We start from the raw sequence: 144,179 nt of genomic DNA on the forward strand, positions 1-144,179 counted from the left end.
CTGAATGAAGCTGAATGTGAGAATGATAGAGGGAAGAGGCCTGGGGGCACAAATGAAATCAGAAAGAAAGGTATACGATAAAGAATGAGATGGTATAAACCTAGGAATGCCTAGAGTGTATAATGATAGTGACTAAATGTACATATTTTTAAATGTTTTGCATGAGGAAGAGCAAAGAAATGTCAATAATGCAGGATGTTGAAAATAGATAGTAATTCATATTCTAAAACTTAAACTTATGTGTGAGACTAAAGCAAAAAATGTTTATTTGGTACAAAATTTATATTTTGACTAATGCATTTTCTAATATAACTTATGTGGACAGATTAATCGAACACCACAAGTGCATGGAACCTCAAGTAGGGCATGAGATTTTGTAGGTTTGTACAGTATGATACCTCAATAAATCCCAGAAGGGATTTTATTCACTGTTCAAACAGTGAATAAAAAAGTATTTGCAATATTCCCTTGGGGGAATGGTGAGAAAGGGGGAAAATTCAACTTCCCCAAGGGGAGAATTCTTGATATTCTCACAAGCAGTGGGGACAAACAAAGCAATAGGCTGAACCCCCAATCTTGGGGTTTGTTCATATGAAACTTAACCCTGCAAAGGATAGGCTAAGCCTACTTAAAATTAGGCCTAAGTCACTCCCAGAGAACCTCTTTTGTTGCTCAGATGTGGCCTCTCTTTCTCTCAGCCAACATGACAAGGAAACTCACTGCCCTCCCCCTTCTCTACATGGGACATGACACTCAGGGGTGTGGACCTTCTTGGCAACGTGGGATAGAAATCCTAGAATGAGCTGGTAGTCAGCACCAAGGGATTGAGAGAACCTTCTTGACCAAAAGGGGGAAGAGAGAAATGAGACAAAATGAAGTGTCAATGGCTGAGAGATTCCAAACAGAGTTGAGAGGTTATCCTGGATGTTATTCTTACATATTAAATAGATATCACCTTTTTAGTTAAGGTGTAACAGAGGCTGGAGGGAACTGCCTGAAAATGTAGAATTTTGTTCCAGTAGCCATGTTTCTTGAAGATGATTGTATAATGTATAGTTTTCACAATGTGATTGTGTGATTGTGAAAACCTTGTGTCTGATGCTTCTTTTATCTACCTTATGGACAGATGAATAAAGCATATTGATTAAAAATAAACAAATAATAGGGGGAACAAATGTTAAAATACATTTAGTAGATTGAAATGCTAGTGATCAATGAAAGGGAGGCTTAAGGGGTATGGTATGTATTATTTTTTTCTGTTTTCTTTTTATTTCTTTTTCTGAGTTGATGCAAATGTTCTAGGAAATGATCATGATGATGAATATACAACTATGTGATGAAACAAAAAAGAATGTTTATATTGTATGTTAGTTGGTTTTATTAATAAAAATTTTTTTTGAAAAGGAGAATTTATTAAGTTGCACGTTTACAGCTCTAAGGTCATGAAAATGTCCAATTTAAGGCAAGGCTATAAAAATGCCCAAACTAAGGCATCCAAGACTCAAGAAGGCTGATGACATTTGGGTTTCTCTCTCAGCTGGGAAGGCACATGGTGACATCTGCTTGGTTTTCTCAAGACTTCTTCAACAGCTTTCCTGGGGGGACATTTTTTATGCATCTCTGAAGGTCTCTGGCTGGGTGGGCCTTCTCAGTTCTGGTGGCTCTTTCCAAAATGGTTCCCTCTTAAAGGGCTCCATTAAGTAACCCCACTTTGAATGGGTGGGGACACATCTCCATGGAAACCAACTAATTAAAAGTTGCCACCCACTATTGGGTGGGTCATGTCTCCATGGAAACCATAAAAAAGATCCCACCCAGCAATGCTGAATGACAATTAAGGAACTTGCTTTTCTAGGGTACACAACAGATTCAAACCAGTACATTGTCCAGTGACCATAGTAGAGTAGAAGGGAACAGCACAAAACCCCCAAATCCCAACGTCCAAAGGTCTAGCAAGCAATTATGTTAAAAAAACAAAAGAGAATAACAGTTATTTTATTCCTCATGTGGAAAAGTGTCAAGAGGTGATTCTTCTTCTTTTCTTCTTTTAATATTTTTTATAGTAAACAACAAATATACATTCTTGACATACAAACATTCTACACATGGTATATAATCAATGGCTCACAATATCATCACATATTTGTGTATTCGTCACCATGATAATTTTTTCAAACATTTGCATCTCTCCAGCAAAAGAAAGAAAAAAGAAAAAACTCGTACATGTCATACCCCTTACCCCTCCCTCTCACTGACCACTAGTATTTCAATCTACTCAATCTATTGTAACCTTTCTTCCCCTTATTATTTGCTTATGTTTTATCCATATTTAATACTCATCTGTCCACACCATAGATAAAAGGAGCATCAGACACAAGGTTTTCACAACCACACAGTCACATTGCAAAAGCTATATCATTATAAAATTATCTTCAAGAAACATGGCTACTGGAGCAAAGTTCTACAGTCCCAGTTACGTCAAGAGGCTTATTCTTAAGGAAACTTCTGGCCAAATGAAACACAGAGTTCTACAGCTCAGCTGGGGTCTCTAAGCCCAAACACGGCCTTCCTCCTATTTGCCCCTGGGGAAAGACAGCAAAGGCCCTCACTGCCCAGGGCAGACCCCAGAGGATAGTGACTGGGAGTCCAAGCTGGACTACTTAGGAGCCACCACTGTTTCAGAGAACAGGACCATGTGCAGCTTTGAGACTGACCAGTTTAAACATGGTGTCATTTGGGTGGCATAAAGGAGCACTCTCCTGAGGACATGGTTGTCATCCAGGGTAGAGGGGCCGGCTTCTGTGGCCAGTGGGAGCTGGTGCTGCACGTGGCATCTAGTCTGGGGTTCAAATGGGGTCTGAGGTCACAGCTCTTGGGCTTCATGATATGCATCTCCCTGGGGTGGCCCAAGAACAGCCTGGGGAAATGGGAAGTCAATTTGGGGTGGCTGCTTTTGCTCAGTGGCTCTCCAGGAGGGATACCAATGAAAAGAAGGGCATCAGCTGACTCAAGGTCTCTTCTTGGGGGTAGGTAGAAAACTTGGGGATCATTTGAATGACTGTTTATGACACTGCACAGGTAGTCCTGAAGCTGCTTCCTTCATTCTTCTTCAAACTTGGCATCCTTGTTTCCAGTAGCTTTTTGGGTGGGAAGTTGTAGGCCCTCACATGTGGGTACTTGTTCTGTAACTTATGGTGCAAACTTCTGAACTCCAAATACTGCAGATAGATTGTTCATCCATCTTTTATCTGGATGTAGACCTGGTACATGGAACACATGCACTGCCTTGCTGTGGAGAAACACTGAGAGGACCCAGACATTGATCAGCACCCCATTTGGTATTTCGGAATCTGACATACTCTGGTTTTAAGATGTTTGACTAAAATCTCCAGGCACTGGCCTAGAGGTCCATGTGCTCCTGTCTCATCTGGGACAAAAGGGCCTCCCTGGCCACTAGAGCCCTTTGTAAATGCTCTTTGAACTTAATCAGCTTATCATGCATTTCTGCCACCTCTGTGAGATTTCTTTCATAAAAGCTTGCTAATTCTTCAGCAACTTCTCCCAGCTCCTGTTCAGTGTCTATTAACTACTCCATCAATATTCCAGAGATAGGGCAGAAAGTTCTGAGGCTGAGAAAAATGTCCAAATCAAGGCAATATCAAGGTAATGCTTCTTTCTGAAGATTGGGTACTGGTGATCCTTGGGACCTCTGCCATATGATAAGACACATGGTATGTGCTGGTCCGTCCCTTCTCTTCTGGGTTTCTTTGCTTTCAGTTTCCTGCTTCCATGGATTTTTCTTTCTTTTTCTGAATTTCATTTTCTTATATAAAGGGCTCCAGTAAGAGGATCTAGCTTAACATTTTGGAACCTAAAATTTCCCAAACATTCCATCAGTTATAAGGTATATAAAATGAAAATGAATAGTCTATCCAATTAATATGGCATCACACCAACTCATAGTGACCCCATGTACTCACATTAATTAGGGTTACATACAAGAAAGAATTAAATATTCATTGTGGTGCATGAAGAAATACAGTCACATGACCAGGCAAAGTGTCATGGCATCACTAATAATGCTACAATATCTTTTAGTTATTGAGGATTTATCTAGGATACAATTTTCCCACACAATCTGTCTTTACTTTTTCTTCAGAAATTAATACACTCATTAAGAGATACTTTGAATTCATAATTAATAATTGATATTAATCTTCTAAATATAGCAAAACATAACCTGGAGAGGGCCTCCCACTTGGAAAAGTCCAGAATCTGGGGAGTTTGTTCTCCTTGCTATATAGATCAAGCTAATTTGCTCTTAAATTGCAAATAAGCTATGGATACTAAAAGAAGAAAGGTCACCGAGCAGTGAATAAGGAGAGACTCATGTACATAAAGGGTTTTTGTTCTGAATTGGCCACTTTAGGACCAGTTTTGGAGGCAGTTCTTTATGTCATTCAATATTTCATGTATTTAAATTTCAGAAAGTTCCAGGTAACATTAAACCTTGAAAAGGAAATTTTCAAAGGGCTTGAGGCCCTGCTTTCTAACTTGGCAGGTTTCGTCCTTATAAAAACTGCAGTGTCAGTTATTGGTACACACCAGGTGTAAAGAAACCTGGTTTCTATGGGTCATCTTAGGACACAGAGCCAGGTGATAAGGGGATTACAGGTGTACAGTATTAAAATACTATCCAACAGAAATGCAGTATATCTGCATGGAACAGATGAATGTTAGATAAATATCCCTATCATTTGTGGGTAGTAGTGTGCATTGAATGGTGAGTTGATGAAACAGCTGGTGTCTTAAGGGTGTATTCAGTTCTCCCTATATTCTACTGTGATACTAAGGGCAGATGTAGTTGACTGGTGGGAAAAGAATAAAAACACTTCTCCATCAGGGGATCATAGCTGCTATGATCCTATTCAATCTATTGAATAATTGCTATCCAATTATCCACATTCTACACAGATGTTCTGGGTTGTAGTGATGTGTAAAAACAACGTTAAGGGTGGATTCTACTTCCCATGATGAAAGCTGTAGTCAGAGGCCTGCACAATAACATGCACTGGAATCTTGAAACAAGGTACTTCATGAAAGTTCATAGTTATAGACACTGAGGAGGTCTAAGCTTTACCACTATTCTATAAGCAATTGCTTTTAAAAATTATTTAAGGTACTAATATATGGCAACCTCGGGAAGTTGTTTTCCTCTTTAAACTCTGCAGTGTTTCTACTTGGGACGCAGCATGACTGGATTTAACTTTCATATGATCGTGCCCCACCCCCGACATCCCTACTCATTAATCCTCCCTCTGACTGACTGCTGGTATTGCAGTCTACCCACTGTTAAGACATATTGACACATATATGTATATATCACTCACTGTTTCTTACACCCCTTCATCCCCCTACCTTGTTGTGTAATAGTTACAAATTATATCTTAATACATTTTATCTCACAAACCATAGTTTTATCATTACTTTTTATGCCTTGGAATATCAGCACCTGTAAGATGTAAAAACTGGGGCTACATAACAAATAATACAATAGTACAGGCATTTTATAATTACCCATCCAATTACATTTACCAGAGGTCTATGGTGGATTACTGTGTGTCTGGACATGGCTCATTTTTAGTTTTTCATTTTAAGGGTTCATTGTGCTTTTTGAATGTGCATATTCACATCTTTCTGTAAATTTGGGAAGGTTTCTGCCATTATTTCCCTGAATATTTCTTCTGGCCATTTCTCTCTTCTCCTTCTAAACTTCCATAATACATATGTTGATATGTCTGGCAGGGCTGATAGAATTCATAGGCTCTGTTCACCTTTTTTTCTGTTTACTTTTCTAAAAATATTTTTATTGTAAGCCTTAACAAACATACAAACATTTCTGTTCACTTTTTAAAATCTTTTTTCTTTGTGCTCCACATTCTGAATCATTTCAATTGGTTTGTCTTTGAGATCAATGATTCTTTATTCTGCCAACTCCAATCTGCTGTTAAAACCCTCCTGGGAACTGCTCATTTCAGTTATTGTTGCCTCCAGCTCCAGTAGTTCTGTTTATTTCCTTTAGAAAATTTCTATCGCTTTCTGAGATTCACATATTATCCATTCATTTTTTCCTGATATCTTTTTGTTCCTTCTCAGTATTTTCCTTCATCTCCTTAAGGATATTGAAAACCATTTTTAAATTCTTTTTCTGGTATATCCACAGTCTGGTCTTTTTTATTGAGTTTTTTTGATTTTCATACTCTTCCTTTGGATAGGCCATCATTTCCTGTTTCTTTGTCTTATAATCTTCTGTTGCACACTGTACATTTTAATATTTGATAGTGTTAACTCTGGGATGTTGTCTCAGCTCTCTGTTCATTAAAATCGCATCTAGCTGATGATATGACAGAGGGTTCCTTGAGTAGCAGGAGCTAACAAAATTAAACAAATAAAGCAAGAAACACCTTTTGCAGTCTTTTCAAATTGGCTCTGCTGTGGCATGTGGTTTTCCTTCAGAGCTTAGTCCTCCTATCAAGAGCATCAGCTGAAGGCAAATGTGATTTTTCTGTTATATCTGAGCCTGTGTGGACTCATGGAGCCTGCCTTTTTTTCCTGGGCCTATGCCATCCATTGCCCTAGGAATTTCCCAGTCCACAGGAGTTCAAATGCTCCCTCTTCTCCCTTTGAAATAGACTTTCACCCCCTCCTGGGTCCTCTATTATATGATTTAACACAGGTAGGTGTTTGCCTCCAGCCACTTTGACCTAATGGTTTCTTACGCTGCTTTAGCTGTCCACAAGCTGCTTCTCTGCTTTCCAGATAAATTCTGGGGGAGCTAAATTTCCAGGTTTAGTCTTTAGGCTTCCATTGGACAGATTGGCACTGGCATACAGACACTTCAGTAGGTACACAAAGTTACTCTGCTTCCTCTGGAACAGGACCAGGGATTAAGAAAATGTTAGTGTATGCTAGCTTCAGGGATGGGCTGCGGAAGGGTCTAACAACAGCCTGCCATTTTCAGACTTTTTAAATGGAAAAATTTGTGGTTTTACAGAAAAATCATGCATAAAATACAGGATCCCATATACCACTCTATTATTAACACCCTACATTGGTGTGGCACATTTTTTACAGTTGCTGAAAGCACATTTTTATAATTACACTATTAACTATAGCCCATGATTTAACTCAGATTTCACTGTGTAGTGCAGTTCCATGGACCGTTAAAAAATCTATTCTATTACTACATATATGACCTCATATTTCCCCTTCTAACCACATTCAGATAATATTTCAGTGCTGGTAATTACACTCACATTATACTACCATCACCACCATTCAATACCAAAATATCTTCATCATTCCATATAGGAGCTCTACAGTCGAAGCCACAGTTTCTCATTCCTTATCCCAACCCAACCCCCTTGCAACCAATATTGTAGATTCTGACTCTATGAGTTTGCTTATTCTAATTATTTCATTATCAGTGAAATCATACAATATTTGTTCAGGCTATTTATCCTTGACTTGGCACTTGGTCAGTTACTGCAACCTTTCAACTGTGTTCCAAACTTTAGAGGAAGATGGCTCTGCCAGATTTTGCTAATAATTCAAAGATTGTGTGGGAGGGCAGTACTCTGGAGCATCTTACACTGCCATCTTATTGGCCAGAAGTCCTATCCTTACCTTTTTGAAAAAGAAATAACAGGTGTCACTTTCTTGAAGCAGTGTGGCGTGTCGCATCCTAAATGTTACGCTCTCTTTGAAGAGGATTTTTAATAAACAATCATTTAAAAACTACTGTTTTGAAATATTCCCTTTTATACAAATTAGCAAAAAAATGTTTTTTTTAAAGTTCTCATGAATTGTAGGGCAAATCAATTTTAGAAGAAGACTAAAAATAAGATAAATAGATAAATTTGTGTATGTATTTTTCTAAATTTTCAGTCATTTTCTTCTGAGAATAGAACATACTGTATGTGTAAATGTATTAATCATATTTGATTTTAATAATAATCATGAGTTATCACTTATTAAAACCCAGCAATATGCAAGAAAATGATTTTAAAATTTATTTTTACTTTCTTGATAAATTTTTGGGCTCCACCAGTTTTTACTTGTTTAATCCATGTATGAATCACTTTGCCTCAAAATATCCCTTGTCAGTAAAGCAGATATTATGATAAATGACTGTGATTCATACAATGAATTGCCACATAGGTATTTCATTGTAGAATGAAATAGCTTTCACAATGTGACTGTGTGATTGTGAAAATCTTGTGTCTGATGCTCCTTTATCAACAATATAGACAGACAAGTGAAAAATATGGATAAGAAAAGGAAATATGATGTTGAGCATCTTTTTATGTTCTTATTGGTCACTTATGTATCTTCTTCGGAAAAATGTCTATTGAAGTGTTTTGCACATTTTAAGTGGATTGTTACTGTCTTTATTGTTGAGTTAGAGGAGTTCTTTATATATTCTGAATAGTAAACGTTTTTCTTATTCAGGATATCCAAAATTTTTTTCCCGTTCTATAGGTTCTCTTTTCATGATCTTGATAATATCTTTTTTGTTTTGTTTTGTTTTTGCATGGGCAGGCACTGGGAATCAAACCCGGGTCTCCGGCATAACAGGCGAGAACTCTGCCTGCTGAGCCACTGTGGCCTGCCCAATAATATCTTTAAAATGCAAAAAGGTGTTTAACTTGGATGAAATCCAATTTATTTGTTTTATTTCTTTTGTTGCTTGTGCTCTTGGTGTCATAGCTAAGAATCCATCACCAAATCGAAGGCCATGTAGATTTTCTCCTATATTATCTATTAAGAAATTTATGATTTTATATCTTCTATTTAGGTCTGTACTGAGTTAATTTTTTGTATATGATGTGGGGTTGAGGGCCATCTACAATATTTTCCCACAGGTATCCAGTTTTCCAGCACAATTTTGTTAAATATTCTACTCCCGTTTTATTGTCTTGGTACCTTGACAAAGCACAACTGATCATAGATGTGTGGGTTTATTCTGTATGCTGAACTACATTTCATTGGTCTATGTGTTCATCTTTATGCCACTACCATATAGTTCCAGTTAATACAGTCTGACATAATTTTGATATTGGAGAGTGTGAGACCTCTAGTTTTATACCTTTTCAAGATTGTTTTGGCTATTCAGGGCCCCTTGTGATCCATATGAATTGGAGGATTATCTTCCCTTGTTTGGAAAAAGGGCCATGGGAAATTTGATAGAGATTGTGTTGAATTTGTTAATTTCTTTGGGAATTATTGACATCTTATTTTAACACAAGAAAAACATGAGATATGTTTACTTGGGTTAACTTTACACCCAAGGCATAAGCAACAAAAGAAAAAAATAGATAAATAGGAACTCTTCAAAACTAAATGCTTTTATGCCTCAAGAGACTTTGTCAAAAAGGTGAACAGGCAGCCAACACAATGGGAGATAATATTTAGAAATCAAATATCAGATAAAGGTTTGATATCCTGTGTACGTAAAGAAATCATACAACTCAACAAGACCAAATAACCTAATTATAAAATGTACTAAAGATATGAATAGCCATTTTTCTGAAGAGCATATACAGATGGCTCAAAAGCACATGAAGAGATTCTCATTTTCATTAGCTAAAAGGAAAATGCAGATCAAGACTACAGTGAGATACTACCTCACACCTATAAGAATGGCTACTATTAAACCAATAGGAAACTAACAAATGTTGGAGAGGATGTGGAGAATATTAGGACACTTATATACTGTGTAGAAATGCACAATGGTACAGCCACTATGGAAGACAGTTTGCTTGTTCCTTAGGAAAATATATATCAAGTTGCCCTATGACCTGGTAATACCACTACTCGGTATATATGCAGAAAAGCTGAAAGCAGTGACACAGTTGCACACTAATGTTCATTGCTGTATTATTCACAATCACCAAAAGATGGAAACAATCAAAGTACACATCAACAGATAAAAAATGTGGTATCTACATATGATGGAGTATTATGCGGTAAGATGTAATGGTATCCTGAAGCACATGACAAAATGGATGAGTCTTGAGGACATAATGGTGAGTGAAATTAGCCAGACACAAAAGGATAGATACTGTACGATTCCACTTTTAAGACCATGGTAAAGGTAACATCAGAAGCTTATAATACAGAATATAGGAAGCTATGGATGAGTGAATGGTTAGCTAATGAAGTTGAACTTAAATGTAAGAGAATAGATAGAAGTGAAGGCAGTTCACTAGTGGGTCTATAAGTAACATTACCATATTGAAGGTGAACATGATTGAAAGGAATTTTATAGGCCCATGTGTCCCACTGATTTAACACTACAAATATAAAAAATTTCTTGCATGAACTACTACAAAGGTATATGAATCTTGTACAAAGATGGGTTATAGGGGGAAAACTTCTATTGCATGTTATAGGATATGTTTACCAGGAAAACATTAACAGTACCACAGCAATACCAGGGGTAAATAATGGGGGGAGGGAGGTTTAGATTTTCTATTTGCTGAGGCTGTGTTTATTGGTTATCTTTGTCTTGGGAACAATGACCTATCTAAAACTGAGAGTTTTGATGAGCTGCTGACTTTGGACAATACACATGATGTCTACTGGACTGACTGAGAAGTGGAGTGGCAAACAATGTTGCATAAATATGATCAAATATTGTGCTGCTACAAAAGAAAAAAGGTTGTAAGGCATGCAACATTGTGAATGAACCTGTGGGATGTTTGGGGAGGCAGAATAAGCCAGAAAAAAAGAGCAAATATTATATCACCTCATTTATAAAATACTTATATGAAAACAAGGGCCTAGATTTTAAGCTCTTATAGCAGTCACATTTAGTCTGGAGTGCTAATTATATAAGATTCTACAAAGGTTCCATGTACTAGGGTAACTTTCTAGAAACCTACAACCTTCAGATGGGTCCCTAGACCAGATAAGTTCTGAAATGCAGAGGGGCCAACCTCTCCAGAACATCACCTAGTTCCATCCCTCTATCCCATATATTGATAGCCCCTATCAACATGAAAAAGTTAGAATGGGCATAGCCCAAATAACCCTAAAAGTGGGAGAAAGAGCAAAGGCGATGGTAGAGTTATACAGAGGAGGTAGGGTTTAACAAATGGATATGATTGCTGAATCATTATATTGATATTTCTTTTAGTCTCCAGTATGTTAGAACACCTAGAAATAAAAACCAAAAACTGTGGAATTGTAAACCGTACCAAACCCTGAAATCAGTTCTACAACCAATTGTGATATGTTTTGAAATTTAAAGCTTTTTAAATATATGTTATTTCTCACAAAAAAAGGAAAAAAACATCGATTGTAATAATAAGTGCACAGGTATATAGAAAAAAAAAACTGAATATAAAAACCAGGACTATGAAACTCCAGAAGAAAATATACAGAAGCTCTCTAGGACACGTTGCTGGGCAACTGTTAATTAAACTTCACATATAATGTAGAAGCAAGAAAAGAAAAACTACAAATGAGATCTTTTCAAAATTAAAAATGTTTGCACATCAAAGGACTGTATCATGAAAATGAAGACACTATACTCAATGGGAGAAAATAGTATATTTATACAATGGAATTTAAATTGACCATACAAAACAAAGAAGTCAGACTGGAGTCTGTGGCAAGAAGATAAATGCTACTGGCATGCACTGATCACTCACATTTTCGATGCACAAACAACCCAAAGGCTTGTTCAGAAACCATATCTGATAGGGTTTAATACCCAGAATATATAGACACTACCTTCAACAATTAAAAGATAAACAACCAAATTTCAAAATGTTGGTAGGAAGATAAAGTGATGCAACTGGTGTGGAACTGTTCGTAAGTTCTTCAGAAACCTAGGTATATGACATATTACGATATGTCAAGGCAATCCCTCTAGTAGGTGTAAACCTAAAAGAATGGAAGCAGGGACTTGAACAACATATTTTCCCACCAATACCCATGGTAGCATTATTAACAATTGCCATAAGCTAGAAGAAACCCTAGTATCCATCAACCAATTCATGAATTTAAAAAAATAGTATATTTATACAATGGAATTTAAATTGACCATACAAAACAAAGAAGTCAGACTAGAGTCTGTGGCAAGAAGATAAATGTTACTGGCATGCACTGATCACTCATGTTTTAGATACACAAACAACCCAAAGGCTGATTAAAACAAATACCATGAAATGAATCAGCTTAAACAAAGGGAATTATTAACTTAGAGTTTAGAACTGAGAAAATACCTGAGTCAAGGCATCATTAAGGTGGTGCTTTCTTCCCAAAGACCATCAGCTGGCATTCCGTGGCTCCTCTGCAACATGGCAAGTCACAGCCAGTGACTGTTTGTCTCTCTCCTCAGGTTTTTTTTATTTCAGCCTTTTTCTTCTGCAGCTTCTTCTCTGTCTATAATTCATTCTCCTTTACAGCTCTCCAGCAATGTGATTAAAACCTATCCTGAAGGTGATGGGTCATACCTTAACTACAGTATTTTCATCAAAGGGCCCTCTTTCCAATGGATCCACACCCAAAGGAATGGATTACACTTAATATGTTTTCCTGAGGTGTGTATGGCTTCAAATTACACAGTTACACTTCCTTTGAATGGTTGTCAACCCCTTAGTAGGCCCTGGTGGAGATTCTTTAACTACTGATGTGTCCATGGAGACGAAGGCCAGAGACTACCCATCCTCAAGTTGCTCTTTACTAATACTATTAGTAAAGTAGGACAGGTCAACAAATTTCCATCATTAAATAGAAATAGTAAATCCAAGAGTGAACGTGACAGGGGTTTCTGTCAGGAAGTCATCCAGTTGTAAAAACTATTAGATACTTTGCCTGAGGAAGCTAAAAAGCCCATCACTTGGTCTAGGGGACCATGGCTCATAGATGACATTTTTTTAATGGAGGAAATGGAAGATTTGAAGCTGATGGTGTCCATTGGGTCACTGCACCCGTCCTTCCCTAGGATAGCCACATTTTGACTAAGGCTGGACAAGGATGTTCTGACCAATGAGCTGAACACCATACAGTGATGATGGCTGTACAGTCCACCCCAAAGTCAACTTCTTGCTATGCATTCCATCAGGCAGTATGTGTCCTGATACCTGGAATTTGGGCACATGAACTACAAATGGCTATCTATAATATATCCAGCATTATTGAAAGAGAATTTAGTTCTACATTTGATTCAATGGGTCTCCTCCAACAGGAGGCAGACAGTGCAATATGCTATGCCCTCTAAAACCCAGAGTGCCGGACATTCTGATGGTGCAAATGGAGGATGCATGGACTGTGCTGAAAAATGTTTTTCTATATATCAGGGCATGTTGGGATTTAACATTTTTAATGAGAATCTTTAAAAAATACAGTTCAAGTCCTTCCCAAAGTAGTGGAAATAAAGCACCTTCACCTACTTAGCTGGTTTGGGCTAGGCCATGAGTCAAGTATTTGGTTGTACTCCCTGCACCAATTAGGTCTGATCATCTTCTGACCCTATAGGCCAATTGTGTGTACGTGTGTGTATATAATTACTTCTACTTATTCTTTTTTCCCAAAGAATTTTGCAAACCTACTTTTGGAGTTAACAGCATTATGGGTTTCTTTCTGTGGAGAGGAGAATGATGTGTACTTGCTATTATCAATATTTACAGTAGCTGAATCATTTGTGTTCTATCAAAGCAGAAATTTGATAGAGAAGAGGAATTGCTGATACTCTGATTTGGCAGGTACATGTACTTTCATGTGATAATTAGTCTGCATCTCGACTGTTAACTGAAATGGACAAAGAAAAACGATGACTGATAAACTTCTATAGTACTTTGTGAGGAATAAATCCCAGTGATGAAAAATGCGCTGACAACCATTAAAATGCTTTATAAGTAATATAATAAAACTCAAGACAAGTAGATGAGGAGAGAAATCCTTAAAAATCAGTTTCAAGGAATCAGAGATAGAGCAGAGCAGAATGACATAGCCATGAGAAGCTGAAGTCCACCAGCCAGTGGCCCTGGAGATGAAGAAGGGAAATGCCTCCCGGGGAGCTTCATGAAACAGGAAGCCAGGAGAAGCTAGCAGATGACTCCATGGTTGCCATATGCCCTTCCAGATGAGAGAGGAACCCTGAGCCTGTTCGCCATGTGCCCTTCCAGCTGAGAGAGAAACGTTGAACGTCGCTGGCCTTCTTGAACCAAGTGACCAAAAAGAAGATGTGGATAATGGAGATCAGAAACAGGCAACAGCAGAAGTATCATGCAGGTAGACATGCCTAGGATGAAGATACTGAAGATGAATATTATTAAACTAAAACCAGACATGGAAGATGTGAAAATAAGTTATTGCATTTAATTATGTAGAAATATAATCAATATTAAAAATAATCTCCCGTCAAACAAAGATGAAAAAAAAAATCAGTTTCAATAGGTACAAAGATTAGAAAGTTTAAAGGTAATAATCTAATTAGTACCAGAAGTTCACCTAAATAAATGTTAGGGTTAATGGAATTTCACTTGGCTTCAAAGTATTGAGAAGGCTGAATGTGCTTCTTTATTCTCAATCATGAAAATCACACCATACCATTTTTTGACATATCAGGGAAAATTATAACAATAATAAAAACCAAGAATTTTTCCATCTGCACACACAGGGTTACCACCTGCAGTGGACAGATGCTGAAGTGTGCCTCTGTTCATTTTGTGTGTCATTAAAGTACATATTCCTTCATGTACATGCCTTTTGTTTCTTTAGTATTCAGTTACATAAAGTTATATAAAGTACATGACTGTGTAAGTGGGAGAACACCATACTCCCATACAGTCAGTTCTCAACAAAATGGATATACATTAGAATGCACTGAATTTGTAGATCTGATGGAAAACTGATGCCTTAAGAACACCGAGTTTGTCCCAGGGGGGTAAATCTCCCTGGCAATGTGGGGCATGACTCCATGGATTAGCTTGGCCCTGGCATCATGGGATTGAGAAAGACTTCTTCACCAAAAGGCGGAAGAGAAATGAAATAAAGTTTCAGTGGCTGAGAGATTTCAAATAGAATCAAGAGGTCATTCTGGAGGTTCTTATTCATTATATAGATATCCCTTTTCAGTTTTTGGTCATGAGTAACCGAAGGAAATACCTGAATCTGCTGAATTGTAATCCAGTAACCTTGATTCTTGAAGGTGATTTTATAACTATATAGCTTTTATAGTGTGACCATGTGATTGTGTAAACCTTGTGACTGACCCTTCCTTTATCCAGTGTATGGAAAAATAAGTAAGAAAATAAAGACAAAAAATAAATAATAGGGGGTGGGGGTATATGGGATGTTTTGGTTATTCTTTTCCACATTTATTTTTGGAATCAGTAAAATGTTCAAAAATTGATTGTGATGATGAATGCGCAGTTATATGATGATACTATGAACCACTGACTGTACACTTTGGATGAATTTATGGTATGTGAATATATATCTCAACAAAATTGCATTAAAAAAGAATACTGAGTCTTTGAATCCCTGGTTGGTACATCTCATATATATGGAGATCTCTAAGTTTTCTAAGTAATATTTTAATATTCAGTAGATTTAGACATGTTCATTTTAAATCATAAATATGTAATATTTTGACAGGTTGTAAATGCTTCCTGTAGTTTTAAACTTGTAATTGCTAGTATATAGAAATAAAATTGAATTTCATTTTTATTTTGTACACTGTGACTTTTCTAAATTTCTAAGTTCTAAAAATATTTCTATATTAGTGGTATATAACATGCTCTCAACAAATAAATGGATTTTCTTTTCCGTTAACAAGATGTATTGGTTCATTGAAGCTGCTGGAGTACAATATATCAGAAACAGAATGGCTTCTATAGAAATAACATCCAACTAAGGGAATATGCCTACAATTTACAGAAAAATTATCTCAAAGACAAGTAGATTAGTTTGAATGTAATCAACACTGTAATGCAGCCAGAACGCAGTTCAATTCCTGAGAGGAAGAAAGTGAGAACCTCTGCCATTTTCTAAGTAAAAGATGCAGGAGCAGCCCCGCTTTTGGGAAAGGACACCATCTCCAATCTGTAATTATTTTTAAGCAGTTTTATTGAGATATATTCACATATCATACAATTCCTCCAAAGTATTCAACCAATAGTTCACAGTATCATAACATGACTGTGCATTCACCACAATCAAATTTAGAATATTTTCATTACTCCACAAAACTGTATTGCATAATTGAGGAAACAATTACAATATATGAAAATATGAGGAAGAACAATAGCACAGGATTTAGCACAATATATTCTATGAGTAAACTCAAAGGATGAGTTGAGACATTACATACCTCCTACCACAAGATTTTTAAGATATTTCTTTACATTTTCCTCAAATAGTTTTATGACTTAACTCTAATGCTTAGGTACTTGATCCAAATTGAGTAAATTTTTGCATAAGGTATGAGATAGGGATCCTCTTTCATTATCTTTAATATGGATATCCAGTTTCAGTTTTCCAAGCACCCTTTGTAAACTTGGCCACCTCATCAATAATCAATTGGCCATACATGAGAGGGTGTATTTATGAACAGTGAACTTGATTCCACTGATCAATCATTACACCAGTATCATGCTGCAAATGCTGACCTTTCACCCAAAGAACAAGCAATGAAAGAAAAAAATAAATGGGAACTCCTCAAAGTCAATACTTCTGTACATCAAATGACTGTCAAAAGGATGAAAAGGCATCCATCTCAATGGGAAAAAAAGTATTTGGAAACCACATATCTTATAAGAGTTTGTATACAAAATAAAGAAATCCTATTACCGGACAATAAAAAGAGAAACAATCCAATTTAAAAATGGGCAAAAGACAGGAGTAGATATTTGTTCAAAGAGGAAATACAGAAGAAAAGATGCTCATCTAATCTTTTTTCTTCCACCACATTCACACACCACTCAGCACTATTAACTCTTCTCATAATAATGTGCTACCAACACTACTAGACAAGAGTCATGTATGTCACCAGAAGCAAAGTTGGAAGTTAAAATATGAGAATGTAGGACACTGAATCTTTTTGTGGTGGACAAATGTCTATGATTAATTGTACAATATAAAACGTTGTTTCATGAACTAAAGCAAGTTACTACACTATTTCAAGGAGTTAATAATAGCAGGTATATGGGAAAAATGAATCTGTTGCAAATTACAGACTATAGTTAGTGTATTTTAACATTCTTTCATCAACAGTAACAAACATACTAATCAATACTATGGGTTAATGGGGGACTAAAGGATATGGGGGGATTTGCTTTTTCATTGTTCTTTTTTTTTCTGGAGTAGTGAAAATGTTCTACAATTGATCATGAGGATGTAAGCACAACTATGCAATGTTATTGTGAACCAGTGATTGTATACTTCATATGGGTTGTATGGTGTGTGCATACATCTCAATAAAACTGGATTTTAAAAGAGCATATGAAAAGTTGTTCAACTTCACTAGCTATTAGAGTAATGCAAATCAAAACCACAATACCATATCATTTCACATTATGAAATGTAACTATTAAAAACAACAACAACAGAAAACTACAAATGTTGGGGAATATTTGGAGAAATAGGAATGCTTATTTACTGTTGGTGGGAATGTAGAATGATGCAGCCACTGAGAAAGGCCATTTATCAGTTCCTCAAGAAACTATAGAATTGCCTTATGATCTGGAAATTCTATCACTAGGTAAGCACTCAGACTGAAAGCAGAAACATTAGTAGACATTTGCACACCAATGTTTAAAGCAGCATTATTCATGAATGCCAATGGATGGAGACAGCCCAAATGTCCATCAACTAATGAGTGTTAAACAAATTGTGGTATACACAAACATGGGAATAATATGCAGGTGTAAAAAGGAATGTCCACGTTTACAAAAATATGTTAGTTTTTCCCATTCAGACAAAGACAGTCATAGCATTTCTCTTAAATGTGAATCCTCTCATGTTTCCTAAGGTGAGAATGAGTAAAAGATAGCTTTATTCATGTGATTTATGCTCACTGTGAATTCTCTCATGTTTTTTAAGGTCAGAACAATTAGTGAAGGCTTTCCTACATAGATGACATTCAAAAGGTTTTTCTCCAGTGTGAGTTCTCACATGAATTCTAAGATAATAACGTGTAGTATATGCTTTCCCACATAGATGGCACTCATAGGGTTTCTCTCCAGTGTGAGTCGTCTCATGTTGTTTACAGCCAGAAAAAAGGGTGAATGCTTTCCCACATAGATGACATTCATAGGGTTTCTCTCTAGTGTGAGTCTTCTCATGATGTCTACGACTAGAACAATGGGTGAAGGCTTTCCCACATAGATGGCATTCGTATCGTTTCTCTCCATTGTGAATTATCTCATGCTGTCTAAGGTAAGAACAACGAGTGAAGGCTTTCCCACACAGATGACATTCATAGGGTTTTTCTCCAGTGTGCATTCTCTCATGGTTTCTAAGATAAGAACATGTCCTGAAGGCTTTCCCACATACATGGCATTCATATGGTTTCTTTCCAGTATGAATTTTCTCATGAAACTTAAGATTAGAAAGCAAAGTGAAGGCTTTCCCACAAAGATGGCATTCATAGGGTTTCTCTCCAGTGTGTGTCCTCTCATGTTGTCTAAGGCCAGAACAATAGGTGAAGGCTTTCCCACATAGATGGCATTCATAGGGTTTCTCTCCAGTGTGTGTCCTCTCATGTTGTCTAAGGCCAGAACAATAGGTGAAGGCTTTCCCACATAGATTACATACATAGGGCTTCTCTCCAGAATGAATTCTCTCATGTTGCCTAAGGTAAGAACGATGAATGAAGACTTTCCCACACTGAAGACATTCATAGGGTTTCTCTCCATTGTGAGATATCTCATGTCGTCTAAGGGAAGAACAACGAGTGAAAACTTTCCCACATAGAAGGCATTCATAGGGTTTCCCTCCAATGTCAGATCCATTATATCGTCTAAGGCTAGAAGTTTTCATAAAGGCTTTACCACTCACATATTGATATGATTTACTTCTAGTGCGAACTTGCTTACATTGAGTAAAAGATGACTGGCCAATGTGGCCTTTTCCAAATAGTTTGCTGGAATAGGGTTTCTTTCTCTTCTGAATTAATGCATGTTGAGAAACTGCAGTTCTGTGTGTGAAGTCTTCTTGCAAGGGATTCTTTGGAATGTGATATCTCTGCATTTGGGAAGTAGATGAGAGATTTAAAAGGTTTGTCCATATAAATACCTTTTACCTGTGAATACTTGACAAATCATTCCGTAATACTCTCCAATTAAAATCTTCCCCTTGTTGACAGTCACAGGGAAAAAGAATGAAATGTGACCCCTACCATACAGTATACAAAAAAGAAAATCTTCCCTTTGTTACCTACACACCTATCATTCTCCTTCATACAGAGAATTTTTCTCTTGTAGCATCCCAACTGCAGAGCTTTCTACTTAATTTTGAAGGCTGTGTTACACTTCAATGATTAGGTATGTGAGCCATATTCATGCAAATGTCTTTTCTTATATCAGGTTATGGTTCTGGGTTCAAGTTAATTTTTCCCTTAATTAAAAATATCCAATTCAACAAATGGTATTGCAATAGCAGGACAGTCTCATGGAAAAAGAATGAAATGTCACCCTCACTATATAGCATTTAAAAATAAATAAATTAAATTGAATTTAAAATATCCAGACTTTTGTTCAATTAGCCTTTAATGCTACCTTCGATTAATTACTTAGGTGATTGTACTGAATTCATAATTTATTCCATTCCCAGTTATCAATTTCAAAGATTAAAACTTACATCCATGAAACTTACCAATATGATGGTAGATGCATCTTTTCTGCAGATATTTTCCATGGGTATCATTTCTTGTTTTTTACACCCACTTTCCTTGCCTGAGATAATAGAAAAAAACAAATCATTTGTGAAGAATTAGAAGAATTAAAATGCTGAAATGGCTCAAATGTCCTTGTGAGTATGTGTCAAATATTGACTCTTAGAGAGGAACAAATATCAAATTAAGGAATACTCTAAGAGGTAGAATACTTTGTAGGAAACTTAGGACAATAAGCAAGAATTTTCATTTTGAGATATGAGGAATATATAAATAATATAGGATGCTAGAGAGGTAAAGAGAAAAAACATTCAAAGATGAAGACCAGATAAAGGTCATTATGTGAAAGCTTAATTCCAATAGTATGTGAATATTCACTTTTCTAAACCCAAAAACATATAAATAGACACTGAGAAATGTAGGGAAAAATGACCACACGTGAGGAAAATTTCCCCAATATCCTCACCTACTTTCCTGAAAATCTAACACATTAAGGAATTTGCATTGATATTTCCAAAGACCCTCTTACTCACTGAGTAGATTTTTCCACAGGTTCCTGGAACTCACCTGAATTCTGGTTTTGAAGAAATTCTATTTGTTCTTTCCAGAGTTCTTCTCCTTCCACAAATTGGGAAAGAACATCTGATTTGCAGACCTGAAAGCCTGCTTGCAGGAAAAAGATAAATGGAGATGAGTTACGTGCAGATTAACAGAGGAAGATATCCAAGCTCAGGGATGGCTACCAAAGAAGAATATAGTAAACACTGAAAGTCAGCCAAAGGAACTGTACTTGGAACACAGAATCATGGAAATCATTCACAATCTAAGGGCTAACTCTTGAATTTGTGTCTAAAACAGAAAGGACCTGTGTTTGAATATTCTAATGCCCAAATTCAGAGACTGCAGAATCATCCATATTTGACAGCAGAGTGAAATTCTGTATATCCACAGTGGTAGGTTATTATTTTCAAAAAGAACCTATAATCTCCATGAGAATGATATAATTTCTATGTGAAGGAGAATATGCCTTTTCTTTTTTTTTTCTGACATGGGCAGACACCGAGAAACAAACCCAGATCTCCAGTATGGCAGGCGAGAACTCGGCCACTGAGCCACCACTGCCCACCCTGCCTCTTGTTTTTATTGAGGTATAAAGCCTTAGAGTGTAATATTTAATTCACTTATTATAGTTTCAAACATCATTCATTGAGTTCTCAGCACTGATCTGAGTGTTGGAGAAGGAGAAGCAAAAAAGACATGAAATTGTGGCCAAAGAGATCATAAACTAGATACAATAAATAAGTAAAGGAATAAAATGTCAGGTAACTGTTCATGTTATAAAATAATAACATTAAAAATAAAAAGCATAAAAATATAATAAAGAAGATGACAAGAATATAAAGCAATATGGAAAATCTGTTCTAAACATTTGCAGAACAGATGACATACATAAATAGATGATAAATGTATACAAAGATAAATTTTGAGAGACTCACCCACTGAAACCAGATGACTAATGATCTCTGCCATCACATCTCTGAACAGCTTTCTCTGGGATATGTCCAGGAGAGCCCATTCTTCTTTGGGGAAGTCTATAGCTACATCTTTAAAGGCCAATGACTCCTAAAACATCATGGACATTTGGGTTCAGACAGGTCTACCACCTCCAATGTGCAGGCAAGAATGTCCAACATCATAGCACTGAGTAAGCAGGGACTCTATATGTCTAGAAAGCTCAAACTGGGGGGTTTCAGTCAGATCATTCTCAGTGCTTGAAGTGCGATCTGTATTTCAGATATACACACACATGCATATACACACTGAGAACAAAAGTTCCATAAAGGAGTATCACATGACATGGTGTGGTATAAACTAGAAAATTTTCAATAGCTGTAATTTATGACTTCCAGATGGAGATTATACCATTTGCACTTTTAGCATTCATAATAAATACTCTTCTCCACTGACTGAATGTAAATTTACAGACTCTACATGAGGTAATCAATGACAATGACATGTCACTTTTAAATCATAAACCTAGTTAGATTATTTCCCTAAACGTCCTCCATTTAGTGTAGGAAGTTATCTGTAAACATGTTAGGGGTTTCGAAAGGTCTAATGAGCCCAGATGCAAAGCACTTCTATCTAACACAATGCATTGGTCTATTAGTCATCAAAATGACAGATAATCTTGCAGCAAAGAGCAATAGCCTGTATAACTAAACAGGTATAACGGACAACTTGAGATTGCTGCCTCACTCAGCTGTACATAAAAGTATAGACACAGCTCCAAGCACACGTCTTGGACCCCTGAGATTTCTCTACTAAAAGATGGCCCTAGGCCCTTCCAGTGGTATGAGACCTTACATCTTGAACCTTCCCTGGGCCCTCCAAACACCAGTTTTCACTGTCTCTCTTTATTATCAATCCTTTAATTTCAACAGTAAAGAAATTCTCCTCATTTGTTTCAGTCTCTCCAATTCAAAAATTTTCACAGGGACATGAATCTTTTTCTACTTACTATAATTCTCCTGGATGCATAACCAAACTAAAGGAAACAATACTTCCTATTCATTGCTTCCATTTATATAATGTGAATAAAGTTATATACAAAATTGGAAATTGGGCAATTGGGGACAAGTGGTTAGGTAGAATTAAAGTTAACATTTTCAAGTTTTTCAAAATGTACAAATACATTAAATCAAAACCTTAATAAAATTAAAATTAGGGAAAAGAAATAAATGATTCCTCTTTTCCTTTTATTACTTCAGGCTCTCTCAACAATATACCTGGACCATATCTGTACCATAGCACCTGTAAGACTGGACTGATTAAACTCAGGTGACCTAATATTAGCCTCCCTTCTGACTGTAATCTTCTGCTCTTATTCACCTCTATCATCTATTTTTAAAACAATCCCAAGTCAACTGGAAGCAATGACATTATCAATGAGGGCATTATTTCCCAAATGTGGCCATGGCTGGATGAAACCTCTCACATCCGTTGAATGAACAGCAGCCTTAGTAGAACCTGGAGCAATTTGGTGTAATGTTGGAAAGGAACTGACTTAATGGTGAACTCCTAATCTACTGTGACCATCCCAGAAACAGGGATAAACTTAACTGGTGCTCAGAGCCTTGACTAGCTCATGAATGCCTTTAGGATGCCCAAGCCAATATAGGAGGGACCAGACCATGGCTGGCAACACAGGTGTCATCTCAGTTAATAAATATTTCCATACTCACCACGGGTTGCATGGTCAATACTCTGCTGATAACTGTCTATCTCTGCACTTCCATTACAGCCAGAAAAGCAGGAGTCAAAAAACCTGAGAATGGAATAAGAAGCCATGAGTCTCCAGTTTTACTTGTGCATAATATCCAGACCCACCTTTCATGAATCCCAAGCCATCACTTTGGAGTAACCCCATCTAATCAATAGGAACATGAAGTGTGGTTAAACTGAAATATGCTGTCCTATACATGTGTTTGTGTGTATAAATTTTTTTTTAAGTAGCTTTTGCAGATTGAGTCATTTCCTCCACAAAAGGCATATTCAGGTCCCAATACCTGGCCCTGTTCTTGTGAACTCATTTTTTAATAGAATCTCTGATTAGTTAAGGTGTGTCCAAAGTAAATGAGGGTAGGCTGAAATATGGCTGAAGTACTTAATAAGCAAAAAGAAAAAGGATACAGAGAAGCAGGCTAAGAGGAGGAGTCAGAAGCTAAAAGACAATGGAACACAGAAGAGAAAGGACAACACACTGCTACACGCACTCCAATCTAATGGAAATGCACAGGATCTGCAAGACAGCTGAACAACCAGAAGATACCGACTTTGGAGGAAGCAAGCCTGGTAGCTTCTAAAACTGCGAGCCGGTAACTACTATTGTTAAGCAGTTAGGGAACTAAGTAGCCACTGTACTGGGTCTGAAAGGGTATCTCATTCTGGTTTTTATTTCCATTTTCCTGAAGGCTGGCAAAGTAGAGAAACTCTTCACATGATCTTTGGCTGTTATTACATCTTCTTTGGAGACATGTCAAGTCTTTTGGACACTTTTAAACTGTGTTGTTCATCTTCATGTTCTATGATTTCTTCACACGTTAAGAATATTAAATCATATCAGATGCGGTTTCTAAATATTGTCTCCCATTCTCTGGGATGTCTTTTCACATCCATGAAAAAGTCCATTGCTATATAAAAGTTGTTAATTTTCATGACATGCTATTTTTCTCTATTCTTTCGCTACTTGTGCTTCTGGTGTAGAGTATTAAAAACCATTGCCTAAACAGGCTCATGAAAATTCTTCCCTATTTTTTTCTAGGAGTTTTATATTTATATTATATCAAGTACAACAAAGAGTTTTGGGGTTTTTGGTGGCTGGGCGTGGAGGTGATTCCACACGGAGGAGCGCGCAGCGGCCAGCAGTGGCAGCGTTCCTGGGCTCCGGTCTGAACTGCCGAGGGAGTAGGCAGTGGAGAAAGAGGCGGCGGCGGTGGAGGAAGAGGCGGCGGCGGCAGTGGTCGCAGCGGCGGAGGAGGAGACATGGCCAACATCGCGGTGCAGCGACTCCAGCAGGAGTCCAAGGAGGTGCTGAAGAGCGAGGAGGGCGGCAGCAATAACTCTCGGCACAGTATTATCATCATTGCAAGCAGTGTTGAGAGCTGCAGGACGAGACGATCCACAAGATGCAGTAGCAGCAAATCAATCAAACAAAATCCTGAAATGTTTAAACACACAGCTCGATTTTGGGCACATATGTATGCTGGAGCACCAGTTTCTAGTCCAGAAATCGCCAAAAAAAATAGAAAACCTTTGTGCTGCGGGCTTTGATAGGAACTCAGTAATAGTGGCCTTGTCTTCAAAATCATGGGATGAAGAGACTGCAACAGAATTGCTTCTGAGTAACTGAGGCAGAGAGAGAGTTTGCCCTTTCTTGAGGAGTATCAACATCTGTTATTTTTAGGATTCTGTATAGATTTCTTTTAAACTGGCAGTCTTGCCTAATGATGTTATCTAGGCACCATTGGAGACTGAAAAAAAAACAAAAAACAAACCAAAAACCCTGCTCTGTAAATAAAGCTGATTAAACGTCTGTGTAAATTTAAAAAGGGGAAATACTTAAAGATTATTTCCTACTTAATAGTGTAAAAATTCTTTGAGCTAAGTTAAAACCATGGAAAAACAAGCTACTTTAGTGTTTAGCAGTGTAGCAAGACTAGCAACAGTTTGCTTCAGGATTTTGTTGAATAATTAAGATACTATTTTGAGTGTGTCAGGGCCATTCAAATTGTTGGTGTTGCATCACAGCTACCTTAACCGTTTTTAACATGGATCCTCTGTGCCTGTGTAATTTCTTGCATGCTTGTATTTGACTTCTCAGGGTGGGCAGCTGGAAAGACCACCATTTTAAGCATTTGAGAATTCTTAAATATGAAATTAATCCAGAACTGAAGATGGTGACCTATTCAGAACCTTTTCTGTCTTTGTCACCAGATTGGGACATGCTACTTTTCACCCCTCTATCACTCACAGCTAATAGGCTAATGATAAATTTCTCTGTATTTGGTTGAGAAATGTGCCAAGGGACAGCAGTATCCCTTGGTTCATTTTTTTTCTTTTTTTTTTTGCAAGGGCAGGCACCAGGAATCAAACCTGGGGCTCTGGCATGGTAGGTGAGAACTCTGCCTGCTGAACCACTGTGGCCTGCCCTCTTGGTTCATCTTTAAGTCACAGGTTTGGAATGTTTTGTCAGCTCTTCAAGCACTCTTAAAGCTTTCTTATGTAAGTAATAATATGTAAATGGAGCTGCCAATTTTATTTCTCCAGGAAAAACAGTAAGATAACAGGAAATACTTAACGTTGCAATATTTCCAGATTTAATGAAAACCCAATTTTTCAGTAAATTTGACATCTGTTTTTAAAACTATCTTAGATAAAATTTTTCTTTGAAACTCGCAAGAATGCAGTCACTTTCTACCTCTGTTCCCTGCATTACCTCCTTAGCACGATCACTAATACTCAAGAAATATTGTGGTTGATAGTTAGGGAAGTTCTAATTCAGTAAGTGACACTTCAATAAAGATTTGAGGGAGATGGAGTGAGCCAATGTGGTTATCTGAGGGAAGACCATTCCTGGCAAGAGTTCAAAGTCACTGAGGAAGGAGGGTCTGGTATGTTCATGGATCTAGGAGGCCAATGTCATCAGGCTGTACTGACTGAAGGAGAGAGTAGTAGGAGATGAGATCTGAGAGTTAAAGAAGATTACGTAGCACTTTATAGAACTTAGGCTCACTCTTTTTTTGTTGGTTTTTTTTGTTTGTTTTGGTTTTGCTTTTTTTAATTAATTAAAAAATTTTAATTTTTTAAATTAATTAAAAAATTAACAACAAAAACATTAACATATCATTCCATTCTACATATATAATCAGTAATTCTTAATATCACATAGTTGCATATTCATCATTTCTTAGAACATTTGCATCGATTTAGAAATGAAAAGACAAATATAATGCCTCACTAATATGGACTAACTATAATGTGCAAACTCTGAGAATTGAATTCAAGAGCATAGGTTATCAGGGAATTTTAAATGTTCCTAGATTGTAAGCTCTTATAGCAGTCACATCTATTCCCAAGTTGTAATGGTTATTTATAAATTCTGAGATGCTGAGCACTTTGTGTATAACCTGGTCATTCCCTGGAACTTTGGGTATCTATGTGACAAACAGATAAGAGCCAGAGTTCTGTAGCGATGAAAGTTAGCATTACCCCATACAACAACTGTTTTTAAAAAACCTGAATAAGAGATCATACTTAATTAGAGATATGAATGAAACTGGGCTGACTAGGACTAAGGTAAATCAGACTAAAAGGTAAAGGATAATATTGACAGTGTTTTGAAACTTCAACTTCTGTGTGAGACCAAAGGAAGAGATGTTTATTTGGTGCAAAATTAACATTAGTCTCAACTTGTACGGACAGTTTATTCAAGCACCATAATTGTATGGACGTTTGAACAGGGAGTGAGAGCTTGTTGGTTTGTACAGGTTAGTGCGATGCCCTCAATACATCCCAGAGTAATTTGGGCAGAGAATAAAAAATATTTTCAAAGTCTCTTTGAGGGACTGGGGAAAGGAAGAAATAGTAAGCTTCCCTACCTGGGGATTCCTGATACTTTCATAAGCATTGGACACAATCAATTTAATAGGCCCAATTTGGGCTCACCCCTGAAACTTATTCCTGCAAAGAAGAACTTAAGTCTAGTTATAATTTTGCCTAAGAGTTACCTCCAGAGAACCTCTTTTGTTGCTCATATGAGGCTTTATTTTATAAGCTAACTTGGCAAGTGAACTCATTCCCATCCCGCCTACATGGGACATGAGTCTCAGGGGGTATAAATCTTCATGGCAATGTGGGATATAACTCCCAGGGATAAGCCAAGACATGGTAACACAAGAAAGTCTTCTTGGCCAAAAGGGGAAAGAGAGGAATGAGACAAAATAAAGTTCAGTGGCTGAGAAATTTCAAATGAGTTTATTCTGGAGGTTATTCTTATGCATTACATAGCTAGTTTTATGCCCTTTTTAGTTTTTAGTGTATTAGAATAGCTAGAAGGAAATACTTGAAACTGTATTCCAGTAGTCTTGATTCTTGAAGATGAGTAAATAACTACAGAGATTTTAAGGTGTGTCTGTGCGACTGTGAAAATCTTGTGACTGACACTCCCTTTATCCACTGTAAGAAGAGATGAGTTAGAAAAAAAAGACAAAAAATAAATAAACAATGGTGATTGGGGGTGGTGGGATTTTTCGGGTGTTCTTTTTACTTTTATTTTTATCTTCTTTTTAAAAAAAATATAGTCCCTATTTGGAACGATGGAAATATTTTGGTAATGGAGGGTGCTGAAAGTAGCATGACATTATGAACATAATTAACAGTACTGAAATATATATTTGAAAAATTTTTAAAGAAAGGTAGGAAGAGTTAAAGTCAAAGATCTAATTGAAGAACTTGAAAAACTAGAGAAAGAATAAAATAATCCCAAAACAAGCAGAAGAAAAGAACAAACAAGAATCAGAGAAGAAATAAATTAAATGGAGAACAAAAACCAATACAGAAGCAATAAAACCAAAAGTTTGTTTTTTGAGATGATCAACAAAATATACAAAGCATTAGGTAGACAAAGACAAAAAAGAAGATGCAAATAAATAAAATCAGAAATGAGGGGGGCCATTACTACAGACACTGAAGACATAAAAAAGACTTAAGAAGATACTATGAATTATATGCCAATAAACAAGACAACTTAGATGAAATGGACAGATTCCTAGAAACACAAGAGCAAACTACACTGATTCCAGAAGAAACAGAGGGCCTCAATAGACCAATCACAAATACAGAAACTGAGTCAATTTTCAAAAACATCCCAGCAAAGAAAAGCCTAGGGCCAGATGGTTTCACAGGTCAATTTTACTAAGCAGTCCAAAAACAACTAATAACAATTCTACTCAAACTTTTCCAAAAATTTGAAGTAGAGGGAATGCTACCTTACTCATTCTATGAAGCCAATATCACACTAATACCAAAGCCTAGTAAAAGACTAAAAGAAAAAAACGTATAGATGCAAAAATCTACAACAAAATACATGGAAATTGAATCCAATAGCATGTTGAAATAATAAATCATAACTAAGTGGGTTTTATCTGAGGTATGCAAGGGTGGCTCAATATAAGAAAATAAATGAATGTAATATACCTGTTCTAGTTTGCCAGCTGCTGGAATAGAACCAGAAATGCAATGGCTTTTAAAAGGGGGTAATTTATTAAGTTGCAAGTTTACAGTTCTAAGGCCATGAAAATGTCCCAATTAAAGCAATTCTATAAAAATGTCCAAATTAAGGCACTACCAAGAGGTTACTTTCACTCAAGAAGGGCCAACGATGTTCAGGGTTTCTTTCTCAACTGGAAAGGCATATGGCAAACATGGCAGCATCTGCCAGCTTTCTCTCCAGGCTTTTTGTTTCATAGAGCTCCCCCAGGAACATATGCCCTCTTCATCCCCACAGGTCTCTGGCAGTGTAGGCTCTCCACTTCATAGCTCTAAAAAGGGACTCTCTCCAAAATGTTTCCACTTTTAAAGACTCACCTGGAATGGGTGGAGTCACATCTTCCTCTAATCAAATGTTAATTGGGGGTGGGGGTGGGGGTGGGAGAGAGGAAAAAAAAGTTAATTCCCACAACCAGATGAGTCAAGTAACATCTCCATGGGATCAAAAGGCTGCCAGCCAATAATGCTGAAAGAGGGTTAAAGGACATGGCTTTTCTGGGGTCTACCACAGATTCAAACCGGCACATTCCACCCTTTGAACCCTAAAAAGACATGTTCTTTATAAACACAAATTAAATTCATTCCATAACAATATCAGAAATCCTTGAACGATTTCAGTAACAATACAAATACAATTAAAGGTCAGAAACAGTACAAAATCTCATCAAAGTCAGTTACAGGCATGGTCTGTCTTAAGGCAAAATTCTCCTCTGGCTCTGGACCTGTAAAGCTCAGAACAAGTTATTTGCTGCCAACATACAAAGGAGGGGGCAGTCATAGGAAATATATTCCCATTTCCGTAGGGAGAAATTGGAAGGAACACAGGGTCACAAGATCCAAGCAGTTTTGAAAACCTGCAGGGCAAACTCCATTACATTTCAAAGTCTGAGAGTCATTTATCTTCAGGGCTTTAGAAAGTGGCATTTCCAAGGGCCTACACAGTGGCTCACCTCTCTCCAAATGCAGCATTGGGGGACACTGGGGAGACCAGCTTTTTCTCAACTCCACCCTCTCGAAGTATCGGGGTCACACCTGGGTTCTCTGCCATCTTGGGGGCACAGTTTCAATCCCTCTATGTGGTGGTAGCCAGGCTCTCCCCAATTGCCAAGGAATGTGCTCCACCCTCTCTAAGACCTGAGGCGGCAAGACTCTTCCACTGCAATGAGGTGGAAGGCCCATCCTCTGCCTTTGGGGCAAACTCACCCTCTCCAAGTGCTTCAGTGGATGCACTCTCCTGGCCCTAGGTTTCTTGACTTTAGACTTCAGCTTCCATAGTTCTGCATCTAAAGTTATTTTACTTCACTTTGTCCCTCTTCTGAGCTCCCCAGTCAAGGCTGGTAGTGGTTCCATTTACAGGTCCCATAGAACTTGTCAGCTTTTTAGGTAACAACAAGGATTGTGCCCATAGACAGCAGGAGTTTCCACAAAGCCTTCCTGGACAACTCCATTTCCAATCCTGGCTTTTTCTGAAATGATTAATGTTCCACATTTGGTTAAATCCTTACACGGGTTACTATTCTCCGGGGTTTCCATTCCTGGAGGCCCAGAATTTTCCAGAACATCAATTTCTGGTTTCTTTGTACCTGAGAGCTAAGTTCTCAGCTTATCTCTTTCCTGTCACATTTGACTTGAAGCTGCGAGGGGAAACCAGGCTGCACTTTCCTCATTTAATTTGGAGATCTCTTCTGCTAAATATCTAAGTTCATGGCTTTTAAAATCTGCCTTCCAGCCAAAGCCACTAATCAATTTTTCCAGATTATCTGCTATTTTAAAATAAGGATCACCTTTCTTCTAGTTTACAATAACACGTGCCTCATCTCTGTCTAGAGCCTTGTCAGAGGTATTGTTAGCACCCACATTCTCTTCAGAGCATTCTAGGCCTTCTCTATTAAGCTTTTCACAACTCCTCCAGAATCTTCCCTTTATCCATTTAAAAAGCCATTCCAACATATCTGGTATTTGCAAACCACAGTAATACCCCACTTCTCTAATACCAAGATCTTTTCTAGTTTGCTAGCTGCCAAATTACAATATACTAGAAATGTAATGGCTTTTAATAGGGGGAGAATTTATTAAGTTGCAAGTTTACAGTTCTAAGGCCATGAAAATGTCCCATTTAAAGCAAGTCTATAAAAATGTCCCAATTAAGGCACCAATAAGAGGTTACCTTCACTAAAGAAAGGCCAATGAAGTTCAGGGTTTCTCTCTCAAATAGAAAGGCATATGGCAAACATGGTGGCATCTGCCAGATTTCTCTCCAGGCTTCTTGTTCCATGTAATTCCCCTAGGGATGTATTCCTTCTTCATCTCCAAGGTGCCTGGCAGCATGGGCTCTCTGCTTCGTGACTCTTAAAAGAGACTCTCTCCAAAACGTTTCCTCTTTCAAAGGATTCCAGTAAACTAATCAATACCTACCTGTAATGGGTAGAGTCACAGAACCCTCTAATCAAAAGTTAACCACAATGGGTGAGTCACATCTCCATGGGAACAATCAAAAAACTCCCAGCCAGCAATATTGAATGAGGATAAAGAATGACCAGATTCAAACCAGCAGAATACCACATTAAAAAGTCAAAGTCAAAAACCACATGATCATCTCAACTGATACAGAAAAGTCATTTGATAAGATCCAGCATCATTTCTTGATAAAAACACTTTAAAGGTAGGAATCAAAGGAAAACGCCTCATCATGATAAAAGGCATATCTGAAAAACTGATAGCTAACATCATATTCAATGGTAAGAGACTGAAACCTTTCCCTCTAAGGTAGGGAACAAGACAAGGATGCCCATTTTCACATTGTGCTAGAAAAAAATTCCATTTAAAACAGCAACTAAAAGAATCAACTATCTAGAGATAAACTTAACTAAGGATGTAAAGGACCATTTCACAGAAAAGTACAAATATTGCTAAAATAAATCAAAGAAGACCTACATGATGGATACATTCTAGGTTCATGGATTGGAAGGCTAAATGTCATTGTGAAGTCAATTCTACCCAAACTGATCTAGAGACTCAATGCAATACCAATCAAAATTCTAACAGACTAATTTGCAGAAATGGAAAAGCTAATTATCAAATTTATTTGGAAGGGCAAGGGGTCCTGAATAGTAAAAAATTATTCAAAAAGAAGATCAATTGAGAGAACTGATGCACCCTGACTTTTAAGCATATCATAAAGCTACAGTGATCAGACCAAATAGCATGGTACTGGCTTAAAGACAGACATACTGATCAATGAAATCAAAATGACAGCTCAGAAAAGAGAAATACATCTATTATCAGTGGATTCTTGATAAGGCTCCAAAATCCATTCAACAGGGCAGACACTTCAATAAATGGTGCTGTGAGAACTGGATATCCACAACCAAATGAATGAAAAAGGACCCCTATCTCACTTCCTATACAAAAATTGACTCAAAATGGATCAAAGACCTAAATATTACAATCAGTATTATAAAAATCCTAGAAGAAAATGGACGGAAGCATCTTTAAGAAACAGTGATAGATGATAGTTTCTTAGTTCTTATAACTGAAGCAATGAAAGAAAAATACATATAAATGTGACCTCCTCAAAACTGAATACCTCTGTGTCTCAAAGGACTTTGTTAAAAGATGAAAATGCAGCTTAATCAATGGGCAAAAATATAAGGGTTTGATAACCAGCCTATATAAAGAAATCGCAAGACCCAAAAAATAAAAAGACATCTTTTCAATAAATGGGCATGGGAGAACTGGATATTAACAGCTAGAAGAATGAAAGAGGATGCTTACCTTACACCTGATACAAAAATGAACTCAGAGTGGATCAAACACCTAAAGAGATAACTAGTACAATAAAGTTCCTAGAAGAAAATGTATGTGAACATCTTTAAGATCTAGTAACAGGAGGTAGCTTCCTAAACTTTATACCCAAAGCACAAACAAAAGGAAAAAATAGATAAATGGGAATTCCTCAAAATCAAATGCTCTGGTACCTCAAAAGACTTTGCCAAAAAGATGAAGAGGCAGCCAACTCAATGGGAGTACATATTTGGAAATCACACATTGGATAAAGGTTTAACATGCTGTATACATGAAGAAATAATATAACTCAACAACAAAAGACAAACAACCCAATTACAAAATGGGCCAAAGATATGAATAGACATTTTTCTGAAGAGCAAATACAGATGGTTAAAAAGCACATGAAGAGATGCTCATTTTCACTAGCTAAAAGGAAAATGCAGATTAAGACTAAAATGAGATACCACCTCACATCTATAAGAACGGCTACTATTAAACAAACAGGAAACCACAAATGTCAGAGAGGATGTGGAGAAACTGGGCACTTATGCACTGCTGACGGGAATGTATAATAGTACAGCTGCTACAGAAGACAGCCTGGTGGTTCCTTAGAAAACTAACTATTGAGTTGCCCTATGACCTGGCAACACCACTACTCAGTATATAACAGAAGAGATTAAAGCAGTGACACAAACAGACATTTTGCACAAGGATGTTCACAGCATTATTTACAATCACCAAAAGATGTAAACAATCTAAGTGCCCAAGCATGAACTACTGTAAAGGTATGAATCTTATACAAAGAGGGCTTAATTTCATGGTATGGGGGGAAAATGCTATTGCAGGCTATGGGCTATGTTTAGCAGAAATACATCAACAATACAGCAGCAATACCAGGGGTAAATAATGGGGGAGGGGCAAGGGTTGGGGGAGGCTTGGATTTTCTAGTTGGTGAGGATATGTTTATTGGTTATCTTTCTCTTGTGAACAATGAAATTATCTAAAATTGAGAGTGTTGATGGACTGTTGACTTGGACATTGTACATGAGGCCAAGTAGACGGAGGTGGCTCAAAGATGCACTAAGAAGTAGACTGGCTACTACAAAAAAGAACGAAGTTGTGAGGCATGCAATGATGTGAATGAACCTGTGGGACATTTGGTGAGGCTAAATAATCCAGAAATAAAAGAGCAAATATTGTATGATCTCATTTAGACAACACTTATAAGAAAAACTGGGGCCTGGATTGTAAGCTCTTATGGCTGTCACATTTACTCCACAGTGGTAATTTTTTTCCTGGCTTTTGAGAGGCTGTTTTATACATGTATAACCTAGTATTCAGAGATAAGAATGAAGCCAACCAGGCTGGGATTAAGGTAATTCAGAATACAGGGGTAAGGAAGACGTTATATTTTAGAACTTCACCTATTCTTTGAGACCAGTGGAAGAAAGGTTTATTTTGCCCAGAATCTAAATCTTCTTTAGCACATAATCTCAACCTGTCTGGACAGATCATTGTTCTAGTTTGCTAGCTGCCAGAATGCAATATATCAGAAACAGAATGGCTTTCTAAAAAGGGAAACTTAATAAGTTGCTAGTCTACAGGCTGAGAAAATGCCCCAATTAAAACAAGTCTATAGAAATTTCCAATCTAAGGCACCCAGGGAAAGATACCGTGGTTCAAGAAGGCCGATGAAGTTCAGGGTTTCTCTCTTAAGTAAGAGGGCACATGGCAAACACAGGTCACAGTTTCTCTCTTGGCTGGAAGGGCACATAGCGAGCAAGACATTATCTGCTAGCTTTCTCTCCTGGCTTCCTGTTTCATGAAGCTCCCCAGGAGGCGTTTTCCTTCCTCATCTTCAAAGGTCGCTGGCTAGTGGGCTCTCTGCTTCTAGTGGCTATGTCATTCTTCTCTGGCTCTCTCTGAATCTCTTCATTCTCCAAAATGTTTCCTCTTTTATAGGACTCCAGAAACTTCTCAAGACCTACCCACATGGGTGGAGACATGTCGTCACCTAATCCAGCTTAACAACCACTCTTGACTAAATCACATCTCCAGGGAGATGATCTGATTACAGTTTCAAACATACAGTATTGAATAGGGATTATTCTACCTGTATGAAATGGAATTTTGATTAAAACATGGCTTTTCTAGGGGACATACATCCTTTCAAACCAGCATAATCATTTAAACAATCCAAACACAGGGAGCACAGAATAAGAACTAAGAGCCATTAATCCAGTATAGCTTAATGTAATGCCTGCATACATCCCAGAGTATATTAAGCAGATAATCAAAAAGTATTGGCAAATACTTTTTAATGGCAATACTTTTGGCCAATACTTACTGACGGTGATTAAAGGCACAAATTAAAAAATGTTTTTGCAGGAGGAAGAACAAAGGAATGTCAGTATTGCAGGGTGCTGAAGAAAGATGATATATGGGAAAAAATACAATCAATATAAGTTAGGGTCTACAGTCAACAATAACACTGTACTATGCTTCCATTGACTGTAACAAAGGCATTATGCCAAAACTAAATGTCAACAGGTAGGGGCACTGGACAAGTGGTACGGATTCTTTGTGCAAGAAAAGGAAATATCTTCAGATAGAGTATGGTGGTAAAAGCACGTCTATACACGTAGGCTGGACTGTATGATGTTTGAAGAAAACTACTTAAAAATGGTCAGAGAGAAACAAGTGCTAGAGAAAATTCGGAGAAAGAGATGTAGCTATTCACTGTCAGTAGGGAAATGAGAGGTGTAGCTCCTTGGAGAGTAGTGTGGTGGTTCCACCGGAGGCTAGGGTTGGGTCTGCCATGTGATCCTGAAACCCCGTGGCTCAATACATATCTGGAGGAATTGAGTATGGGGACAAGAAAAGACATTTGCACACTGGTGGCAGTGATTATGATCCACAATGAATGGAGGTGGCCTAAGGGTACAACAGACTACTGAGCGTCCAAAGAAGGAATGAAGTTGTGAGGTATGCAACTAGATGAATGAACCCCAAGAGCTATATGTTGAATGAAATATCATGAACAAAAAGGCAAATATTATCATGCCTCAATTATATGGACTAACTATAATATAAAAATTTGGTAAACTAAAGTTGAGAGCATGAGTTATCGGGTTGGGGCTTATTGTAAGGGTCCTAGATTGTAAACTCTTACAGCATTCATATATATTCAGGAGGTGTAATTGTTAATTCTAAATGCCAAGATACTGAGCTGTTTGTATATAACCTGGTCTTTCCCAGAAACTTCCAGTATTTACATGACACCTGAGACTCAGAGTCAGAGTTCTGAAGCTGTGAAAGACAGCAGCACCCCACACAGGAACTGTTTAAAAAAAAAAGTTGAAAAAGTGATCAGACATTGAATAGAGATATGACTGAAGCGGATCTGGATAGGACTAAGGCATATCAGAAGACTGAATAAAGGATGATATCATCCATATATTAAAACTTCAACTTCTGTGTGAGACTAAAGGGAGAGATATTTATTTGGTGCAAAATTTTTATTTTGGGTAGTACATTTCCTAATTTAACTTGTATGGTCAGTTTAATGAACACCATAAATACAGGGACTCTTGAACAAGCATGAGATTTTGCTGGTTTGTCCAAGTTAGTGTGATGCCCCAAAAAATCCCAGAGTGACTTCAACAGTGAGTAGAGAAGTACTTGCAGGGTCCCCTTTGAGGAATGGGGGGAAAGAGGGAAAGAGTCAACTTTCACATCTGGAGAATTTCTGATATTCTCTAAAGCAGTGGGGACAACCAAATCAATACGATGAACCCCCGATCTTGGAGTATGCCCCTATGAAACTCATTTCTGCAAAAGATAGACTAAACCTACTTAAATTAGGCCTAGGAGTCATCCCCAGACCATCTCTTTTGTTGCTCAGATGTGGCTTCTCTCTAAACCAACATGGCAAGTGAACCCACTGTCTTCCCCCCTCCACATGGACCATGACTCCCAGGGATGTAAATCTCCCTGGCAATGTGGGAAGAAATCCTGGGATGAGCTGGGACCTGGCAAAAAGGGATTGAGAAAACCTTCTTGACTGAAAGCGGGAAGAGAGAAATGAGGAAAAAAAGAGAGCTGCAGACACAGACCACTGGAAATGCGGAAGTCCCAGGAAACACAGTTGCTTGAGAGTTCAGCAGACATCACCGTGTGCCTTCCCATGAGAAGCTAAGCAAGCCAGAACCTAGAGTTGTGTCCCAGAGAAAATAAGTGAAAGCCGAAAGATGCTTAGAAAGGAAACCACTGGCATTAGACAATGAAAGCAACAGAACCAGGAAAAAGGATCAGCAGACACCAGCCATGTGTCTTCTCAAGTAACAGACACTGGCTTTTTTTGAGTCAAGGTATCTTTCTCTGGATGCCTTAGTTTGGACATTTTTATGACTATAGAACCATAAACTTGCACTTTAATAACTTCCCTTTTTAAAAGGTGTTCCATTTCTGGTATACTGCATTCTGGAAGCATTAACAAACCAAATACAGACAGCATACTTTGTATTAGGTACTGTAGTAAGACAGTGTGATGGTTTAAATTTGTCTGTACCCCAGAAACACAGCTTCCTAAATCTAATCCATTCCTATGGGTAGAATCTTTTGATGTGGTTGCTTCAGTTAAAAAGATAAAACATACAAATGCATTCTATGAAGCTGACATCAGCCTAATGCCAAAGCCAGATAAAGATACTACAAGAAAAGAAAATTACCATTCTATTTAACGGAAGGGAACTACTGGTTCCAGGAAGATGGTGGATTAGGATGCGTCGAGTTCACCCCTGCTTAAAGAAACAGCTAGAGAAGTTAAAGAAAATGTCAAGGACAGTGATTCCAGGGTGTAAGTGACCTGGGAGAGTCTTCTACACCACACAGGAGGCCCTGGTTGAAAAAGCAGAACTGAAGACTGTTCAGCTAGTGCAAACAGCCTAATGCACTCCTTTACAAATGGACACCCGAAGCCCTCAGGAGTTCATGGACAGGGAGACAGGAGATAGGGACAAGGAAGTAAGCCAAACCACATTCCTTGAGAGCAGTACCCTCACGCACTCTGCCCCCACTCCACGACCCATTAGGCCCCCCAGATGCATGTAGGTGCAAGCACCCTGTCATGCCACACACCCTCAGTTCTGGGCAAGTGTTGACCTGCACATCTGGGCCACACCTGCCCCCAACCCACGTAGGTACAATCCTGCCCCACTGTACCTGAGTTCTACATGTACACACAAAGGGCACTGACTGCCAGGCCCGTACACACCAGGGCCCTATCCACCAGACCCATGCACTGGCATAGTCACCGCTTCCTCACCTGGCACCCACATAACCATGAACTGACCTCCTGACCCCTGCAGCCTACAACTCCTGCCCCACACATACACCTGTATAAGGATGCACTCCTACTCTACCACACCCCTGCATCTGTGGACTTGCACCTGGGGCCCACTCATCCATCATCACCCACACCGACACATATCCTGCAACCTTCACAACCTGTGCCCTGCTCCTATACACTCACGCATCTGCATCCTGGCCCCCGTGGACCTCTCCCCCATGCAGGAACACACCCATGCCCTGCCCTCCCTGAGCTCTGACTTCTAGGCCCTGTACCCCACACCCTGACACCTATGACCCACACACTCCATGCGCCCACCCATATCCTCCTGCCCATATACCAGCCCTAGTATTTCTGTTCAGCAACCCCATCCACCTCCTGCCATGCCCTACCTCTGTGTACCCACTGCCACAAACTTCTCCTGCATTCCTGCTGTACCTTGCCCCCATGGGCCCTTAACTGTAACTCCAAAATCCCACTACCTGCACCCCACACTCACAGTCAGCAGCATAGCATCCCTGATCTGTGCATATACCTGCACCACAATCCGCCACGGCACCGTTGTGCCACTCCTCATGCCCCACATCCTACTCCACAACCTTCCTACAGATATAAAGCTTTAGGCTACTGAAAGAAATCAACTTCCAAAATAGCCCTAACAAGATATATAGGGCGGGACACGGTGGCTCAGCAGGAAGGAATGCTTGCCTGTGATGCCAGAGGACCTGGGTTCGATTCCTGATGCCTGCCCACATTAAAAAAAAAAAAAAAAGATATATACATGCCACAAAGTCAACAGAAGATCACTAATCATATGATGATGCAGACAGACGTAGCCCAGTTTAATGATAAAATTAAAACACCAGAGAAGGCACAGACTTTGGAACAACAAATCAATGATGTTCACATAACTCAATGAAATAAAATCAGTGGGATGGTTAATGACATAAAGAAGATCAAGAAGACATTAGAAGAGTGTTCTAGTTTGCTAGCTGCCAAAATGCAACACACCAGAGATGGATTGGCTTTTAATAAAAAGGGATTTATTTCATTAGTTCTTCAGAGGAAAGGCAGCTAACTTTCATCTGAGGTTCTTTCTTAACTGGGAAGGCACAGGGTGATCTCTGCTGGCCTTCCCTACAGGACTCTGGGTTCCAACAACCTTCCCCTGGGTGATTTCTTTCTGCATTTCCAAAGGCCTGGGCTGAGCTGCGAGTGCTGAGATGAGGTATGCTGAGCTGCTTGGGCTGTGCTATGCTGAGTCTCTCATTTAAGCACCAGCCAATTAAGTGAAACATCATTCACTGCAGCAGGCATTCCTCCCAGCCGACTGCAGGTATAATCAGCAACAGATGAGGTTCACATACCATTGGCTCATGTCTACAGTAACAGAACTAGGTACCTTCACCTGACCAAGCTGTAACAGAATCTAACTACCACAAAGAGCATAAAGAGGAATTTGAAAGAATAGGAAAATAGCAGATATCAGAGATTAAAGATGCTGTAGACCAAATCAAAAATACACTCGAGACACAAAAACAGATTTGAAGAGACAGAAGAAAAAACGTAAATGATAGGACAGGACAATTGATTTTGAACACACAAAATGACAGCAAATGACAAAAAAGATGGAAAAACTTGAATTGGATCTCACAGAAACGATGGACAAAACAAAGTGCACAAATATAAGACTTACTGGTGCCCCAGAAGAAGAAAAGGGTAAAAGCCTAGGGAGATCAGCAGAGGATATACTGGGAGAAAACTTTCCAATGTTTACAAAAGACATAAATATGCAGATCAAAGAAGGCCAACGAACTCCAAATAGAATAAATCCAAATAGGCCTTTCCCAAGACACATACTGATCAGTCTGACAAATGTTGAAGAGAAGCAAAAATCCTGAAAGTGGCAAATGAAAAGCAATCTACCATGTACAAAGGAAACCACATAAGACTACGTTCAGACTGCTCAACTGGCACTATGGAGGTAAGAAAGCAGTAGTATGAAAGAGAAAGACTTCCAGCCAAGAATTCTGTACACAGCCAAATTGTCCTTCAAAACAGAGGGAGAACAAATACTGCATGGTCTCACTCATATGAACTGACATTAATGAATGAACTTGGAGCATTTCAGTTAAGAACAGAGTCAAACAGGCGATAGAAACAGGGTAGATATTGGGTAATTAGAACTGAAGGGATACAGATTGCGCAATAGGCCTGACTGTAAAAAGTCAGAAATGAATAGCACAATACTACCTAACTGTAATACAATAATGTTAGAACACGGAATGAAGCTGAATGTAAGAATGATAGAGGGAGGAGGCCTGGTGGCACAAAGGAAATCAGAAGGAAAATACACGACAAAGACTGAGATGGTATAATCTAGGAATGCCTAGAGTATATGATAGTGACTAAATGTACACATTTAAATATATATTTGCATGAGGAAGAACAAAGGAATGTCAATACTGCAGGGTGTTGAAAATAGATGGTTAGTAATAGTTAAAAATTTTAACTTATGTGTGAGACTAAAGCAAAAAATGTTTATTTGGTACAAAATTTATATTTTTACTAGTGCAATTTCTAATATAACTTTTGTGGACACCTTAATTGAACACCATAAGTACATGGAACCTTGGGTAGGGCATGAGATTTTGTAGATTTGTCCAGAGTGATACCCTGATAAATCTCAGAGTGATTTGAACAGTGAATAAAAAAGTATTTGCAAAGCCCCCTGGAGGAATGGTGAGAAAGGGGGAAAATTCAACTTCCCCAAGTGGAGAATTCTTGATCTTCTCACAAGCAGTGGGGACAACCAAAGTGATAGGCTGAGCCCCTAAACTTGTTAAGCCTACTTAAAATTAGGCCTAAGAGTCAAAAGAGGTTCAAGAGAACCTCTTTTGTTGCTCAGATGTGGCCTCTCTCTCTCAGCCAACACAACAAGCAAACTCACCACCCTCCCCCTCACTACGTGGGACATGACTCCCAGGGGTGTTGACCTTCCTGGCAATGTGGGACAGAAATCCTAGAATGAGATGAGACTCAGCACCAAGGGATTGAGAAAACCTTCTCGACCAAAAGGGGGAAGAGAGAAATGAGACAAAATAAAGTGTCAATGGCTGAGAGATTTCAAACAGAGTCAAGTTATCCTGGAGGTTATTCTTATGCATTAATTAGATATCACCTTTTTAGTTAAGGTGTAATGGAGAGGCTGGAGGGAAATGCCTGGAAATGTAGAGCTGTGTTCCAGTAGCCATATTTCTTGAAGATGACTGTATAATGATATAGCTTTTGCAATGTGACTGTGTGCTTGTGAAAACCTTGTGTCTGATGCTCCTTTTACTACCTTTTCGACAGATGAGTAAAACATACAGTTTAAAAATAAATAATAGGGGGAACAGATGTTAAAATAAATTTTGATTGAAATGCTAGTGATCAATGAAAGGGATGGGGTAAGGGGTATGGTATGTATGAATTTTTTTCTGTTGTCTTTTTATTTCTTTTTCTGAATTGATACAAATGTTCTAAGAAATGATCATGATGATGAATCTACAACTACGTGATGATATTGTGAATTACTGATTATATATATATAGAATGGAATGATCATATGGTAAGAATATTTGTGTTTGTTGTTATTTTTTAAAACAATAAAAAAAATGGAGGGAGAGATTAAAATTCTCACAGACAAAGGTTAAAAGAATGTCAGCAAGAGACAGGCTCTACAAGAAACTAAATGGAGTTCTGCCAGTCAAAAACAAAGACAGGAGAGGGAGGTCTAGAGGAGAGAACAAAACTGAAGTGAAAGACAGAAAAGAATACATAAATCTGACAAAATCCAGAAGAAAAGATGGTGGTTTCATGAAATACCTTTACAGTAATAATTTTGAATGCTAATGGGCTAAACTTATTGATTAAAAGATAAAAGATTGGCAGAATGGATTAAGAAATATAAGCCATCAAACAGAGTTGAGAGGCTACTCTGGAGGTCACTCTCCCACAAATTTCAGTGAGATATTGCTCTGTATCATAACTCGCCAAACACCAACCAAAAATATTCCATCCAAACCTAAAGAACACCTTGGGCAATATTTAAGATTCTACAAAGGTTCCATGCACTACAGTAACTTTCTAGAAACCTACAACGTTCAGATGGGTCCCTGGACCAGATAAGTCCTGAAACCTACAGGTCCCTGCCTCTCCAGAACATCAGCTAGTTCCATTTCCCTACCCATATTATTGACAGCCCCTTCCAACATGAAAAAGTTAGAATGGGCATAGCCCAAATACCCCTTAAGAGTGGGAGAAAGATCAAAGGTGGTGATGGGGTTATACAGAGAAGAAAGGGTTTAACAAACGTATATCATTGCTGAATCATTATACTGATATTTCTTTTAGTCTCAAGTATCTCAGAGCAACTAGAAGTAAAAACTCAAAATTGTGGAATTGTAACCAATATCAACTCTGAAATCTGTTCTATAAGCAATTGTTGCTCCGTGCTTTAAAATTTATTGCTTTTTTGCATATATGTCACTTTTTACAAAACAGCAAAAAAAAGTGACGATAAAAAATATATATATTCTTTCTAGCTTCCAATTATCTGGAGCAGCTAGAAGGGAAAATATGAGATGATGGAATGGTAGCCCATGACAAGCTCTGGGATCTGTTCTGTAACTACTTGTTGAAGAGTGCTTTGAAAACTATTGCTTTCTTCTTTCTTTGCTTTGTATTTTTGTCATACTATATAATTTAAAAAGTTAAAAATAATATAATCCAGCTATATGCTGCATACAAGAGACTCATCTTAGAAGCAGTATTCAAATAGATTGAAAGTGAAAGGATGGAAAAAGATGTTCCACACAAGCTGTAACCAAAAGAAAACAGGAGTAGCTACACTAATATCACACAAAATAGATTTTAAAATAAAGACAACATAGAAGACAAATGACACTATATGTTAATAAAAGGGACAACTAACCAAGAAGAAATAACAATCATAAATGTCTATGCTCCCAATCAAGGAGTTCCAAAATACACGTGTTCTAGTTTGCTAGCTCCAGAATGCAACACACCAGAGATGGATTGGCTTTTAATAAAAGGGGATTTATTTCATTAGTTCTTCAGAGGAAAGGCACGTAACTTTCATCTGAGGTTCTTTCTTACGTGGGAAGGCTCAGGATGATCTCTGCTGGCCTTCTCTTCAGGCCTCTGGGTTCCAACAACTTTCCCCAGGGTGTTTTCTTTCTGCATCTCCAAAGGCCTGGACTGAGCCATGAGTGCTGAGATGAGGTATGCTGAGCTGCTTGGGCTGTGCTACCTTGAGTCTCTTATTTAAGCACCAGCCAATGAAATCAAACATCATTCATTACAGCAGGCATGCCTCCTAGCTGACTGTAGATGTAATGAGCAACAGATGAGGTTCATGTATCATTGGCTCATGTCCACAGCAAAATAATTAGGCACCTTCACCTGGCCAAGTTGACAACTGAATCTAACTACCACAACATGAGACAGACATTGGCAAACGAAAGGGAGCATGACATGTTTCAACAACAGTGATAGGAGACTTCAACATGCCATTCTCCTCTATAGATAAAACAACCAAACAGAATCAACAAAGAGATAGCTTAAATGATTTGTTCAATACCTAACAGTCATATACAGGTCATTATACCCCAAAACTCCATCTTTTCTAGTGCTCATGGACCATTATCCAGGATGGATATGCTGGAACACAAAACTGGTCTTTATAAATTTTAAAACACTGAAATTATTCAAAGAACTTGCTCTGTTCACAAAATCAATAATCACCAAAGAATGAGAACTTTCACAAATATATGGAAATTAAATAAATATACTCTTAAACAAAAGTGGGTCAAAGAAGAAATTGCTAGAGAAATCGGTAGGCAACAGGAGATTAATGAAAACAAGAATACAACATATCAGAACTTATGGGATGTGGCAAAGGCTGTGCTGAGAGGGAAATTTATTGCCCTAAATGTCTATATTAAAAAAGAAGAAAGAGGGTGGGCCACGGTGGCTCAGCAGGACCCGGGTTTGATTCCCAGTGCCTGCCCATGTAAAAAAAAAAAAAAAGAAGAAGAAGAAAGGGGCAGTGTGACAGTGGCTCAGTGGAAGAATTCTAGCCTGGCACACCTCAGATCTGGGTTCAATTCTTGGTGCCTGCCCATGTAAAAAATAATAATAATAATAAATAAATAATAGAATAAAAAAGAAGAAAGAGCAAAAACCAAAGACTTTACTGGTCCCCTGGAAGAACCTGAGAAAGAACAGCAAAGTAATAGAAGACTAACTTTCCCACAGCAAACAGAAGAAGAGAAATAACAGAGATTAAAAGAGAGTTAAATGAATGGGAGAATAAAAGAATAATAGAAAGAATTAATAAAACCAAAAGTTGGTTCTTTGAGAAAATCAGTCACATCAATGGGCCACTAGTAAGGCTGACAAAAAAATAAAATAAAAGAGAGAGAGAGGATATATATAAACAAAATCAGAAATGAGAGGGTGGTCATTACTACAGACCCTGAAGAAATAAAATAAAATTGTAAGAGGATACTATGAACAACTATACACCAACAAACTAGACAACTTAGATGAAATGGACAAATTCCTGGAAAAACAGGAAGAAGCTACATGGACTTAAGAAGAAATAGAAGATTTCAACAAGTCAGTCACAACTAAAGAGATTCAATTAGGCATCAAAAATCTTCCTACAAAGAAAAGCCCAGGGCCAGATGGCTTCACATGGGAATTTCATCAAACATTCCAAAAAAAACTAACACCAATCCTTCTCAAAATTTTCCAAAAAATTGAGAAAAAAGGAGCACAGACTCATCTTATGAACCTAACATCACTTTAATGCCAAAACTTGGCAAAGATGCTACAAGAAAGGAAAACTACAGTCCAATCTCCCTAATGAACATAGATGCAAAGATTCTCAAAAAATATTAGTAAATCGAATCCAACAGCATATTAAAAAACTATATATGATGACCAACTGGGGTTTATACCAGGAATGCAAGGAAGGTTCAACCCAAGAAAATCAGTTAAATGCAACATAGCACATTAACAAATTTAAAGTGAAAAATCATATGATCATCTTGATTGATGCTGAAAAGCATTTGACAAAATTCAACATCCTTTTCTGATAAAAACACTTGAAAAGTTAGGAACCAAAGTTAACTTCCTCAAAATGCTAAAGGGCATATAGGACAAACTCATGAATGCGAATGAGACAAGGATGCTGGGAATGAGACAAGGATGCTCTCTGTCACTACTATTATTCAACATTGTACTAGAAGTTCTAGCTAGAGCAATCAGGCAGGAATAAGAATTTAAAAAGCACCCAAATTGGAAAGGAAGAAGTAAAACTTTCATTATTTGCAGATGACATGATACTATACTTGGAAAATTCTGAGAAATCAACAACAAAGTTACTTGAGCTAATAAACAAATTCAGCAAGGTGGCAGGTTATAAAATTAATGTGCAAAGATCAGAAATGTTTCTAAATACAAGCAATGATCTGAACAGCCAACTAAGGAAAAACTTCCATTCAAAACAGCAACTAAAAGAATCAAGTACTTAGGAATGAACTTTAGGGATGTAAAGGACTTGTACACAAAAAATGTATAACATTGCTAAAAAAACACTGAAAATCTAAATAGGTAGAAAGATATTCTATGCTCATGGATAGGAAGATTAAATATAGTTAAGATGCCAATTCTACCCAAATTGATCTACAGATTCAATGCAGTACAATGAAAATTCTAACAATTTACTTTGAAGATTTGGAAAAGCTAGTTACCAAATTCATCCAGAAGGGAAAGAGACCCCAAATAGCTAAAAGCTCCTAAAGAAGAACCAAGTGGGAGGATTAACACCACATGGTTCAAAAACTTATAAAGTCACAGTGGTTAAAACAGCATGAAACTGGCACAAAGATACAAGTATTACCAATGGAATCAAACTGAGAGCACAGAAACAGACCACCAATGAATAGGAATCTATGGTCAACTAATCTTCAGTAAGGCCACCAAATCCACTGAACTGGGACAAAATAATCTTTTAATAAATGGCATGGGAAAACTGGACATCCATAGCCAGAAGAACGAAAGAGGACTCTTACTTTATACCCTATACAAATAATAACACAAGATGAAAGCAGTCTGAGTGATTTGAATAGAAAAGGTAATGAAAAAAAACTGCAAAGCTAAAAATGAATCACTTAGGGGTTATGATCCACAAGAACAATTTATTATTGAAGATCCTTATTATGAGAATGACTCCAACTTTGAGACTGTGCACCAGAAGTGCTAAGTGCTGAAAAGCATTTTTCTTTTTCTTTTTTTGGCATTGGTGGGTTCCAGGAATTGAACCCGGGTCTCCAGCATGGTATGTGAGAATTCTGCCACTAAGCCACCATTGCAGCGCCCTGCAAAGCATTTATGAAGTCACAGTAAAGCTGCATCCATTCATTTCTGAATGCTAACAAAGACTAACATCTGTTCTAGTATGCTAGCTGTCAGAATGCAATACACCAGAAATGGAATGGCTTTTAAAAAGGGGAATTTAGTAAGTTGCTAGTTTACAGTTCTAAGGCCAAGAAAATGCTCTAATTAAAGCAAGTCTATAGAAATGTCCAATTCAAGGAAAGATACCTTGGTTCAAGAAGGCTGGTGGCATTCAGTGTTTCTCCCTCAGCTGGAAGGACACATGACGAACATGGATCTCGTGGCTCTAAAAAGGGACTCTCTCCAAAATGTTTTCTCTTTTAAAGGATTAATGGGTGGAGTCACATCTCCATGGGAACAATCAAAATGTTCCCACCCCACTTCCGGGTCAAGATGGCGGCTTAGCAATGTGTGCATTTTAGTTCGTCCTCGAGAACAACTACTAAATAACCAGGAACAGTACAGAACAGCTCCTGGGGTCACGTTAGTGAAGAGACACACAGCGTTCCCCAGTCTGGACCAGCTGAACCGGCTGAGAGCTCCCACAGAACCATGAGTTCCCAAAGCTGTGGCGGCCGGCACCCTTCCCCCACAGGCTGCTTCCCAGAGGGGAAAGGAAAGGAACTTTACCAGCAGCAGGGACTGAGCACAATCAAACACCAATTGTGGAATTAACAAATTCTGACTACTAAAAATAGGCCCCCAGCTTTGACCTAGTCAAAGCAGAGGTTGCTCATTTTTGCCCCGGCACCAAAGGGGCAGAGCTAACGGAAAAAGGGGTGGGGGGGGAAGAGAAGGAAACAGAGGTTTTTGTGGCTGTGTTTCTACAAGGGCTTGACAGCCTCTGGATACAGCGGCAGGACTTCTCAGTCTCCAACTGCCCTAGGGATAGGCAGAAGTGAGCTCTTTTGGGGGCTTATCTGGAGCCTATGCCTTCCCCAGGGGAGGGGTGAAACCCAACCCAGGTGGATTCCCTCCCTCAAGGAATTCAGACACCAGGTCTTGGTAATTTGAAGCCATTAAAACCAGCCTACAACCTCTGTTCTGTCTCCACCACAGCCCCAGCAGGGAGAGTCTGCCAAAGTTAAAGGTACCACATCATCTTACGCTGGTGGGACCTGCAGTCAGACAAGCGCCACACATAGGGCAGGATAAGAAAAACAGAGTCCAGAGACTTCACAGGAAAGTCTTTCAAACTGCTGGGTTTCAACCTCAGGGAAAACCAACGCAGGTGACTCTTTCCTCCTGATAGCAGGCCAGTTTGGTCTGCGAAAATCCGGCTGGGGTCTATAATATCTAAGTAGACCCTCCTAAGGTGGGGGGGGGGGGAGGCACCATACAAGCAGGGCAAGAAACAGGAACTGAAAAATTCTCTTCTGTTAAACAAAACTTAAGCTGGAGGTCCAGATAAAGCTGAACTGAATGTCAAAGAACAGATAGACAACAAATTCATCCTAGCAAGAAAATCCTAGCAAATTCATCATACCTAGCTAGAAAACCCTAAGTAAAAGAAGTGAAAACAATCTCTAGAATAAACTAATTAAGGTAATTAAATGCCTAGACGCCAGCAAAAAATAATAAATCACACTAGGAAAATTGAAGATACGACCCAGTCAAAGGAACAAACCAACAATTCAAATGACACACAGGAGCTGAAACAATTAATTCAGAATATACGAACAGACATGGAAAACCTCATCAAAAACCAAATCAATGAATTGAGGGAAGATATAAAGAAGGCAAGGAATGAACAAAAAGAAGAAATTGAAAGTCTGAAAAAAAAATCACAGAACTTATGGGAATGAAAGGCACGGCAGAAGAGATGAAAAAAACAATGGAAACCTACAAAGGTAGATTTTGAGACAGAACATAGGATTAGTGAACTGGAGGATGGAACATCTGAAATCCGGCAAGAAAAAGAAAATACAGGGAAAAAAATGGAAAAATATGAGCAGTGACTCAGGGAATTGAATGATAATATGAAGCCCACGAATATACATGTTGTGCGTGTCCCAGAAGGAGAAGAGAAGGGAAAAGGAGGAGAAAAACTAATGGAGGAAATTATCACTGAAAATTTCCCAACTCTTATGAAAGACTTAAAATTACAGATCCAAGAAGTGCAGAGTACCACAAAGAGAACAGATCCAAACAGACATACTCCAAGACATTTACTAATCAGTATGTCAGAGGTCAAAGAGAAAGAGAGAATCTTGAAAGCAGCAAGAGAAAAGCAATCCATCACATACAAGGGAAGTCCAATAAGACTATGTGCAGATCTCTCAGCAGAAACCATGGAGGTGAGAAGACAGTGGGATGATATATTTAAATTATTAAAAGAGAAAAAAATGCCAACCAAGAATTCTATATCCAGCAAAATTGTCCTTAAAAAATGAGGGAGAAATTAAAACATTTTCAGACAAAAAAAATCACTGAGAGAATTTGTGACCAAGAGACCAGCTCTGCAAGAAATACTAAAGGGAGCACCAGAGACAGATATAAGAACATAAGAGAGAGGTGTGGAGAAGAGTGTAGAAAGGAAGACTATGAGTAAACGTAAAAACAAGGAAAATTAGATATGACATATAAAATCCAGAAGGCAAAATAGTAGAAGAAAGTACTACCCATGCAGTAATAACACTGAATGTTAATGGATTAAACTCTCCAATCAAAGGACATAGTCTGGAAGAATGGATTAAAAAACAGGACCCATCTATATGCTGTCTCTACTCAAAGGACATGAGGGCAAGGACACAAATGGACATTTACACAACAATATTTATAGCAGCATTATTTACAATTACCAAGAGATGGAAGCAGCCAAAATGTCCATTTTGTGTTCCAGTAGCCATGTTTCTTGATGATGATTGTATAAGGATATAGCTTTCACAATGTGACTGTGTGATTGTGAAAACCTTGTGTCTGATGCTCCTTTTATCTACCTTGTCAACAGATGAGTAGAACATATGGAATAAAAATAAATAATGGGGGAACAAATGTTAAAATAAATTTAGTCTGAAATGCTAGTGATCAATGAAAGGGAGAGGTAAGGGGTAGGGTATGTAAAATTTTTTTTTTGTTTTTGTTTTATTTTTCTGTTGTCTTTTTCTGAATTGATGCAAATGTTCTGGGAAATGATCATGATGATGAATATGCAACTATGTGATGATATTGTGAATTGCTGAGTGTATGTGTTGGGAATGTTTGTGTTTCTTTCTTGTAATTTTTTTTTAATCAATAAAAAATTAAAAACAAAAATGCTCCCACCCAGCAATACTGAATGAGGATTAAAGACATGGCTTTTCCGGTGTCCACCACAAACTCAAACCGGCACATCATTTCACCCTCTGGACCCCAAAAAAGACATATTCTTTCCAAATGCAAAATACATTAAATACATAACAATGTCAGAAAGTCTTAAACCATTTCAGTAACAATACAAATACAATACAAAGTTACAAACAGTATAAATTCTAATCAAAGTCAGTTACAGGCATGGTCTGTCCTAAAGCAAAATTCTCCTCTGGCTCTGGACCTGTAAAACTCAGAACAAGTTATTTATGGCAAACATACAAAACAGGAACATTCATAGTATTCATATATTGATTTCCATAGGAGGAAGGAACACAGGGGTCACTGGACCCATACGGTTTCGAAAACCCAAAGGGCAAACTCTGTTATATTTCAAAGTCTGAGAGTCATTTAACTTTGGGGCTTTAGGAAGCGGCAGTTCCACTCTTTTCAAGGGCCTATGCAGTGGCTCACCTCTCTCCAAATGCAACCTTGGAGGACACTGGGGAGACCATGTTTTCCTTGGCTCCAACCTCTCCAAGGACTGGGGCTGCACCCAGACTCTCTGCTATTTCCAGGGCACATGCTTAACCCCTCCATGTGGTGGCAGCCAGGCTCTCCCAATCCCCAGGAAATGTGCCCCACCCGCTCCAAGGCCTGAGGAGGCATGACTCTTCCACTGCAATGAGGTGGAAGGCCCATCTTCTGCCTTCAGGGCAAACTCACCCTCTCCAGTGCTTGGGTGGGTCCGCTCTCCTGGCCCAAGGCTTCTGACTTCAGACCCCAGCCTCCATGACTTTGCCTCTTAGTTTCCTCCAATGTGTCCCTTTTCTGTCCCTCTCAGTACCAACTGGCAGTGGTTCTCTTTATACCTATCCCACAACATTCTCGTTGGCTTTCTATGCAGTAGCCGTGGATGGTGCCCATCAGACATAAGGAATTCCCACAAATCCTTCCTAGAAAACTCTATGTCCGATCCTGGCTTTCCTTCACATGGCTAACCAGTTCCACATTTGGTTAAATCCTCACGCGGGGCACTATTCTCTGGGGTCTCCCTTTCTGGAAGCCCCAAAATTTTCAGAACTTTACTTTCTGGTTTCTTTGTACCCAGGAATTTAGTTCTCAACTTATCTCTTTCCTATCACATTTCACTATAAGCTATGAGGAAAAACCAGACAGCACTTGCCAAATTTAATTTGGAAATCTCTTCTGCTAAGTATCCAAGTTCATGGCCTTTAAAATTTGCATTCCAGCCAAAGCCACTAGTAAACTTTGCCAGATTATCTGCAATTTTAAAACAAGGATCACCTTCCTTCCAGTCTGCAATAACACACACCTCATTTCTGTCTAGAGCTTGGTCACAGGTATCTTAGAGTCCACATTTCCACCAATAGTCTCTTCAAAGCATTCTAGGCCTTCTCAATCAAGCTCCTCAAAACTCCCCAAAAATCTTCCTCATATCCACTTAAAAAGCCATTCCAACATGTTTTGTATTTGCAAACTGCAACAGTACCCCACTTTCAGTACCTAGCTGCCGGAATGCAATATACCAGAAACGGAATGGCTTTTAAAAAGGGGAATTTAATAATTTGCTAGTTTACAGTTCTAAAACCGAGAAAATGTCCCAATTAAAGCAAGTCAATAGAAATGTCCAATCCAGGGAGGATACCTTAGTCCAAGAAGGTCAATGGCATTTAGCATTTCTCTCAGCTGGAAGGACACATGGTGAACATGGAGGCAGCTGATGGCTTTCTCATGGCTCTAAAAAGGGATTTTCTCTAAAATGTTTACTCTTTTAAAGGATTAATGGGTGGAGTCACAACTCATGGAAACTATCTGATCAAAAGTTACCACCCATACATAAGGAGTTTCCACAAATCCTTCCATGATAACTAGGTGGGTCACATTTCCAGGGAAACAATCAAAATGCTCCAGCAATACTAAATGAGGATCAAAGGACATGGCTTTTCCGAGGTTCACCACAAATTAAAACCAGCACAACACCTTAACAGATGTTTCAGTTTTTCAGTCAATCAGTATGTTAAAGTGTAATGTTTTACAGTTCAATGCCAAATCTCTTTTTTTAATTGACTTACTGCTTCTTATCCTAGAAAAATAATTGTAGGTGTAAATCAATGCAGTGTCTGGCAGAAGAATTAATAGCATTTTTTTATTATAAGGTAAAAAAAAAAAATAATTCAAAGTGGATGAAACACCTAAATGGAAGAATGAGTACCATAAAGCTCCTAGAAGTAAATGTAGGGAAACATCTTCAAGACCTAGTAATAGGAGGTACCTTCCTAAATTTTACACCCAAAGCACAAGCAACAACAACAACAAAATAGGTAAATGGGAACTCCTCAAAATCAAATGCTTTGTGCTTCAAAGGACTTTGCCAAAAAGGTGAAGAGGCAGTCAACTCAATGGGAGAAAATATCTGGAAATCACACATCGGATAAAGGTTTGATATCCTGTATACATAAAGAAATCATACAACTCAACAACAAAAGAATTATAAAAAATAGACATTTTTCTGAAGTGCAAATACAGTTGGCTAATATTATACAGTGGTAAAGATGAGACGACACCCTGACCCACATGGCAAGATGGGTGAGCCTTGAGGACAAATGCTGAGTGAAATAAACCAGACACAAAAGGATAGATACTATATGATTTTGACTTTTATGACCACAGTAAAAGTAAAATCAGAGGCTTATAATATAGAATATAGGGGACCTGGAGATACACAGAAGCTTGAGATTGGTGAACAGCTAGCTAATGAGGTTGAACAGCTAGCTAACGAGGTAAACAGCTAGCTAATGAGGTTGAAGGGAATACACAGAAGTGAAGGCAGCTCACTAGTGGGTCTAGAATTATTATGACCATATTGAAGGTGAACATGATTGAAAGGGGTTGTATAGACTCATATGTTGCTCTGATTAAAATACATTACAAATATACTTTCTTTCATGAACTACTGCAAAGGTTCGAATCTTGTGCAAAATCTCTTCAGGGTAGAGACTGAAAAATGCCAATGCATGCTATGGGCTACGTTTAACAGGAAAACATCAACAAAACAGCAACAATACCAGGGGTACATAATGGGGGGAGGGACAAAAGTTAGGGGAGGTTTGGATTTCCTAGTTGGTGACGGTGTGTTTACTGGCTATATTTCTCTTGGGAACAATGAAATTATCTAAAATTGAGAGTGCCGATGGACTGTTGACTTTGGATGTTATATATGACGCCCAGTAGATGGAGGTGGCTGAAAGATACATTGGCTGAGAAACAGATTGGTGAATGATGGCGTACACATACGATCGAACATTGTGCTGCTATAAAAAGGAACAAAGTTGTGTGGCATGCAATGATGTGAATGAACCTGTGGGACATTTGGTGAGGCTAAATAAGCCAGAAATAAAAGAGCAAATATTGTATGATTTCATTTAGAAAATACATATAAGAAAAGTGGGGCCTGGATTGTAAGCTCTTATAGCAGTCACATTTAGTCTGGAGCAGTAATTGTTATTTTTGAGTGTTGAAGGGCTATTTTATATACGTATAACCTGGTACGTAGAGATAAGAATGAAGCTGACTAAGTTAGGATTAAGATAATTCAGAACACAGGGGTAAGGAAGGCATTGTCAGTATTTTAGAACTTCACCTACTCTTTGAGACCAATGGAAGACAGGTTTATTTTTTCCAGAACGCAGATTTTCTGTAGTACAAAACGTGTCTGGATAGAACATTTAAACAATCCAAACATAGGGAGCCCTGAAGATGAATGAGAACCTTTAATCCTGTATAGCTTTAATGTAATGCCTGGATATATCCCCAAGTACATTAAGCAGATAATAATAAAGAATTGGCAAAGTCCCTTGAGCGATGGTAGAAAAAATATGGAACTATTAAACTTTACCATCAGTGAAACCCCAAATACTATAGCAAACATTAGGGACACCAATGTCTGTAGGCCATGCCCTTGGTTTTGAGCTTGTTCTTGTGAAGCTTATGCATGTAGTGGAGAAGCTTAGCCAACCTATTGGTACGCCTAAGAGTTCCTTTTAGAGGACCTCTTGTTCTTTAGAAGTGGCCTCTCTCTCGCTCTAAACCCAACTCTGCGAGTGAACCATTGCCCTACCCCTATGTGGGACATGACATCCAGGGATGAAAGCCTCCCTGGGGGCATGAGTTATGACTCCCTGGGATGAACCTGGCCCTCGTACTGTGGGTTCAACAATGGCATCCTGACTAAAAGGGGGAAAAGAAGTGTAAGAAATAAGGTATCAGTGCCTGAGAGTTAAAATGGAGTTGAGAGGCTACTCTGGAGGTCACTCTTATGCAAGCTTTAGTTAGACATTGCTATGTATCATAACTTGTCAAACTCCAACCAAAACCATTCCAGTGAATCCTAAGGAATACCTAGGATATTATATAAAATTCTATAAAGGTTCTATGCACTAGGGTAAATTTCCAGAAACCTATCACCTCCAGATGGGTTCTGTAATACAGAGGGCCAGTCTTTCCAGGACATCAGTTATTTCTATCCCTCATTCCATATTATTGACAAACCCCAATGTGGATGAACCTTGAGGACATTATGCTGAGTGAAATTAGCCAGAAACTAAAAGACAAATGCAGTATACTCTCACTAATATGAACTAACATTAATGAGTGAACTTGGAGAATTGAAGTTAAGAACACAGAGAGAAGCAACTGCTAGAGAAAACATGGAGAAAGAGATGTACTTATTCATTGGCAGGGAAATGGAGAGGTGCAGCCCCTTTGAGGGCAGTGTGGTGGTTCCACAGGAAGCTAAGGGTGGGGTTACCATAAGATTCTGAAACCCCATTGCTCAGTATATACCTGGAAGAACTGAGTGTGGGGACAGAATGACATTTGCACACTGGTGTTTATGGTGGCAGCGTTCTCATCCACAATGGATGGAGGTAGCCTAAGGGTACTACAACTGAGGAATGGAAAGGGGAACTATGGTGAGTACATACAATGAACTACTGAGCTGCCATAAGAAAGAATGAACTTGTGAGGCATGCAACTAAAAGACAAATATTATCATGCCTCAATCATACTGACTAACTATAATATAAAAACTCAGCAAACTGAAGTCAAGAACATGGGTTACCTATTGAAAAGGGTCCTAGATTGTAAGCTCCTACAGTAGTCACATACATTTAGTGTAACTATTATTTCTAAATTCTGAGATACTGAACTGTTTGTTTATAACCTGGTCATTCCCAGAAACTTTGGATATTTACATGATAGCTGAGTCTCAGAGTTAGAGCTCTGAAGTTGTAAAAGTCAGCAGTACTACATACAGGAAGTGTTTAAAAAATTGAAAAAGTGATCAGACTTTGAGTAGAGATATTAATGAAGCTGATTTGGATAGAACTAAGATATATCAGAATACAGGGTAATGGATACTATCCACATTTTAACACTTCAACTTCTGTGTGAGACTAAGGGGAGAGATGTTTATTTGGTGCAAGATTTATATTTTAGATAGTTGAACACCATGGAATCTTGAATAGGGTGTGAGATTTTGTTGGTTTGTTCAGGTTAGTGTGATATATCCCAGAGTAATTTGGGCAGTAAATAAAGAATTGTTTGCAAAATCCCCTTGGAGAACTGGGGAGAAAGGAGGAAATATTCAACTTCCCCATTTGGAAAATTTCTGATATTCTCACAAACAGTGGAGGCAACCAAATCAACAGGCTGAGCCCTCAATCTTGGCATTCACCCCTATTAAACTTATTCCTGTAAAGGATAGGCTAAGCCTACTTAAAATTAGGCCTAAAAGTCACCCCCAGAAAACCTCTTTTGTTGCTCTGATGTGGCTTCTCTCTATAAACTAACTTAGAAGGTGAACTCACTGCCCTCCCTCCTATGTGGGACATGACTGCCAGGGGTGCAAATCTCCTCTGAAATAAGGGACAACAATCCCGGATAACCCAGGACCCAGCATCAAGGGATTGAGAAAGCCTTCTTGACCCAAAGGGGGAAGAGAGAAATAAGGGAAAGTTTCAGTGGCTGAGAGATTTCAAACAGAGTAGAGACGTTATCCTGGAGGCTATTCTTATGCATTACATAGATATCCCTTTTTAGTTTATGGTGTATCAGAATGGCTGAAGGGAAATATCTGAAATTGTTGAGCTGTGTTCCAGTAGCCTTAATTCTTGAAGATGATTACATAAATATATAGCTTTTACAACCCGAGTATGTGACTGTGAAAACCTTGTGGCTGATGCTTTTTTTATACAAGGTATGGACAGGAGAGTAAAAAATATGGATAAAAATAAATAATAGGGGGGGAAAGAGTTAAATAAATTGGGTAGATGAAAATACTAGTGGTTAATGAGAAGGAGGTATAAGGGGTATGGTATGTTTGAGGTTTTTCTTTTTTCTCTCTTTTTTTTTTTTTGGAGTGCGGCAAATGTTTGAAAAAATGCACATGGTAATGAATACACAACTATGTTATGATATTGCGAGCCACTGATTGTAAAATAATAATAATTTTCATTTTTTAAGAGTGAAAAAGATGTTTGAAATTAAAAGTTGGGAATTTTGATAGTCATATTTCTACACTTTCAACATTGTTCACACGTCAGCGTTGCAGGATATAGCAACTTGTAAAATATAAAAGCACAGACAAATGGGCACCATTTTCCCTTTCCCCACTGGCTGCAACATGGCTCAGCCAGGACAGACCTGTCCCCAACTTACCCAACTGGAAGTTTCCAATATTTCATATGCGTTGCAGTATTGGATATGTTTTATCCCTTTCTCTGGATCTATATTGTCTCCAGGACTCGCTAAAATACCCTACAGTATGCAGATTTTGTGTCGGCACGCCCACAATAAAGGGATACTTAAGTAAAGTAAGTCTTGCTAAAATATTACAATAGAAATAAAAGAATCATTCGCACCGCAACTGTGAAGAAAACGAAGGTTCGGGGCTCGCTATTTAAGACAAAACATCTCGCAGGAGCCACTGCGAAGCTCCCTCCCCGACACCAGCCTGCAGATAGGAAGCTTTTTGCTCACCGTGGACGCTGCCGGCTCGCCCCGGAGCACGGCCCTCCCGGGGTGGGTGCCGAGGAAGGCTCTGGGGTGGTCGGAGGCCGCGGGGCGGGCGCCCGAGGCCGCGGCCCAGCGCAGGAGGCTCCGCTTTCTCGGGGTAGCGCGCCCGGCCCGGCCCTCCGGCCCACCACCGAGACGGTGTCCGATTTCTCAGCGCCGGAGACCGAACCCAGGAAATTAGACTGCTCAGCAGATTCAACACGAAGGTCCGGAAAGATGAATCTGCTGGCGAAGGAGCACGGGGTTCCCCTCTCCACGCCCAGACTCGGTCCCCTTCAACCTGGGACCGGGGCGTTTCCTCTCGCCCCTCCCATCCGCGCAAGCGCTGGGTCAGGCTCCAGACACAGGACAGGGGGCGCTTGTGACGTCCCACGTGACTCCAGGGGGCTGCCCCGCGGCTCTGGGTCCTCCCCTCCTGAATCCCAGCAACCCTCTGCCCTGTCGGGTCAGGAAATGTCCACGGTTTGTTGATGATGTTATCGGCGGCTCAAGGAGGGTGCGCTCGCCAGCTCCACAACCCAGCTGAAAGCTGTTAAATCCCAAGCACGTGTTCCCAGCCCAGGCAACAGAGCTGCGAGAATCGCACAAGCCCTTCAGCGAGGTCTGCGTAAGCACAGCACATGGTTGAGGAGCATGAGGCCTCCGCCATAGGCTCCTGGGAACCTGCCCCAAGGACTCTACCAGTGGTCACTGTTGTGGGGGTGGGGTAGTGGTGGGGGGTGTTCTATGATAGAGGTAAAGAATCTCTTTTTTCATCCTAGTGAAATTCTCCCTTAGGCTCCTACTATGATAAGTGAATATTGACCTACATCCCAGAAAGTGAAAAAGTAACAAATTAAATTGGAGTTGCAAAGCTGGTTTTAGACCAAGAAAATGAACTATGTTGCAGAAAGACTTTTCCATCCGGAGATCTGATCCATCCTCCAGCACACTGGCACACCATACAAGGTGTAACCAGATGTCTTAGGAGCTGGACTGCCTGAATATTGATCTCCACCTGGCAGTATTGATCTCCACCTGGCCCAAAGTGTGGAGAGTCTTTAGCGCGCTCTGCCTCTTTGTCACCTCCTATATATTAACAGGAAGAACATGGAAACTGTTTTAGAGGGCTACTGACTGTGAGGTCTATGTGTGACAAGTAAATAGTTGAGAATGAAACTTGTGCTCCCTGTTACTTATTTTATGCTCTATTCTGATTTAAACAAAACAAAACTGTGAGCAAGTTTTAAATTAATTTGCCAAATAAGAGCTCCCCCTCAATTCATTTTACTGCAGTTCTTAATTCAGAGGTGCCATTTGTGAAGTTCATCCATGTTTTTACATCTTCCTCTTTGTTGTAGTGACAAACAAATGAAATCAACTGAACAGGTTACTGTTATGAGGGAATGAAATTGAGTATTTCCTGGGAGGAAGCTGCTGGGAGAATGAGAATGAAACATTTAAGTTGAAGATTTATGATAAAAACCTGCACATATAGCAATGTATTGTAACCAAGAAATCAGGATTTAAGGGATGATTTTGATTACTGAATCATTATATAAATATTCCTTTTTGTTTTCTGGCAAATCAGAGTAGACAGGGAAATACCTGAAATCCCTGAAGTGTAATCCAGCTGTCTTAATCCCTGATAATAGTTGTATAGCCCTTATCTTCTGCCCCGTGATTATAAAAACCTTGTGACTAACTTTCCTATGTATCTAGTTATCCAGTTTTTCAACTTCAGAGTCTTGTAACCACTAAAGACAGCCCCTAATGTTTGTTAATGAAGGGTTTTGGGTCTGCCTGGAACAAGCCCGCTCTATGTCTCAAATTATCTTGATGACCGAGACTGGATCTAACCAAAGTGGGCCCTCCTGACATGCACAGTAGCTTAGAGTTTAATCTACAAGTCACCGGGACCTCATTCTGCCATTTCCTTTCATACGTTCTGTGACTAAACATGTAATCAATCTGCGAATGCTCAGTAATTAGAACACTTCTAATAAATACAACAATGTAGATGAAATGGACAACTTCCTAAAAAGGCATGAACAACCAACTTTGACTCAAGAAGAAATAGACGACCTCAACAAAGCAATCACAAATAAAGAAATCGAATCAGTCATTAAAAAGCTTCCCAAAAAGAAAAGTCCAGGAACAGATGGCTTCACATGTGAATTCTACCTAACATTCCAGAAAGAATTAGTACCAATCCTGCTCAAACTCTTCAAAAAAACTGAAGAGGTGGGAGAGCTACCTAATTTATTCTATGAAGCCAACATCACCCTCATACCAAAACCAGGCAAAGATATTACAAAAAAAGAAAACTATAGAACAATCTCTCTAATGAATATAGATGCAAAAATCCTCAACAAAATTCTAGCAAATCGAATCCAATGACACATTAAAAGAATTATACATCATGACCAAGTAGGATTCATCCCAGGTATGCAAGGATGGTTCAACATAAGAAAATCAATTAATGTAATACACCATATCAACAAATCAAAGCAGAAAAATCACATGATCATCCCATTGATGCAGAGAAGGCATTTGACAAAATTCAACATCCTTTCCTGAAGAAACAGAATCTTAAATGGGTTTTTATGAATGGTTTTCTACTCTGACTAGACTCAAAGGCACTAAGGACTCTGATTCACATAATCAGAATGACACTGCCAACCCATGGAGTGAGTTGGCAAAAGAGATAGTCAAAATATCACCATTTGATTCTTCTAATGCTTCACTTAAATGAAGCCAGGCTCTGGGGGATAATGTTTTTGACATCTTTACAGTGTTTTGTGGAAATAGGAGGCATAGAGATATTGGCTGGCTATTGTTAGATATATTGGATACATTAATGAGTATTTCTTCCAGACCCATAACTACACTAGAGTCCAAACAGGCCCCTAAAGGTGAGATACAAAGTATCACCCATGATGAGGTATGCTATACTCCAAAGGAACTATGTGAGTTTTCCAATTTATATAGACAGAAATCAGGGGAATATGTGTGGCAATGGATTTTAAGGGTGTGGGATAATGGTGGGAGGAATATAAGGCTGGATCAGGCTGAATTTATTGATATGAGCCCACTAAGCAGAGATTTTTCATTCAATGTTATAGCTCGAGGGGTTAGAAAAGCCACTAGCAGTTTGGATAGTTGGTTGAAACACGGATCAAAAGTTGACCAACATTACCTGAGGTTGAAATGCCAGAACTGCCCTGGTATAATATAGATGAGGGGATCCAGAGGAGTAGAGAGATTGGAATGTTAGAGTGGATTTATCATGCAAAGCCTGCTCTTACACCCCAGGAATGTTTGGAGGATGCACCTTTTACCAGAACAGTGAGAAATAAATTTGTGAGACTAGCACAATCATCCCTGAAGAGCTCTGTAGTTGCAGTTCTCTGTAGGTCAGATATTACTGTGGGAACTGTTGCCACTGAGCTGAAATCCTTAAACACAGTGGGGATGACCAGCTCTCAAGTTGGCAGAAGCCAGGCAGCAGCACTTAATCACCAAAGACAGGGTCGATGTGCCTATTATAATAGACAGCAAACTCAAAGCAGGAGTCAAAATAAAAGAGATTCGTGGTGTTGGCTAGTAAATCATGGGGTACCTAGAAATAGAATAGATGGGAAGTCTACTAAATTCTTGCTTGAGCTGTATAAACAAAAGTGTTCCAGGTCAAGTGAACAGAAGTCTAACTTGAATTTGAAAAGCACAGAGTCATGGCCCCTTAATCAATCTAGCCTTGAGTAAGACAGTTTACAGACCCAGAGCCCCTTGAATGAAGGGGAGACCAGGTCCCTTTGGGGGAGAACCCTGTTACATTGCCACAATCTGATACTGTTAATCTTCCTCCACGCCTTCCCCAAGGAGACCAAGAACCTTTTACAAGGTAACTATGCATTGGGGAAAAGGAAATGATCAGATATTTTGGTGATTACTAGACACTGGTTCAGAAGTGACATTAACTCCAGGGGAGGGGGCCCTAAACGTCACTCTGGTCCACCAGTCCAAGTGGGGGCTTATGGAGGCCAGGTGATCAATGGAGTTTTAGCTCAGGTCTGTCTCACAGTGGGTCCAGTGGGCACCCAGACCCATTCTGTAGCTATTTCCTCAGTTCCAGAATGTATAATTGGGATAGACATACTGAGCAATTGGCAGAATCCCCACGTTGGCTCTCTAACTCATGCAGTGAAGGCTAGTATGGTGGGAAAGGCCAAGTGGAAGCCACTAGACCTACCCTGACCTAGCAAAATAGTAAACCAGAAGCAATATCAGATTCCTGGAGGGATTGCAGAGATTACTGCCACTGTTAATGACTTGAAGGATGCAGTTGTGGTAATTCCCACCATATTCCCACTCAATTCTCCTATTTGGCCTGTGCAGAAAACAGATGGGTCTTGGAGGATGACAGTGGATTATCGTAAACTCAGCTAGGTGGTAACTCTAATTGCAGCTGGTGTTCCAGATGTGGTATCACTGCTTGACCAAATCAACACATCCTCTGGTACCTGATATGCAGCTATTGATCTGGCAAATGCTTTTTTCTCAATAGCTGTTAGTAAGGACCACAAGAAACAGTTTGCTTTCAGTTGGCAAGGTCAGCAATGTACTTTCACTGTCCTGCCTCAGAGGTATATTAACTCTCCATTCCTATGTCATAATCTTGTTTGCAGGGAACTTGATCGTTTCTCTTTCCCACAAGACATTACATTGATCCATTATATTGATGATATCATGTTGATTGGACTTAGTGAGCAAGAAGTAGCAACTACTCTAGACTTACTGATTAGGCATTTGTGTGCCAGAGGATGGGAGATAAACCCAAGAAAAATACAGGGGCCTTCCACTTCAGTGAAATTTCTAGGTGTCCAGTGGTGTGGGGCATGTCGAGATATCCTTTCTAAGGTGAAGGATAAGTTGCTGCATCTGGCCCCTCCCAGGACCAAAAAAGAAGCACAACACCTAGTTGGTCTCTTTGGACTTTGGTGACAATACATTCCTCATTTGGGTATGCTGCTCCAGCCCACTTATTGAGTGACCAGGAAAGCTGCTAATTTTGAGTGGGGACCTGAACAAGAGGAGGCTCTGCAACAGGTCCAGGCTGGTGTACAAGCTGCTCTGCCACTTGGACCATATGATCCAGCAGAACCAATGGTGCTGGAAGTGTCGGTGGCAAATATAGATGTTGTTTGGAGCCTTTGGCAGGCCCTATAGGAGAATTACAATGTAGACCCTTAGGATTTTGGGGTAAAGCCTTACCATCTGCTGCAGATAACTATTCTCCTTTTGAGAAACAGCTTTTGGCCTGTTACTGGCGCTTAGTAGAGACAGAATGCTTAACCTTGGGCCACTAAGTTATCATGAGACCTGAGTTGCCTACCATGAGCTGGGTGTTGTCTGACCCACCAAGCCATAAAGTTGGGTGTGCACAGCAGCACTCTATCATAAAATGGAAATGCTATATATGAAATAGGGCCAGAGCAGGTCCTGAAGGCACAAGTAAATTTCACAAGGAAGTGGCCCAAATGCCCATGGTCTCCACTCCTCCTACATTACCTTTTCTTTTGAAGACCAGAGTTATGACCTCTTGGGGAGTTCCTTACAGTGAATCACCTGAGGAAGAGAAAACTCAGGAATGGGTTACAGATGGTTCAACCCAATAGGCAAGTACCACCTGAAAGTGGGCAGCTGCAGCACTACAACCCCTTTCTGGGGTGTCCTTGAAGGACCGTAGTGAGCAGAGATCCTCCCAGTGGGCAGAACTTTGAACAGTGCACCTGGTTGTTCATTTTGCTTGGAAGGAGAACTGGCCAGAGGTCCCTTTGTATACTGACTCATGGGCTGTTGCTAATGGTTTGGCTGGATGGTCAGGGACTTGGAAAGACCATAATTGGAAAATTGGTGACAAATAGGTCTGGGGAAGAGGTATTGGATAAACCTTTCTGAGTGGGCTAAAAACACGAATATATTTGTGCCCCATGTGAGTGCACACCAGAGGGTGACTTCAGCAGAGGAAGCTTTTAATAATCAAGTGGATAAGATGACACGTTCTGTGGATACCAGTCAGCATCTTTCCCCAGCAACTTCTGTCATTGCCCAATGGGCTCATGAACAAAGTGGTCATGGTGGTAGGGATGGAGATTATGTATGGACTCAGCAACATTGACTTCCAGTCACCAAGGCTGACCTGGCTACAGCCACTGCTGAGTGTCCAATCTGCCAGGAGCAGAGACCCACACTCAACCCCAGATATGGCACCATTCCCTGAGGTGACCAATCAGCTACATGGTGGCAGGTTGATTACATTGGACCACTCCCTTCGTGGAAGGCACAGCGATTTGTTCTAACTGGAATAGACACTTACTCTGGATATGGGTTTGGCAATGCTTCTGCCAAAACTACTATCCATGGGCTTACAGAATGCCTTATCCATCATCAGGATGGATACAAAACAGCATTGCTTCTGAGCGGGGAACACAGTTCACAGCAAATGAAGTACAGGGGCGGGCACATGCTCATGTAATGATCTTGTCTTACCATGTTCCCCCTCATCCAGAAGCAGCTGGATTGATAGAACGGTGGAATGGCATTTTAAAAACTCAATTATAGTGTCAACTAGGTGGCAATACATTGAAGGTCTAGGGTAATGTTCTCCAGGAAGCCATCCACTGTATGGTGCTGTTTCTCCTATAGCCAGGATCCATGGGTCCAGGAACCAAGGGTTGGAAATGGGAGTGGCACCACTCACTATTACTCCTCATGATTCACTAGGAAAATTTTTTCTTCCTGTCCCTGAGACCCTGAGCTCTGCTGGTCTACAGGTTTTAATTCCAAAAGGGAGAGTGCTTCCACCAGGAGAAACAACAATGATTCCACTGAAGCTGGAATCTAGACTACCACCTGGTTACTTTGGGCTACTCATGTCCCTGGATCAACAAGCCAAGAAGGGGATTACATTATTGTCTGGGGTGATTGACCCTGACTATTGGGGGAAATAGGACTGAAACTACACAATGCAGGTAAAGAAGAGTTTTTCTGGAATACAGGAGATCCCCTAGGGTACCTTTTAGCACTACCATGCCCTGTGATTAAAATCAATGGAAAACTGCAACAACCCAATCGTGGCAGGACTACCAATGGCTCTGAAACTTCAGGAATGAAGGTTTGAGTCACCCCAACCAGAAAATAACCACGGCCAGCTGAAGTGCTTGCTGAGCATAAATGGAACATGGAATGGGTAGTAGAAGAAGGTAGTGATAAATATGAACTAAGACCACATGATCAGTTACAGAAATGAGGACTGTAAGGCTGTTTTGTTCATGTTATACTATTTAAATTGTAAGATATCAAGTTTAAGAATGAATATTACCCAAGGACTTGCACCCTATTCTGGAGAGATTTAATGTGTCTCTGGTTATATGCAGGACAGTTGAGTTTTGTTAGTTGAGAAAAAAAACGTGTCTTTTATTGTTTTCTATTTAGAAATTAGGTATGGTTTAAGGTGATGAGGATAACTGCTAAGTTGACAAGGGGTAGACTGTCATGGTCAGGTTCACGTGTCAATTTGGCCAGGTGGTGGCATCTGTTTGTCTGGTTGGGCAAGTGCTGGCCTGTTTGTTGCTATGAAGACATTTCATAAAATTAAATCATGATCACATTTATACATACACAGTTGATTCGATTTGTAATCAGTCAAGGGAGTGTTTTCTTTAATGAATGATGCTTAATCTAATCACTGGAAGCCTTTAAGGAGGATTCATATGAGACAGGCTCTCTTCCTGCTTTGGCCAGCGAGCCTTTCCTGAGGAGTGCATCCAGAACCTCCATTGGAATCATCAGCTTCACAGCCTGCCCTACAGATTTTGGACTCTACATGTCCATGGTTATGTGAGACACTTTTATAAATTTTATATTTATGCATACTTCCTGTTGATTCTGTTTCTCTAGAGAACCTTAACTAATAGGTATGCTATGAGCTATGTTCAAAAGGAAACCATCAGCACTACCACAGCAACCACAGGTGAGGGAGAAGAGTTAAGAGGAGGTTTTGATTTCCTGTTTGGTGAGGGTGTATTTATTGGTTTTCTGTCTCTGGGGAACAATGAAATTATCTAAAATTGGGAATGTTGATGGACTGGCTTTGGGCCTTCTACATGATGCCCAATGAAGGCAGGTGACTGAAGGATGCACTGACGGAGAAATAGAATGGTGGACAATGGTGTATACTTATGACAAAGTCTGTGTTGCTACAAAAACGAACAATGCCACGAGGCATGCAACGATGTGAATGAACATGTGGGGCATTTGGTGAGACAAATAAGCCAGAAACAAACAAACAAACACACAAAAAACAAAGGTATGGTCAGGTTTAGAAAATGCTTACAAGAAAACAGTGGCCTAGATCATAAGCTTTTAGAGCAGAAACATTAAGTCTGGAGTGGTGATTATTGTTTCTGGATCTTGAGAGGCTGTTTTAGCTGAACAGGTTGGGGTTAAACTAATTCAGAACATAGGGGAAAGGCAGACAGTGTCTCTATATTAGAACCACACATACTCTATGAGACCAATGGAAGAAAGGTTTATTTGATCTGGAACTGAAATTTTTTGTATGCATAATCTAATTCAACCTATCTGTATAGCTCATTTGAACAACTGAAACACAGAGAGCACAGAATGAGAAAGGGGTCCTTCAATTCTGTATAGATTATTGTAATATCTGGAAACATCCAAGAGTATATTAAGCAGATAATCAAAAAGAATTGGCAAAGTCCCCTAAGGGAGGAAGAGAAAGACTATGGAACTATTAAACCTTACCATTAGGGAATCCCCTGATACTGTGTTCCCTATCAGGGACACACCAAATCAATAGGCCATGCCCTTGATCATGAGGCTTACTTTTGTGAAGCTTATGTAGGTAGCATAGAAGCTTAGACTACCTATAGGCGTTCCTAAGAGTCACTTCTGGAGGACCTCTGTTGTTGCTCAGATGTAGCCTCAGTCTCTCTAAGCCCACCTCTGCAAGTGAAATCATTGCCCTCCCCTCTATAGGGGACATGACATCCAGGGGCAAATGTCTCCCTGGCATCACAGAGGACTCCCAAGGATGAATCCAGACCTGGCACCATGGGATCAATAATTACATCCTGACCAAATGGGAGAAAAGAGGTATAATTAATAAAGTATCAGTGGCAGAGATAGTTCAAATAGAGTCGAGAGACGCTCTGGAGGTTGCTCTCATGCAAGCTTCAGGTAGACCTTGCTACCAGTCATCACCTGCCAACTCCCAACCAGGATCATTCCAGCCAATCCTAAAGAACACCTAGGGCAATTTATAAGATTCCACAAGAGTTCCAGGCACTAGAGTAACTTGCCAGAAACCTACAACCTCCAGATGGGTCCTTGGTCCAGATAAGATCTGAAACCTAGCTCAGCCTTTCCAGAACATCAGATAGTTCCATCTCCCTACCCATGTAAGCGACAAATACTTCCAATATAAAAAATTTAGAATTGTCATAGCCCAAACAACTCTAATGAGAGGTATGGAAAGATCAAATGTGATGTTGGAATTCTACATAGAAGAGAGGACTTAACAAATGAATATGAATGTTGAATCATTAAAATGATATCTCTTTTAGTCTACCGTATTTTAGAGCAGCTAGAAGTAAAAACCTAAAATTGTGAAATTGTAACCCATGTCAAAGTCTGAAATATGTTCTACAACTAATTGTGATGTTGTGCTTGGAAATTTATAGCTTTTTTGCATATATGTTATTGTTCACAAAAAAAAGAAGAATAAAGTCAATTGTGATGATGAAAAATTATTTAAGTCCTCTAGCCTCCTATATTCTGGAGCAGCTATAAGGAAAAATATGAGAGGATTGTATGGTAGCCCATGACAAACTCTGGGATCTATCCTGTAACCACTTTTTGAAGAGTGCTTTGAAAACTATTGCTTTTTTATTTCTTTGCTTTGTATATATGTTATACCATACAATAAAAAAAGTTAAATAGCAAACAAACAAACAAACAAACAAACTGGAAAAACCCCCTCTAAAAAAAAGTTCTGTGTGAGACCAAAGAGACAGATGTTTTTGGTGCACAATTTATATTTTGGGTAGCATGTTTTCTAATTTAACTTGTATGATTAATTTATTTCAACACCATAATTACATGGAATCTTGAATAGGGTGTGAGATCTTGTTGGTTTGTAGCGGTTAGTGTGATGCCTTAATATATCCCAGAGTAATCTGGGCAAAGAATAAATATTTGTAAAGTCCCCTTGGGAGACTGAGAAGGAAATAGTAAACTTCTCAATCTGGGAAATCCCTGATACTCTCACAAGCAGTGGGATCAACCAAACCAATAGGGTCAGCCCTCAATCTTGGGGTTCACCCATATGAAACTTATTCCTGCAAAGGGGAAGCTAATCCAACTTATAATTATGCCTGAGTCACCCCCAGAGAACCTCTTTTGTTGCTCAGATATGGCTGCTTTCTCTAAGCCAACATGGCAGGTGAATTCACTGCCCTTTGCCTTACGTGAGACATGACTGCCAGGGCTGTAAATATCCCTGGCAATGTGGGACAGGATTCCCAGGATGAGCCAGGACCCAGCATCATGGGATTGAGAAAGTCTTCTTAACCAAAAGAGGGAAGAGAGAAATGAGACAAAATAAAGTTTCAATGTCTGAGATATTTCAAACAGAGCTGAGAGGTTACCCTGGAGGGTGGTATTATGCACTATATAGATGGCCTTTTGGATAGTGAAGTGGCTAGAAAGAAGTACCTGAAACTGTTGAACTGTGTTCCAGAAGCCTTGATTCTTGAAGATAATTGTGCAATTATACAGCTTTTACAATGTGACTATGTGATTGTGAAAACCTGTGTCTAATACTCCTTTTATTCAGGTAAGGACAGATGAGCAAAAAAATATATATGGATAAAAATAAATAAATAATAGGGGAGAAAGGGTAAAAAAAATTGGGTAGATTGAAATACTAGTGATCAATGAGAGGGAGTGGTAAGGGGTATGGGAAGTATGAGATTTTCTTTTCTCTTTTTATTTCTTTTTCTGGACTGATGTAAATGTTCTCAAAATGATCATGGTGATGAATATGTAATTATGTGATGATATAGATGGACTGTATCTTGTAAAGATTTCTTAATAAAAATATTTTTAGAAAACATGAATAAACCAGAAGAAAAGTTTTGGAACACACACAGAGAAAATAATGCAAACACATGATGGAATATTGTGTGGCTACAAAAAGCAATGACATTGTGAAGCACGCAATGAAGTGAATGAACCTCGGGGGCATTGTGTTGTCCAAATTAAGGCAAAAGCAAAAGAACAAATATGGTATGTTCCCTTTAAGAAAATACTTATTATAAGAAAATTGGAACCTAGATTGTAAGCTCATATAGTAGTCCCTCTTTGTCTAGAGTTGTAAGTGTATTGCTAGATGCTGAGATGCTGTGCTATAGGTGCATAAGCTGGTATTTCCCAGGAACTTTGGGTACCTCTGTGACATCTAAGACTCAGACTGGAATTCTGCATCTTGGCATTGCTACACTCAGTTAAAATAAATGAAAAAATCAATTAGAGATAAAAATGAAGCCGATTTGGTTGGGTCTAATGTAAATCAGAATATAGGGCAAATGATGATAGTGTATGCATTCTAGAGCTTCACCTACTGTATGAGACCAAAGGCAGAGAGGCTTATTGGGTCTAGAACCTAATCTTCTGTTACTCACAACTAAATCAACCTGACTGGATAGCTCATTTAAACAACCCAAACACATGGAGCCCAGAACCGGGATGAGGCCTTGTAATTTTGTGTAGCTTAATGTAGTACCTGAATAAATCCAAGACTATGGTGGGCCAACAACTAAAAAGTACTGGTAGAGTTTCTTAAGGGACTGGAAAGAAAAAATATGAAACTACTAAAATTTCCCTCCTGCGAAACCACTAGTACTCTCTCAAACATTAGATTCCCAAAAAAACAGGCTATGCCCATGATTTTTAGTCTTGCCCTTACAACACTTATTTTTATAGTGGAGAAGTTAAGACTACCTTAAATTATGCATAAGAGCTGTTTCCAGGAAACCTTTTTTCTGGCTCAAATGCAGCCTCTATATCCCTCTAAGCCCAGCTCTGCAAGGAAAATCATTACCCTACTCCCTCCATAGGACATGACATTCAGTGGTGAGAGTCTCCCTGACAACGTGGGACATGATTTCCAGTGGTGAGCCTGGCTCTGAACCTATGGGATAGACAATGCTTCCTGGAACAAAAAGGGGGAAAGAAATGTAACAAAATAAGGTATCAGTGGCTAAGAGAGTTCAAATAGAGTGAAGAAGCTACTCTGGAGGCTAGTCTTATGTAAGCTTAAGCTAGATAAGTCTAATTGCCATGGTTTGCCAACCCCCCAACCAACATCATTCTTTTTAACCCTAAAGAGCACCCAGCACTGTCTGAGATTCTAAAAAAGTTTCACACACAAAGTTTAGTTTCCAAAAACCTATAACCTCCAGAGAGTTCCAAGGTTAGAAAAGTCCGGACACCCAGAAGGGTCAACCTGTCTAAGAACATCAACCAGTTTCACCCCCTTATCCCATATTGTTGATACCCCTTTTCAATATGAGCAAGTTAGGATGGACATGGTCCAAATATCCTAAATATTGGGAGAAGGATCAAATGAGAAGGACTTGTCACAGAGAAAATAGGATTTAACAAATGAGTGTGACTGCTGGGTCATTATATTGATACTTCTTTTTAGTATCCAGTGTCTTGGAGCAGCTAGAAGGAAAAGCCTGAAATTGTACAGCCGTAACCCTTACCAAATTTTGAAATCTGTTCTATAACTACTTTTTAAAATGTATCTCACAATAAAAAATATTAAAAGAAAAAAAAAGAATTTGTACTCACCCGCAGTTGCATTGTCAATAGTTAATGACAACTGTATTCCTCTCGCACTTCCATTAAAATGAGAAAAGTAGAAGCTGAGCAAACACAGTGTTAAGCAAACTGAGAATGGAGAAAGAAGTCATTGGGTACAATATTGTACCCAATATCCAGATCCACCTGTCATGAATCCCAAGCCATCACTTGGGAGTAACCCCTTGCCATCAACAGGAATGTGAGGTGTACTCCAATTGAAATATGGAGAGGACCCTCATATTCCAAAGCCAAATGTAAACATTTCTTCACCACTCTGACCAATAAAGAAGATATGAATAATTTCATCATACAGGTGAGATTTTTTAAATTTATTTTTAATTCGAGAAGTTGTAGGTTTACAGAAAAATTATGCAAAAGTACAGAGCTAGCGTTTGCCATACCCTTCATACACAACAGTTGGCAAAATTATTTCTCTATTAGAAATATGCAGTATTAATGTGGTACTTAAAATAGATGAAACAATATTATTATAATTTAATTGTAATCCAATGTTTAAATTAGGGCTCACTGTTTGTGCTGTGTAGTTTTATGTTTTTAACAGGTAAAATACATAAAACCTGAAATTTCCCATTTTAACCACTGCCAAACATATGATTTCAGTGGTGCTGATTACATTCACAACGTTGTGCTACCATTGCAACCATCCATTACCAAAACTTTTCCACCATCCCAAACAGAACTCTAAGCATAAACACTCCATTCCTTGCTTCTACCCTGGTCCCTGGTAACCCATACTCTAGTTTCTGAATTTTGGATATTCTAGTGAATTTAAGTGAGACCATACACTTTCCTATATAGCTTATTTCATTCAACATTCTGTTCCAGCTTCATTCACCAATATGTTAAATCACAAAATAAATGAAGAAATACCCTGAGATGAATGAAAATGAAAACACATCATAACAAAGCCATGGGATGCAGGAAAAGAAGTGCTGAGATGGAAATTCATAGCTCTAATTCACTTTAGTGTGTTTACTAGTTGCGTTGATTTTATTGGTTATTGGTTTGACTTCCACAGCTTTCAGTTTCTCTCTCCTCATTTAAAAAGTTTTACTTAATTTCTTTTCATTTTGCTTATTTTCAGAAAAGTACCCCATGTATATGGGTAACTTCTTAGTAGAGTCTGTTTTCCTATTTTTAGATCTCAATGGGTATTTTTTCTGAGATGGCTTTATTTTGCTCTTTTCCTTACCTTAAATCATTTATTTCTATTCTCGCAACTGTATTTTTATTTTTTTTGCATGGGTAGGCACCGGGAATCGAACCCGGGTCTCCGGCATGGCAGGCGAGTACACTGCCTGCTGAGCCACTGTGGCCCACCCCCTTGCAACTGTATTTTGAAGCTCTGTTTAATAACTTTTTTGGGGGGGTTCATGGTGCAGGAATCTAACCTGGGTCTCCCGCATGGAAGGTGAGCATTCTACCACTGAACCACCTGTGCCCCCTATTTTTATTTTGAATTGCTTTCAGGTTGACCAAGATTTCAAAGTGAGTTTTTAATAAAATCTGGAGAAAAATGAGAGCAATGAGCTCCTGCTTGGGGTGGCCTGAATCGGAGCCCAGAGTTCACAAACCTCAGCCATTCCTTTATCAATGTCACAATTTTTACCTTTTCATGCAATATCTATCTTATCATGTTGTGCCCCCTATTTAATAACATTTTATGACTTTTTTTCATCAATTCATTCTTATTGCTTTATAAGTGAATGACAGACAGTATCGTGAAAATCCTAATGGTTCACAAAACAGCATTTTGTGGTCTTGTTGGGAATGGGATCATGGAGATTAAGGACTTATGGTAGTGGTGAGGTAATAATACAGCTCTCCAATGACAAAACAAATAAATTAAAAACCTGAACACCTGGATGATACCGATTGTGGATTTCCATAAGCGTATATACCTACACTATGGCCAATTGCAAGCAACCAAAGGTTTAACAACTATCTCACAGATCTCCTGAATAGTTACTTATAATTTCTTACCAGCCAATATGCATTGGCTCAAGCATATTCCTGAAGCAGTAACTTTTCTATACTCCCAGTGTAGGAATGTGTTAGCAGGTTTGAGAAACCAGTCTTAGCAGGACCACCAGGTTTACTTTCCTTTTTTGTTTTGCCTTTTCAAAGGGGATTTATTAGGCTTCAAATTTACAGTTCTAAGGCCATATCAATATCTGAATTAAGGCATCAAGAGGGAGATACCTTCTTTGAGAAAAGGCTATGGGCATCCAAGTTTCCTCTGTCATATGAGAAGGCACAGAGTGATGTTTGTTGGTCTTTCTCTCCTGGGTTCTGGTTTCAAAATGGCTCTCAGTTTATATAGGTCCTTCTTGCTTCTCCTGGGATGTTTCTTTCTTTGAGCTTGCTCTCAGTTTCATCTGTCGTTTGTCCTCTAATAAAGGACTCCAACAGGGGGATTAAGACCCATCTTGAATGGGGTGGGTAACATCTCATGGAAATAATCTACACCAGAAGGCCCCACACACAATAGGTCTGTCCCCACAGAGATGGATTAAGAGAATGAGAACATGGCCTTTTTTGGGTACATAATAGCTTCAGAACAGTACACCATCCATCCATCCATATATCCATCCATCCATCTAACCATCCATCCCACCATCCATCTTTCTGTTTATCCATCCTTATCTCTCTATCTAACCTATCTTGATTATCATCATCATTTATCTACCTACTTAGCTATCAATCATCTATCCATCCATCCATCCCTTATCTACTTATATATGAATCTATCTATCCATAGATATCCATTTATCTATCCATCATCCATCATCTATTTATCCATTTATCTACTTATTCATTTCTTTCTAATCTCTTCATCTATCTTACATCTATTTTTATTGTGAAAAATAACAAATGTACAAAAAAACAGTAAATTTCAAAGCACTCCACAATTGGTTGTATAACAGATTTCAGAACTTGGTATGATTTACAATTCTGCAATTTCAGGTTTTTCCTTCTAGCTGCTCCAAGTCACTGGAGACTAAAAGAATATCAATATAATGATTCTGTAGTCATACTCACTTGTTATATCTTATCTTCTCTGTTATGATTCCTACTTCTCCTTTGCTCTTTCTCCCACTCTTTAGTGGTATTTGGGCTATGCCCATTTTAACCTTCTCATGTTGGAAAGGGCTATCAGTAATATGGGATAGGTAGATGGAACTAAATGATATTCTGGTGAGGGTGGCCCCTCTAGGTTTCAGGACTTATCTGGTCTAGGAACTCATCTGGAGGTTGTAGCTTTCTGGAAAGTAATCAGTTCATGGAACATTTGTAGAATCTCAGATACAGCCCTAGCTGTTCTTCAGGGTTGGCCGGAATGGCTTTGATTGGGGTTTGGCAAACCACGATAGTAGCACTATCTAGCTGAAGCTTGCATAAGAGTAGCCTCCAGTGTAGGCTCTTAACTCTATTTGAACTCTCTCAGCCACTGATACCCTCTTTGCTACAATTCTTTCCCCCATTTTGGTCAGGCAGGTTTTTTTTTCTCACTCAAACAATAGGAATTTATAGTCTTATGGTTTTGAAGGTCAGAATTCTAACATCAAGGTACTGGCAGGGCTTACTTTCTTAAAGAGTCTGCAGCTTTACAGCAATCCTCCACACATGGTGATCTCTTTCTGCCTGCTCTTCTGATTTCTACTGAATTTTGGCTTCTATTTCAGTGTTCAATTTCCTTTGCTTGTAATGACTTCAGCCATACTGGATTAAGGCTTGCTCTCATTCAGTTTGGCCACACCTTAACTAATAATAGCATCTTCAAGGGTCCTATTTACAAATGGGTTCACACCCACAGGAACACGGGTTAAGATGAAGAACATGTCTTTTGTGGGGTACATGATTCAAACCCCAATAACAAGTGACCCAAATGGTTGGATCAGGGGCCATGATTTGTTAGTACAGTTCAGAGTCTCAAAGAGGAGATTCTTTTGTCTGCCAGTCTGTAATTTTCCAAGTTGTAGACCAAAGAGCTAGACTGCTCGTAACAGCCAAAGAGTCAGTAGAAATACAGCAAGGTTTTTCATCAACAGGAGTATTGGTGAGAGGTGTGAGGTAGGAGTTGAATGCTGTCCACTGAATGCAGTAACAATGTCCATTTTGGGTTCTACATAGTTAACACAAAGGTTTAAGCAGAGAAAACTCCATCAGGTTTCATATTAGCCAAACAATCAGTGAATCAAACCCAGATATTTAGGGGAAAGCAGGCAGGTTCACTTTTAATTAATTAATTAATTAATTAATTTCATTTATTATTATTTTTTGCATGGGCAGGCACCGGGAATCAAACCTGGGTCTCTGGCATGGCGGGTGAGAATTCTGCCTGCTGAGCCACCGTGGCCCCCCAAGGTTCACTTTTAAGGAGGCCAATTAGGGAGCTGAAGGGATATAGATTATGCAACAAGACTAATTGTAAAAATTCAGAAATGGATAGCACAATACTACCTCACCGTAACACAATAATGTTGGAACACTGAATGAGGCTGAACGTGAGAATGATGGAGATAGGAGGGCTGGGGGCACAAATGAAATCAGAGGGAAATTTAGACAATAAAGACTGAGATGGTATAATCTAGGAATGCCTAGAGTGTGTAATGATAGTGACTAAATGTGCGAATTTAAAAATGTTTCTGCATGAGGAAGAACAAAGGAATGTCAATAATGCAGGGTGTTGAAAATAGACAGTAATTAATATTTTAAAACTTTAACGTACCAGTGAGACAAGCAAAAAATGTTTATTTGTATAAAATTTATATTTCGGGAGGTGTGACCAAGATGGTGGCTTAGCAATGTGCATGTTTTAGTTCGTTCTCCAGAACAACTACTAAATAACCAGAAACAGTACAGAACAGCTCCCAGAGCCACGTCAGCTGGACCAGCTGCAAGCCCCCTCAGAACTGTGAGTTCCCCAAGCGGTGGCAGCCGGTGCACCTCCCCCACAGGCTGCTTCCCAGAGGGGAAAGGAAACAGACTTTACCAGCAACAGGGGCTGAGTCCAACCAAATGCCAATTGTGGAATTAATTAACAAATTCTGACTACTAAAAATAGGCCCCCAGCTCAGGTGAACCTGGTCAAAGCAGAGGTCGCTCACTGGGCTAATGGAAAAAGAGGAAATGGGAGGAAATAGAAGTTTTTGTGGCTGTGTTTCTACAGAGGATTGGTTGCCTCCGGATTCAGTGGCAGGACTCCTCAGGAGTCCTTCTATATGCTGTCTACAGGAAACACATCTTAGACCCAAAGATAAACATAGGTTGAAAGTGAAAGGTTGGGAAAAGATATTTCATGCAAATAATAACCAGAAAAGAGCAGGAGTAGCTATACTAATATCCAACAAATTAGACTTCAAATGTAAAACAGTTAAAAAAGACAAAGAAGGACACTATGTACTAATAAAAGGAACAATTCAGCATGAAAACATAACAATCATAAATATTTATGCACCGAACCAGAATGCTCCAAAATACTTGAAGCAAACACTGCAAACACTGAAAAGGGAAATAGACACATCTACCATAACAGTTGGAGACTTCAATTCCCCACTCTCATCAATGGACAGAACATCTAGACAGAGGATCAATAAAGAAACAGAGAATTTGAATATTACAATAAACGAGCTAGACGTAACAGACATTTATAGGACATTACACCCCACAACAGTAGGATATACATTTTTCTCAAGTGCTCATGGATCATTCTCAAAGATAGACCATATGCTGGGTCACAAAGCAAGTCTCAACAAGTTTAAAAAGATTGAAATCATACAAAACATTTTCTCAGATCATAAAGGAATGAAGTTGGAAATCAGTAATAGACAGGGTGCCAGAAAATTCACAAATATGTGGAGGCTCAACAACACACTCTTAAACAACCAGTGGGTCAAGGAAGAAATTACAAGAGAAATCAGTAAATATCTCGAGGCAAATGAAAATGAAAACACAACATATCAAAACTTAAGGGACGCAGCAAAGGCAGTGCTAAGAGAGAAATTTATTGCCCTAAATGCCTATATCAAAAAAGAAGAAAGGGCAAAAATTCAGGAATTAACTGTCCACTTGGAAGAACTGGAGAAAGAACAGCAAACTAACCCCAAAGCAAGCAAAAGGAAAGAAATAACAAAGATTAGAGCAGAAATAAATGAAATTGAGAACATGAAAACAATTGAGAAAATCAATAAAATCAGAAGCTGGTTCTATGAGAAAATCAATTAGATTGATGGGCCCTTAGCAAGACTGACAAAAAGAAGAAGAGAGAGGATGCAAATAAATAAGATCAGAAATGGAAGAGGAGACATAACCACTGACCCCACAGAAATAAAGGAGGTAATAACAGCATACTATGAACAACTTTATGCTAATAATACAACAATGTAGATGAAATGGACAGCTTCCTAGAAAGGCATGAACAACCAACTTTGACTCGGGAAGAAATAGATGACCTCAACAAACCAATCACAAGTAAAGAAATTGAATCAGTCATTAAAAAGCTTCCCAAAAAGAAAAGCCCAGGACCAGATGGCTTCACATGTGAATTCTACCTAACAGAAAGAATTAGTACCAATCCTGCTCAAACTCTTCAAAACATTAAAGAGGAGGGAAAGTTACCTAATTCATTCTATGAAGCCAACATCACCCTCATACCAAAACCAGACAAAGATATTTAAAAAAAGAAAACTACAGACCAATCTCTCTAATGAATATAGATGCAAAAATCCTCAACAAAATTCTAGCAAATCAAATCCAGCAACACATTAAAAGAATTATACATCATGATCAAGTATGATTCATCCCAGGTATGCAAGGATGGTTCAACATAAGAAAATCAATTAATGTAGTACACTATATCAACAAATCAAAGCAGAAAAATCACATGATCATCTCAATTGATGCAGAGAAGGCATTTGAAAAAATTCAACATCCTTTCCTGTTGAAAACACTTCAAAGGATAGGAATACAAGGGAACTTCTTTGAAATGATAAAGGGAATATATGAAAAAACCACAGCTAAAATCATCCTCAATGGGGAAAAACTGAAAACTTTCCCCCTAAGATCAGGAACAAGACAAGGATGTCCACGATCACCACTGTTATTCAACATTGTGTTGGAAGTTCTAGCCAGAGCAATTAGACAAGAAAAAGAAATACAAGGTATCCAAATTGGAAAGGAAGAAGTAAAACTCTCACTGTTTGCAAATGATATGATACTATATGTCGAAAACCCTGAAAAATCCACAGCAAAACTACTAGAGCTAATAAATGAGTACAGCAAAGTGGCAGGTTACAGGATCAACATTCAAAAATCTGTAGTGTTTCTATACACTAGTACTGAACAATCTGAGGGGGAAATCAAGAAATGAATTCCATTTACAATTGCAACTAAAAGAATAAAATACCTAGGAATAAATTTAACTGAAGAGACAAAAGACTTATACAAAAAAAATACAAGAAATTGTTCAAAGAAATCACAGAAGACCTAAATAGATGGAAGGGCATACCGTGTTCATGGATTGGAAAATTAAATATAGTTAAGATGTCAATTCTACCTAAATTGATTTACAGATTCAATGCAATACCAATCAAAATCCCAACAACTTACTTTTCAGAAATAGAAAAACCAATAAGCAAATTTATTTGGAAAAGCAGGGTGCCCCGAATTGCTAAAAGTATCTTGAGGGAAAAAAACGAAGCTGGAGGTCTCACACTGACTGACTTTAAGGTATATTATGAAGCCACAGTGGTCAAAACAGCAAGGTACTGGCATAAAGATAGATATATTGACCAATGGAATCGAATAGAGTGTTCAGATATAGACCCTCTCATCTATGGACATTTGATCTTTGATAAGGCAGTCAAGTCAACTCACCTGGGACAGAATAGTCTCTTCAATACATGGGACCTAGAGAACTGGATATCCATATGCAAAAGTTGAAAGAGGACCCGTATCTCACATCCTATACAAAAGTTAACTCAAAATGGATCAAAGATCTAAACATTAGGTCTAAGACCATAAAACAGTTAGAGGAAAATGTAGGGAAATATCTTATAAATCTTATAATTGGAGACAGTTTTATAGACCTTATACCCAAAGCAAGAGCACTGAAGAAAGAAAGAAATGGGAACTCCTCAAAATTAAACACATTTGTGCATCAAAGAACTTCATCAAGAAAGTAAAAATACAGCTTACACAATGGGAGACAGTATTTGGAAACAACATATCAGATAAAGATCTAGTATCCCGAATTTATAAAGAGATTGCTCAAGTCAACAACAAAAAGACAGCCAATCCACTTACCAAATGGGAAAAAGACTTGAACAGACACTTCTCAGAAGAGGAAATACAAATGGCCAAAAGGCACATGAAGAGATGCTCAATGTCCCTGGCCATTAGAGAAATGCAAATCAAAACCACAATGAGATATCATCTCACACCCACCAGAATGGCCATTATCAACAGAACAGAAAATGACCAGTGCTGGAGAGGATGTGGAGAAAGAGGCACACTTATTCACTGTTGGTGGGAATGTCAAATGGTGCAACCGTTGTGGAAGGCAGTTTGGTGGTTCCTCAAAAAACTGAATATAGAATTGCCATATGACCCAGCAATACCATTGCTAGGTATCTACTCAGAGGACATGAGAACAAGGACACAAATGGACATTTGCACACCAATGTTTATAGCAGCATTATTTACAATTGCAAAGAGATGGAAACAGCCAAAATGTCCATCAACAGATGAGTGGCTAAACAAACTGTGGTATATACATACGATGGAATATTATGCAGCTTTAAGACGGAATAAAGTTATGAAGCATGTAACAACATGGATGGACCTTGAGAACATTATGCTGAGTGAGACTAGCCAAAAACTAAAGGACAAATACTGTATGGTCTCACTGATATTAGTGAATAAACTTGGATTATTTCGTTGGTAACAAAGACCATCAGGAGATAGAAATAGGGTAAGATATTGGGTAATTGGAGCTGAAGGGATATAGACTGTACAACAGGACTGGATACAAAAACTCAGAAATGGACAGCACAATGCTACCTAACTGTAATGCAATTTTGTTAAAACACTGAATGAAGCTGCATGTGAGAATGATAGAGGGAGGAGGGCTGGAGACATAAATGAAATCAGAAAGAAAGATAGATGTTAAAGATTGAGATGGTATAATCTAGGAATGCCTAGAGTGTATAATAATAGTGACTAAATGTGCAAATTTTAAAAATGCCTTTGCATGAGGAAGAACAAAGGAATGTCATTATTGCAGGGTGCTGAAAGTAGATGGTAATTTAATATTTTAAAATGTTACCTTATATGTGAGACTAAAGCAAAAAATGTTTGTTACGAAATTTATATTTTGACTAGTGCATTTCCTAATATAACTTATGTGGATAGTTTGATTGAACACCATAAGTACCTGGAATCTCAGGTAGGACATGAGATTTTTTGGTTTTCCAGAGTGATGCCCTGATGAATCCCAGAGTGATTCGATCAGTGAGTGGAAAAGTATTTGCAAAGCCCCCTTCGGGGAATGGTGAGAACGGGGAGAAATGCAACTTCCCCAAGTTGAATTCTTGATATTCTCACAAGCAGTGTGGACAACCAAAGCTATAGGCTGAGCCCCCAGTCTTGGGGTTTGTTCATACGAAGCTTAACCCCACAAAGGATAGGTCAAGTCTACTTAAAATTTAGGCCTAAGAGTCACCCCCAAGAGAGCCCCTTTTGTTGCTCAGAGGTGGCCTCTCTATCCAGCCAACACAACAAGCAAACTCACCACCCTCCCCCTATCTACATGGGACATGACTCCCAGGGGTGTGGACCTTCCTGGCAATGTGGGACAGAAATCTTAGAATGAGCTGAGACTCAGCATCAAGGGATTAAGAAAAACCCTAGAATGAGCTGAGACTTAGCATCAAGGGATTGAGAAACATTCTCGACCAAAAGGGGGAAGAGTGAAATGAGACAAAGTGTCAATGGCTGAGAGATTCCAAATGGAGTCGAGAGGTTGTCCTGGAGGTTATTCTTATGCATTAAGTAGACAACATCTTGTTATTCAAGATGTAATGGAGAGGCTGGAGGGAACTGCCTAAAAATTAGAGCTGTGTTCCAGTAGCCATGTTTCTCAAGGATGATTGAATAATGATATAGCTGTCACAATGTGACTGTGTGATTGTGAAAACCTTGTCTCTGATGCTCCTTTTATCTACCTTGTCAAGAAACGAGTACAACATATGGAATAAAAATAAATAATAGGGGGAACAAATGTTAAAATAAATTTAGTTTGAAATGCTAGTGATAAATGAAAGTGAGGGGTAAGGGGTATGGTATGTATAATCTTTTTTTTCTGTTATTGTTTTATTTCTTTTTCTGTTGTCTTTTTATTTCTTTTTCTGAATTCATGCAAATGTTCTAAGACGTGATGAATATGCAACTATGTAATGATGTTGGGAATTGCTGAATATATATGTAGAACAGAATTTTTTATGTTAATGTTATTGTTTGTTCTTAATTTTTTTTAATTAATAAAAAAATTTAAAGAATTATATTTTGACTAGTGCGTTTCCTAATATAACTTATGTAGACAGCTTAATTGATCACCAAAGTACTTGGAACCTTGTGTAGGGCATGAGATTTTGTAGGTTTGTCCGGAGTGATGCCCAGATAAATCCTAGAGTGATTTGAACAGTATATAGGGAAGTATTTGCAGAGTCCCCTAGGGGGAATAGTGAGAAAGGGGGAAAATTCAACTTCCCCAAGTGGAGAATTCTTGATATTCTCACAGGCAGTGTGGACAGCCAAAGCAATAGGCCAAGCCTCCAATCTTGGGTTTGTTCATATGAAACTTAATCCTGCAAAGGATAGGCTAAGCCTACTTAAAATTAGGCCTAAGAGTCACCCACAAGAGAACCTCTTCTGTTGCTCAGATGTGGCCTCTCTCTCTCTGTCGACACAGCAAGCAAACTCACTGCCCTCCCCCTCTCTACGTGGGACATGACTCCCAGGGGTGTGGACCTCCTGGCAAAGTGAGACAGAAATCTTAGAATGAGCTAGAACTCAGCATCAAGGGATTGAGAAAATCTTCTCGAACAGAAGGGGAAAGAGTGAAATGAGACAGAATAAAGTGTCAATGGCTGAGAGATTCCAAACAGAGTCGAGAGGTTATCCTGGAGGGAATTGCTTAAAAATGTGGATTTGTGCTCTGGTGGCCATGTTTCTTGAAGATAATTGTATGATGATATGGCTATCATATACATCATTGTGAGAGCCTTGTGTCTGATGCTCCTTTTGTCTACTTTGTCAATGGACAAGTAAAACATTTGGATTAAAAATAATAAATAATAGGGGGAACAAATGTTAAAATAAAATGAATTTTTTTCTGTCTTCTTTTTATTGTTTCTTTCTGAATTGATGCAGATGTTCTAAGAAATGATCATGATGGTGAATATATAACTACATGATGATGGTGTGAGTTATTGATTATATAACAAGAACGGAATGATCATATGATAAGAATGCTTGAGTTTGTATGTGGTTATGTATAATAAGTAAAAATCAAATAAATTTAAAAAAAGAAAGGAAGAGGTAAGGGGTATGGTATGTATGAATTTTTTTCTGTTGTCTTTTTATTTCTTTTTCTGAATTGATGCAAATATTCGAAGAAATGATCATGATGATGAATATGCAACTAGGTGATGATATTGTGAATTACTGATTATATCTATAGAATGGAATGATCATATGTTAAGAATGTTTATGTTTCTTTGTTGTCATATTTTTAAAATTTTTTAATTAATAAAAAGTTATTAAAAAAAAAAAAGAAGGCCAATTAGGGTAGTCCCTCTCACCTTTGAGTCACTGACTCCTTGAGTGGACCTAACATTTAATGGCCAGGAGATGCAGCAAAAGCTGATATGATTTCTCTCTCTTGTGATAGCTCCATTTACAAAATAATTTCCTCTAAGGCGAGAAGATCATAGGGTCTTCACTGCTGCCCACGATGTACCTCAAAGATGGTAATACAATGCAATGTGAACTGGGAGAAAGGGGGAAAGATTCAACTTCCCTATTTGGAGAATTTCTAATACTCTTGCAAGCAATGGAGACAATAAAATCAACAGGCCAAGCCCTCAATCATAGGGTTGGCCCCTAAGAAACTTTATCCTACAAAGGAAAGGCTAAGCCTACTTAAAATTAGGCCTAAGTCACACCCAAAGAACCTCTTTTGTTGCTCAGATGTGGGCTTTCTCTCTAAGCTGACATGGCAAGTGAATCCATCGCCCTCCCCCTAATCTGCCACATGGGACATGACTCCCAGGGGTGTAAATCTCCCTGGCAATGTGGGACAGAAATCCTGGGATAAGCCTGGGCTCAGCATCAAGGGATTGAGAAAACCTTCTTGACCAAAAGGGGGAAGAGAGAAATGAGAAAAAAATAAAGTGTCAGTGGCTGAGAGATTTCAAACAGAGTCGAGAGGTTATCCTGGAGGTTATTCTTATGCATTATATAGATATCTCCTTTTTAGTTTAAGGTGTATTAGAGAGGCTAGAGGGAAGTTCCTGAAACTGTAGAGCTGTTCCAGTAGCCTTGTTTGTTTAAGAGTATTGCATAATGATACAGCTTTCACAAAGTGACTTGCATGATTGTGAAAACCTAGTGTTTGATGCTCCTTTTATCGATGGTATGGACAGATGAGTAATAAATATGGATTAAAATAAATAAATAATAGCGGGAAAATGTTAAAATAAATTGGGTGAAGGGAAATACTAGTGGTCAATGAGGGGGAGGGGTAAGGGATATGGTATGTATGAATTTTTTCTTTTCATTTCTTTTTCAGGAGTGATGTGAATTGTTCTGAGAAATAATCATGGAGATGAATGTACAACCATGTGATGACATTGTGAGCCACTGATTGCACACCAAATATGAAATGTTCATACATTAAGAATGTTTGTGTTGTATGTTGATTGGTTTTACTAATAAAAATATAAAAAATAATAACAAAATAAATAAATAAATAATAGGGGGAGCAAACATTAATTTGAGTAGACTGAAATACTAGTGATCAATGAAAGGGAGTGGTAAGGTGATAAGGGGTACAGAAAAAAAATAGGGGGAACAAAGTTTAAAATATATTGGGTAGATGACTAGTGGTCAATGAGAGGAAGGGATAAGGGGTATGGTATGTGTAAGTTTTTTCTCTTATTTCTTTTTCTGGAGTGATGCAAATGTCTAAAAAAATGATCATGGTGATGAACACATTACTATGTGATGATATTGTGAGCCACTGATTGTACACCATGTTTGGAATATTTGTATATGTTAAGAATGTTCGTGTTTGTATGTTGTTTTGGTCAATTACAAAAATTAAAAAAAGAGAGATGAATAACTATCCCTCAAAAAATTATATATGTATGTATGTATGTATGTATGTATGTATGTATGTATGTATGGAGGTGGCTGGCCCCCAGTGGTCTGGAGGTGCCTGCAAGTCACCGGCTGGGAGACAGGGCTTAGCAGAGCAGCCAAGGGGAAAAGCAATGCCAGTAGAGATCCTCCAACTACAGACTGGGAAACTCCATTTCAAAGAAAAATATTGACTTCAAAGCAGTACATTTTTGAGGAAGGACTATCCTGGCATGAAAATGCAGAGTTCAATAGTGGGCAATCCCTGCTTACTTTCACTTGGAGAATTATATTATAAAAAGTTACAGATGAGAAACCACAAGGAAATTCAACCAAAGCCAAGTGTTATATGCTCACTAAAGTACAGCCATCCAGGAATAAGATGGTGAAAAGAATGAATTTGGGGACCATGTTAAGCTGAATTACAACTTTTTTATACTCAAAATAATGTATACTAGAAAACATTCACATAAATGTGGCTTACAGGATAACATTTTGAAAAGTATATTCATTTTCAACAATCATAATCAGTTCATGTGGAGAGAAACTCTATGAATGTAACCAATATGGGAAATCTTACAATTGGCACTTCCAGCTTGTTAAACATAGAATGAGAGACCTCATGAATGTTATGAATGTGGGAGAGCTTTCAGAAGGATATCTCAACTAATTTGACATCAGAAAACTCACTGAAAAAAACATTCTGTTACAACTAAGATGAGAAATCTTTAAGCTACACCCTTGATTTTAACGTTTATCAGAAAAAAAAAGCATAATGGAGATATGGCAGAAAAGCCAATAACCAAGGACCGCCAGCAGCCAAACCCAGGAAGCCACATTCTTAGGGGAGAAAGCATCACTTTGCTGACCCTTCAATTTTGGACGTCTCTTAGGCTCAAAATCAAAGCTACATAATGAATGTGACAGAGCTTTTGTCAGCTTGGGGAACTAAATGACTGCAACTGCAAAGAATTTTAAAACACTCTCCTCCTGACTGGAATTAATGATAAAGAAGAAGATGATGTCCTATAGGATGGTGGAACAAGACAGTAAAAGCCTGGTTCCTACAGTATCACTTGGAGAAAATTGCAGCTCCTTTTTGTTATGACAATGAAATGAACAATTCTCTAACAAAGGTAAAGTACCAATGACTATGACACAGTGAGAGCTTTGGGGCTCCATCCCTCCCCCTCCCCCAAGAAGCTCTTAACAACCAGCAAGAACGAGCAGAAATATCTTTCTTAAAGCTCCTAAAAACAATTAAAAATAAGTGAGTGCTGAATCAGGAAAAAGGCTACTTAAAAGTGGTGAGATCCTGTGGTGCCCTGGCTGGCTGTCCCCTGTCCCATCACTGGCTCAGTGTGCAGCCAGCCACACTCCCACCACAGATACCTGATCCTGGTTCCAGAAGGAGCAGAGTAACCCTCCTACACTTACTGGGAACAGATATGTTGATCCCAATCTGGTGGTGGCCTGATGGACTGTACCAGAACTTGACCTGCATATCTAACGCAGAACCCTGTGGAAAAGCTGTCAATTGGCTTCCTGAGTAAAGGTACGGCTGGCTGTAGGACATAACAGTGCAGTGCCCAAGACTGCTAGGAATCTTTCCTAGTGTAGAAAGAGCATTCATATCCATGTAAATGGAGGAATTTTTAGGGCCACATGTCCATGCCAAAACAACATACATGTCATTAAGAAAGTAGAAAGACAGCCTACGCAATGGGAATCAATATTTGGAAATGACATATCAGATAAAGGTCTAGTATCCAGAATTTATAATGAGATTGTTCAACTCAACAACAAAAAGACAGCCAACCCAATTACAAAATGGGAAAAAGACTTGAATAGACACCTCTCAGAGGAGGAAATACAAATGGCCAAAAGGCACATGAAGAGATGCTCAATGTCCCTGGCCATTAGAGAAATGCAAATCAAAACCACAATGAGATATCATCTCACACCCACCAGAATGGCCATTATCAACAAAACAGAAAATGACAAGTGCTAGAGAGGATGCGGTGAAAGAGGCACACTTATCCACTGTTGGTGGGAATGTCAAATGGTGCAACCACTGTGGAAGGCAGTTTGGCGGTTCCTCAAAAAGCTGAATATAGAATTGCCATACGACCCAGCAATACCATTGCTGGGAATCTACTCAAAGGAATTAATGGCAAAAACTCAAACGGACATTTGCACACCAATGTTTATAGCAGCCTTATTTACAATTGCAAAGAGATGGAAACAGCCAAAATGTCCATCAACAGACGAGTGGCTAAACAAACTGTGGTATATACATACAATGGAATATTATGCAGCTTTAAGGCAGGATAAACTTATGAAGCATGTAATAACATGGATGGACTTAGAGAACATTATGCTGAGTGAGTCTAGCCAAAAACTAAAAGACAAATACTGTATGGTCCCAATGATGTGAATCGACACTCGAGAATAAACTTGGAATATGTCATTGTTAACAGAGTTCAGCAGGAGTTAGAAACAGGGTAAGATAATGGGTAATTGGAGCTGATGGGATACAGACTGTGCAATAGGACTAGATACAAAAACTCAAAAATGGACAGCACAATAATACCTAATTGTAAAGTAATCATGTTAAAACACTGAATGAAGCTGCATCCGAGCTATAGGTTTTTGTTTTGTTTTGTTTTGTTCTTACTATTTTTACTTTTATTTTTTTTCTCTATATTAACATTCTATATCTTTTTCGGTTATATTGCTAGTTCTTCTAAACCGATGCAAATGTACTAAGAAATGATGATCATGCATCTATGTGATGATGTTAAGAATTACTGATTGCATATGTAGAATGGTATGATTTCTAAAAAAAAAAAAAAAAATGGACAGCACAATACTACCTAATTGTAATGTAATTATGTTAAAACACTGAATGAAGCTGCATCTGAGCTATAGTTTTTTTTATTTTTTTCTTATATATTTTTGTATTTTGTATTTTTATTTTTATTTTTTCTCTATATTATCATTTTATTTCTTTTTCTGTTGTCTTGCTATTTCTTTTTCTAAATCGATACATATGTACTAAGAAATGATGATCATACATCTATGTGATGATATTAAGAATTACTGATTGCATATGTAGAATGGAATGATTTCTAAATGTTGTGTTAGCTAATTTTTTTTAATTAATAAAAAAAACATACATGTGCATAAAAGAGAGGGAAGATAGTACACTGTGGCTCAGAGCTACTTTCTAAACTCATTGAATGGATAAGCTCTGAAGAAGAACATTTGCACTGGTCAGTTTGCAAAGACTAAGAAAGGTATTTTCTTTTCCTCTTTTTTTTCTGTTAGCTCCTGGCATTCATGGAAAACACTGTCAGAACACTAGCTGGATGAATGCAACCTTAAGGAACAGATGCATTAGCATGTCAATTCCAGCTATAACACCTTAAAATTAAGAAAAATATTGAAGTTTCAGCCAAAGATCACAAAATGTACAATGAAACAGGATGTCATGGCCAAGGCAAAGGAGAAAATGAAAGCACTAGCAACCACAAATGAGGAGGATCAGACTTGGACATAAGAAAGGTTGTTTTTAATATGGACTTAAATATTCTCAAAGAACTAAAGGAAAACATGGACAAAGAGATAAAGGAATTCAGGAGAACAATAGATGAACATAAAGATGATCTCAATAGAGAGTTGGAAATCATGAAAAGGAACCAAAACAGAGATGAAGACCATAGTAGCAGAAATTAAAAATTCCCTCAATGGATATAACAGCAGATTGGAACTGGAAGAAGAAAGAATCAGGAACTCGAAGACCTTTGAAATCATTTAGTCTGAGGAGCAGAAAGAGGAAAGAATAAAGAAAAGAGATCAGAGCATGAGAGACTAGTGAGATACAATTATGCGTACTACTGTACACAGTGTGACAGCCACAGAAGGAGAAGAAAGTGAGAAAGGGGCAACAAGAATATTTGAGGAAATAAAGGCTGAAAACTTCCCAAATTTAATGAGAGACATGAATATACACATTCAAGATGCTCAGTAAACTCCAACTAGGATATACCCAAATAGACCCACACCAGGCCATGTTATAATCAAACTGATCAATGCCAAAAATGGAGAATTCTGAAAGCCGCAAAAAAGAAGCAGCTGTTCACATACAGAGAAGCCTGCAAAACAATTAAGTGCTGATTTCTCATCAGAAAGCTTGAAGGTAAGAAGGCAGTAGGATGACATATGTAAAGTACTGACTTTCAGAAGGACGAATGTTGCTATGATCTCACTGATATGAAATAATTATAGTAAGTATATTCGTACAGTCTGAAACTAGAACGCAGTTTACCAGTACAGGGGTAACAGTAGGGAATAAAGAGTTAATGATTAATTGCCATGGCGTTTCTGTTTAGGTGATGACTAACTCTTGGCACTAGATGGCGGTGATGGTAGCACAGCGTTGTGAATATAATTAACACTACTTAATTATATCTGAATGAGGTTAAAAGAGGAAATTTTAGGTATTACATATGTTACTAGAATAATGATTAAAAGGAAAAAAAAAACCATAGGACTGTACAGTGCAAACAGCAATCCCTAATATGAACCGTGGATTATAGTTAACAGTAGAATTATGACAATATTGTTTCATTGATGGTGACAGCAGTACCACACTAATGTACTGTACGTATGGGGGGACACTGTATGTATGGGGTAGGGTATATGGGACTTCTGTATTTTCTGTGTGATTTTTTTACAAATCTATAACTCCTCTAATAAAAATAGTAATTTAAAATCTAGAGAAAAAACATGTGGAGAAAACTGACAGAATTGAAGGGAGTAATATGGAGTTATACAATAATAGATGAAAACGTGAATTTCCCAATTCCAAGAGTGAACAGAACAACTAGACAAAAGATCAATAAGGATATAAAGATCTGAATGACACTATAAATAAACCAGACCCAGCAGAATATACATTCTTCTCAACTACACACGATGCATTCCTCAGTGTGGTTAGACCATATGTACCCTACAATATATGTAAAAACACTGGAATCATAAGTATCTCCTGTGGCCAGCACTGAATGAAGTTAGAAGTTAGCAGCAAAAAAGACAACTGAAAAATTCACAAATGTGTGAGAATTGAAAAACACTCTTAAATAAACAGTGGGACAGAAAATTACAATGGAATTTAGAAATCAATGAGACAAATAGAGATGAATATACAACATATCAATACTTACAGTATGCAATGAAAGTATCACTCAGAGAAATTTATAGCCATAAACACTTACAATGAAAAGGAATGACCATCTTAAATCAATAACATAATTTCATACCTGAAAGAATTAGAAAATGAAGCGCAAACTTAACGGTCTGCCAACATATAGATATCTTTGAGAAATTCCTAGAAACACACCCCACCTTCTTTATATTTACTCATAAATTTCACTGTACCAAAAAAGGTATAATATATATTTCTAATAGGAGGTATTTTGGGTAAGCATTTATTATATTTTCATGTTTCTGTCATGTAACCCATATTTTCATCTTCTCCTTCCTTTTTCTAGTCTAGCTATCCTGCATAATTCTAGAGGCAAGAGATGATCAATTTGAGTCAAGACAGTGGGATTACATTGGCAAATCAAATGATCATTTGCCCTGTAGAGTTTAACTTAGAAGAAAATATTTAGAGTAAAATGGCAAGATTAACTTGAGTATATAATACCAAAGGACTTCATTTGTGGAGATGGGAAAAAACATCTTGAAAAGAACAGATATGCTACTTACCTTAAGGACTTAGCTGGGCAAAGTCTTAGAAAATTTGCTTGGAATAAGTAGTTTAAAGGATGCCTGAGACAATACAGCGGGCCCTTTCCAAAAAGTGATAGCAAAATACACCGTAGGCAATGGGTTGGACTGGACTGGAAAGGACAGCAGAAATGTGCATTCAAGATTGGAAGGCCGATCGGAGAAGCAAGTTTCCCAAGCCGAGGCAGGTGGCACCCTTCTTCTGCGGGCGGCTTCGAGTCTCGGCTTTGAGTCCGCGGCTACGAATCTCAGATCAGAGGGCTATCCAAAGTCTGGGCTGGCTAGACTGACTGCAAGACTCGGCTGCGGTGAGACCCCCGAGCGGCGCGTGATTTCCCGATCAGCGGCAGCTGCGGTAGTCCGAGCTACTCCCTCCCTCCTTTCCCGGCCGGCTGAGAGTATTGGAGAAGCAAGTTTCCCAAGCCGAGGCAGGCGGCACCCCTCTTTTGCAGGCGGCTTCGAGTCTCTGCTTCGAGTCCGCGGATACGAGTCTCGGATAGGAGGGCTATCCAAGCAGCGGTAGCCCCCACCCACGGGAGGCTTCCTGGTCCGGTGGGGAATCCCCCAGGCCCGCTGCGGCCCGCAACCAGCCACAGGGTCCCCTCAAGCCGCGGCAGCTGACGCCCCCACCACGCGCGGCCCCTGAACCAACGGAGAGAATTGGATCCGAAATCCCCAGGCCACGGAGATCGGTGACTGGGGGAGACCCATTCCAAACACTTGAGACAAACGTGTGCCACGTGCACCACATACTGGGCAAGATAAGAAAAACAGATCCCAGAGATTTCACAGAAAAATATTACAACCTTGCTGGGTCCAACACCAAGAGAAATCTGAATAAATGCCCAGACGCCAGCAGCAGAAGATAACTGTCCACGCTTAAAAGATTGAGAATATGGCTCAGTCAATGGAACAAACCAATAGCTCAAATGAGACACAAGAGCTGAGACAACTAATGCTGAATATACGAACAGAAATGGAAAACCTCTTCAAAAATGAAATCGATAAATTGAGGGAGGACATGAAGAGGACATGGGCTGAACATAAAGAAGAAATAGAAAAACTGAAAAAACAAATCGCAGAACTTATGGAAGTGAAGGATAAAGTAGCAAACATAGAAAAAATAATGGATAGCTACAATGATAGATTTAAAGAGACAGAAGATAGAATTAGTGATTTGGAGGATGGAACATCTGAATTCCAAAAAGAAACAGAAACTATAGGGAAAAGAATGGAAAAATTTGAACAGGGTATCAGGGAACTCAAGGACAATATGAACCGCACAAATATACGTGTTGTGGGTGTCCCAGAAGGAGAAGAGAAGGGAAAAGGAGGAGAAAAACTAATGGAAGAAATTATCACTGAAAATTTCCCAACTCTTATGAAAGACCTAAAATTACAGATCCAAGAAGTGCAGCGCACCCCAAAGAGATTAGACCCAAATAGGCGTTCTCCAAGACACTTACTAGTTAGAATGTCAGAGGTCAAAGAGAAAGAGAAGATCTTGAAAGCAGCAAGAGAAAAACAATCCATTACATACAAGGGAAACCCAATAAGACTTTGTGTAGATTTCTCAGCAGAAACCATGGAAGCTAGAAGACAGTGGGATGATATATTTAAAATACTAAAAGAGAAAAACTGCCAACCAAGACTCCTATATCCAGCAAAATTATCCTTCAAAAATGAGGGAGAAATTAAAACATTCTCAGACAAAAAGTCACTGAAAGAATTTGTGACCAAGAGACCAGCTCTGCAAGAAATACTAAAGGGAGCACTAGAGTCAGATACAAAAAGACAGAAGAGAGAGATATGGAAAAGAGTGTAGAAAGAAGGAAAATCAGATATGATATATATAATACAAAAGGCAAAATGTTAGAGGAAAATATTATCCAAACAGTAATAACACTAAATGTCAATGGACTGAATTCCCCGATCAAAAGACATAGACTGGCAGAATGGATTAAAAAACAGGATCCTTCTATATGCTGTCTACAGGAAACACATCTTACACCCAAAGATAAACATAGGTTGAAAGTGAAAGGTTGGGAAAAGATATTTCATGCAAATAACAACCAGAAAAGAGCAGGAGTGGCTATACTAATATCCAACAAATTAGACTTCAAATGTAAAACAGTTAAAAGAGACAAAGTAGGACACTATATATTAATAAAAGGAACAATTAAACAAGAAGACATAACAATCATAAATATTTACGCACCGAATCAGAATGCCCCAAAATACGTGAGGAATATACTGCAAACACTGAAAAGGGAAATAGACTCATATACCATAATAGTTGGAGACTTCAACTCACCACTCTCATCAATGGACAGAACATCTAGACAGAGGATCAACAAAGAAATAGAGAATCTGAATATTACTATAAATGAACTAGACTTAATAGACATTTATAGGACATTACATCCCACAACAGCAGGATACACCTTTTTCTCAAGTGCTCATGGATCATTCTCAAAGATAGACCATATGCTGGGTCACAAAGCAAGTCTTAACAAATTTAAAAAGATTGAAATCTTACACAACACTTTCTCGGACCATAAAGGAATGATGTTGGAAATCAATAATAGGCAGAGTGCCAGAAAATTCACAAATACGTGGAGGCTCAACAACACACTCCTAAACAACGACTGGGTCAAAGAAGAAATTGCTAGAGAAATTAGTAAATACCTCGAGGCGAATGAAAATGAAAACACAACATATCAAAACTTATGGGACGCAGCAAAGGCAGTGCTAAGAGGGAAATTTATTGCTCTAAATGCCTATATCAGAAAAGAAGAAAAGACAAAAATTCAGGAATTAACTATCCATTTGGAAGAACTGGAGAGAGAACAGCAAACTAACCCCAAAGCAGGCAAAAGGAAAGAAATAACAAAGATTAGAGCACAAATAAATGAAATTGAAAACATGAAAACAATAGAGAAAATCAATAAGGCCAGAAGTTGGTTCTATGAGAAAATCAATAAGATTGATGGGCCCTTAGCAAGATTGACAAAAAGAAGAAGAGAGAGGATGCAAATAAATAAGATCAGAAATGGAAGAGGAGACATAACTACTGACCTCACAGAAATAAAGGAGGTAATAACAGGATACTATGAACAACTTTATGCTAATAAATACAACAATTTAGATGAAATGGACGGGTTCCTGGAAAGACATGAACAACCAACTTTGACTCAAGAAGACATAGAAGACCTCAACAAACCAATCACAAGTAAAGAAATTGAAGCAGTCATTCAAAAGCTTCCTAAAAAGAAAAGTCCAGGACCAGACGGCTTCACATGTGAATTCTATCAAACATTCCAGAAAGAATTAGTACCAACTCTCCTCAAACTCTTCAAAAAAATCGAAGTGGAGGGAAAACTACCTAATTCATTCTATGACGCCAACATTACCCTCATACCAAAACCAGGCAAAGATATTACAAGAAAAGAAAACTACAGGCCGATCTCTCTAATGAATATAGATGCAAAAATCCTCAATAAAGTTCTAGCAAATCGTATCCAACAACACATTAAAAGAATTATTCATCATGACCAAGTAGGATTCATCCCAGGTATGCAAGGATGGTTCAACATAAGAAAATCAATTAATGTAATACACCATATCAACAAATCAAAGCAGAAAAATCACATGATCATCTCAATTGATACAGAGAAGGCATTTGACAAGATTCAACATCCTTTCCTGTTGAAAACACTTCAAAGGATAGGAATACAAGGGAACTTCCTTAAAATGATAGAGGGAATATATGAAAAACCCACAGCTAATATCATCCTCAATGGGGAAAAATTGAAAACTTTCCCCCTAAGATCAGGAACAAGACAAGGATGTCCACTATCACCACTATTATTCAACATTGTGTTGGAGGTCCTAGCCAGAGCAATTAGACAAGAAAAAGAAATACAAGGCATCAAAATTGGAAAGGAAGAAGTAAAACTATCACTGTTTGCAGATGATATGATACTATACATCGAAAACCCGGAAAAATCCACAACAAAACTACTAGAGCTAATAAATGAGTACAGCAAAGTAGCAGGTTACAAGATCAACATTCAAAAATCTGTAGCATTTCTATACACTAGCAATGAACAAGCGGAGGGGGAAATCAAGAAACGAATCCCATTTACAATTGCAACTAAAAGAATAAAATACCTAGGAATAAATTTAACTAAAGAGACAAAAAACCTATATAAAGAAAACTACAAAAAACTGCTAAAAGAAATCACAGAAGACCTAAACAGATGGAAGGGCATACCGTGTTCATGGATTGGAAGACTAAATATAGTTAAGATGTCAATCCTACCTAAATTGATTTACAGATTCAATGCAATACCAATCAAAATCCCAACAACGTATTTTTCAGAAATAGAAAAACCAATAAGCAAATTTATCTGGAAGGGCAGGGTGCCCCGAATTGCTAAAAACATCTTGAGGAAAAAAAACGAAGCTGGAGGTCTCATGCTGCCTGACTTTAAGGCATATTATGAAGCCACAGTGGTCAAAACAGCATGGTATTGGCATAAAGATAGATATATCGACCAATGGAATCGAATAGAGTGCTCAGATATAGACCCTCTCATCTATGGACATTTGATCTTTGGTAAGGCAGTCAAGCCAACTCACCTGGGACAGAACAGTCTCTTCCATAAATGGTGCCTAGAGAACTGGATATCCATATGCAAAAGAATGAAAGAAGACCCATATCTCACACCCTACACAAAAGTTAACTCAAAATGGATCAAAGATCTAAACATTAGGTCTAAGACCATAGAACAGTTAGAGGAAAATGTCGGGAGATATGTTATGAATCTTACAATTGGAGGCGGTTTTATGGACCTTACACCTAAAGCAAGAGCACTGAAGAAGGAAATAAATAAATGGGAACTCCTCAAAATTAAACACTTTTGTGCATCAAAGAACTTCATCAAGAAAGTAGAAAGACAGCCTACACAATGGGAGACAATATTTGGAAACGATATATCAGATAAAGGTCTAGTATCCAGAATTTATAAGGAGATTGTTCAACTCAACAACAAAAAGATAGCCAACCCAATTACAAAATGGGAAAAAGACTTGAATAGACACCTCTCAGAGGAGGAAATACAAATGGCCAAAAGACACATGAAGAGATGCTCAATGTCCCTGGCCATTAGAGAAATGCAAATCAAAACCACAATGAGATATCATCTCACACCCACCAGAATGGCCATTATCAACAAAACAGAAAATGACAAGTGCTGGAGAGGAAGCGGTGAAAGAGGCACACTTATCCACTGTTGGTGGGAATGCCAAATGGTGCAACCACTGTGGAAAACAGTTTGGCGGTTCCTCAAAAAGCTGAATATAGAATTGCCATACGACCCAGCAATACCATTGCTGGAAATCTACTCAAATGAATTAAGGGCAAAAACTCAAACAGACATTTGCACACCAATGTTTATAGCAGCATTATTTACAATTGCAAAGAGATGGAAACAGCCAAAATGTCCATCAACAGACGAGTGGCTAAACAAACTGTGGTATATACATACGATGGAATATTATGCAGCTTTAAGGCAGGATAAACTTATGCTTTAGAAGCCTCAAAATACAACTATACTAAAAATTCTGTGAACAATATTGTAAATCTTAAATATATATATTTTTTTAACTTATTGAATGTCAAACTACTTGTCCTTAAGCTCTTAATGCAATGTTAACTGCAGGGCGAGGTGCTCAGTAAATATTAATGGATATGAAGAGATCTAATTATTGTTTGGCTATTATTTCCTGAGAACTGCCAAAACTTATATCATCAGCTTCTTGAATGTGGCTTGGAAGATAGTTTTTACTGTTAAGTGAAATAGAGTACTGTAAGATCTTCTGCTGTTGTGATTCTGGTTTATTCCTCTGAATAAGCTTTGAATATAATGGTGAATGGAAATTACAAATGAACTATAATAAAAGTGAACATTTAAAGTTAAAAAAAAAAAAAAAAGAATGGATGACCAGGATTTTGCTATTCTGAAAAAGGGTGGGAGCAGTGACTCAGAGAGGAACTCTGTAGACAAAGGCATGTGCTATATCTCTGAACATGACATAGAATGCAACAATTTCTATAGTATGTGCAATAAAGAATTTCAGAGGCACGAAAATGTTTTCAGAAAATTACCTTTGTAAAAAGCTAGATTTCTTCATGTGAATTTTCCTTAGCCAGTAAAACAAATCCCCCTGTTCTACCAGCAAAGTAAATACCCAATAACTTCAAACAAGTATAAGCTAAAAGGGATGGTTTCCTCATCTCTATTCACTCTTCATTGTGATCATTGAGCAACATGGTGGATTCTTTAAGAAATAAAGGACTACATTCAATTAAAAAAAAAAAAAAAAAAGATTGGAAGGCCGAGGTCATATGGTCCTTGCTTTAAGGTCATGGGATCCATCTAAAAAGTTAAACTAGCACTGTGACATGATGAGATTTCTGTATCAGAGCACCCGTCACATGAAGAATTCATGGAAGAACTAGTGAATAAAACCAGAGAAAACTTTCTATATTCTAATTTGGAAGTGACATATATAAATATAGAGAGAAAAGGGGATGAATTAAGTATGTTTCAAAAATTCTATTGACAAGTGAGAAAATTTAAACAAAATGGAGTTACTATGGCTAAGAGATTAAAGGAGCCAGAGCTACTCCTATGCAGGTCTCTGCTAGATATCACAGCCTGCCAAGGTATGCTAAATCAAAAGCAACAACGTTTCAGGAGGCATCTGGACGCTATGAAATAACTACAAGATAAAGAGATCAGCAATCTGTCTAACTTGAAGACCATTTGGAAAACTCTAAATATCCAATGATAATTCTTTACAAACAATTTAAGTAATCTTTTTCTTTAAAAACACCTGCTTGGAAGCCCCAAGACTTCAAGCAGTTTGAGTTGCCACCTGAATCTGTGCTCACCCAATTGCAAGTCGCTTTTGTCGTCGTTCAGCTCAGCTCGGTCTGTAATTTCTCCATCAACACAAGTTTACCTCCATGAAAGCCAGGAAAGTAAAATTAAAATAAATTTTATCTTTAGAGGGAAAAAGATATTTATATTTTTTTGCTTGGGCAGGCACCGGGAATCGAACCCGGGTCTCTGGCATGGCAGGGGAGAACTCTGCCACTGCGCCACCATCACCCGCCCAGATATTTTTAATTAAAATAAGTTGGGAGTTTTAAAACTGTAAATGTTTCAACTTTTTTTAAAAAAAACTACCTTAGCGTTGTAATATATAGCTACTGGAAAAAAAAAATCCATGAAAACAGACAAAAGGGCCCCATTTTCCCTTTCCGCTACGGTGCAATGTAGCTTAGTCAGGACTGAACTGTCCCCAATTTACCCAATCGGAATGATCCAATATTTTGCATATTTCTTTCAGAATTGGATATGCTTTTTCTATTTCTCTGGATCTGTATTTATATTGTCTCTAGGAACAATCCTAAATTGCTATAAAAAAATTAAAACAAACAAACAAACAAAAACCTGCCATACGCCAGATTTCGAGATCCCTCAGTAGATGAGTACTTCGGTAAAATAAATCCTTCGCTAAAATATTACATGACAAAGTAAAGAATCTTTCACACGCAACAGTAAAGAAAATGAAAGTTTCAGGATGGCTACTGAAGAAAACCATCTTTCAGTCGCCGCGGCAAAGCTCGGTCCCCAACACCAGGCTGCAAACAGGAAGCTTTTTACTCACTGTGGATGTTGCTGGCTTGTCCCAGAGCGGCAGGCGCCCCGGGTGGGTCCCGGGATGTATCTGGGACGGTCTGAGGCCGCAGAAGGGGGAGCCCGAGGCCGTGGGTGCACCGCGCAGGGAGCTTCTGGCTCTCGGTGTAGGGCACCCTGTCCCGGCCCACTGGCTGAATCACTGAGATGGTGTCAGATGCCTCAAGTCCAGTGGCTGGGCCGGAGTGAAACAGATTCCTCAGCAGATTCAACACTGAGGGTCCGGAAGAAGAATCAGCCAAAAGAGGAGTATGGTGGTCTCTTCTCTGCGCCCAGACTCCTCCGGTTCACATCAACCTGGGATGCGGGCTTTTCTCCCCGCCTCCTCCCATCAGCTCAAGCCCTAGATAAAAAATCTCTGGATGTATTACAATGGGTGCCCTCGTCGCTCCGGACAGAAGCTCCGCTTGCTCTGCGTGCTCCTCTCCCTCATCCCACCAACACGCAGCCCTGTCAGGTCAGGAGATGTACGCAGTTTGTTGCTGAGTTTATTGCGGATCAAGGAGGGTGACCCGCTGAGGATCACACCGCCAGTTGGAAGCCGCGCGGATCCAAGTCAGGTTCCCAGCCCAGGGGACAGAGAGCTGCAGGGATCCAACAAGCCCAGCAGAGGGCTGCCTAAGCTCTAGGAGGTGGTTGAGGCGCCTCCTTCACCACGTGCTCCAGGGAACCTGCCCAGAAGAATTTTGTTTTTCATCTTGTGAATTTCTCCCATAGACTCCTACTATGATACATGAACACAGTCTTCATCCCGGGAGGTGAAAAATTAGCCAATTGTCTGGCACTGCATGGCATGCTAAACGATTTTGCTAAAAGGCTTTCCATTGGAGTATCTGATCCATCCCCCAGCACCTTGGAGCACATAATATCCACACCCTAAAAGGTGTAAGCAAAGTGTCTTAGGAATTGGACTGCTGAGTATTGGCCTCCACCTGTCCCAGTGTCTGGAGAGTGTCTTCAGCTCTCTCCACCTCTCTATCACCACCTATATACAAACAGGAGAAAAAGGGATCCGGGTTCAGAGGGATTCTGTGAGGTTCATGTGTGACAAGTAAACGGGTGAGAATACTTGTGCTCCATTACCTCTTTTATGATCTCTTCTAATTTTTTAAAAAACTGAAAATTTTAAATCAGTTTGTCAAATAAGAGCTACCCCTCAATTCGTTTTGCTGCAATTCTTAATTCAGAGGTGCCATTTGTGGGGTTCATCCAAGTTTTTACATCTTTTCTTTGAAATAGTGACATGGCAAATGAAATCACTTGACCATGTTACTGCTATTACCAGATTTTGGTTTCCTAGGTTCTTATCTGCACCATAAGGAAGAATTCAGAAGCACAATATGGAGCAAGTAGGTAAGAAATTTTTTAAGTACACATGCAGAGAAAAGGTGCATGGAGGGGGAGAGGCCATAAGCAATGCTGGGCCATGTGAATTTCTAAATTAGCTTTACTTATTCCCCCTCATCCTTCCTTGTTTGGGACTCTTTCTCCTACCCTCCCCTCTCCTTAGAGCAGTGCCAGGTGGTAGACAGTACTTTTGGGTGGGTCCCTTGGTTCCACCCTTCTCCATAGATGTCTCATTCAGCTGGGAGTCTTTTGGCTTTAGATGAGTTAGCTGCTGCTGGGTGTTTCCAATAAGTGGGTAGCCCCCAGCAGAGTGTATGTGCTGGACATGGGCCCTCCTGACCTTGATTAATCAACCTTTTTCAAGGGTTTCTTCACAGTGTTCTCTCTTCCCTCTCTCCCTGTTCTAGCCTGCTCCCTGTTATAGGTGCATGAAGTTATACTGAGGATTTCCTATGTGAAGCATCTGGGAGAGTGAGAATGAATCATTCAACTTGAATATTAGTGATAAAAACCTGCAAATATAGCAGAGTGTTGTAGGAGTAAATTGGGCCCAGAACGCAGGACCAAAGAGTCAAAACAATACTTCTTTATCACTGCACTTCAGTATTTTAAATATGAACTCTAAAATGACAAGATAATCTGCTCAGCCATCCTTTGACTTGGCCACTCCCAAAGAAGCATAAAGGAAAATGTCTCCCTCTATGTCGATGATTCTCAAATTATTTGGGGACGTTTTGTGGGTTAAAAAATGAGGAGCTAGATTGGCCCCATTGTGCAGTGTCCTCAGATGCCCTTCAGTTTTCAACCTGTAGCCTAGGCTGGTTAAGGAAAGTCCTTTACTGGACAAGAGCCTGAGGCTATATCACAAGATCTAACTTGAGCTTCAAGCTGTCAATATTTCTACAGTTTAATAAAGTGATTAAAATCAATATTGGATTTGGGAACGAAGGCAAGACAAGTGACCTTAAAGGGATGACTTAGTCCCCTATTCCACAGGAAACCATCCAGTTGAGGCTACCAGTCAGGGCTAGAGCCTGTTCTGGAACCTGCACTAAACTGCCTTGACAGCCTTCCATCTGAGCTCAGACACTTCCTAGGGAACAGCAAATACAATACTATAATCTGCCCTCTGGAGATAAATAATCCATATGTTCATTGACCACAGGAAAGGAAGGCTGGTGCAGAGTCCACAGCTGGGTTCCTTTTATCAGAGCACCTATACTCCCATCTCCACGAGAAGTCTCACCATGGAAGAAGGAAAGAGGTCCTCATGCTTTCCTGCACAGTGAGAGCACACAGGGTCTCCAACCAAAACGTGTTTATAGAGACCTGAAGGCTAAAATATTTCAGGACTGATTTTCATTTGATATTCATAAATTATTTAATCAAGTGAAGGGAGGACTAGAGTTGGAGCACAGAAACAGGGGCATTGGCAGACGGGCATTATGCTAACTCCTGTTGCATGTCCAGAAAATGGCATTTTTAGAATGATGACTGAGTGGAGTTTTAGCAGGACAAAAGTAGCATTAGGCTGCTTTCAGTCACAGTTAGTAGGGAGTGCACAAGACTGGACTTGGGGAGCTTTTGAGAATTGATTGGAACTAGTTGGGGCTCTGGTAGATTGGCTGTAAGGGCCCAGGTTACAATGAGGCCATAGGGAGGGGGAGACTATAGGTCAGTCCAGGAAGAGTCCAGTTACAGCAATGAGTAAGGGTTAATGAGTCCTGTTGTCAGTCTGTCCTGCTTCTGCCTGCTTTGGGATGCTTAGAAGGAAATTGGGGCATGGAGCCCAAAAACCATGTCTGCCTAGAGTGGAAAAGGAGGAGCAGAGCTGGGGAGAGCTGTCTGTTGATAGTTTTAACTGACAATTGAATTCTATTTTTCATTATTTGAACTTAATAGTTTTATTCACATGCCATTCAATCCACCCAAAGTGTACAATCAATGGCCTTTGGTCTAATCACAAAGTATACATTCACCACCACAATCACTTTGAGAACCTTGTCATTGTTCCACATTAAAAAATATCCCATACACTTTACCCCCTATTATTGACACTTAGCTTCGGAATAGTACCTTTGTTACAGTTGATGGAAGAATATCACAATGACACCAATAGGCTTTTCAACTGGGAGAAGACACCAAAAGTCAATCAAAGGAGCTTTATTGCCAGGCTATGCACAGGCGGACTGAAGCCTAAAGTGGTGACAGTCCTGAACAGGGGAAGAGGTACAGCTTATATAGGATGGTTGGCCAGAAGTAGAGAAAAGGAGGTGGTGAATTTTCTTTGTCTAGCTTGGGAATGGAAAGTTGGCAGGTTTTTATTGGTCGGTTTAGAAGTGGAGGGCTAAGAGGGGAGTTGGCAGCCTTTCACTGGTGATGTTTAAAATTTAAATGCCACCAATTTAAATGCAGTCAAGAAGGGTGGATGTTGGGTAAGGGGAGTTACCACAAGACTGCAGCTGCCAGAGGGCAAGAGGGGTCCTGCGACTCTTGTGTGGGCTGGGGTGGGCTCATTGGGTTTCTTGGAAATCATAGGTGGGGGAAGCTACTTGGAATATTTGCTAAGGGTTGGTCACATCACGGGGAAGGAGTTCTACCTAACAGCTACTTTTAACCATGGTTCTTAGTTTGCGTTGTGTATTTTTTCCATATACCATGCTGTTATTGTCACCTTTTAACAGTGATATGTTTTTTTTCTATTTCATGTAGAAACTTTCTTATATTTGCATTATTAACCACCCTCATCATCAACAAGAGGTTCATAATCAAGAACTTTTGGGTTTAATTCAGTAATGAGATTTTGATTACTGAATCATTATTTAGATATTCCTGTTTTACTTTCTGGTACATTAGAATAGACAAAGGGAAATACCGGAAATCTCTGAGCTGTAATCTAGCTGCTTCGATTTCCCACAATTATTGGATGACCTTTATCTTGTGCTGTAGTGATTGTGAAAACCTTTTGGCTGACCCTCACTTTTACCTATTTTACCCAGTTTTTCAGCTTTAGAGTCTTATGATTTGAGTCTTTAGATTAAGACAGCCCCTAATATTTATTAATGAAGCACCTTAAGTCAGCCCAGAATTAACTCACCTCAATTCCAAGGCCATCTTGATAGGCTTGATCAATCAAAAATGGGCCTACCTGATACATGTAGTGGCTTAAACTTTAACCTAAAAGTGACCTATACCTCATTATGATTCTCAAAACTGTGGTCATCATCATATTAAGATCACCATTTTCTTACATATGTTCTGTGACATGTAATCAATCTGCACATGCTCAATAACTGGATCATTTCTAATTTTATCACCTAGAGTGTTTTCATGTTTTAAAGCTGCTGAAATGCAATATACCAGAAGCAGAATGGCTTTTAAAAAGGAGAATTTGTTAAAGTTGCAAGTTTACAGTTCTAAGGCCATGAAAATATCCAAATTAAGGCACCCATAAGAGGTTACCTTCACTCAAGAAATGCTGATACTGTCTAGAACATCTCTATTAGCTGGAAAGGCAAGTGTTTAGTGTCTGCTGGGGTCTCTGGCTTCTGGACACCTCTGTCGGCTGGGATGACACCTGGTGAGGTCTGCTAGGTTTCTATCCTGGTTTCTTCAATGGCTTTCCTGGAGGCATTTCTTGCATCTCCAAAGGTCTCTGGCTGTGTTGGCTTTGAAGCTTTTTCCAAAATGGTTCCCTTTTAAAGGGCTCCAGGAAGCAAGCACACCTAGAAGGGGTGGAGAAACACCTGAATGGAAACCATCTATTCAAAAAGTATTACCCACAACTGGGTGGGTCACATCTCCACGGAAACAATAAAAAAGATCCCACCTAGCAAAATTGAATGAGGATTAAAGAACATGGCTTTTCTTGGGTACTCAACAGTTTCAAACCTGCCATTGTGCTAAATATCCTAAAACTTGCCCATCTTTTATTACCTATAAAGCTATCAGAATTACTGCAGTTCAAGGAGTCATATCTTTAGACCAATAGGCCAACTAATCTCCTCCTTTGTGCCTAGCAATAAATACTTTTTCTCTTTGAAACTACAGTGTCAAGGATTGACTGTTAATCACATCAGATAGAGAATCCCCCATGTTTGTCTTGTACCAGTTTCACTGTGTTATAGAGTCCCATGTCTTATCCTCTAACATTCCTTCTAGTGACATACACAACCCGAGACTTCCTCTTCCAACCATATTCACATTCAGCGCTGTTAATTTCACTTACATTATTGTGCTACCACTACTTCTTTCTCTTTGTAAACATTTACAACCAACCTCATTAAAAATTCTGTATATCTTCAGCATCACCTGCCTATTCTCTACCCTCTATCTGTTTCTCGGTAAGCTGCATTTTAGATGTTAATTCCCAGAATTAGTTCATTATAATTAGTTCATATTAGTGTGACCATAAAACGTTTGTCCTTCTGTATCTAGCTTATTTCACCTAACATAATGTATTTCAAGGTTCAGCCATGTTGTTGTATATATCAGGACTTCTTTCCTTCTTATAGCTACTTCATATTCCATCATATGTGTATACCATATTTTGCTTATCCACTCATCAGTTGATGGACACTTGGGCTGTTTCTATCGTTTGGTAATTATGTATGATGCTGCTAGGCATATCAGTATGAAAGTGACTCTTCATATCCCTGCTTTCAGTAATGAAATTGCAGGATCATATGGCATTTCTATACTTAGCTTCCTGAGGAACCACAAACTGCCTTCCAAAGTGGCTGCACCACCTACTTTCCCACCAGCAGTAAATATGTTCATATTTCTCCACATCATCTCCAGCACTTTCAGTTTTCTGGGTTTTTTTTCCCATACTGACAACTTTAAGGTATGAAATAATATCTCACTGGTTTTGATTTGCATTTCTCTAATAGCCAGTAGTGTTGTGCATCTTCTCATGTGCTTTCTAGTCATTTGAATTTCCTCTTTGGAAAAGTGCATATTCAAGTTTTTTTGTCCTTTCTAAATTGGGTGTTTATTTTTTTATTGTTGATTTCTTCATAGAATCTGGATATTAAACTATTCTTGGATGTGTGGGTTACAAATATTTTGAGTATATTGCTTTTTCATTGTTCTGACAAACTTTTTTGATGCAAAGAAAAGCATTCAGTTTTGGGGAGATCCCATTTATCTATTTCTTCTTCACTGCTTGTGCTTCGGGTGTAAGATTTAAGAAAACATCTCCTAGTACAAAATCATGAAAATGCTTCCATACAGTTTCTTCTAGAAGGTTTATGGTCCTAGCATGAATGTTTAGTTCTTTAATCCATTGAATTAATGTTTGCATTACATGTGAGTTAGAATTCCTTCTTCATTCTTTTTTGTTTTAGTTTGTAAAAGCTACCAGAATGCAATTTGCCAGAAATGGAAAGGTTTTTAAAAAGGGAATTTATTAAGGTGCAAGTTTACAGTTCTAAGGCCATGACAATGTTCAAATTAAGGAAACTCTATAAAAATGTCCAAACTAAGGCATTCACAGAAATATACATTGGTTCAAAAATACCAATGACTTTCAGGGTTTCTCTCTCAACTGAAAAGACGCATGGTAATATCTGGTAGATTTCTCCCCAGGCTTTTTCATTGGATTTCCCAGGGGGGTTTTCTTTATACATCTCCAAAAATCTCTGGCTGTGTGGGCTCTGTTGGTTCTGGTGGCCCTGTAGCTTTTTCCAAAATGGTTCCCTCTTAAAGGGCTACAGGAAGCAACCCCATTTTGAATGAGTAGGGACACATCTCCATGGAGACCATCTTTTCAAAAGTTACCACTCACAATTGATTGAGTCACACATTCATGGAAACAATAAAAAAGATCCCACCCAGCAATATTGAAAAAGGATTAAAGGACATGGCTTTTCTGGGGGTTTTTTTTGGATATGACTGTTCTAGTTTGCTAACTGCCGGAATGCAATATACCAGAAATGGAATGGCTTTTAAAAAAGGGAATTAAATGAGTTGACAGTTTACAGTTCTAAGGCTGAGAAAATGTCCCAGTTAAAACAAATCTATAGAAATGTCCAATCAAAGGCATCCAGGGAAATATACCTTAGTTCAAGAAGGCCGATGAAGTTCTGGGTTTCTCTCTCAAGTGGAAGGGCACATTGTAACCACAGTCAGAGTTCCTCTCTCATCTGGAAAGGCACATGGTGAACACAGTGAGGGTTCCTCTCTTATCTGGAAGGCCACATGGCGAGCATGGTGTCATCTGCCAGCTTCTTCTCCTGGCTTCCTGTTTCATGAAGCTTCCTGGGAGGCATTTTCCTTCTTCATCTCCAAAGGTCACTGGCTGGTGGACTCTGCTTCTCGTGGCTATGTCATTCAACTCTGCTCTCTCTGAATCACTTTCATTCTCCAAAATGTTTCCTCTTTTATAGGACTCCAGAAACTAATCAAGATCCACCCAAATGGGTTGGAGACATGCCTCTACTTAATCCAGTTTAACAACCACTCTTGCTTAAATCACATCTCCAGGGAGATGATCTAATTACAATTTCAAACATACAATAATGAATAAGGATTAGAAGAAACAGCTGCCTTTACAAAATGGGATTAGGATTGAAACACGGCTTTTCTAGGGTATATACATCCTTTCAAACCAGCACAATGGCTATCCAGTTCTCCCAGCACCTTTTGTTGAAGAGGATGTTCTGTCCCAGTTGAATGAACTTGACTAACTCTTCAAAAATCAATTGGCCATAGATGAGGGGGTGTTATTTCTGAACTCTCAATTTGATTCCATTGGCCTGTATATCTATCCTAATGCCAGTATAATGCTGTTTTGATCACTATAACTTTGTAATATGCTTTAGAGTTAGGGAGTGTGGGTCCTTCAATGTTGTTTAATTTTCTCAAGATGTTTTTGGTTGTTTGGGACCCCTTCCTTTTCCAAATAAATTTGATAAGTTTTCCCATTTCTGCAAAGCAGGCTGTTGGAATTGTGATTGTTATTGTATTGATTCTATAACTCAATTTTGGGAGAACTGGTATCTTAAATACATTTAGTCTTCCAATCCATATATATGGAATATACCTCCATTTATTGAGGTCTATCTTGATTTATTTTAGCAATGTTTTATAATTTTCTGTGTATAGTTCCTTTCCTTCTTTGGTTAAATCTATTCTTACATATTTGGTTATTTCAGTTGGTTTTGTAGATGGAATATTTTTCTTTATTTCCTTCTCAGATTTCTCCTTACTAGTATATAGAAACATTACTAATTTTTGGATTTCTTTCATGTATTGGCCACTTTATTGAACTCATTTATTAGTTTTAGTAGCTTTGTTGTGAATTTTCCAAGACATTCTATATTTAGTATGATGTCATCTGCAAACAGTGAGTGTTTTACTTCTTCTTTTCCAATTTTGATGCCTTTTATTTCCTTTCCTTGCCTAATTGCTCTAGCTAGACTGTCCAGCACAATGTGAAATAACAATGGTGATGGTGGGCATCTTTGTCCTTTTCAGATCTTAAAGAGAAAGGTTTCAGTCAATGACCATTGAGTGTGATATTAGCTGTTGGTTTCCCTTATATCTTCTTTATCTTGTTGAGGATGTTTCCTTCTATTCCTATCTTTCCAAGTGTTTTACCAAGAAAGGATGCTGGATTTTGTCAAATGCTGTTTCTTTTTCAATTAAGATTATCATGTGGTTGTTTCTCATCTTTTGTTTTTATGGTGCATTATGTTCTTTGCTTTGTGTTGAATCACCCTTGCATAGCTGGGATAAAATCACTTGATAATTGTATATAATGTTTTTAATGTGCTTTTGGATTCAATTAACCTGTATTTTTGAATCTATATTCATTAGAGAATGGCCTGTAATTTTTTACTGGTTTTGGTATTAGGGTGATGTTGATTTCATAGACGGAGTTAGGTATCATTCCCCCCTCTTCAATTTTTGGAAGAGTTTGAGTGTGATTGGTATTAATTATTCTTAGAATGCTTAGTAGAATTCAACTTTGAAACCATCTAGTGCTGGGCTTTATTTGTTGGGAGGTTTTTGATGGCGACTTCAATATCTTTACTTATGATTGATTTTTTGAGGTCTTCTATTTCTTCTCAAATGAGGTCACTTGTGTTTCTAGGAAGTTGTCTAGTTTGTTGCCCAACGATTGTTCATAGTATCCTCTCATGATCTTTTTACTTTCTGTGAAGTCAATTGCAATGGCCCCCCTCTCCTTTCTGATTTTTTTTATTTGCATTTTCTTCCTTTTTTCTCTATCAATTTAGCAAGGGTTTGTCAGTTTCGTTGATTTTCTTAAGAAAAACTTCTGGTTTTCTCAATTCTCTTTATTGTTTTTTATTCTCAATTTCATTTTCTTCTCCTCTAATGTTTATTATGTCTTTCCTTTGGTTTGCTTTGGGATTCATTTGCTATTCTTTTTCTAGCTCCTTCTGGTATACAGTTAGGCCTTTCATTTTAGCTCTTTCCTTTTTTTGTTTTTTTCAAATGTAGAAATTTACAGCAAGAAATTTCCTTTTCAGCACTACCTTCACTACATCCCATAAATTTTGGTGTGTTTTGTTTTCATTTTCATAGGTGCCAAGATATTTATTGATTTCTCTGGTAACTTCTTTAACTCACTGATTGCTTAAAAATGTCCTTCAAAAATGAGGGCATAGTTTGGTCTGGGAAAATCCGACTGTGGGCTATAATACCTAAGTAGACCCTCCTAAGTGCAGGAGGAAAAAGGCACTGTACAAGCAGGGCAAGAAACAAGAAAACAAGAACTGAAAAAATTCTCCTCTGTTAAACAAAACATAAGTTAGAGGTCCAAATAAAGCTGAATTGAATGTCAAAGAACAGACAGACAACAAATTCATCCAGCAAGAAAACCCTAGGTAAAAGAGGTACAAGCGAGCACTCTTCTTCCTCTTTCTCCGCCGGCACTCCCGCCGCCATTCAGCCCTCCTCTTCCTCTTTCTCCGCTGGTGGCGCTCCCGCCGCCATCTTGCCCTTCTCTTTCCCCCTCTGCTCCGGCGGTGCTCCAACCGCCATCTTATCCTTCCCTTTCTCCTCCTACTCCAGCACCTCTCCAACCACCACCATGCCCTCTTCCACCTTCACCGGCTCCTCTGCCACCGTCCTCGACAGTCTTGCCACCCTCACCTTTCCTCCTCCAGAACAGCTACTAGGGGAGTAGAAATGATACAGAACAGCTCCCAGAGCCAAGACAGAGATAAAAAAGACAGCGTACCCCATCCTGGAACGGCTGACTGTCTGGGAGAACCAGCTCCGGTGAGATCGCCAAGGAGCGCGGGCTTTCCCGGGTAGGGCAGCAAGCGGCCGTAGTCCCTCCCTTCCTCCTTCCCGGGCCAGCTGGCAGAATTGGGCAGGCAGTCCCCTCAAGCCGCGGCGGCTGGCGCCCCCACCACACGAGGGCCCCCGGACCAACTGAGAGAATTAGATCAGAAATCCCGAGACCGCAGAGAATGGTGACCGGGGGAGTCCCTTCCAATCACGTGACTCCCCGGTCCGGCTGGGAATGGTGCACTCTCCTGGGACGCGGCAGCTGGCGCCCTCCCGCCAAGCTTGGCGCCCCGGGCTGACTAGGAAATTCGGACAGGCACTCTCCCGGGCTGCGACAGCCGGCGACCCTCCCCGCGTTCAGACCCCCGGGCCGACTGGCACTCTTCCAAGCCACTTCTGCTGGCGAACCTCCCCTACGGCGAGAGTTTTCCAAAGTTAAAGGACCCACAGACCTTTTACTGGTGGGACCCGCAGACAAACGTGTGCAACGAGCGCCACCTAATAGGCAGGATAAGAAAAACAGAACCCAGAGATTTCACAGAAAAATCTTTCAACCTGTTGGGTCCAACACCCAGGGAAATCTGACTAAATGCCCAGATGCCAGCAGAAGATAACAGATCACGCTCAGAAAATTGAAAATATGGCCCAGTCAAAGGAACAAACCAATAGTTCAAATGAGGTATAGGAGCTGAGACAACTAACGCTGAATATACAAACAGAAATGGAAAACCTCTTCAAAAACGAAATCGATAAATTGAGGGAGGACACGAAGGAGACATGGGCTGAACAAAAAGAAGAAATAGAAAAACTGAAAGAACAAATCACAGAGCTTATGGAAGTGAAGGATAAAGTAGAAAAGATGGAAAAAACAATGGATACCTACAATGATAGATTTAAAGAGACAGAAGATAGAATTAGTGATTTGGAGGATGGAACATCTGAATTCCAAAAAGAAACAGAAACTATCGGGAAAAGAATGGAAAAATTTGAACAGGGTATCAGGGAACTCAAGGACAATATAAACCGCACAAATATACGTGTTGTGGGTGTCCCAGAAGGAGAAGAGAAGGGAAAAGGAGGAGAAAAACTAATGGAAGAAATTATCACTGAAAATTTCCCAACTCTTATGAAAGACCTAAAATTACAGATCCAAGAAGTGCAGTGCACCCCAAAGAGATTAGACCGAAATAGGCGTTCTCCAAGACACTTACTAGTTAGAATGTCAGAGGTCAAAGAGAAAGAGAGGGTCTTGAAAGCAGCAAGAGAAAAACAATCCATCACATACAAGGGAAACCCAATAAGACTATGTGTAGATTTCTCAGCAGAAACCATGGAAGCTAGAAGACAGTGGGATGATATATTTAAATTACTAAAAGAGAAAAACTGCCAACCAAGACTCCTATATCCAGCAAAATTGTCCTTCAAAAATGAGGGAGAAATTAAAACATTTATAGACAAAAAGTCACTGAGAGAATTTGTGACCAAGAGACCAGCTCTGCAAGAAATACTAAAGGGAGCACTAGAGTCAGATATGAAAAGACAGAAGAGAGAGGTGTGAAGAAGAGTGTAGGAAGAAGGAAAATCAGATATGATGTACATAATACAAAAGGCAAAATGGTAGAGGAAAATATTATCCAAAGAGTAATAACACTAAATGTTAATGGACTGAATTCCCCAATCAAAAGACATAGAATGGCAGAATGGATTAAAAAACAGGATCCTTCTATATGCTGTCTACAGGAAACACATCTTACACCCAAAGATAAACATAGGTTGAAAGTGAAAGGTTGGGAAAAGATATTTCATGCGAATAATAACCAGAAAAGAGCAGGAGTAGCTATACTAATATCCAACAAATTAGACTTCAAATGTAAAACAGTTAAAAGAGACAAAGAAGGACACTATATACTAATAAAAGGAACAATTAAACAAGAAGACATAACAATCATAAATATTTATGCACTGAACCGGAATGCCCCTAAATACGTGAGGAATACACTGCAAACACTGAAAAGGGAAATAGACACATATACCATAATAGTTGGAGACTTCAATTCCCCACTCTCATCAATGGACAGAACATCTAGACAGAGGATCAATAAAGAAATAGAGAATCTGAATATTACTATAAAGGAGCTAGACTTAACAGACATTTATAGGACATTACATCCCACAACAGCAAGATACACCTTTTTCTCAAGTGCTCATGGATCATTCTCAAAGATAGACCATATGCTGGGTCACAAAGCAAGTCTTAACAAATTTAAAAAGATTGAAATCATACACAACACTTTCTCGGATCATAAAGGAATGAAGTTGGAAATCAATAATAGGCGGAGTGCCAGAAAATTCACAAATACCTGGAGGCTCAACAACACACTCTTAAACAATGAGTAGGTCAAAGAAGAAATTGTAAGAGAAATTAGTAAATACCTCAAGGCAAATGAAAATGAAAACACAACATATCAAAACTTATGGGACGCAGCAAAGGCAGTGCTAAGAGGGAAATTTATTGCCCTAAATGCCTATATCAGAAAAGAAGAAAAGGCAAAAATGCAGGAATTAACTGTCCACTTGGAAGAACTGGAGAAAGAACAGCAAACTAATCCCATAGCAAGCAAAAGGAAAGAAATAACAAAGATTAGAGCAGAAATAAATGAAATTGAAAACATGAAAACAATAGAGAAAATCAATAAGACCAGAAGTTGGTTCTATGAGAAAATCAATAAGATTGATGGGCCCTTCTCAAGATTGACAAAAAGAAGAAGAGAGAGGATGCATATAAATAAGATCAGAAATGGAAGAGGAGACATAACTACTGACCTCACAGAAATAAAGGAGGTAATAACAGGATACTATGAACAACTTTACGCTAATAAATACAACAATTTAGAGGAAATGGACGGGTTCCTGGAAAGACATGAACAACCAACTTTGACTCAAGAAGAAATAGATGACCTCAACAAACCAATCACAAGTAAAGAAATTGAATCAGTCATTCAAAAGCTTCCTAAAAAGAAAAGTCCAGGAACAGACGGCTTCACATGTGAACTCTATCAAACATTCCAGAAAGAATTAGTACCAATTCTCCTCAAACTCATCAAAAAAATCGAAGTGGAGGGAAAACTACCTAATTCATTCTGTGAAGCCAAAATTACCCTCATACCAAAACCAGGCAAAGATATTACAAAAAAAGAAAACTACAGATCAATCTCTCTAATGAATATAGATGCAAAAATCCTGAATAAAATTCTAGCAAATCGTATCCAACAACACATTAAAAGAATTATACATCATGACCAAGTAGGATTCATCCCAGGTATGCAAGGATGGTTCAACATAAGAAAATTAATTAATGTAATACACCATATCAACAAATCAAAGCATAAAAATCACATGATCATCTCAATTGATGCAGAGAAGGCATTTGACAAGATTCAACATCCTTTCCTGTTGAAAACACTTCAAAAGATAGGAATACAAGGGAACTTCCTAAAAATGATAGAGGGAATATATGAAAAACCCACAGCTAATATCATCCTCAATGGGGAAAAATTGAAAACTTTCCCCCTAAGATCAGGAACAAGACAAGGATGTCCACTATCACCACTATTATTCAACATTGTGTTGGAGGTTCTAGCCAGAGCAATTAGACAAGAAAAAGAAATGCAAGGCATCAAAATTGGAAAGGAAGAAGTAAAACGATCACTGTTTGTAGACGACATGATACTATACATCGAAAACCCGGAAAAATCCACAACAAAACTACTAGAGCTAATAAATGAGTACAGCAAAGTAGCAGGTTACAAGATCAACATTCAAAAATCTGTAGCATTTCTATACACTAGTAATGAACAAGCGGAGGGGGAAATCAAGAAACGAATTCCATTTACAATTGCATCTAAAAGAATAAAATACTAGGAATAAATTTAACTAAAGAGACAAAAAACCTATATAAATAAAACTACAAAAAACTGTTAAAAGAAATCACAGAAGACCTAAATAGATGGAAGGGCATACCGTGTTCATGGATTGGAAGACTAAATATAGTTAAGATGTCAATCCTACCTAAATTGATTTACAGATTCGATGCAATACCAATGAAAATCCCAACAACTTATTTTTCAGAAATAGAAAAACCAATAAGCAAATTTATCTGGAAGGGCAGGGTGCCCCGAATTGCTAAAAACATCTTGAGGAAAAAAAAACGAAGCTGGAGGTCTCGCACTGCCTGACTTTAAGGCATATTATGAAGCCACAGGGGTCAAAAGAGCATGGTATTGGCATAAAGATAGATATATCGACCAATGGAATCGAATAGAGTGCTCAGATATAGACCCTCTCATCTATGGACATTTGATCTTTGATAAGGCAGTCAAGCCAACTCACCTGGGACAGAACAGTCTCTTCAATAAATGGTGCCTAGAGAAGTGGATATCCATATGCAAAAGAATGAAAGAAGACCCGTATCTCACACCCTATACAAAAGTTAACTCAAAATGGATCAAAGATCTAAACATTAGGTCTAAGACCATAAAACAGTTAGAGGAAAATATAGGGAGATGTCTTATGAAACTTACAATTGGAGGCGGTTTTATGGACCTTAAACCTAAAGCAGGAGCACTGAAGAAGGAAACAAATAAATGGGAGCTCCTCAAAATTAAACACTTTTGTGCATCAAAGAACTTCATCAAGAAAGTAGAAAGACAGCCTACACAATATTTGGAAGCGATATATCAGATAAAGTTCTAGTATCCAGAATTTATAAAGAGATTGTCCAACTCAACGACAAAAAGACAGCCAACCCAATTACAAAATGGGAAAAAGACTTGAATAGACACCTCTCAGAAGAGGAAATACAAATGGCCAAAAGGCACATGAAGAGATGCTCAATGTCCCTGGCCATTAGAGAAATGGAAATCAAAACCACAATGAGATATCATCTCACACCCACCAGAATGGCCATTATCAACAAAACAGAAAATGACAAGTGCTGGAGAGGATGCGGAGAAAGAGGCACACTTATCCACTGTTGGTGGGAATGTCAAATGGTGCAACCACTGTGGAAGGCAGTTTGGCGGTTCCTCAAAAAGCTGAATATAGAATTGCCATATGACCCAGCAATGGTATTGCTGGGAATCTACTCAAAGGAATTAATGGCAAAAACTCAAACGGACATTTGCACACCAATGTTTATAGCAGCATTATTTACAATTGTAAAGAGATGGAAACAGCCAAAATGTCCATCAACAGATGAGTGGCTAAACAAACTGTGGCATATACATACGATGGAATATTATGCAGCTTCAAGACAGAATAAACTTATGAAGCATGTAATAACATGGATGGACCTAGAGAACATTATGCTGAGTGAGTCTAGCCAAAAACTAAAGGACAAATACTGTATGGTCCCACTGATGTGAACTGACATTCGATTATAAACTTGGAATATGTCATTGGTAACAGAGTCCAGCAAGAGTTAGAAACAGGGTAAGATAATGGGTAATTGGAGCTGAAGGGATACAGACTGTGCAACACGACTAGATACAAAAACTCAAAAATGGACAGCACAATAATACCTAATTGTAAAGTAATCATGTTAAAACACTGAATGAAGCTGCATCTGAGCTATAGGTTTTTTTTTTTACTATTATTATTACTTTTATTTCTTTTCTCTATATTAACATTCTATATCTTTTTCTGTTGGGTTGCTAGTTCTTCTAAACTGATGCAAATGTACTAAGAAACGATGATCATGCATCTATGTGATGCTGTTAAGAATTACTGATTTCATATGTAGAATGATATGATTTCTAAATGTTGGGTTAATTTCTTTTTTTCCATTAATTAATAAAAAAAGAAAAAAAAGAAAGAAGTGCAAGCAATCTCCAGAATAAACTAATTAAAGTAATTACATGCCTAGAGGCCAGCAAAAAATAATAAATCACACTAGGAAAATTGAAGATATGGCCCAGTCAAAGGAACAAACCAACAATTCAAATGAGATACAGGAGCTGAAACATTTAATTCAGAATATACGAACAGACATGGAAAACCTCATCAAAAATCAAATCAATGAACTGAGGGAGGATATAAAGAAAGCAAGGAATGAACAAAAAGAAGAAATTGAAAGGCTGAAAAAACAAATCACAGAACTTATGAGAATGAAAGGCATGGTAGAAGAGATGAAAAAAGAATGGAAACCTACAATGGCAGATTTTTTTAATTTTTTTTATTAATCAAAAAAAAGAAAAGAAATTAACACAACATTTAGAAATCATTCCATTCTACAAATGCACTCAGTAATTCTTAGTATCATCACATAGATGTATGATCATCATTTCTTAGTACATTTGCATCGATTTAGGAAAAGAACTAGCAAAACAGCAGAAAAAGATATAGAATGTTAATATAGAGAAGAGAATTAAAATAATAATACTAATAATATATATATATATATATATAAAGGAAAAAGAAAAAAACAAAAACAAAAGATACAAACACACAAACAAACAAACAAAAAAACATATTTCAGGTGCAGCTTCATTCAGTGTTCCAACCTAGTTACATTACACTTAGGTATTATTGTGCTGTCCATTTTTGAGTTTTTGTATCTAGTCCTGTTGCACAGTCTGCATCCCTTCAGCTCCAATTACCCATTATCTTACCCTGTTTCTAACTCCTGCTGGTCTCTGTTACCAATGATATATTCCAAGCTGATTCTCGAATGTCGGTTCACATCAGTGGGACCTTACAGTATTTGTCCTTTAGTTTTGGGCTAGACTCACTCAGCATAATGTTCTCTAGGTCCATCCATGTTATTGCATGCTTCATAAGTTTAGTCTGTCTTAAAGCTGCATAATATTCCATCGTAGGTATACGCCACACTTTGTTTAGCCACTCGTCTGTTGATGAACATTTTGGCTGTTTCCATCTCTTTGCAATTGTAGATAATGCTGCTATAAACACTGGTGTGCAAATGTCCGTCTGTGTCTTTGCCCTTAAGTCCTTTGAGTAGATACCTAGCAGTGGTATTGCTGGGTCGCAATCCATTCTGCCATTCTATGTCTTTTGATTGGGAAATTCAGTCCATTAACTTTTAGTATCATTACTGTTTGGATAATATTTTCCTCTACCATTTTGGCTTTTGTATTATATATATCATATCTGATTTTCCTTCTTTCTACACTTTACTCCATACCTCTCTCTTCTGTCTTTTCGTATCTGACTCTAGTGCTCCCTTTAGTATTTCTTGCAGAGCTGGTCTCTTGGTCACAAATTCTCTCAGTGACTTTTTGTCTATAAATGTTTTAATTTCTCCTTCATTTTTGAAGGACAATTTTGCTGGATATAGGAGTCTTGGTTGGCAGTTTTTCTCTTTTAGTAATTTAAATATATCATCCCACTGTCTTCTAGCTTCCATGGTTTCTGCTGAGAAATCTACACATAGTCTTATTGGGTTTCCCTTGTATGTGACAGATTGTTTTTCTCTTGCTGCTTTCAAGATCCTCTCTTTCTCTTTGACCTCTGACATTCTAACTAGTAAGTGTCTTGGAGAATGCCTATTTGGGTCTATTCTCTTTGGGGTGTGCTGCACTTCTTGGATCTGTAAATTTAGGTCTTTCATAAGAGTTGGGAAATTTTCAGTGATAATTTCTTCCATTAGTTTTTCTCTTCCTTTTCCCTTCTCTTCTCCTTCTGGGACACCCACAACACGTATATTTGTGCGCTTCATATTGTCATTCAGTTCCCTGATCCCCTGCTCAAGTTTTTCCATTCTTTTCCCGATAGTTTCTGTTTCTTTTTGGAATTCAGATGTTCCATCCTCCAGTTCACTAATTGTAGCTTCTGTCTCTTTAGATCTACCATTGTAGGTATCCATTGTTTTTTCCATTTTTTCTTCTTTGTCCTTCACTCCCATAAGTTCTGTGATTTGTTTTTTCAGATTTTCTATTTCTTCTTTTTGTTCAGCCCATGTCTTCTTCATGTCCTCCCTCAATTTATTGATTTGGTTTTTGAAGAGTTTTTCCATTTCTGTTCGTATATTCAGCATTAGTTGTCTCAGCTCCTGCATCTCATTTGAACTATTGGTTTGTTCCTTTGACTGGGCCATATCTTCAATTTTCCGAGCATCATCCATTATTTTCTGCTGGTGTCTGGGCATTTGATCAGATTTCCCTGGGTGTGGGACCCAGCTGGTTGAAAGGTTTTTCTGTGAAATCTCTGGGCTCTGTTTTTCTTTTCCTGCCCAGTAGGTGGCGCTCGTGGTGCTCGTCTGTCTGCGGGGCAATCGGCCCGGGAAACCGCTCGTGGAGGCGGGGGTCACTGGCCACCGTGGCTTGGGAGAGTGCCAGTCCTAATTGCCCAGCTGGCCCAAAACGCCAAGCGTGACGGGAGGGCCCCGCTATCCAACGTTCCCAGTCAGACCGGGGAGCCACGTGCGTGGAGGGGACCCCAGTCGCCAGCCGCCCCGGCCGGAAAACGCGCGCCCCTTGGGTATCTCACCGCAGCAGATTCTCCCTGCCCGTTCAGCTGTTCCAGAATGGGGTACGCTGTCTTTTTGGTCTCTGTCGTGACTCCGGGAGCTGTTTCGTATTGTTTCTGTTTCTTTAGTTGCTTTTCTGGAGGAGGAACTAAAACCCGCACGTCTTACTAAGCCGCCATCTTCACACATCTTTTTATAGACTCTGTATTTACTGGATTGATCAATTGCTGTTTCGCGTTAAGAGATTCATCTCTTTTCATTTCTCTTTACTCCCAACTTCATACTCATAGCACAGAGAATTTCAAGTGCAGTACATTGAAGTAGACATCAGTTTCTTTACATAATTTCTGTATTCAATTTTCAAAATGTTTCATAATACTACTGAATTTTTTTAACTAAAGTACGATGGCTTGAATGAACAGCCCAACTCCTGTGGGAGTCAATACAGAAAATGAGATTTCTTATTACACACAATCCAAACATTGCAGACTTAAACAAATTTATAGAGGAACTTAAGAAGTATAGAATTAACACAATAGTAAGAAAATGTGAAGCAACTTATGACACTGCTCTTGTGGAAAAAGAAGGCATTCATGTTCTTGATTGGCCTTTTGATGATAGGGTACCACCATCCAATTAAATTGTTTATGATTTAAGTCTTATAAGAATTAAGTTTCACAAAGAACCTGGTTGTGGCATTGCTGTTTATTGTGTTGCAGGCCTTGAGAGAGTTCCAGTGTTTATTGCTGTAGCATTGATTGAGAGTGGAATGAAATATGTAAAGAAGCCATACAGTTCATAAAACAAAAGTGGTGAGACTTTAACACCATGCAACCTTTGTATTTGGATGAGTATCATCCTAAAATGCAGCTGTACTTCAAAGACTCCATTATTCACACATGAAATTGTTGCATTTAATAAAACTAGAGTGCCTGAAGCCATTGAAGTGAACCTTGAGAGAGGGAGGACCTTATTTGTCATTCATATGAGTCAACATGTTGATGAATAAGTCTAATAAAGCCTCCATAGGAGTATTGAAAAGCAGTTTTACCATGCTACAAGTTTGACAGAACTGCAAATTCAATATTTGGATTACAATCAGCCTATTTGCACACTTAGCAGAGATTCTTTGGGGACAGCATTTAAAATAGGTTTATCATTTCTAACAATCGACCTTTTCTTAAATCAGGCAATATTGAGTTATGTCCTCTTTAAATCTATTCACATCCAGCATCTTATCAATATATAAGAAATTAAGAGAGATTAGGTGCCAAAATACCTAGCACAATACTTGTATAATTTTGGTATTAGACAGAACTTAAAAATTCTGGGAACTATGAAATTTCTATACCTTATGTGGTGTTCCTTCAGTCATTGTAAATATTGAAAATCTATATGGGTATTTCCTGTTCACTTTATGTTTACTTCTCCCACATTCATACTAGTATATAACAGGTTTGTGCAACTATTGAATTTTGTTGGATTTTTGCTTTCTTATGGTGATTTTTTAATATCTATTTATAAATCTCATTTTGTGATATTAGAAAAAAACCCCATTTAAAAAATTTGCAGAAACACATATCTTTCATGTCTCCAGACAAAAAAACCTTACACTTAATTTAATGTTAGCATTTTGGTGTGCCACTTATGCAGGAAGTCCTCACAAATGAATTGGAAGGGGCTATTAAATACTTTTAGTAAAATTTTGCTTTTGTCTTGTGCAAAACATGTATATTATGCTCTTTAATTTAGTAAATTTATTTTTGAAAGGTAAGGATGGATTGTTTGGGTAGACAAAATAATTCTTAATCATAAAATTTCTGCAATTGTTGTAATAGTTTTCTCATATCTATTTTTTATAATTTGTAATAGTTTACCAGCTATTTTTTTGTTTGGGTGTAATTTTTTTCTCTTCTCTTCCCAAGTTCCCTTTCAAAAAAAGAATTTTCTGCTAATGATTCAGCAGATAGCATTTTATGTTACTTTTCATGCTGTGTAATTTAGTATTTGGCTCTTGACCATTTGTTTTATTATGTAATTGATAAAATGATAATGTGTATTAATGTTATTCAACCATGTATTCATACTGTCTGGAAATTTGTGGTTATAGTTCTGTGGGAGAGATAATTTGTCTATTTTCACCATCTGATAAAACCCTACAGTAAGAGCTTAAACATCTAAATAAATAATGAAATCCATTTATCAAAAAAAAAAGAAATAACTGCCTTTACAGTAATAATATTGAATGTTAAGGTATTAAACTCCCCAATCAAAAGACATAGACTGACAGAATAGATTTAAAAAATATGATCTGTCTATATGCTGCTTACAAGTGACTCACTTTAGATCCAAGGAAACTATGCTGGTTTGAAACTATTATGTACCCCAGAAAACCCATTTCTTAATCCTGATCCAATCTTATGTGGCAACCTATTCTTTTAATCCTGATTCAATACAGTAGGGTGGGAAATTTTTTGTCAGATTATTTCCACAGATATGTTGCATGCCAAATTGTGGATATGGTCTTTTTATTAGATGGAGATATAACTCCACCCATTCTAAATGGGTCTTGATTACTTTACTGGAATCCTTTAAAAGAGGTAACATTTTGGAGAAATCTCAGAGCCAACAGAGAGGCTTGGATGCACATACTTTGAGAACAGTTGCTTTAGAGCTAACAGAGCCAATATGAGACCCAGATATTTGGAGTTGCAGGGCCCAACATATGTCACCATGTGCCATCCTGTGAGATGCTAAGCAAGCCAGATCCCAGAGTGTGTGATCTGGAGGACTAAAATGAAGGCTCACAGTTGCCAAATGAGGAACCCCCACAGGGAACAGAGGCTGAAAGCATCAGAGTTCTGAAGCAAGTGGCCAATAGATGCCAAGCACATGCCTTCTCAGTTAACAGAAGTGTTCCAGATGGCATCAGCCTTTCTTGAGCAAAGGTAACCTCTTGTTGGTGTTTTAGTTTGGACATTTTCTCAGGACTAGAACTATAAACTTGTAACATAATAAATTCCTTTTATAGAAGCCTTTTCATTCCTGGTGTATTACATATTAGCAGCACTTGGCAAACTAATACAGATACAAATAGGTTGAAAGTGAAAGGTTAGAAAAAGATATTCCATGCAAATAGTAACTAGAAAAGGGAGGTGGTAGCTATACTAATATCAGAAAAAATAAACTCTAAATGAAGAATTGCTAAAGAAAGCAAAGAAGGACACTGTATTTTAATAAAAAGGGCAATTGACCGAGAAGAAAGAACAATCCTAAATATTTTTTCACCTAACCTGGTTGGCCCAAATACCTGAAGCAAACACTGGTAATACTGAATGGAAAAATAAATGTCACTACAATAGTAGTTGGACATTTCAGTACACTAATTCATATATAGAACATCAAGAAAGGGGCTCAAATAATGAAACAGAGAACTTGGATAATATAATAAATTAAGTAGACCTAACAGACATTTACAGGACATTGAACCCTGCAACAGCAGGATATACATTCTTCCCAGTACTCATAGGTCATTCTCCAGAATAGATCCCCTTGATTTTTCATCATTCTTGAATCTTGAGTGAAATGGGGCAATGACCATTCTAGCTGCTTCTGGCTAATTGGGTCCCTGATAAGGGGATAAGGAATGAAACTACTTCATTTATAGATGGATATATTTTTTATTGTGAAAAATAACATGTATACAAAAAAGTAATACGTTTCAAACCACATCACAATAATTAGTTATACAACAGATTTGAGTTTGGTATGGGTTACAGTTCCACAATTTCAGGTTTTTCCTTCTACCTGCTTCAAGGCACTGGAGCCTAAAAGAATTATCAACATAATGATTCAGCAGCCATATTCATTTGTTAAATTCTATCTTCTCTGCTATAATGCCTCCTTCTCCTTTGATCCTTCTACTGATCTTTAGGAGTATTGGGGTTACGCCCATTCTAACCTTTTCATGTTAAAGGGCTGTGGTTAATATGGTATAGGGGGATGGAAATAGATGATGTTCTGGAGAGGCTAGCCCCTCTGGGTTTCAAGACTAACTGGATGATGAGTCCATCTGGAGGTTGTAGGTTTCTGGAGAATAATTATAGTGCATGGGGCCTTTGTAAAATCCCAGATATAGCCCAGATAGGTGTTCTTTAGGGTTGGCAGGAATAGTTTTGGTTTGGCAAATGATGATAAATAGCAATATCTAGCTGAAGATTGTGTAAGAATAGCCTTCAGAGTATCTTCTCAACTTTCTTTGAACTCTCTCAGCTACTGATACTTTATTTGTTGTGATTCTTTGATTATGGGCCCTGCCTATTGCTTTGATTGTTCCCACTGCTTGTGAGAATATAAGGAAATCTCCACATGGGGAAGTCAAATTTTCCCCCTTTCTTGCCATTTCCCCGAGGGAACTTTGCAAATACTTTTTTATTCACTGTTCAAATCACTCTGGGATTTATTGGGATATCACTCTGGACAAACCTACAAAATCTCATGCCCTACCCAAGGTTCCATGTACTTATGGTATTCAATTAAACTGTCCACATAAGTTATATTAGGAAACGCACTAGTCAAAATATAAATTTTGTACCGAATAAACACTTTTTGCTTTAGTCTCACACATAAGTTAAAGTTTTAAAATATGAATTGCCATCTATTTTCAACACCATGCAATATTGACATTCCTTTGTTCTTCCTCATGCAAAAACATTTTTTTAATTTGTACATTTAGTCACTATCATTGTACACTCTAGGCATTCCTAGATTATACCATCTCAGTCTTTATCTTTCTTTCTGATTTCATTTGTGCCCCCAGCCCACCTCCCTCTATCATTATCACAGTCAGCTTCATTCAGTGCACTAACATTATTGATTTACAGTTAGGTAGTATTGTGCTGTCCATTTCTGAATTTTTACAATCAGTCCTGTTGTACAATCTGTATTCTTTCTGCTCCAATTACCCAATATCTACCTTATTTCTATCTCCTGATAGTCTCTGTCTGTGTTAGTTAGATTCCGTTGTCAACTTGGCCAGGTGAGCATACCTAGCCCTGTTGCTGCGGACATAAACCAATGGTACGTGAACCTTGGTACGTGAACCTCATCTGTAGCCAATTACATCTGCAGTCAGGTAGGAGGCGTGTCTGCTGTAATGAGTGATGTTTGACTTAATTGGCTGGTGCTTAAATGAGAGATTGCAACGTAGCGCTGCTAAGCAGCTCGGCATTCCTCATCTCAGCACTTGCAGCTCAGCCCAGGCCTTTGGAGAAGTCACCCCGGGGAAAGTTGTTGGAACCCAGGGGCCTGGAGAGAAGACCAGCAGAGACCATCCTGTGCCTTCCACATAAGAAAAGAGCCTCAGTGGAAAGTTAGCTGCCTTTCCTCTGAAGAACCAACAAAATAAATCCCCTTTTATTAAAAGCCAATCCGTCTCTGGTGTGTTGCATTCCGGCAGCTAGCAAACTAGAACACTGTCTTAGCTGAATTTCTCCAAGTTCATTCTCTAATGCTAGTTCATATCCATGAGACCATACAGTATTTGTCCTTTTGTTTTAGCCAGGATAATTTTAAAAGTACCAGTTGCCATTCCCAAACATTTAAATTCAAATTGTTAAAAATTCTGTACATGTTAAGCATCTGCTCCCCATTCCTTAGCCTTAGCATCTGTTCTAGATTTTATGTCTGATTTCATATATTATAATCAGTTCATTTTAGTTAGATCATGGCACAGTTGTCTTTTTTGTGTCTGACTTATTACACTCAATATAATATCCTCAAGGTTCATCCATGTTGCTGTATGCTCCAGGACTTCATTCCTTCCTACTGGTGAATAATACTCCACCCTATGTAATATGACATTTTGTTTATCAATTCATCAATTGATAGACACATGGGTTGTTTCCATCTTTTGGCAATTGTGTATTTTTTTATTTATTATTTTTATTTTTGGAATAATGAAAATTTTATAATTGATTGTGGTAATGAATACACATCTAAGTGTTGATACTGTGTGCCATTGATTATACAGTTTGGTGGATTGTGGCTGAGCATGTGATCTACTCTGGAAGCTGATCCATGAGCACTTGAGAAGAATGTAAACCCTGCTATTTTGGATGCAATATTCTGTGTATGTCTGTTATGTCTAGTTCTTTTTTTTTTTGCAGAGAGAAACAACCAGTACTATTTATTTGGACATCTGTGCCATGGAGGGTACAAACTATATTCATCCTCTGCTCTGTGGGACCCAAACCAAAACAGAACAAAAACAAACAAAAATCCCCCAAACCAAAAAAGAGCAGCAAGAAGGAATGCAAAAAAGTCCTATGGAACACGGGTCTCACTAATCCAAATAGGCTAGGATAAAACACGGCCACTTTGTTTCTTTAACGCTCATCCAACGTGGTTTATCTACTGCTTTGCTTTCTTGTTGTGCTGAGGGTGGACTTAGGAAATGGCGGAGCCATTTACACATTTCCCCTGCCTCTACAGGAATTTTCTTTCCCTTTGTTTCCTCCTTCAGAAGTAGAGCCAGCATCTCCTCCACCAAGGAAGTGCTGTGAATGACGACAGGGAAAGGCCCAACAGGAGATGGGGAGCACAGATCTCCTGTCCCTCGAAGCCTTGCTGTGTGGAGGCAGTCGTCAGAGCAGCCCGATGGAGCTACGGATTATAAAAAGAAAAGGAAAGGAAAAAACAAAAATGAAACCCCACCCCAAGTCTTGTTTTTTCTCAAAGTAAAGGAGAGACTGGAGGGAGGGAGGTGGCCCTTCAGAGGACGCCGCTGTTAGGAGATGATGGCCAGAGACCACCTGCTCAGCATCAGGTTGTTGGCACTCGCTGACCGCTTCCTCATGGATCTTCTCAAGTCCTTATACTTGTCCTCACAAAGGCGGGAGATGGCCTCAAGTTTGTGAGCTCTCTCCCTGCTGAGGGGCTCCAGGGGAAAGCTCAGGTTGTTTGCTTCTGCCAGAGAATGAAGATCAAAATAATACTTGGCATAAACACTGGAAGGAACGCTGATGTTGAATTGAAGCAATTCAAGAAATTGTCGCTCTAGTTCGTTCATGTCTTCGACTGTGATATCTTTCAGGATCTGGCAGTAATCCACATTCCAGACCACCTGGTTGTCCCACACTTTGGAGGCCAGCAGAATCGCCCCCAGTACAATTCGCTTCCAGTTTGCTGGACAGATATCTATCTCTGCATACGTTAAAAGTCTTTCAAGATATACCAGGGTGACAATGGTGCATTCGGCTGTCAGCTGAACAGCACTGAACAGCGTCCGAACAAACCGGTAAATCTGTTTCTGCTCTGGGTTGTGTTTGTCATAATCTGGTGGCACTTCGGATTTCGAAAGAGGGTGAAGGTTTTCATCAAAAATATCTAAGAGCATCCTTCCATCTGGGTCCCTGTTTTTGAGGTGATAATATATTGCGAGAGCTACACATTTAATTGTATACTTGAGGTTTGGTTGACTGACTGTGCTATCAACTAGGAAAACAGTGGAGCAGGAGCTGTATTTCCTTGCTATATGTCCTGGAGGATGATGGTTAATGAAAAGACTCTTGTGCTTTTCTCTCACATCCGTCTGAGATTTACTGAGGAATATCGTGCTGGCCCGAGGATGGTCTGAAGGATTGAATTCCATGTTCAAATCTGCAGCCTGTCTCTTCGGGGAGAAAGTATCACCTGATGATGCCTTGATGTGGACATTTTTCTCAGCTTAAAAACTGTAAGCCCTGTTTCTAACTCCTGCTGGACTCTGTTACCAATGACATATTCCAAGTTTATTCTCTAATGTCAGTTCACATCAGTGGGACCATACAGTATTTGTCCTTTAGTTTTTGGCTAGACTCACTCAGCATAATGTTCTCTAGGTCCATCCATGTTATTACATGCTTCATAAGTTTATTCTGTCTTAGAGCTGCATAATATTCCATCGTATGTATATGCCACAGTTTGTTTAGCCACTCGTCTGTTGATGGAAATTTTGGCTGTTTCCATCTCTTTGCAATTGTAAATAACGCTGCTATAAACATTGGTGTGCAAATGTCCGTTTGTGTCTTTGCCCTTAAGTCCTTTGAGTAGATACCCAGCAATGGTATTGCTGGGTCGTATGGCAATTCTATATTCAGCTTTTTGAGGAACCGCCAAACTGCCTTCCACAGTGGTTGCACCATTTGACATTCCCACCAACAGTGGATAAGTGTGCCTCTTTCTCCTCATCCTCTCCAGCACTTGTCATTTTCTGTTTTGTTGATAATGGCCATTCTGGTGGGTGTGAGATGATATCTCATTGTGGTTTTGATTTGCATTTCTCTAATGGCCAGGGACATTGAGCATCTCTTCATGTGCCTTTTGGCCATTTGTATTTCCTCTTCTGAGAAGTGTCTTTTCAAGTCTTTTTCCCATTTTGTAATTGGGTTTGCTGTCTTTTTGTCGTTGAGTTGGACAATCTTTTTATAAATTCTGAATACCAGACTTTTATCTGATATATCGTTTCCAAATATTGTGTAGGCTGTCTTTCTACTTTCTTGATGAAGTTCTTTGATGCACAAAAGTGTTTAATTTTGAGGAGCTCCCATTTATTTGTTTCCTTCTTCAGTGCTCCTGCTTTAGGTTTAAGGTCCATAAAACTGCCTCCAATTGTAAGATTCATAAGCTATCTCCCTACATTTTCCTCTAACTGTTCTATGGTCTTAGACCTAATGTTTAGATCTTTGATCCATTTTGAGTTAACTTTTGTATAGGGTGTGAGAGATGGGTCTTCTTTCATTCTTTTGCATATGGATATCCAGTTCTCTAGGCACCATTTATTGAAGAGACTGTTATGTCCCAGGTGAGTTTGCTTGACTGCCTTATCAAAGATCAAATGTACATAGATGACAGGGTCTATATCTGAGCACTCTATTCGATTCCATTGGTCGATATATCTATCTTTATGCCAATACCATGCTCTTTTGACCCCTGTGGCTTCATAATATGCCTTAAAGTCAGGCAGCGCGAGACCTCCAGCTTCATTTTTTTTCCTCAAGATGTTTTTAGCAATTCGGGGCACCCTGCCCTTCCAGATAAATTTGCTTATTGGTTTTTCTATTTCTGAAAAATAAGTCATTGGGATTTTGATTGGTATTGCATTGAATCTGTAAATCAATTTAGGTAGGATTGACATCTTAACTATATTTAGTCTTCCAATCCATGAACACGGTATGCCCTTCCATCTATTTAGGTCTTCTGTGATTTCTTTTAACAGTTTTTTGTAGTTTTATTTATATATGTTTTTTGTCTCTTTAGTTAAATTTATTCCTAAGTATTTTATTCCTTTAGTTGCAATTGTAAATGGGATTCGTTTCTTGATTTCCCCCTCAGCTTGTTCATTACTAGTGTATAGAAATGCTACAGATTTTTGAATGTTGATCTTGTAACCTGCTACCTTGCTGTACTCATTTATTAGCTATAGTAGTTTTGTTGTGGATTTTTCCGGGTTTTTGACGTATAGTATCATATCGTCTGCAAACAGTGATAGTTTTACTTCTTCCTTTCCAATTTTGATGCCTTGTATTTCTTTTTCTTGTCTAATTGCTCTGGCTAGGACCTCCAACACAATGTTGAATAATAGTGGTGATAGTGGACATCCTTGTCTTGTTCCTGATCTTAGGGGGAAAGTTTTCAATTTTTCCCCTTTGAGGGTGATATTAGCTGTGGGTTTTTCATATATTCCCTCTATCATTTTAAGGAAGTTCCCTTGTATTCCTATCCTTTGAAGTGTTTTCAACAGGAAAGGATGTTGAATCTTGTCAAATGCCTTCTCTGCATCAATTGAGATGATCATGTGATTTTTCTGCTTTGATTTGTTGATATGGTGTGTTACATTAATTAATTTTCTTATGTTGAACCATCCTTGCATACCTGGGATGAATCCTACTTGGTCATGATGTATAATTCTTTTAATGTGTTGTTGGATACGATTTGCTAGAATTTTATTCAGGATTTTTGCATCTATATTCATTAGAGAGATTGGTCTGTAGTTTTCTGTTTTTGTAATATCTTTGCCTGGTTTTGGTATGAGGGTGATGTTGGCTTCATAGAATGATTTAGGTGGTTTTCCCTTCACTTCAATTTTTTTGAAGAGTTTGAGGAGAGTTGGTACTAATTCTTTCTGGAATGTTTGATAGAATTCACATGTGAAGCCATCTGGTTCTGGACTTTTCTTTTTAGGAAGCTTTTGAATGACTGATTCAATTTCTTTACTTGTGATTGGTTTGTTGAGGTCATCTATTTCTTCTTGAGTCAAAGTTGGTTGTTCATGTCTTTCCAGGAACCCGTCCATTTCATCTAAATTGTTGTATTTATTATCGTAAAGTTGTTCATAGTATCCTGTTATTTCCTCCTTTATTTCTGTGAGGTCAGTAGTTATGTCTCCTCTTCCATTTCTGATCTTATTTATTTGCATCCTCTCTCTTCTTCTTTTTGTCAATCTTGATAGGGGCCCATCAATCTTATTGATTTTCTCATAGAACCAACTTCTGGTCTTATTGATTTTCTCTACTGTTTTCATATTTTCAATTTCATTTATTTCTGCTCTGATCTTTGTTATTTCTTTCCTTTTGCTTGCTTTGGGATTAGTTTGCTGTTCTTTCTCCAGTTCTTCCAAGTGGACAGTTAATTCCTGCATTTTTGCCTTTTCTTCTTTTCTGATATAGGCATTTAGGGCAATAAATTTCCCTCTTAGCACTGCCTTTGTTGCATCCCATAAGTTTTGATATGTTGTGTTTTCATTTTCATTTGCCTCGAGGTATTTGCTAATTTCTCTAGCAATTTCTTCTTTGACCCAGTCGTTGTTTAGGAGTGTGTTGTTGAGCCTCCACGTATTTGTGAATTTTCTGGCACTCGCCTATTGTTGATTTCCAACTTCATTCCTTTATGATCCAAGAAAGTGTTGTGTATGATTTCAATCTTTTTAAATTTGTTAAGACTTGCTTTGTGACCCAGCATATGGTCTATCTTTGAGAATGATCCATGAGCACTTGAGAAAAAGGTGTATCCTGCTGTTGTGGGATGTAATGTCCTATAAATGTCTGCTAAGTCTAGCTCATTTATAGTAATATTCAGATTCTCTATTTCTTTATTGATCCTCTGTCTAGATGTTCTGTCCATTCATGAGAGTGGTGGATTGAAGTCTCCAACTATTATGGTATTTGTGTCTATTTCTCTTTTCAGTGTTTGCAGTGTATTCCCCACGTATTTAGGGGCATTCCGGTTCGGTGCATAAATATTTATGATTGTTATGTCTTCTTGTTTAATTGTTCCTTTTATTAGTATATAGTGTCCTTCTTTGTCTCTTTTAACTGTTTTACATTTGAAGTCTAATTTGTTGGATATTAGTATAGCTACTCCTGCTCTTTTCTGGTTATTATTCGCATGAAATATCTTTTCCCAACCTTTCACTTTCAACTTATGTTTATCTTTGGGTCTAAGATGTATTTCCTGTAGACAGCATATAGAAGGATCCTGTTTTTTAATCCATTCTGCCAGTCTATGTCTTTTGATTGGGGAATTCAGTCCATTAACATTTAGTGTTATTACTGTTTGGATAATATTTTCCTCTACCATTTTGCCTTTTGTATTATGTACATCATATCTGATTTTCCTTCTTTCTACACTCTTCTCCATACCTCTCTCTTCTGTCTTTTCCGTTCTGATTCTAGTGCCCCCTTTAGTATTTCTTGCAGAGCTGGTGTCTTGGTCACAAATTCTCTCAGTGACTTTTTGTCTGAGAATGTTTTAATTTCTCCCTCATTTTTGAAGGACAATTTTGCTGGATATAGAAGTCTTGGTTGGCAGTTTTTCTCTATTAGTAATTTAAATATATCATCCCACTGTCTTCTAGCTTCCATGGTTTCTGCTGAGAAATCTACACATAGTCTTATTGGGTTTCCCTTGTATGTGATGGATTGTTTTTCTCCTGCTGCTTTCAAGATCCTCTCTTTCTCTTTGACCTCTGACATTCTAACTAGTAAGTGTCTTGGAGAACGCCTATTTGGGTCTAATCTCTTTTTTTTTTTTTTTTTTTAAAGGAAAGACAGAGAGAAGGAAGGAAGGATAGAAGGAAGGAAGGAAGGAAGAAAGGGAAACATCTTTAAACATTTTCTTGTTTTATTGTATTTTGTTTCTTTGTTTTTGTTACATGGGCTGGGGCCGGGAATCGAACCGAGGTCCTCCGGCATAGCAGGCAAGCACTTTGCCCGCTGAGCCACCCCGGCCCGCCCTGGGTCTAATCTCTTTAGGGTGCACTGCACTTCTTGGATCTGTAATTTTAGGTCTTTCATAAGAGTTGGGAAATTTTCAGTGATAATTTCTTCCATTAGTTTTTCTCCTCCTTTTCCCTTCTCTTCTCCTTCTGGGACACCCACAACATGTATATTTGTGCACTTCATATTGTCCTTCAGTTCCCTGATCCCCTGTTCAAATTTTTCCATTCTTTTCCCCATAGTTTCTGTTTCTTTTTGGGACTCAGATGTTCCATCCTCCGAATCACTAATTCTATCTTCTGTCTCTTTAAATCTATCATTGTAGGTATCCATTGTTTTTCCATCTTTTCTACTTTGTCCTTCACTTCCATAAGTTCTGTGATTTGTTTTTTCAGTTTTTCTATTTCTTCTTTTTGTTCAGCCCATGTCTTCTTCATGTCCTCCCTCAATTTATCGATTTCGTTTTTGAAGAGGTTTTCCATTTCTGTTTGTATATTCAGCATTAGTTTTCTCAGCTCCTGTATCTCATTTGAACTATTGGTTTGTTCCTTTGACTGGGCCATATTTTCAATTTTCTGAGCGTGATCCATTATCTTCTGCTGGCGTCTGGGCATTTAGTCAGATTTCCCTGGGTGTTGGACCCAACAGGTTGAAAGATTTTTCTGTGAAATCTCTGGGTTCTGTTTTTCTTATCCTGCCCAGTAGGTGGCACTCGTGGCACTCGTTTGTCTGCGGGTCCCACCAGTAAAAGGTGCTGTGGGTCCTTTAACTTTGGAAAACTCTCGCAGTGGGGGAGGTTCGCCAGCCAAAGCAGCTTGGAAGAGTACCAATCCGAATCTCCCAGCCGGCCTGGGGTCCCAACGCGGGGAGGGTCGCCAGCTGCCGCAGCCCGGAAGAGCGCCCATCCGAATCTCCTAGCCGGCCCGGGGCGCCAAGTGTGGTGGAAGGGCGCCAGCCACCGTGGCCCTGGGGAGTGCACAGTTCCCAGCCGTATCAGGAAGCCACGTGTTTAGTAGGGACCCTGGTCACCGTTCTCCGCGGCCTGGGCATCTCCGATCCAATTCTCCCAGCTGGTCCAGGGGGCCACGTGTGGGGGGTGTGACAGCTGCCGCAGCTTGAGGGGACCGCCTGTCCAATTCTCCCAGCAAGCCAGGGAAGGAGGGAGGGAGGGACTCTGGCCGCCTGCCGCCCCGGCCCAGGGAAGCCCGCTACCCTCGGCGATCTCACCAGAGTGGGTTCTCCCAGCCACTCAGCCATTCCAGAATGGGGTATGCTGTCTTCTTGATCTCTGTCGTGGCTCTGGGAGCTGTTCTGTATCGTTTCTACTCCCCTAGTGGCTGTTCTGGGGGAGGAACTTTCAGATGTACTGCTTTCATGGATAAATTTCTTCTATACTTGTGGAATCCATTCTATCTTTAATATTACTGAATGTGCTGGTTTAAAAGGATGCATGCCCCATTGCACGTGGCTTAAGTACTCCACGAGTTATGGGCGCCTCCTCCGTGGGTCCCACAGGAAGAAATTGCCTCATGTCTAGTTCATTTATCATATTATTCAAGTTCTCTGTTTCATTATTGATCATCTGTCTAGATGCTCTGTTTTGATTGTGCAAAACCAGGAATAAGGCTACAAGCCTTCAGGAACATTACACAGAAACAGAATAAACTGGGGTCGAGGCCATGAAGTTTTAGGAAGTAGGTTTTTATTCATCTATGGCCATAGGGTTTAGCTGAGTAGCCTCTGAAAGTCTGATCCCCCAACAAGGTTTGTCACAGGGTTTTAAGGGAAGGGCTTGGCTACGTGCTGAAGTACAGAAGAGGAGAGGTCACTATAGGAATTTTTCTTATCTTGCCTATGTGCAGTGTCAAACGTTCCTGGGGTAAGTGAGACCCAGGGGAAATGGCCTGAGTAAACAAGGGTGTGCCTGCTGTGAGAAGAAAAGGCTTGGGAAAACAGGGGCTGCCTGCTACATGATGATTTGATATTTTGATGTCTCCAGCTATTATTGCAGTGTCAGCTATATCTCCCTCAGTTTTGCCTATATTTGTCTTATATGTTTTGGGGAACTCTGGTATATTAGTTAGGGTTCTCTAGATAGACAGAATCAACAGGGAACACTCACAAATATAAAATTTATAAAAGTGTCTCATGTGACCATGGGAATGCACATCCAAAATGCGCAGGGCAGGCTGTGAAGCCGACGACTCCAATGGAGGGTCTGGACAAACTCCACAGGAGAGGCTCGCCAGCTGAAGCAGAAATAGAGCCTGTCTCTTCTGAATCCTTCTTAAAAGACTTACCGTGATTAGATTAAGCATCACTCATTGCAGAAGACACTCCCCTTTGGCTGATTACAAATGGAATCAGCTGTGGATGCAGCTGACATGATCATGATCTAATTCTATGAAATGTCCTCATTTCAACAGACAGGCCAGCACTTGCCCAACCAGACAAACAGGAACCACAACTTGGCCAAGTTGACACATGAACCTGACCATGACATCTGGTTATGTACATAAATGTTTATGAGTGTTATATCTTACTGATAGATTGTCTTTTTTATCAGAATATAATGTCCTTCTTTGTCTCTTAATTCAGTTTTACCTTTAAAGTTTATTTTCTCTGATATTATTATAGCTACCCTAGTCTTTTTTCCTTCTTATTTGCATATAATGTCTTTTTTCCAATCTTTCACTTTCAACCTTTTTGAGTCTTTGTGTCTAGGGAGAGTCTCTTGCAAACAACATATAGTTGCATCATGCCTTTTTATCCATTCTGTTAATGTGTCTTGATTGGGAAGTTTAATCCATTAACATTCAATATTATTGCTGTAAAGGTAGTACTTACTTCAGTCATTATATCCTTTGCCTTTTATGTAATATCTCTTTTTTTTGTCTTTATTTTTACCCTTTTAAATACCCTTATTGATAGTCTTCATTTCTTCACACTACTCCAAGACTTCTCTCTTGTCTTTTCCTTTCAACCTGCAAAACTCCCTTTAGTATTTCTTATAGGGCAGTTCTCTCTTTTTTAAAAAATATTTTTGAGATATCGTTATGCACCATACAGTCCCTCCAAAGTATGCAATCAACGACTCTCAGTGTCATCACAGAGCTGTGTTTTCATCCCCTTGATCATTCTTAGAACATTTGCATCACTCCAGAAAAAAAAGAAAAAAGAAAGCCCCATGCATCCTATACCCCTTACCTCTCCCTCTCATTGACTGCTGGTATTACAATCTGTCCTTTTTTACCCCTTATTCCCCCCACCATTATATATATATCTTTTTGTTCTTATATTTTTTACTCATCTGTCCATACCCTGGGTAAAGGGAACATCAGCCACAATGTTTTCACACAATCACATGGTCACACTGTAAAAGTTATATGGGTACACAATCATCTTCAAGAATCAAGACTACTGGAATACACTAAAACTATTGTAATACACTAAAACTAAAGAGGATATCTATATAATTAATATGATACACTAAAATGCATGTAATACACTAAAACTAAATGAGATATCTATATAATGCATATATATCTATATAATGCATATAAATAGCCTTAAGAATATCCTCTCAACTCTGAAATATCCCAGCCACTGAAACTTCATTTTGTCTCATTTCTCTCCTACCCCTTTTAGCAGGTCTCATGTTGAAGAACTCTCTGTTTCTGCCTACCTGTGAATATTTTAAACTCTCCCTGCCTTTAGAAAAATAGTTTTTCCAGATAAAGAATTTTTGCCTGACACTTTTTCTCTTTCAATACCTTAGATATATCAAACCACTGATGCCTTGCCTCAATGGTTTCTGATGTGAAATCAGAACTTAGACACACTAAAGATCCCTTGTATATAGTTATTTTGGTTTGTTAATGCTACCAGAAATGCAATATATCAGAAATGGTTTGGCTTTTGTAAAGGAAGTTTATCAAGTTGTAAGTTTATTGTTTTATGGCTATTGGACTAGTTATGAAGGATTGCAGTGGAGTTGCTAGGGTTACAAAGAAACTGTTAGTTACATATGTGAAATTGGTAGCTTGCAAAACTATGGAACAAAGGGAACCAAGAGTCCAGCATTCAAAATTGATGAAGTATACATAAATTCTACAAATCTAGAATCTATACTCAAGCCAACGTCCAGCCTTTGTGAATAATTGCATCCTGATTCTCTAGTCAAGCAGAGAAGCTGGATTCAACCAGTTGCAAGTACAGGTGTGGAAGACCCAGACTGCCCTTTAGTGGCCCCTGCCTTATTAGCATAGTAAAAGACACACCCAGAGGTAGGGACTTTCTGCCATTTTTGAACGTACAATGTATGAAATAGTATATAGTTGATGTAGGATTATATGACCCAAGGGACATGTGTATTAATTAGTAATCAACAGATATTTACAGATGCAAATAATGCTAGCTTTATGTAAGACACCTGGCTCCAAGCTACACAAGACTATATCAGCCAAGGATAGGATAGTTTAGGGGTCCCAACTTCTGGATGGGGGTGGAACCCTTGTTTCTGCAGACACAATTAAACTATTTGAATTGCCTACTTATCTTGTGGTTCTTCTACTTTAAAGTGGTCACCATTGGTTTTCCTAAGAGGTTGGTGTTTTCCTAACCTAATAATTGGTGACTCTGATGGGACTATTCAAAAGTTCCAGGACACCAAATTATCATCTTTCCTGGTGACTAGTTGGCCTCAATAGGGAACTCATTGTGGTCTCTTCTCTTGGGCTCAAAACCTCTGTTCTCAATGGCTGCCTGGACTCCCTTATTCAGAGAATGGTGTCCCACCTGGGAGCAGGAATTGATGAGCATCTTTGAGGGCTGGCAACTACAACTGTCTGGTGGATTCCCTGAGAGTTCTTTCCTTCCTTTGGTGGTGAGTTTGTTCCTTTTTCTTTTTGTATCATCTGGTCTCTGATTCTTATTTTAAATCCCTTTATGGGATTTAATGGAAGTCTGTTTCAGGTCCTGTTGTGGGAACTGCTGGTAGTTCTACCTCCATTGAGTTTTAAGAGGTTGATGGATTTGAGTCCCACATCCTCACTGTGAAGAAGTCTTTGAACTAACACCTCTTCTTGAATCTGGTTTCTGGTCTTACACATCTGGTTTTCTCTCATCTCCCTTAGTTTGCCTAAATCACTGCCATGAGTAATGAGGGGGTCTGTACCTGAGAAGTCCCCTTCAGGGTGCATCCTTAAAGACCGGTCAAGGATTACAGGATGCCTTGAGGACCCCACTCTAATGCAAAAGCAGATGATTTTTAGTGTATAACACTCCATGGCTCTGGTATCCCCTGGAGAATAGAGAAACTTGGCGGGAGAATGGAACTTAGAGACTTGAGACACTTGTAGATTTGGATTCATTTTGCAGATGAATGGGAAAATATGCAGAAATTCCCTATGTTCCAATTTTTGTGAATGAAGTCAGAGTAAGGACAAGCAGAAGTGGTGTGGATTAATGGTCTGTTTTGAGCCAGGCAATGGAAGAAAACAGCACAAACCATATTCCCAATTCAGGGCCAGAGATCATAGATGACCTTACAAACTGAAGGCTGCTTATAACTCAACTGCACCCCAATGAACATTGCTGCCCCTGCCCCCATATCCTAGACTTCCACCTTTGGCTAATGCAGGACTTCCATCTGCCCTTATGGAGGCTTTTGGGACCATTCAGTCTCCCTCCCATACTGGAAGTGGAGCTTCATCTGCCCTGGAATTAAGCTATGGGCAATTTTGTCTTTGTCAAGGGGTAGATGAACAGGGAAGACCCTGTGTATTCCTTTTCATACACACCCCCCTCACAGCCTCTGATCTTTTCAACTGGAAGCAAAAGTATCTGTCTTCTTGAACAGACCTAGAAAAGATTTGCAACCCACTGCCCAACCTGGGCCAATATTCAATCCTTGTTAAATGTCCTCTGCACCCCTGAGAGAAGGCACATGGTATTAGACAAGGCAAAGCAAGAAGCTTAAAGTCTGAGGGAAGGAGTGTCTCAAAACCTGGTGTATATGCAGGCTTGGGAATCTATCCCAGGTATTTTTTCAAAATGAGACCCTAATGAGTGTGGAGATATGCACAAAGTTGACCATTATAAAGTGTGCATTCTAGAGTGACTGAAAAATGGGGCCCCAAAACATAAAAAGTTTACCAAAGTAAGGGAAGTCTAGCAAAAAAAAGACAAAAATCCCTCTACCTTCTTAGTGTGTATTTTCAAAGCTTTTTGAATGTGTACTGACAGAGACCCAGAAAAGTCTGAAAATTCAAGGTTGGTCAATATCACCTTTATTACTCAGAGTATACCAGATGTAAGAAAAAAATGGCAAAAAGTGGACAGACCTGATGGGGTGCCTGTATCTCAGCTGCTAGAGATAGCCTTTAAGGTCTTCACTAATTGAGATCAAGCATTTAAAAACCTGCAGCCAAAACAAGCCAAGCAGGAAGCTATTTTCCTAGTAGCTGCACTAACAGCCCATAAAGAAAAGAACCATGGTTTCCTTGGATTATAAACAGTTTCCCTTGCCACTAAAGGCATGGCTGTGGCTCCAACTGGCCATTGTGAATTTAAAAGCCAACGTGTTTATTATACCCTGCCAATCCCCACGCAACACCTCTGCTCTCCTAGTCAAGAAACGTGGTACACAGGACTACAGGTTTGTTCAAGATTTAAGGATAATCAACAAAATTATTAAAAGCATCCATCCAGTTATGCCCAATCCATATATATTAATGTCCACCTGAAACCCCGCTAATGCCTGGTTCTCAGTGCTAGATTTAAAAAATGCTTTCTTTTACATACCAATGAGTAAAGAAAATCAGCCCTTTTTTGCTTTTGAATGGGAGGAAACTACCACAGGACAAAAAGGATAATATGCTTGGATTGTCCTTCCCCAGGGGTTAAAAAATCCCCCACCCCCCACCCCCGACACACACACACACACACACACACACACACTCTTTTTGGTGAGTAGCTAAGCAAAGACTTGTGGGGGAATGTTTGGCTAAAATGACAATACCTGCAATATGTTGATGATATCCTTATTGCTAATCCCACCTGCAATGGATGTAAAAAGGACACTGTTAATACGTTTAACTGTTGAGCTGAGCTCAGATACAAAGTTTCAAAAAAGAAAGCACAAATAGTAAGCCAAAAAGTAACTTGGGTTATGTCATAGGAAATAAGGAGACTTTCTCTAACAGAAGATAAGATTCAAACAATTGTTCACGTTGCATCACCCAAAGCTAGAAGGCAATTATGGAAGGGGGGTTAGGCATGACTGGATTCTGAGGAATTTGGATTCTTAATTTTGTCATATTGCACAACCCCTGCATCATGCCTTACAAGGTTAGAACACGGAGTCCCTCACTTGAACTGCAGAACATGGAAAAATCCTGAAAACAGTAAAAGACGCACTGGTAAGTACACTGGCTCTGGGCCTTGTAGACCTGAAAAAAAAGTCTGATCTTTTGTGCATGAAAGTAGTTCTCATACAGAAACTGGGCCCCAACCCTCAACCAATTGTTTACTTCTCCAAAAACTTAGACAATACTGAAAAAGATTGTCTCCCTTGCTCAAGAACTGTGGCTGCAGCTTGATGCAAGAAAAAAAAAACTTACTCCTGGGCAACCCACAATAATTCTTATCCTTCACAAAATCTTAACCCTGATGGAGGGAAAAGCTGGACTTTGGTTCACTTAAGACAGGTAAGGCCAATGCCAAGACCTCTTACTTGATAACCCAGGATTAACACTGGAAGTTTCTCCCCCTTTAAATCCTGCTTCACTGCTGCCAGACCCAGGTGCTCTCAATCCTACTCATAATTGCCTGGAAGTCCCATCTAAGAATTCATCAGCCATGGAGGACATACTGGATGCACCATTGTCAACCCCCAAAATAGAAATATTCGCTGATGGTAGCAGCTTTGTGGAGGAAGGGAGCAGAAAGCCAGCTATACTTTCATGACAGCAGGAAAAATCATTGAAGTTTTGTCCTTTCACCAGTCACCTAAGCCCAAGAGGCAGAGCTAGTGGCCTTAATTTGGGCCTTGGAAAAGAGCTAAGTGAAAGCACACTAATATCTATTCAGAATTTAAATATGTTTTCCTCATCCTCCATGCACACAGAGCCATCTGGAAAGAATGTGGGCTGCTTTCGACAAGTAGCAAAGCTATAAAATGCCTGGAAGAAATTGTGCACTCATTGCAGAGGACATCAGAAAGGAGATTCATGCATTGACTCAATGAATTGAGAGGCTGACTTAGCCACTAAGGCGGTGACAAAAACGATGCACCATGGACCCCACATATGTCCTCCTGTAACACACCAACTCCAAGATGTATTCAAACCTGAATACTCAACCCAGGATTTAGCTCAAGCTGAAAACTGGTATCATCCACCAAAGAAACTAGGGTGGATGGTTGACTAATGCTGAAAGCAAGATCCTGCTGCCTGAGAAACTTGTTCAAAGCATCATAAAGTGGTACTATGTAACTACTCACATTGGGGCTGAAGCACTTAAAAAACTCATCTCAAGCTACTGGACCCCATCTTACCCAAGCTACCTCCCATGCCATGCTCTCCTGCCTACACTGCCAGCAAAACAATCCTTGCAGCCGAATGCAAATCCTCCCCCTGAAATTCAATATTGAGGAATCCTCCCTGCCAAAATTTGGCAAGTTGACTTCACTATAATGCTAACAGCCCAAGGGAATTTCAAGTCTCTTCTAGTTTCATGGACACCTTTACCAGATGGAGCTTGAAGTCTTCCCTTGTCAGAAAGAAGGGAATGACTATAAATTTATTCTGTAAGATATCATTGTAAGGTTTGGGTTACCTGCTTCTCTTCAGTCAGACAATAGGGCTGCATTTATCTCCAAAATAGTATAGCAGCTTAGCTGTCATCTTGGAATCAAGTGGAAACTTAAAGCTGTGTGGAGACCCCAGACTTTAGCAAAAGTGGAATACACAAACCACACCTTAAAAACAACCGTCAGCAAAATTTGCCAAGATGCCCACATATCACGGACTCAAGCTTTGCCCATGGCACTTCTGCAGGTCAAAGTGAGTCCATGCAAGGGCTTGGGCTTAAGCCACATTCAATTAGTGTATGGGAGCCCAAAGAACCATGCCCTGCTTCCTTGTCTATAGAAACAGGCCCTAAAACTTAATGAAACCCTCAAAGTACTCCATCAATTTAGCAATCTGAGGCTCGCCTTTCCAGTTGATATTCCTCTGCATGCATTCAAGGCAGGAGACTGGGTTCTGTTAAAAACCTGGAAGCAAGGCCTGCCAGAAGACCAAATTAAACCTAAGTGGCAAGGGCCTTACTATGTTTTATCAACTACTCACTCTTCTCTCAAGTTATTGGGTGTCAAACAGTGGGTACAGTACACTTGAGTAAAACTGTGGACCACACCAGACCTCAAAACCCCAGACACTCACTTGCAAAAAGGAAAAAATTCAGAGTATACCATTGAACACTTAGAAGGGATGAAATGGCTGTCCAAAAGATATCTTTCATCTGGCAGGCTGATTCAGTAATTCAGGGCTTTTGTTGTTGTTTACTCTCTGTTATTTCTTACCCCAGAAGTTCTTTCCAAATCTTCCAAGTTATTTGCTTCAGAGCATTCATTTGCAGTTTCATCTGGTGAAATAGGATTAATCAGTCCAGGGCTAATCCCTTCAGGTGGAGGTTGGGTGGCCAACTTCTCAAGACAGACTGGAGGTGGAGCAGCTATGTCCTCAGGGCAGATTATTACAGGGTTATCTAGAGAAGACTCAGCATGACCTAGGGTTTCAACATCTCTACTGACATCATTATCAATCCATATGTCACCATCCCATTTTTCAGGGTCCCACTCCTTTCCAATCAATGCCCACACTTTAATAGCAAACACCATGCAAAATTGAGATTTCAGTTTACATTGTAAGGCTGCTACTCTAACAATAAGATTCTCAGTCTGATTTTCAGAGATCTCAAGTCTACAGCCACAGGAAATAAGATTTTCCTTCAGGACACTCACAGAAACATCTACATCTGTCAGACAGCACTTAAGCTTCTCAGTTGAAGCCTTAAGCCCATCCCTTTCATTCATTTATGTATACAGTGTATCTTACAACAACCAGCCAACAACTCTATACTTACTATTTCCACAAAATTCTGTAAAAGTGTCAAAAACATTATCCCCCAGAGCCTGGCTTGATACAAGTGAAGCCTTAGAAGAATTGAATGGTGATATTTTCACTATCTCTTTTACCAGCTCACTCCATGGATTGGCAATGTCATTCTGATTATAAGAATCAGAATCCTTCATGCCTTTGAGTCCAGTCAGTTTAGAAAACAATTCATAAAAACCCATTTTTAAGATTCTGTTTCTTAAGAACCACTTCTGGTACCAAGTTGTATTAGTTAGGGTTCTCTAGAGAAACAGAATCAATGGGAAATATTCATAAATATAAAATTTATAAAAGTAACCATGGGAACATAGAGTACAAAATCTGTAGGGCAGGCTATGAAGCTGCCGATTCCAATGGTGGGTCTGGATGGACTCCACAGGAGAGGTTCGCTGGCTGAAGCAGGAAGAGAGCCTGTCTCTTCTGAATCCTTCTTCAAAGGCTTCCAGTGATTAGATTAAGCATCACTCATTAAAGAAGACACTCCCCTTGTCTTATTACAGGTGGAATCAGCTGTGGATGTAGCCAGTATGATCATGATTTACTTCTATGAAATGTCCTCATAACAACAGACAGGCCAGCACTTGCCCAACAAGACAAACAGGTACCACCACCTGGCTAAGTTGACACATGAACCTGACCATGACACTCCCCTTTGATTACTGCCCTCCAAAGTATTCAGATGACATGGAACATCACCAACTGTTGGCTGTGCTTACCCACACAAAACACATATACAGTAGTCCCTGCTCCTACCAAAGAGTGGAACACCTCATCAGCTTGCAACTCTATGGAACCTTTGGTGCTTGGGTAAATTACAGGGGCCTCATGACCTTTTTTTTCTTTGTTTTCTTTTAACATTTGTTCCCCCTATTATTTCCTTATTTTTAATCCACAGGTTTTACTCATCTGTCCATACCATAGATAAAAGGAGCATCAGACACAAATTTTCACAATCACATAGTCACATTGTGAAAGTTATATCATTATACATTCATCTTCAAGAAACATGGCTACTGGAACACAGTGCTACATTTTTTCAGGCATTTCCTTCTAGTCCCTCTAATATACCATAAACTAAAAAGGAGATATCTATATAATGCATAAGAATAACCTACCTCCAGGATAACCTCTCAACTCTGAAACCTCTCAGCCATTGACACTTTATTTTGTCTCATTTCTCTCTTCCCCCTTTCAGTCAAGGTTTTCTCAATCCCTTGATCCTGAGTCCCAGCTCATTCTAGGATTTCTGTCCCATGTTGCCAGAAAGGTTTACAACCCTGGGAGTCATGTCCACATAGAGAGGGGGAAGGTAGTGAGTTTGCTTGTTGTGTTGGCTGAGAGAGAGAGAGAGGCCACATCTGAGCAACAAAAGAGGTTCTCCAGGGGTGACTCTTGGGCCTAATTTTAGGTAGGCTTAGCCTATCCTTTGCAGGGTTAAGTTTCATATGAACAACCCACAAGATTGGGGCCTCAGCCTATTGCTTTGATTGTCTCCACTGCTTGTGAGAATATCAGGAATTCTCCACATGGGAAAATTGAATTTCTCTCCTTTCTCGCCATTCCTCCAAGGGGACTTTGCAAATACTTTTTTATTCACTTTTTAAAACACTCTGGGATTTGTTGGGGCAACACTCCGACAAACCTACAAAATCTCATGCCCTATCCAAGGTTCCATGTACTTATGGTATTCAATTAAACTGTCCACATAAGTTATATTAGAAAATGCACTAATCAAAATATAAATTTTGTACCAAATAAACATTTTTTGCTTTAGTCTCACACATAAGTTAAAGTTTTAAAATATGAATTGCCATCTATTTTCAACACCATGCAATATTGACATTCCTTTGTTCTTCCTCATCAAAAATATTTTTTAATTTGTACATTTAGTCACTATCATTGTACATTGTAGGCATTCCTAGATTATACCATCTCAGTCTTTATTGTATATCTTTCCTTCTGATTTCATTTGTGCCCCCAGCCCTCCTCCCTCTATCGTTCTCAGTCAGCTTCATTCAATGTACTAACATTGTATTACTGTTAAGTAGTATTGTGATATCATGATCCTTCTCAATGGGTCCAAAGTCATGAACTTATACCCTGAGATACTAGGTTCCATCTACTCTGACCTTATCCCAGCCTCACCAAGCTCATATGGATTGTGCACTTTTTCCAATAATTCAGGGGTCCCCAGAATTTGGAAGTTAGAGGAACAAGATTGTAATGTAACCTTCTGGGTTACAGCACCCTCCCCCAACCTCAAAGGCATGCTTATCATTCCTCTACCTAGATACAAAGGCTCCTTACCATATGATGGCCCCTCGTGGGTACTGAAGCCTGACTTCAATCATCTGTGGTACCATGGGCAGTTAAATTCCCAAATGTAGGGGCTTCAATCCTGCTTACAGAGACTCCAATAACATACACGTGTTTGGATAACTTTTCTCAAGTTTTTATCCTCTATTACCAGGGGAGACCTCTAAGCTTTTTGACTCTCCTTTTAAATTCCTCCATCCAATATCAGAACTGCCCTGCCTCCATCCCCTTGTCAGGCACCCAGGCCTTGTCTACTATACCACCACTCTCCACTTGTTCTTCCAAGATGAGACCCCCCCTCCATGGTGTAGATCCCCGCTTGGAGCCACCCTAGCTCAACTCAAGTTAACTTTCCTCTTACAACAGCCAGTGGCCCCCTCTATTATAACTGACTAAAATTGCTTTTTCTTTATCCCCTCCCTAAATCCTTTTCAAGGATTATATTATATTTGTGGTCTGAGGCATGCCTTTCACTGGCATAATCCTAGGGAAATGCTCATTAATTAGTAGTCAGCAGATAATTATAGATGTAAATAATGCTGACTTTATGTAAAACTCCTAGCCCCAAGCTACACAAGACTATATAAACCAAGGATAGGATAGCTTAGGGTTCTGACTTCTGGATGAGATTGGATCCTTGCTTCTACAGACACAATTAAACTTTTTGAGTCACCTACTTACATTGTAATTCTTCTAACTTAAACTGGTTGCTGTTGGTTTCCCTAAGAGGGTGGTGGTTTCCTAACTTAACAAGGCCATATAAATGTTCAAACTAAGTCACCCAGAGAAAGATACCTTGAATCAAGAAAGGTCAAAGGCAGCTTTATTGAACACCATAAGTACATGGAACCTTGAATAGGGCATGAGATTTTGTTGGTTTGTCTAGAGTGATGCCCCAATAAATCCCAGAGTGATTTGAACAGTGAGTGGAAAAGTATTTGCAAAGTCCCCTTCAGGGAATGGTGAAAGCAGGGGAAAACTCAACTTCCCCAAGTTGAATTCTTGATATTCTCACAAGCAGTGTGGACAACCAAAGCTATAGGCTGAGCCCCCAGTCTTGGGGTTTGTTTATATGAAACTTAGCCCCACAAAGGATAGGTCAAGCCTGCTTATAATTAGGCCTAAGAGTCACCCCCAAGAGAACCTCTTCTGTGCTTAGATGTGGCCTCTCTCTCCAGCCAATACAACAAGCAATCTCACTGCCCTCCCCCTGTCTACATGGGACATGATTCCCAGGGGTGTTGACCTTCCTGGCAATGTGGGACAGAAATCCTAGGATGAGCTTGTGACTCAGCATCAAGGGATTGAGAAAAACCCTAGATTGAGCTGAGACTCAGCATCAAGGGATTGAGAAAATCTTCTCGACCAAAAGAAAGAAGAGTGAAATGAAACAAAGTGTCAATGGCTGAGAGACTCCAAAGGAGTGGAGAGGTTATCCTGGAGGTTATTCTTATGCATTATATAGATATCACCTTTTTAGTTAAGGTATATTGGAGAGCTCGGAGGAAAGCGTCTGAAAATGTAGAACTGTGCTCCATAGCCATGTCCCTTCAAGATGATTGTATAATGATATAGCTTTCACAATGTGACTGTGTGATTATGAAAACCTTGTGTCTGATGCTCCTTTTATCTACTTTGTCAACACACGAGTAGAACACATGGAATGAAAATAAATAATAGGGGAAACAAATGTTAAAATAAATTTAGTTTGAAATGCTAGTGATCAATGAAAGGGAGGGGTAAGGGGTATCGTATGTACAATTTTTTTCCATTGTCATTTTATTTCTTTTTCTGAATAGATGCAAATGTTCTAAGAAATGATCATGCTACATGCTGATGAATATGCAACTATGTGATGACATTGTGAATTACTGACTATACATGTAGAACGGAATGATCAAAATAGGAATGTTTGTGTTTGCTTGGTGTCTTTTGGTATTTAAAAAAATAAAATTTAAAAATTTAAAAAAAGAAAGGTCAAAGGGTCCAGAACACCTCTGTCAGCTGAGAAGGCACATGGCTGGCATCTGCTGATCCTTTGGCTTCTGGTTTCAAACAGCTTCCTCAAGGGTGTTTTCTTTCTCCATCTCTAAATATCTCTGTCTGTATCAGCTCTGAAGCTTTTTTCCAAAATGGTTCCCTCTTAAAGGCCTCCAATAAATGATCCAATTTGAATGGGTGGAGACACATCTACATGGAAACATAAAATGATCCCTCCAAAAATACTGAATCAGGATTAAAGAATATGGCTTTTCTGGGGTACAGAAAAGTTTCAAACCAACACAATGATAAATTGCTTTTCCCTTGCTGCTTTCACAATTCACTTTCTATCTTTAGTATTTGACATTCTCATTTGTATGTGTTGTGGAATAGGTCTGTTAGTACTTGTTCTGCTTAGAATATGTCCATCTTCTTCAACATGTGTGCTTATGTCTTATATATTTCCTCAAATATTCATTCTGCCCTTTTTCCCTTCTCTTCTCCTCTGGAATACCCATAATGCATGGGTTTTTGCATGTCATGTTGTCATTTCAATCCCAGAGACACTACTCAATTGCTTCCATTATTTTCTCTGTCTGTTCTTTTTTGACAGAAATTATTGATTATCCTGTCTTCTAGCTCACTGATTCTTTCTTCTGGCTCTTCTAATCTGCTCTTAATGCCTCTAGTATAGTCTTAATCTATTCTATTGTGCCTTTCATTTCCATAATTTTAATTATTTTCCTTTTTATACTTTAAAGTCTTCTTTGTACTCACACATTTTTTTCTTAGTAACTTTTTGCTCTTTTGCCATATTTTCCATCATATGTTTAAATTGAATTAGGTGATTTTTGAACACCTTTGATTAGGTGTTATAAGTTCTGAAACCCCCTTTAAGTTCTAATTATTTCCCTGACTGGGCCATAGCTTCCTGTTTCTCAAACATTTGTAATTTGTTAGAGATATTACGCATCTGGCTATCTTGATGAGCTTAGTGTGAAGGTCAGTTTCCCTCCCTTCCCTATGGCTTTATTGTTGATTGGATTGTTGTTGAGTTCTTCTTTGATGTTTAATCTACTTTATTATAGACCTTTAGCATAGTGCTTGTTTACCTGATTAGATTTTTTCAGCTCTTCTTTACCTGGTTCTTGCTCTGGATGTGCAGTACAAATTTTAGAGTTGCAACTTTTGTGCAATTGTTTCACCCCTGAAGCAAACTTCGTTTCTTCTATTCCTTACCTGGGACCCTTAATCTGTTCTATTTACTTTCATTTTGCCTGTACATTTTTTTTTATTAATTAAAAAAAATTAACTAACACAACATTTAGAAACCATTGCATTCTACATATGCAATCAGTAATTCTTAATATCATCACATAGATGTATGATCATCATTTCTTAGTTCATTTGCATCGATTTAGAAAAAGAAATAGCAAGACAACAGAAAAAGAAATAAAATGATAATATAGAGAAAAAATAAAAATAAAAAATATATATAAAAAACAACAACAACAAAAACCTATAGCTCAGATGCAGCTTCATTCAGTGTTTTAACATGATTACCTTACAATTAGATATTATTGTGCTGTCCATTTTTGAGTTTTTGTATTTAGTCCTGTTGTACAGTCTGTATCCCTTCAGCTCCAATTACCCAATATCTTACCCTATTTCTAACTCCT

At 38.8% G+C, this 144,179-nt stretch overlaps 1 protein-coding gene and 2 pseudogenes across 4 annotated transcripts; 1 reads left to right on the forward strand and 2 right to left on the reverse strand.

The window, feature by feature from the left end:
• Positions 1–14,350: 14,350 nt before the first annotated feature.
• On the reverse strand, positions 14,351–57,199 carry LOC143664255 (uncharacterized). Of its 4 annotated transcripts, XM_077137938.1 has the most exons (7): positions 56,694–57,199; positions 23,155–23,237; positions 21,406–21,532; positions 20,477–20,575; positions 19,891–19,970; positions 19,113–19,260; positions 18,314–18,952 (listed from the first exon to the last, which is right to left on the reverse strand). In XM_077137938.1, the coding sequence occupies exons 2-7, from the start codon at positions 23,164–23,166 to the stop codon at positions 18,435–18,437; spliced, it is 984 nt and encodes a 327-aa protein (XP_076994053.1). In that variant the 5' UTR covers positions 23,167–23,237; positions 56,694–57,199; the 3' UTR covers positions 18,314–18,434. The 4 variants fall into 4 exon arrangements, with proteins under 4 accessions (XP_076994050.1, XP_076994052.1, XP_076994051.1 ...); XM_077137935.1 differs by having other exon boundaries at positions 14,351–19,260; positions 56,694–57,198; XM_077137937.1 differs by having other exon boundaries at positions 14,351–19,260; positions 20,477–20,572; positions 56,694–57,195.
• Positions 24,455–24,821, forward strand: LOC143664261 (ubiquitin-conjugating enzyme E2 K pseudogene; annotated as a pseudogene).
• A 65,357-nt stretch (positions 57,200–122,556) lies between the features above and the next one.
• On the reverse strand, positions 122,557–123,459 carry LOC143664262 (cyclin-Y pseudogene; annotated as a pseudogene).
• Between the last annotated feature and the right edge of the window lie 20,720 nt (positions 123,460–144,179).

This window comes from Tamandua tetradactyla, chromosome 20 (genome assembly GCF_023851605.1).
Source record: "Tamandua tetradactyla isolate mTamTet1 chromosome 20, mTamTet1.pri, whole genome shotgun sequence".
Lineage (NCBI taxonomy): Eukaryota > Metazoa > Chordata > Mammalia > Pilosa > Myrmecophagidae > Tamandua > Tamandua tetradactyla.

Bases quoted from the DNA above. Each gene is read 5' to 3' on its own strand.
- LOC143664255 (XM_077137935.1), bottom strand. The intron at 20,576-21,405 runs GTGAGTCTCTCA...TTTTCCTGCAAG, and splicing joins TAGTCATCTGGTTTCAGTGG to CAGGCTTTCAGGTCTGCAAA. The intron at 19,261-19,890 runs GTAAGTTTCATG...TCCCAAATGCAG, and splicing joins ATGCATCTACCATCATATTG to AGATATCACATTCCAAAGAA.